The sequence below is a fragment of the Perca flavescens genome, chromosome 9 (assembly GCF_004354835.1).
Source record: "Perca flavescens isolate YP-PL-M2 chromosome 9, PFLA_1.0, whole genome shotgun sequence".
Lineage (NCBI taxonomy): Eukaryota > Metazoa > Chordata > Actinopteri > Perciformes > Percidae > Perca > Perca flavescens.
Window position 1 is genome coordinate 18,536,657 of NC_041339.1, and position 123,412 is coordinate 18,660,068.

Below are 123,412 nucleotides of genomic sequence, written 5' to 3' on the forward strand. Positions count from 1 at the left end.
CTTTTTTTAAATTGAGACTGAAGCTTATAATAATGGATATTTAAATGCTAAATCACTTAACTTTGCAAATATGAAGAAAAAAAAAACAAACAAGGAAAGGTTCTGCTAAGTTCAGAATGTTTAATATCTTTCAGAACAACAGCAGCAACAATTTGGCTTATTTAGTCCTGCTGAAGGCTGCTGGAAACGGCTAGAAACTGTCTGACTTGAGAGCAGATTTTTGTCACCGCCCCCGGCTGCTGTCGCCTGCTCGCGTCTACTTTACAGGCGGCGCAGTTCATCTCCAACGAGCCGAGAGTTCAGTCGGCGGCAGGGCAGTCGGGACTCACCCGGAAATGGCGGCGGAGTGAGGTGGCGTGACTAGTCTCTCAAAATCTGGCGAAAATCTTCTAAACTGACCTTTGTTGAGCTGAAATGAAGACAGATTCAGCAACTGCATGGCCTATTTCTCGCTTAAAATGTTTTCAGAAACATGTTTCAGTGAACTATTTTAGTACAATATGAGATCGTATTCTGAACGGCCGCCATGACAGTCTGGCTCTCAATATCCGGAGAAAACAAACCCATGTGACGCGTTCGTCCAATCAGCTGCCGGTTTTCATTACTTGGGCAACAATACAGAGTAGCGCCGCCTGCTGTTATGGAGACGTATTACGTTTCTCAGCCGCCACATGAAGTAAACAAACACAGCTGCGTTAATTTCGTTTAACGAGTTAAATATTAAAAAATTAACGCGTTAATTTTGACAGCCCTTCCCTAACACTTCCATCTAAAGTAGATAAGTTATTTGAGCATTGATAAAATGCTTAAAATGTACACCGACATACAGGTAAATTAGAAGACCTGTAACATCTAATGTAATCACACACATCAGCACAATATTTTACCCTAAAGGTTAGTGTATGGAGTTCCAAGTTCACTGAAAATGCATAATTTTAGTCGTAGGAAATGTCGCATAAACTTGGTGCTGACAGTGTGCAGAAATTCAAACTTCTTTTGGTGTCTTTGTAGTGAATGCACTGTACTAACAACTGGAAAAGCAGAGATCTGTTGCAAGTGCATGGACCGAGTGACCACAAGTTGACCGGTCTGTATAATATACACAAGACAACCTTTATGATTTGGATATGCACAGATTTAAATAAGAACTGGTCTGCAGAAGCCTAAAAACTACAAAAAATGTTAAAACCATTATACCTAGGCAGAAATACAGGTTTGAAGAAGTAGCCCTCGGCTTGAGAACACAGACTGGACTCAGTTCCTACAAACTGCTCCATGTAGCTTGACAGGCACTGAGAGAGAAGGCAGCAAAGACATTAATAACTGTACAGCAAGATCCATTACGATTCATAAATGTGTAACTATATCATAGCATTTATTTCAAAGTGTCTGTACCAGTCGGTTTGTAAATGTGTGTTTACCTGTACATCTAACGGGTCATCAGCCTGGGCCTCCTCAGTGTCCAGCAGCTCAATGGTCATCGTCACACGACCCTTGTCTTGGAGAAACATCACCTGATGACACAAACAAACATCAGTAAACCACCATGGATCAATTTACAACAGCTGAATGAAACCAGGAGTTTAAAGCTAGTGCAGAACTTTTACATATAAATGAACATCCGTTACATTCAAGCCCTTGCCAAACAAGTTCACACACTGCAGATCAAGCCTATCACCTCCAGGGAAAGCGCTGTATTTCTCAGTATATCGGAGTTGTGGTGTCTGGTTCCTGTGGTGCACCAGAAGAACCTCAGAACAAATAATTTATTAACTCCACACTCCGTCTTTGAATGAGCAATCAACCAACCTTGCTCAGCCACTGACAGTTCTTCACAGCGTAGTTGCTTATTCTGGCTCTCTGACTGGTTACACGGTATGTCAGTCTAACTGTATTACCCAATAGCTCGACAGGCAGGAAGGGGGGAGAGACCATAGCGAGGCCCTGTTATTATGAATCCCCACTGCTTTGCTTAAGCACACTAACAGTGTTTGTGTAATTACTCTCAGTACCAGAGGGGGGCAACAAAGGTTCCGCAATCTCTCAAGAAGGCGTTTGTGCTCCAATTATATGTAACTGAATTCAAAGAGCCCATGTTCATCTTGCTGTAGTACAACTGGCTCTATATAAGCAGCGTCGCTTCCACATCATTATGCAGATCAGTCATAACAGAAGGTAAAACTGTAACTAACTTTGGCTGTAGCAATAGACAAGATACATTAAGAAAATGAGTCCTAAAAAAGAAAATGATCAGGAAGCAGCACTATCTATATCAACACTCCATTTTAAAAATTGTAAAAGGTATAAACATAGTAATGTGCTTTGCTTTTCTAGGTACATTTAGTGTTCCGTTCTTCTTTTTTACCATCTTCTAAAAATGAAGTACTGTACAAGATTGAACAAGTATGAGCAGCAAAATTCCACCACAGTGAAAATGGAGGCGGACAATAGAAGATAGTTTCACTGCCTTAAACAACAGCAACATGTTAGGGCCAAATATGTAATTCAGTACTTCATTAGTCTTGCTTTTCCCGGACCATCCACACACTGCACAGCTGAGGAGGGTCTGGCTAGTCCACACAGGATGGGAGAAAAACGTGCTCTGGTTTATTGGCATTTCTTTAAACCAATCACAATCGTCTTGGGTGGTGCTAAGCGCCAGATTGGAGCCGCTGCAAAATAGTCATGCGAGAGAAGACTCAGATTGGACAGATAGTCTATCTAGCTGTCTCAATTTACCCTGCAGAGATATGAGGAGCAGTTAACCATAGTGCTCATAAATCCACCGGAGTTTAAAATTCCAACACAAAGAAAGCGAAATGGAAATCGGCGAAAATACATGCATCTGGCAGATTTTCCTGCGGCACCGGAGCAATCCCAGAAGTGGAAGGTCAAGGCTATAGACTAGTACTTCATTAACCAGGACTGTGTTCTCACCTTGAAGCAGTTCTCCTCAGCCATGACTCTTTCAGCTTTCCACTGGTAGCTGGTCTCCCAGGCTGCTCTAACGCACTGCGAGGACAGGTTACCCCCTGCTGCTCCCCTCTTCCTCTCAGCCAGGTATAGATCAACCACCTGCAGACACACCTCGTCGCTCACTAGGTGCTGCAGCTGAAGTAAAAACAAAAAACAAAAAAAAGAATACGTTAAATGTTAAAAATGTCTTTGTTGATTAAGACGAGTGATCAGCGTGACAGTACACTCTGCTTACTCAGCTCCGAAGGCATCAGAACGTTTAGATAAGGTGTTGAAGAACACTGGTATTATTCTATGCTTATTCAGAACCTGGGGGACGGAGCCTGGTCAGCCCTCAAGAAGACATGGGAAAGGGATCTGAGTATTACACTGGATGATGAGGAGTGGGACAGAATTGGTAGGAATATAAAAACCATGTCACACGAAGTCAGGGTCCACCTCATTCAGTTTAAGCTTATGCATCACTTCTATTGGACTCCCTCAAAATTGTTTAGACTTGGATTAAGAGACCAACACCAAATTGTAGACAGAGGACGGCCAATTACTTCACGTCCTATGGTCCTGTGATAAGGTCCAGGAATTTTGGACAGGGATACATCTAGGGATGAAACGATTCTTTGAGTAACTCAAATAATTTGATTACAAAAAAAATCCTCGATGCAAAATTCTTTGCCTCGAAGCTTCGTTTAATCAATGTGACTAACGTATGGTTCACGGTGTTTCCGCACGGCTGATTATGTAAAAAAGATTTACATTTGGGCCACCAAAAATGTACTTTTGCCAACAGAATAAGGGGCTTGGTGGCTCATGCGGCCTGTGCTTGAAAATTTTAGCATCTATCCCTGTTATTGTATGCAATTTAGGCAATAAAAAAAGGTTGCTTTTTCGAAAAAAGGAAACCTCTTTTGTATATTTGCTATTGCCGTTCCCGATTACTCGATTAATCAATGAAATAAATCGGTAGGATACTCGATTACTAAAAAAATTGATAGCTGCAGCCCTAGATACATAATAACCTATGTTGGATTGCAGGGACCCAGGATCCATTCAGTCCAAGATTATTTCTTTTGGGAGATGGGTCAATTTTAAGCAGGATAGATAAGAACACAAGAAGTTGGGTCCAAACCAGTTTAATGATAGCCAGACAGATTCTTCAGAGAGTATAGAGGAGGGGGTAGCTTCAATCCAAGAATGGGCTTGTGAGATTGCAAAATAGCAGCACTTGAAAAAATGTCATACAAATGGTTTGCAAGATTAAGTCGTTACACTAAAAAATGGGGGAAAGTACCTGAGCTCTTTAAAGGGCTCCTAGGATGCCATATAATTCATCTTGTCTAAAATTCTGTATGGGAAGGGGGTGATGGCTGATAGGTTTGGTATATTTTAGCATGCATGTGTTCAAAGGTATTTCATTTATTCTAGGGATCTTCCATATAAGGATTGGTGTTTCAGGTGACATTAACGCACAGAAAGAAATAGAGTGGAATGTGTGAATCTATTAGAAGCATAGGCCATAAAAGGCGTAGTTTGAAAGTAACTGTTCCACTGAAATAGATAACTTGGACTATGTGAGGACAAAAAGAGTATAAAAAGGATCCATTTTGATGTTCATGTTAGTCACCCTTGGGCAGTGACTTTCAGGGGGGTGGGGGGAGGGGAATTCAGATGGGGGAGGTGATGTGTCCATGTCGTGAGTTGTAGGTTTTGTGTTAAAAATAAAATAACAAATGTTAGTCGTAAAAAAGTAAACTCCGCTTACCTGCCGAATGATGTTATGGATGACCTTGTCGATGGTGAAGCCGATGTAGGCGTGGATGGTGAACATCTCTCTCAGGGTGTCTTCATACTGTGTGGAGTCCAGGTTGCCATCCAGCAGGCTGCGCACCATATCCAGGAAGGCAGGGTAGTACTCCTCTAACTCCACCTCACCTGTAGAAGAATGTCACATGTGTTACAACATCATGTCTTTACAATGTAATCAAGTCTTCTGTGTAGAGGTGAATGTGGATCTGTTGTGACAGGAAGGCTTGAACAGGAGTTGGACACCCAGTCTTCTCCTCTAACATGAATGAAATAAAATTTAAAATGAACCAATTTCAACCAAAAGCAGCAGTTTAAAATGGTCAGTATCATTAATGCAAACGGTTTCCGGATATGTATTTGTGCTCTGCGGTCAATTAATCAATCGCAGAAAAATCATCAACTATTTTGAGAATTTATTAATCATTTAAGTCATTTTTAAAACATAATACCAAACGTTGGATTCCAGGTTCTCAAATGTTAGAATTCACAGATTTGTCTTTGTCTTACAGTATAGCACATTTCGTTGTTGGGGTTTTGTCGGTTGGACTAAGCAAGACTTTTAATGATGTCACATTGTGCTTAACAATATTCTGATTACATTTCCCAATGATTTTTTTATAGACCACACAATTAATTGATTAAGATAATCGTTAGTTGCAGCACTACTCTGTGGTTCATTTGCTTTAAAAGGCTTACATTAGGAAAAGTGTTTGCATTAAAAAATAGCCAAATTTACTGTTTATGATAGCTGGTTTACCTGGAGCTCAATGGATTACAACAATGGTTCCCAAACTTCATTAATTACCAATGTATGTTCCAAATGTAGCCTGTGTGTTTTTTTTTTTTTTTTTTTTTTTTTTTTTTTTTAAATCACTTAAGCTACACTACAATCTTTCCACATACCTCCTGGCAGTGGTGTAGTCTATGTGATAAACATGTATATGCAGTATACCCACTAAGAAAGCTCCAGGATTTCCACATACCCACTTAAAAATACCCAATGACACGCAACAACATACTTTTCATTATAATTTTGATATATTTTGAATTGTCATCTGTGTTTTCTTCTTCACATTGGCTAAATGAAGGTATTTCCACCGTAAATGGTGCATAAAAGCGTATCCGAATACAGGAAATTAAGTTGTTGATGCCCAAAACTTCCATCGGGGAAGACACCCAGACCCCCTATGATATGCCCCCCCAAAGATTCTGGCACAGGGGTACAAGTACCCTTGGTTAGAAATCATTGGGTTACAATAAACAAATGTCCCAAGATGGATCAGGCTTTATAGAACATAAAAATATTTGTTTTTCCCCCACACCAAAAACAGATAGTTAAGCTGACCAGCTCAACTGAGACAAAATATCACTTTATACTACACTATGTTGATAATCAGGGTCAGTCAAACCCACCAAACAGTACATCTATTATTCACTTTTCAAACACAATGCCACTTAAAATGCTGGCAAACCATAGAAAAGAATAGCATCACATCTGGAATAATTTTTAAACAAGCCTTTCCCTTCATTGTGCAGTGTGACTATAACTCAACACTGTGAATCCTGGAATAATTTAATTGAACTGACATCAGAAACAGATTTAGATTCACTTTCTGATTCAGTGCTCATTAATTAAATCTAGTTAACTCATCTCCATGATGATATACGCAATATGTATATTACAGCTCTTGATCACAGTTCAAGGATCTAAAACAAAACCGTCTCCTACACTGAGATTATTGTCCATGTTGAGTCAGATGTGGCAGCTGGTTGAATCAACTCCAATTAAATACTTTCAAATTGTACCATTCTAGGATTTGCATAAGCAACCAGTAGCTGAACTTACTGGGCTGTTTGAGGCGGAGCTCCATGGCGAGGTCACATGCTTTTTCTCTCCTTCCCTCGGCCATCAGCAGCCTCTCCCTGCTCTGCTCAGCTCGGTGCTCCAGCAGCTGCCGTTCTGCCTGTCGGTAAACCCGCAGCAGCCGCGTACACAGGGTCTGGTGCAGCCGCAAGAAGAAATACCAGTTGTTGTTGACGAAGAAAAGGTTGTAGACACCGTCCAGCTCCTTCTGGTGCTCTGCTTCAGGGTCGCGCAGGTCCACCTTCTCCCCGGGTGCACCTGAGCCCGTCTCCATGGGCGTCGATCCAGGGGTGGATGAGGCAGTCCCTGCTGGCTGGCTCGTGCTACTGGAGGTGGTGGAGGCCTCTGGGTCTGCAGGTTGTGATGGGCTGCAGCGCCTCCGCCTGGACTCCCCGTTGAGCTGCTGGGGTTGGGACTGGGCAGGTTGGGGTTGAGACTGACTACCTGTGGCTGCTGCTGCTCCTGATGCATTATTAGAATTACCATTTCCTCCGGCTCCTGCTGGTGGTGGTGGTGCTGCTCCAACTCCTAGTCCTCTCTCTCCCCCCTCCTCAGGCTCAACCTCCTCATCTGTCCAGTCTTCAGTATCACTGAGCTCGCCGCGGCGGGAGAAGTACAGGTCGGGGACAAAGTGCTGGATGATGCGCTTGATGTGGTCCTTGTCCTCTTTGTGGATGGTGGGCTGACGTTTGACATGGTAGATGATGAGCGAGGCAGCGTCCTCCAGGATCTGTTTGTCCTCGTACGTAAACACCATGTGAGGCTCGCTGGATGAGGCCGCACCTGAGCCGTTGCGGCTCTGCTGGCCAACTCCGCCCTCTTCTGTGCTCTGCTCCTGACGCTGAGACACACAGAAAAACACAGATGAATGCAGGCAACTTCAGAAAGACACACTGTGACAAATAATTGGTTTTAATGAGTTTCACTGAATTCAGAGATTAATCTTCCTACATAAACTTTATGATCCGTTCCCTCACAGCTACAAAGAATGAAAAGAAAACATACAAGGAAATGAAAAAAATAATATCAACTCAAGGTCCATTTATTTGCTTGCTTGTTCAAGAGCTTAGGTCGTATCACATGATCCTCATCAGCAGATTATACATGTATACCCATGAACGTCGGATTCTTATTATCGAGACTTGAGTTGAGATTTTTGTGTCAACTCCTGTTTCCAAGGTCAAGCGTAAACTGTAAAGCTATACAAGGAGACCAAAAAAAGTGTAGTGAAAAAACTAATTTGTTTAAATGAATGCTGGGTATCTTTGTCAGACCTTCCTCCAAAGCACGCTGACAGAGAGTCTGGCTACTCTACATAGCATTCGGGGATGGGAGGAAAACGTGCTCTGGTTTATTAGCATTTCTTTAAACCAATCACAATCGTCTTGGGCGGTGCTATGCACCGGAGAAAAGCAGCGGTGCCGCTGCAAAATAGGCTCGGAAGGAACTTGTTTTGGTGGAACGTGTACGTTTAAAAGTTGTTTTAGTCGTGCAAAAGACTCATCTGTCCAAGACTCAGATTGGACAGATAGTCTAGCTAGCTGTCAGGATTTACCCTGCAGAGATCTGAGAAGAGTTTCAAATGCCAACAGAAAGGAAGCCCAAGGCAACGGATATCCGGCGTAAAGGAGCAAAATCAGGCGGATTTTCCAGCAGCAACAGAGCAATCCCGGAAGTGGAAAGTCAAGGATATAGACTAGGTATCAACCAACCCAATAATTACAAAGAAATCACCACCAGAATAAGGTGATTTCTATTGTATAGTGGGCTCTGGGTTTGAATAAATTTTTTGAAAATGTGAAGGGGTTATATTCCAAGTTAACTTGCTCATTAACAGTTTAAAATATAATGAACAATTGTAATGTGTCTAGCCTCTGGTATGGCTCTACAACCTAGCCCAAAAACTATAAATAAATGTAATTTGATACATTTTCACCCAATTATCTTTTCAAATTATGAGAGTTCTAGTGTTGAGATGGCAAACAGGAAGAACGTTTTTACCTCATCATAGACACTCTCAATCTCATTGAGAAGGCTCTTTGACCGTAGGGCCTTCATGTCATTCTGTTTGAAGTTGACTCCTTGGTGGTCGAGGGACTTCAGGTAGGCCTTCTCGTACTGCTCCCTCCAAATCTTATTGAAACCCTGCTGGGCCTCTCTCCACTCGTCCTCCTTGGCTTTCAACCTGTAGGAAAGACACATCTTTAATAAAGATACTTCATAAAATACAACCAAGTATACAAATATGTTACGTTAACATGTCTGCCCCTGATCTTGCTTGGGCACAATGCAGTTTGTTTGTAAGGGTTAAAGTATCTTTGGGAGGGAACATGTCAGTTTTTTAGGATGCATTCTTTAAAACAGCGGTTGCTGGTATAGTTCACCTTTGGTGGGCAGGATGCACAAAGATTACTGCCTGTTGATACAAGGATCTTACTCTGTCATCAAATCAACATTACTATCATACCGTCACTTAGTTAAACCTCCCTGCTGTTAACATAAATGTGCTGTCTAATGGCAAGCAACAATCTCCTTTCCATATTCATAATGTTGATATACAAGAAAATTAGAGCATTCTATCAATATGTCTAACTGACCAGAATAGTAACGCATGCACAACAAGGTCCTAAACAAGAATTCAGCCATCGAATTTCTTCCAAAAGTGAAGAAATTTGAAATAAAAAGACAGTCCTGACCTCTTGAGCACCACAGGCACAGCGGTAGCAGGACTCCTCTTCAGTCCCTCGATGATCTCAGGGGCTTTGTCACCATAGATACGATACACTGCACGACGCTGGATGACCTCAGAGGTGCCGCCCAGGCAGTCGTCTAATCTGAATCGGTCCTGGTCCTCTGGGGAAAGACGGGAGAGCTTCTTCTGGACACTCTCCAGCACCCTGATGGTGGCCAGATTTGTCTCCAGAACCACATCCAACTATAAGTGGAAAGTTACAGACGCAGAGCTTTTAGAAGGCAGCCATCAACTAGAGCAATGATTCCCAACCTGGGGTACTTGTACCCCAGGGGGTACTTCTGCATTTGCCAGGGGGTACGTGGACAGATTGTAGAGTAGCTCAACTAATTTGAAATAATAGTATAATATTTGATTAAACGAATATACCCACATATTAACATTAAGTCAACAGTCACACCTGAACACATTTGGGCTACATTTGAAACATACATTGGGAATCGATAAAGGGGTACGTGAGTTCATCTGACAGGGCTGTGGGGGTACCTCAGTTCAAACAGGTTGGAAACCACTGAACTACAGTATAGTGCCAAGTGCTCTATGTGTTAAAAGCTTAATATATTGTCTTTTATGAGAACAGGGACACAAAGATAAAAACATACACAGTAAGTTGTGATGTTTATACAAACCTCCCTGCTCTGCAAGAAGTGTAATTAGATCCTTGTTAGGGTAGACGCACCTCAAATCTTTCGTCCTCGCAGCGATGCAGCTGCTCCTCATAAGGAGTCTTCTTCGAGCTGGCGAAGGTGGAGTCCTCTGACCAAGAGGGAAATGACACCCAGGTGTCGTTCAACACCTACACACATACACACATTTAAAATCAACAATGGGAAAACCCTTTCTATAGGAAAATATTTCACAATGACATAATATTCTATCATTTACTCTAAAAAAAAAAAAAAAAAAAAAAAAACACTGCAAAATTCCAGCAAAAGGCAGGGAAGAAGGAGACGGTATGCATGTTTCAAACTTTTTAAGTAAAATCGGCTTTGCAAATGTTTTATGCAGAAGAAAACTCATTCAACAGACCTCAAGGATACACACAATGCATCTTGTTGAGTAACATTGAATGTAAACAGAAACTTTTATTTACAAGAAAATTCCACGTCACCTTCAAGCAATGCATTGATCTAGTGACAACTGTGTCTAGGAAAATGTAAGAGGGTGTACCTCCTTGCATAGGGCAGTGCGCCCGCTGCATTTAGGCTGCTGGTAGGTCTTGGGCAGTGCTCTGTAGCTGGATCCCAGGCGCTTGCAGGAGGCATAATCCACCTCCCTGCCCCCTCCCCCCTCCATGTAACGATCCGACAGCCCTGACACAGCATGAGAGAGCTCTTTGTCCCCCAGAAATGACTTGAACTGTGTGTACAGTTCGGGAAACTTCCTGGAAGGAGATGGATGAAATCGTGAACAAGAGATAAATCAGGAGAAGAACAGCTGATCAAAAACCGTGTTCAGAATAATCCTACAAATTTGCATTATGTCACGTTAGTTCTATTGGTACAGTTTGGTTCATAATTGGAATGATCATATAAGTTCCACAGGTAATGATCATATCAGTTCTATTTGCATATACCTTGAAGAATTCCTAATATGTGGCCGGTTAGCTCAGTTGGTAGAGCAGGCACACATACATAGAGGTTTATTCCTCGATGCAGAAGGTCCAGGGTTTTAGTCTGACCTGTGACGGTTTTCCTGCATGTCTTCCCCCTCTCTCTCCCCTTTCATGTCTGAGCTGTCCTATCATTAAAAGGCAGAAATGGCCATAAAAAAAATCTTAAAAAAAAAAGAAAAGAAGAAGAATTCTTTAATATGAGTGCCCCAGTAGCTCACCTGGTAGAGTGTGCACCATGTACCAAGGCTAAATCCTTACTGGAGTGGCCGGATTCAATTCCAGCCCAGGCCCTTTGCTGCATGTCATCCCCTTTCTCTTGCCTGCCTTTCCTGTCTCTCTCCAAGCTAACACTATCCAATAAAGCAGACATGCTGAAAAATATCTTAAAAAAAAAATAAAAATAATTCTTAATAATTGTTGCCCCCCCCCTTCCCTAGTACCAGTGTGCCTCTTCTACAACACCAGACATTAGCATCTACACTTTCTGTCTGCTCCCTGCAGATACTGTATCCATTTATTTGTGCATCCATTTTCCTGATTTCATTCAACCAATTTAAACATTTATTCAGCTCAATCATCTTTCCATCCACTCACCCCAGGAAAGGAGTGACTAGCTGTAGCAGCTCCGCTCCCGAAACTACTTCCTGGTTAAACAAGGCGATGCAGCGCAGGAAGTTCTCATACACCTCCTGGCTTTTAAACAGGCGACGAACCTGAATCATGAGGGGGTTGACAGGAAAGTCAGACCAATTAATAAAACAATGTGACAATGGGTCAAAAGAACAGTATGAACCAAGGATAATTAAGGAAATGTAACACCACTGCCATGGAAAATGAAGCCTCACCTTATCAAAGAAGGAGAATTCTCTTAAGACTCCATGTTTGCCAACTGAAGCAAAGGACTGATCTTTGGTACAGGAATACTTCATTTTCTTCTAAATAAAAAAGGAAATTAATGCTTATAAAGATCTTTATTTTTATATTAGTTATCAAAGTTATTATAGTTGAAGCATTTGAATTGTTGCTTCAGGAACGCTAAGAAGAGTTGAACCTTTTCAAGGACAATAGTACATACATTGGTGCATTGCCTAAGGCGGTTATTCTAAATTGAGAGTTTACCTTGAGCAGTGGGGACATGTGCTGCAGTAGTATGGGCCTGGGCCTCTTTTTGTTCTGTTTGGTTATCGTGTCGTCCTCCTCCGGCCTTTTCAGCTGCTCTTTCCCTCCCGTCAATGAGCTCCCTGTGAACTACAGAAGATGAAGCACACAGGAAAAGTGTAACAAAGTGTGAAAAAGGCCCATCACAATATTTCCTAGAGCAGACATAGAGTTGACATAATAAAATAGCTTGTTTTGTGCAACCAACAGTCCTTCAATTTGCTTTCATAGAATACTTAAAAAAAAAAAAAAAAAAAACACAGCCAATATTCACATTTGAGGAGCAAAATCCAGTGAATTGTTTTGGCAATTTTTATGGAAAATGACTTAAACTTGATAAATCAGTTATCAAAATAGTGGCAATTGAATATTCTGTTCCTCGACTAATCTACTAAATTGTGTTAGCTTTACTTTGGACTTGCACTTTTAATTACTGTATTCAAAGAGTATTGAGTAAAAGGCACTTATTTTGCAATACATGGACTACTAAGAATATACGAGAATGAAAGTTTTGAGCAGTAGCATGGAAATAAAAAAAGGTATTAGCAAATTAGTTGTGATGTGTGTTAAAAATCTAAGAAGAAGAAAATACGACAAAAAATATTGTTTTTGGTGCCGAGACAGGGCATTGACTGAGTCACCTTTTTAACCTTCTTAATTTTTACATTACATTATTTATCTCTGTGTGTTGCTTTACTGACCAATGATCTCTTGGCATCAGGTAAGAATTGCCCAAACTCAGCCAGCAGGTCTTCTTGCCCCTTGAAAAGACTTGCAACTTTAGAAAACACCTCATCTTCGGTCATCCCACTACTGCCTCGGCCGCCTCGACTTTCCTTCACCTCCAACTGCTCCTTCTGAGGGGTGGTACGAGAAAAAAAATGGTGATCAGAGGTGAGGAATCCAACCTCTAATTAAAAAAGTTAAAATTATTTGGCCTGGCTACACATGGTAGTCATAGTCTTGGTGCAAGAGACAAAAACTGTCTTTCAAGGAACAGGCTGCTCTAGGAATTTGATACTGGACAAAAACACTTCAACTTAACATTTATTTACTTGTTCAATTCTTATTTAAAATACCAGAGAGCCATTTAGAAAGGAATAACTAGTATAACAGTGCTGACAGACCTTTGCTTTGCTAAAATCCTACAAGAACAGTCAAATCTTTAAGGTGGAAAAGGAGGAATGTAACAATTCAGTAACTAAAACCTACATTGCCTATATCATAATATCCAACTAAAAAGCAACGTAAATCACCACAACTGATCTCCACAATACCTGATATGTGTGAAGAATCTCTAGGAAGGCTCTGTAGATCTCTGGGTGATCCAAGAAGCGGTTTTTAATCTTATTTACATAGCTGATGGCACTGTCAAACTCTACGGGGCTCGTCTCTGAGGCAGGTGGGGATACAGACGAGGTGGTCGCCTGATTCTGGCTCTCTCTGCTAGTCAGGGGAAGAGAAAGACGGCTGGGGGGCTCCGGAGGTCCTGCTGGGGTTGAGGAGGATAGGGACTCTGATGGGGCCGCCTTGACTTCGCTGGTCTGAGCAGGTCCAGCTTCAATTTTGACAGCAGAGGCACTACCTGAGGTTACGGTCACTGCAGAGGTGGTGACACTCTTCCCCTGCTGGCCTGGGGATACCTGGACAGATAAGCAAGTTAAGCTGCATGGTAAGAGGTGCATTCATTGAAGTAACTGAAGTCGTTTACTTCAAATTAGATATGGGGAATAATATCTGCCAGTAAAGGCCAGCCCAGATGGTGGTAAGGTAATTTTAATGCTAAATTAAATTAAATTAAACACTTAAACCCTTACTTCATTCTTTGAGGAGGAACAGGATCGAAATTTAGAAAAATTACAACTCAGTAACCAAAACAATTATGAATGTTATCTTTTCACATCTACAAATAATATAATGTGGCACATTGCATTGTGGACACTACTTTTTCCATTGCATGGAGAGAATTCTTTGGGGCACTATATAGTGCATTCAAATTCGGACACTAATAAAATGGCAGATTGTAAATATAGCACTATGAAGTAAACATGGAGGGATTTCGGACACAGCATTTCCCTCAAATTTTACAAAACATTTTTCACACTATTTGACAACATTATTCATATACTGTCTACTTTACTTCAGTAATATCACACTTACATTGAGTGAAATATTTGCACTATTATGTCAAACATAAAGATTCAATTGAACCATATTCAGTGACTAATTCTAAAATCAACATGGCTGTGACGCAAATCTCAAGTAACACTCTGCTGGTCCTCAGGTTGCCCAAATAAATTCTTTAGTTAAGCCATCCAAACAAAGAAAATCTCTCACAGACAAACTTTTTGTCAGAGAGGATTGTTTTTTAGGCAGCAAAGTTATATTGAAATTCCTTATTTTGTCTCTTTCTGCATGTGAAACCGACAAACCTGAAAGTAGTCTCTGCATCCTTTATTTTTTTTTCTGTCAACCAAAACTGAAAACACATCATTAATTACCAAATGTGATCTGAATTGAAACTGAATCACACATCCGATCAGTCACAATGCATCTAAAACATTAGAAACTTATTGTGGATCTTTTTTATGTCTAATTGTAGACAATGTAACCAAATATCTATCAAACTGTCTAGGAGAGATACCATCACACCCATTTTTTATACACATTACATACACTCAGTTGCCAGTTTTCTTAGGTACACCTCGTTAAAACTAATGCAGTCTAATACAACAACCCTGTATGGCAGTAGCTCATTCTGTGGGGACTAGTCTTGGGAACCGGAGGATCGGCGATTCAAGTCCCCGTACCAACCAAGTACGGAGTATGCACTGGTGAGGTGCCAGTTCCCCTCCTGGGCACTGCCGAGGTGCGCTTAAGCAAGGCACTGGGTAGCCACATCTGTCTGACATAGGTCCTGTTTGCATGGGTCTGTATTTTGAGCCCGTGTATAATCCAATCCAAATGTATTTATAAACACATTTAAAAACAGTTGACCAAAGTGCTGTACAATCAAAGATTAAAAAAAACACAAACACCAGTTTAAAGACAAAATGACAATAATTTAAAAAGGCAACTATCATAGTGTGTTAAAAGCCTGAGAATAAATATGTGTTTAAAGAAGGGATTTGTAGGTAGCGTATAATAACAGAGTGATCCAAGGGGATTAATAAAGTATGTATTCTTCTTAATACATCCTACCTTCAAGAAGTTATGTTACAACAGTTTTTGTTGAAACTGTTTTGAATAGGTGTTGATTCAACGTTATGATAAATAAAGTGGCAACTGAGTGTATGTGAACAATTCAGCATGTCATATTTTGGATCTTTCAAAAACTTGGGATCTTGACTGCAATTTCAAATAGAGCACCCAATTGAAATTCAATGCGGAGGAAGCACACCTGGTTCCTCTTAAGAATATAAAAGTTCAAATATACTGTACAATTCAGCACACCATGAGTTTCTAATGATTCACCTGCTGAAAGTTTCCTAGCTTTGAAGGTAAATAAAGCACTAGTTTTGAGAATTTATCAACTTCAGTTGTAGAGAGTCTCACCTGTGTGGAGAACGGAGATTGGAGGAAAGCCACCCCATTCTTCGGGACCTCTATCCGATACCCCGGTGGTAGGAAGGCATTAAAGCCCAAGACTAGGTCTGGGTGTCCATGGAAGAGCTGCGACACGCGGTTTATCACCCCTGGTGTGTCGATGCTATTTAAGAGAAAAGGCAGACACAGACATATTAGTGGTGTGGATGACAGAGGCAAATAAAAATTAGCCTTCTCTCTCATGTGCTGCATGAAGACAACCGACTCCTAATTTAAAAAGAGTGTTGCAGCTTAGTCTAAAAAGAAACAAATAATTTATGTCATCCCACAATTAAATTACAAGAGAATATTAACCGCTGGATAATTAGAGTTGGATGATATCTGAAATTTCTTACTTATTGATAATGCCTTGAAATGTGTGGTTGATTCCTTGGTACTAAAACGTAATCAAAATCTACACACAAGCTCCACCATTCAGTATCAAGAGACCGTATTAGGAAAATACAGTCATTAAAAATGCATTACTAAAACTCATTTAGTAAGTAACTTCTTGCATAAATACCTCTGTGACTTGAACTCTTTCATGATGTCCAGAAACTTATTGTATATGCCAGGATCATTTGCAAAACGAATTTTGACTTGGTCCAGATATGACAAGGCATCTTCAACCTAAACACATAGAAAAAAAAGAAAATCATGAATGCAGCATGAAGAAAAATCACTCTGGACCTGTGGAGAAGCTTTTTAACAAACACCCTGTTTGTGCGGTTGATGAAGAAGGATCTTACAGAAATGTCAATCCAGCTCTTGAACATGTTGGACAATGGCTTGTCTAACATTGTGTCTCATTAATAATTGTAAATGTATTGGCAAGTACTACTGTCAAATTTGAAGGGGTGCCACTATCAAACCGAGAGATTTCTCAATACTATGTGGAATTTTTTTTATATTGTTAAATAACTAATTCATGTTTGCTTTCTTCATTGTCAGCTGAAGTGCTATATCAACAAATGCACTAGTTAACGTTAGCTGTACATTGCTGCACAAGCTGTACAAGTAACCGCTTAAAAATAAATGGGCGAATACAAGAACCACCAAGCGGCTTTTGTTCACTGGACCTCAGCTGTCTTTATTCACAACATCCAAGCTAGGATAGGTTACGATAAAAAAAAAAATGTGTGTGCACAAAGCGTTGTCACAAACAGTCCACATTTAAAAGAGGGTTGTTTAAGCTAACGTTAGCCAACAGACAGTCAACTGACGATAATAACTCCACGAACACTTACAACACCTAACGTTACACATTTATACAATGCGTTTAAGTTAGTTACAGCTGGTCCCTAGCCAACAGTATCGTGTTGGCAAAAACAGCATGTTATATTCAACTAATACGACAACAAAGAAATGTGTAATGAAGCTGCTAATCAGCTGAAATAACCGTTCTTGGCTGGCCTGGCTGACGTCCTCCACTTTGTTCAGGGAGCTGAAAAAAAACGAACAAGGAGGAACTTCCCACAACCGAGGTTTGAGTTAACGTTTGCTCACAGTGGCTGTTATTGACATCGTAAATAAGAAACTACTGCCAACTGTGCCACTCGACTGTCACTCAGACATTAATTAATTAAATACAGCCTCCACATCTAACCTTAAATGTCAATGTTTCGGTTGTTTAGCGATGAATTACTTTTAATAGGCCAGCGAGCTAACTAACGTTAGCCAGCCGTCCCTTTCACTTCTCTCGACGTTAGGGGAGAAAGAGAAAAGCCTCAAATCCAATGCAATGATCCTACGAACAAAATGGTTCTGACTCTGAGGGACTTTTCCCTTGTCGTGTCCGTTGTCTTCTTACCTTCAGCTTCTGGAAGTGCTGCTGCTGCACTTGCTTTTGTGTTATAACGTAAGGCTTGTCTTGAATTTGGTTTATTTGCTTCGCGGTGCTGTGCGCCTGAATCTTCGCCATTATCCCGGCGACAGGAGGCTTGAGAGCCACTACCACAACTTGAGAGGGAAGCTTCGGTGTTACCTCCAGTTGTTGGCTAGCCGACAAACCTTCCTCTCGGTCGGGAAGCCAGCCTGCCAGCAAGCAACCCTACTTTGCCTAGCTGGACAGTCTCGCTACAGCGCAAAAGGACGGAAAATCCAGCAGAGTGGAGGGTGATGACAGACAAGCTGCTACTCGCTGCGACTTTGATAAAACATCACCATCGATTTAAACAAGCTGAGACAAGAAGCGTCGGGAAATAAGCTAAGGGACAATGGTTGCCGTTTATCGTATTTAAAATAACTATCGCCTGTCTCTTTAAATTCGGCGGCAGAGGTCTGTCTTGGCGTCCGGAAGCCAGAGTAGGAGTGAAAAATTGAAAAAAAGAAGAGTGAAAAATTGAACTGCGCAGCCGCAACCATGGGAGGAGCTGAGTCCTCAGGAATCAGATTGCTCCACTCCCCCTTCACTGCTACAAAGGAACAATGTTGCTCCGTGTGAAATGATAGCTACATACTTCTACATTGTACTGCCAACTACAAGAATCAACGACAGACTGAGCACCGACTGTGAGCCAGATCAATACTTGGCTAGTGATAGATATCTGCAGCTCATTCAGTGGGCATATGAGCAAACTGCAGCATCGATTCAGCTCGTTCAACAACTTTTATTTATATATATATATATATATATATATATATATATATATATATATATATATATATATATATATATATATATATGCATTGCAATGAAGACAGAAGCAAATAATTAGGTTTAAAAGTATTTAATAGTGACTGACTTTCACATGGTAAAACATCAAAAGAAGTGATGAGCATGAAAAACATAGTGTGCATTTTCTAACTACTGTGCATGGTCATTTCTCCACTGAAAGGTGCAGTAAGGGACTCATTTATATTTTTAAACTACGTGGTGTCCCCTATGAGGCTTTGGCAGTAAGTTTCCACCTTTGTAGCCATTGTTGAAAAGTCAGTCCTCCTTTACTGACCTCAGGTAGGACATGTTGGGCTGGCCGATCCCACCTAGATGTTTCAACACACAAAACAGAAAAAGTTAACCGGAAAACCAGACCTTTTACTCCCGACTGAAGGTATAAATCCAAAATAACACAAACGCATTCATATGTAGAATTTTTTTTATCTGCAAGCAGCAAATGCTTAAACTAGAGTTTACGATTAATGAACAATGAAGGAAAACAACAGGGTCTTTTCATTGTTTTGGCCATAACTTAAAACGAACATAAATTTGACTCAGCTTAGGGCTGGGCGATGTTGAAATATCTAACTATCACAAATAATAGAAAAATCACACAAATAAATTGATCTTCAATGCAATGTACTGTGTTTTCCTGTTATTAACTAGATCAGACAAACAAAATGGTTTTGTAGTTTAGAATCACAATTTGGAGAATCATTGAACAACAAAATGTAGTTCATTTAGTTCAACAAAATATGATTCCATTGAGAGAAAGAAAAAAAAAAAAAAAACTGAATTACTGACCAGCCCTAACTTGTCAATCTCATTCATGTATTTTTTTCCTCTCCATAGTGGACTTCATTATGGCAACAAAAAAAAGGTAAGTAGTCAGACAATTGGATAACAAAAATTGCAGTTTCACAGAGTTATCTAAACCACTTATTTGGAAAGCAAAAACAGAAACATCATCCATTGCATTGTAAAACTGTGTACACAATTAATGCAAGTACAGTATTAAAGCTGAACCGGGAAGGAGAAACTAATGGATGTTCAGAACAGGCTGTTTCAGTGATATCTTGTCACATTCACTTTCATTTTCACTTGCAAGTGTAGTTTAGGTAGCATGGTTAGACAACAGACTTGTTTAAAACCTGCACGGTTACTTATGCTGATTGCCCTCATGCAGTCCACTGCAGAGCTGTGTCAAGCAGGCTCATCCCCAAATCTCAGCAATGAAGCTGGTTGGTAAAATGTTAACTGATAAAAAGACTTTAGAAAAGAAACTATAAACATGCTAAATTGTGGTGCATTCATTGTTTTACAATAGGTTATCAACTTCAGAAATGTGCCTCACCAGTAAGAAATGTCAGTTTTGACTTGTGCCCCATAAGAAAGGCCTTGGGCGCTACGTTGGGTGAGGCCTCTCACTCTCGGTACCAGAGCCTCCAGAAGCTTCTGATCCTCCTCCACGACTCTGGACAGCAGAGCTAGGAGGCACAGTGTAGACACACAGTAGTTTTGTTGTTACTAAAATGTATAATAATTCCTAAAACTTCTTTTTGCATTCATTCATTTGCATTGCTTAAGCATGATAAAAGATTCACTCTTGATGAATTTCCCTGATTACCTTTCTGATCAGATGCATGCAATAACTTTGTTTCCTTCTGTATTTTCTGCAGGGTAGCAGAATGAAGTTGCTGTAACTGTTGGAGAAAATGCAACTCCAGCTGCTGGGAGCGTGCATGGGAACACAACTCTTCTGCAGCCTGAAGTGTAAGACAAAGGAGAACATTTCAAAGTCAGAAAATGAAGCAAAGGAGAACACATACCATGAAATTAAATGCATCTATATAAACAGCAAAAAATAATTATTAATTAATCAAAATGTAATCGTGATTATGTTTTCGGCTCCCAATGATCACAAAAACAGAATCGAGAAAAACAATTATTTAGCTCATTATGTTACGTTTTGCAAGTAAACTCTTATTTTCTCTTGTGTTCTGAATGGAAAAAGTTTCAATAGGAAAAGTATTAAGGCAAAGTTCACAGTTGTAGGTTTTTTTTTTTTTACTGTAGATTTATTTAACTTTTCCCACTGTTTAAGTTCAATAATTGCAACATCTTTCCAGAAGTCAACGAGTAATCATGTTAAATTATCATGATTTGAATATTGACAGAAATAATCGTGATTATATTTTTTCCCATAATCCTTAAAAAGCTAATTCACATGGCCGGGTTAGCTCAGTTGGTAGAGTAGGCGCAGATATATAGAGGTGTATGCCTTGACGCTAAAGGTCCAGGGTTCGAGTCTGACCTGGACGATTTCCTGCATGTCTTCCCCCTTTCATATCTAGCTGTCCTGTCCATTAAAGGCTGAAATGCACAAAACAAATCTTAAAAAAGCTAATTCACAATAAGGCTGTTGTGCCTCTGAAGTTTTCATGGATCATATTTTTTATAAGCTCTGCTGGTGAAAGGACTGGGGTCGAGCAATGGCACTTGCAGTCAGCTTGCCAATTAAAACCACTCTGGGCATGTGGCGTTTAAGGAGCAGTGTGAACTTTAGGAGCTGCCAGCACAACTTTTGTAGGAATGCAGTGAGTGTCTGCAGGAAAACTTAATATGCAAAGTTACACAATGTTTTAGAATGTTTAAAATGCATATTAATGATAATCTATTTAAATTATATTCATATGTTTTTATCATTTGAAAAAATAATTGTCATGAATAGTTCCATAGGTTTAACAAAAACCAGATTATAGCTAATGGTCACTGAATAGCCCTTGAATACAAACATCAACCATCATACTAACTCAACCGAAGTACTGACAAACATATACCATATAGTGTTGCTCTGGGCAAGAAGAAGGAAATAACTTTTCTTCTTTTTTTTGTTTTACACAACAGACTGATGCATTACATGCCCATACTCACCCTGTACTGTGGGAAGGCCAGGCTCTGACACAAGCTGCTAAAGGTCGGGGACTGCAAGCGATGGATGGACAACCATGATGCAGGGATTCTTTTTATTCTGAAACAGAAAAAATGTGGAATGACTGGGGTTTACCTCTTCAGGTATCAGGCAACTTATTCTTAGGCCGGTGACACACTGCCTGCGTGGTGTGAGCGTGGCGTTTCTGTTGCGTGTCAGCTGCGTGGACTTTACACACCAGAAATGTGTCTGACGCAGTACTGCTGCAGCTAGCCTTGTCTGGACACATGTATGTTTCCCACTGATAAAATGAAATACCAAGTTAAACATAAAAATATACTGATTTGATTACAGCAAAGACAACATCGGCAGTAGTGACGGCAAAATAGGCTACAGAATATTTCATCTGTATTGACAGGTGACATATTAGAAAATCTATTTTTTTTTTATTACATTTATATCAAAACCTAGAGACTTTCAAACATGTCATTTATTAATATGTATTTGTGTCTAAACGACATATAAACATCTTTTTCCATTCTATTTTGCCTGGAAACGCTCCCAACACACTTGCGTGTCGCATGAAAAATATTTATACATGAAAATATGCGCGTTTTCGGCGCGGCTCAAGCCGCGCCTGAGACGCACGTGTCACGCAGGCAGGGTGTAAGCTCTAACCGGTTAACATGGCCTTACCCTTCAACAGTCCTACGGTCCAGAGCAAGAAGCGAGACCGTTCCCAACTGTCGGGCCCCCTTGGAAATGGAGTTCTTTTGACTGCTGGCTGCAGTGGTGACCACTTCAAACTGTGGCACCAGTTTGCCCTGGACAAAACCCTGTAACTGAAAAAAGACAGAGGCATAGAAATCCTCAAGAGATTATTTATTTATTTTTTTAGCTTGAAGATGTTAAAACTGATGTTAAAAAGATGTTTTTTTTTAAATCTTATAATAATCTCTCTACATCAGTGTTATAGATGGAGAACATCCACACCTCTGCGTGCAGACGAATCAGCTCCATCTTGGCCATGGAGTTCCCCTTAATCAGACCTCTGATATGTTCCTGTCTGAGAACCTGGAGAGACACAACAGAACATGTTTAAATGATATATGTTGGAGAAAAACTGACACCTGCATTTTTAATTCATAAAAGGTTTGGCAAATCAAAATGTTTATCTCCAGACAGTTAACAACACACATAATCAAATCCTATAGACCACATTTTCCTAAATAATTACTGATATATTTTGAAACATGTAGAAAATGCTTGATCCAGGAGTAACACTGGCAAAGGTTATGAGAGGTCTCATATTGTAAGTTCACTCTCACCACTAGTTGTCTGAAGTCAAGGATGCTCTGCCACTGGCTGTGGAGGTTCCTAAGCGCCTCCTGACGGCTTCTGGCATGCTGGTCAAGTTGGATACATCTGTCTCGGATATGATCCCTGGTTGCCGCCTGCATCACACACTGAAGTTCCACTTCTAAAGCTGACCTGACAGCAACAAAAAAAAAAAAAAAAAAAAAAAAAGTTTTTTATTTGCCCAGATCACATCTCTAATTTGACTATTAGCTACTCTTTGTGTTAGCAACACATTTATTGCAAATGCAAACCCAAAAATAGCAACACAAAAAACATGCAGAGAATGAGACTAAAAAGAAGAAATTGTTCAGTCTTCAGTTACAAATGCTTGACAATAATGAGCTCCTACTACTAAATAATTCTGCTCCTTCTTCCTGAAGTTTGTAGTCTGAAATTTCATCACCAAAATATTATTGCTGGGATTATACACTCTTTTCATGACTTGTGGGAACCTCATAAACAAACTCTACAGTGAATCTGCTTACAGTGCCAAGGTGTCAATGTGGAGCTCATCTGCAATGCCAGACACCTCCTGCTCCACCTCCTTCTTGCGGGCCTGGAGCTGGTTTTGGAGCTGCTGGACTCTGGAGCGAGTCTGGGCCAGTTCTACCAAACTCTGCTCCACCTCTTCCCAAGCAACCTGGAAATGACAACAAATGCGCAATTCCACAAATAAAAAAGGTTTTAATTCCAAATGCATGGACACGTCTTCTACTGTGAACTTCCTGAATATTACATTACAGTGTCTATGTGCGTTTGTGTATAGCACCTCTAAGAGGCTCTTAACGGATGGCAACTCATTATCCTCTTCTGTTGACATGTCCAGTAGGTGATTGCTTTCATAGCGGAACCTGCAATTAAAATGTTACGTAAATACTCTTAACACTGAAAATATTTTTGTAGTTAAAAAAAAAAAAAAAAAAAAAAAAAAAAAGGTAGAGAGAACAATATAATAATGTTGAAGTTTACCGCAGAGCTGTCACATCTTGTGTCACATCCAGAGAGGAGAGTTTCTTTTCTAGTTCGTTCTGCTCTCTGGAAGCTAAATCCTCCAATGCTAAGAGGATGTGGTTTGGCGGATAATCACCCAACAAGTTCTGATGACATGACAAGCAATAACATGTTAATTCAAAGTGAAAATTTACAGTATATAAACTTAGCACAAAAAGTAAGGAAATTTGTGTTTGGTAGATTATTTCTCTGTGGTAACAATGCTTTTTTGGCAATAAATCTTATACTTTTGGAAAACCTGTTTAGTTCCCTTTCAAATGGTGCCCCATGCATGAACATGCATTTGTGGGATGAGCAACAGCACTGAGTATGTGGGTTGCACCCATGAAAAATTTGCCAAATCTTCTCTGCCATTGCCAAACATATGCAACACGTACACTGGAACCTGAACGTGGAGGAACGTTATGTTCAGCGATGAGTCCAGATTCTGGCTACGGCAGTTGGATCGTAGGGTCAAAGTGTGGAGAAGACGCGGAGAACGCTATGCTGATTGTTGCACCGATAGAGTTACACCTTTCGGTGGAGGCAGTGTGATGGTGTGGGGCAGCATCTCCCTCACTGGAAAAACAAGACTTGTCATCATTGGAGGCAATCTCAATGTAGAGAGATATAGAGATGAGATTCTGCAACCAGTGGCAATCCCATATCTCCACAGCCTGGGACTGAACTCTATCCTCCAAAATGCCAACGCTCGCCCCCACAGGGCGGGGTTTATCAGAGACTACCTCCAGAATGTTGGAGTGGAGAGGATGGAATGGCCTGCCAGCAGTCCTGACCTCAACCCCATTGAACACTTGTGGGATCAGCTTGGGCGTGCTGTTCGTGCCAGAGTGACCAACACAACCACGTTGGCTGACTTGCGACAAAGAATGGGATGCCATCCCACAGCAGTGTGTGACCAGGCTGGTGACCAGCATGAGGAGGAGGTGCCAGGCTGTTGTGGCTGTGTATGGTTCTTCCACACGCTACTGAGGCTCCGGTTTGTGAAATGAATAAATTGTTAAATTGCCAATATGTCTTGTTTCTTCAAACTTCAATAATCCAATCCACCAAACGAGTCAATGGCAGAATAAGCTGTTTGGCATTAGCAGAGAAGATTTGGGAAATATTTCATGGGCGCAACCCACATACTCAGTGCTGCTGCTCATCCCACAAATGTATGTTCCTTACAAATGGGGCACCATTTCAAACAAATTTCCTTACTTTTTGTGCTAAATTTACATAAGTGTAAAAAAAATTAAGTGAAATTTGATCAATACCCACTAACCTCCACAGCACTCAGCCAGTACTGAAACATAGCAGTCCTTTGTTCACGAGTCATACTGAGATGAAACAGAGAGATAAGTGATTAACTCAAGAAAGAAGAAGTTGACAACATTCTGAAAGACAGTTTCTGAATAGTGATTTCTCAAATGCTGTATCACTGTAATCCTTACTGTTTGGCTGCAGAGTGCGCCGTTTTCAGTTCACTCTCTTGTAAAGACTGATAGAAGTGGACCCTGTCATCACACAGCTGTCTCACTTCACGCTAATGGGGAAAAAATAAAAGAAATGGGATTATTTCCCTCAGTCTGCAGCTGATATATTACAGGCCTCTTGGTTTACATTAGTCAGATTCTTGATCTGTGATTTAAGATCAACTTCTTCTAAAATATGCAGCTGGCAAACATAAAATCAGTGCATATCTCCACTAGCTGTAGAATTATGATATTACCATCAAGATGGCATAACAAGATACATAATAAAACACCACGTAGATAATGGATGGCAGCAATACACCAAGATAGATAAAGTGCACCCTACTCAACTCTACTCATTAAGATACAGACCATATTTAGGCAGCTCTTACCAGGACCTGTGCCTCTGCTACAGCTTTAGAGTTGAGGTTGTCACCATCACTGCTGCTGGAAGGCTTATTATCAAACAGCACTTCAATCTCTGCTTTCCTGCAAAACACAATACAGCTCTTACTTATGCACTACATGATTAGTACAGGTGTGTAACTGATCTTACTTAATTCATTTTTATTTTACTTTCAATGTTTTGCCTTACCTGGCCATCTGTTCCAATGCCTGGCTGTGCCCACTGACCGTTAGTGTGTCATCAGAGAGCACCTTGCGGCCCAAGATGCAGTGCTGCCTGAAGGCCTGCAGGAGCAGCTCTCTGCGCCGGCTGTCCTCCACCTGGGTCCAGGTACGGCTGATGGACTGCTCTATTGGTAAATTGCAGAAATCACTGGTGTGGGAGATCATTAAATATTGTTTGAGCTAAGCAAACTGCAGCAATGCGCTTGCTTTCCTCCTTCTGCAAAGACGTAATGTAGTCTTATCAGATACCCAGCCATGTGATGGACTAACCTTGTGTAGCCAACTGTTCTTCTGTTCCACTGATTTGAGAGTCCAGGTGAGTGATCTCAGCTCTGAGCTGCTCAATCTTCCTCTGAAGCTCTCTCTGCTTAGCAGCCTCACTCTGGCCCTCAGCCTGCTTCAACTGAACATGCAAAAACAAAACACATCTTAGTTTATCTGTGGCTTTCTTACTGAAAATTCCACACTGTGAATCACAAGTGTGATCACTCAAGATTAATCATGTACTACATTGAGCAGGTATATCTTGAAATAGAAATAAACCACAACAAGCAAGAAAAACAAGTTGTAGCCTACCTCTTTGTCTTGAAGAACTTTGTACCTTAAAGATCATAAAGTAAAGGAATTTACTGGATAAATGCTGAACACACAGTGGTCGGGGCTGAGGAATTTAGCATACTGAGTGATACCAAATATAGGAAGTGGGCATTGTTAGTATTTTACAGTAAGTATTTTTGGGGTATTTATAAGTCAGCACAACAGACAATTGACAGGAGCGAGAGAGAGGGAATAGGATGCAGCAAAAGGTTCCTCACAAGGTTTGAACCAGGGACAACCAGGACTCCCCAAGAAAGCATCCACTATATGTATACCACCCTTGGCAATCACAGGACGGGGAGGGTGTTGATGTGGTGGCAGAGAGGCTGTATACACATACAAACTGCATCTTGAGTAAGATACACTCTCTTCTGTCTAAGTGACCTCTCACTCACATCTACAAGATCAACAAAATGACTAAAATGTACACATGAAGTTGCCATGGCCACTACAAAGACACTATTGGCTTTCAAATCCTCAATCAGAACCTGAAAGGATACCACTGGAGATTGCCACGCATGATCCTCACGTTCCTGGATAAACAGAAAAACAGTCAGAAAGCTGTGATCTATTATTTGCCCATCTTCCCAGTCACAAAGTGTACAGAGGGTGAGACTGCAGTTTATTTTAGAGATTAAGCAATTTATCAGAAGCCATGCTGTTCTTTCTTTTGACCAGACAAATGGAGACTGAGTGCGTTCTAAGACATACAAGAAGCCAACATTACCCCAAGGGGTTACAGAACAGCAAGGCAGTGTTAAGACTAACCTCTGGTGAAAAACGTGTTGGATAATATATTTCCATATTGACTTCCCTGTCCCGATACAGAGCCTATAAAACAAATGATCAGCATTAGGTTTGTTCCAACGCTACGAATAAGCTAAGCATCAACTGTGAGGACCTGTATGTTAACATACGCTACGTTATCAACAGCGATAGTAAATACACGCTGATACCCACGTTTTAAAATAGCTGTCATTTGGCAAGCTGTCCGGGGGCAGATTGAACTCCTCTGTCGCCCAACGTTTCATCTCCCGCACAAGATTTCTTTCCGCCATCCTGACAGGCAACAGAAAGAAATTAAACAACTTGTAACGTTAGCTAGCTAGCTCATCCAACAGGCTTGTCAGCTAACGTAGTAGCTTGCGTCGTTGACCACATTTAGCTAATTGTACTGGTTGAACTTACTCTGTTCTTGTTGAGGATGCGAATTTACCTTAATACAGGTAATCGACGGAAATGCTTCTAGCTGAAACGCTCAAACTTTTTTTTTTTTTTTTTTTTTTTTGAAACGCTCAAACTTTCAACTTCCCGCCTGTTCGCAGTAACGTTATTTCCGGTCTACAACATCTAGTCGGTTGTTGTCATGGATACACAAACTGGGAAAATTCCACAAAATAAAAAGACAATAATATAATGTAACGTTATATATCCACCTTAATAAAGGTACATGTAAAAATAAATAATGCGTTAGATGATTCAACTTTATTAATTCATTTATTGTTTTATTTATTTCTCAAATACTCTGTGGTGATATCCCTGGTATGATCACTTTTGTTAGTATGTGTTCCATTGCTATAAATAAATAAATAGCAAATTGTAAACAGTTAAATCAGTAAACAGTTAATTTAACTGCATGGTACTGAATTAAATGGTGAAATAAACTAGATTTAAGCACTGCAAATGTTGCAAAATCACCACTCAAAAGGAAAATCTTGCTAACAATCCAACCTTTTGTTTCATATAGATGAGCTGCATAAACTTTATACAATCATGCTCTTTAAATAGTAATTTTAAGATGCAGCATTACAAAATATAATCTAACAACGAAAGTGCAACTAAACTAAATTAAGTCCCAAAAAAGAAATGAAACGGAAATCTTTAATGGCAAATAGGAAATATACACCGGTTCTTCAGTTCCATGAGCTTTTATTTCTTCCTTTACGACAAAGAATCAACTATGTAGTATATGTCTTGATGCATAGCATTAGACTTTCTGTCCACAGGAGCAAAACTACATTATTTTAGCCAACCACTTTTAACCTTAGTACTCTAAGGATCACAGTAAACATGGTGAATATACTGTAAAGGCCTTAATAGGTGATTATGTTTATTTTTTTATGTTTTAGTTATAATATGTAATGGCATTTTTCTCCATTGAAGCCATTACAGCCTTCACTGCAATGGCTTTCACTGCAGTGTTAAATAAATAAGACCTGAGTTAAACAAAAACAAAAAATGCTCCCTCTACAAATTTTAAGTAAGGCCTATGATTTATTGTTGTGAACACATAACAAATTGAAATCAACCCACTTATACATAAAAAAGGACAACATTCATAATGAGAGCACAAAAGTCAAAAAGAATTTTGCAAACAATTGTTAGCATGAAAAAAAAAGTGCTTGCTGCGATTGTACTGTATGTCCTTAGCACCATGTTGATGAGCTATCCAGTGGTCATACCAAGAGCCACTCAAACTAGAGTTTTACAGTTTTAATATTTGCTTAAAGTTATCGTATCCTAGTGAAGAGATTTAAAACCGATACAGATTCCTGAAACAAAAGATAAAGAAACTTGGTCAATTCTTTTGCAGAAATGAGGGGACATGTGATTACAGAATGCTGTTCCTAAAAAGTGCTTTCTCACCTTAGTTGATCTTGTTTTACTGAATACGTTCCAGAAGCGAAGAGTCTCATCTCCAGCTCCCGTCACAATCGCCTCACCATCCGGGGACATGGCCTAAATAGAAATAAATAATCACCAGAAAATATGGCCAGCTTTTTCATTAACATGATGACCAATGGCAAGATCTCAATCTCATCAGAAAGAAAACACACACACTGACCAGGTAGAGCACTCTGTAGGAGTGTCCTGTGAGTTTGGCAACCTGAGTGAGAGCTGGATATTTCCACACCAAGATCTGGTTCTGAGAGTAGCCATGAGTGCTCACCTGAAAAAACAGGCAATATTATAATCCAACGAGGCTTTGTGTAACTCACTAATAATAAATTAATTATAGTTAGACACAGATATGCTATTACTGCAAATAAACAAGACCATCTTGTAAAATATGGAAACAGCGTAAATCTATGCTCTGCCTCATAAGAGACTATTTAAAAAAAACTTTAATTGAGTACACATTACCCCATACATTCTTAATTTTAGGAAACACTGGCACAAGAGAGACCACCAATTGTCTTAAACATAGTTTATTGAAATCTGCCAATGTATCACAATTTACATTTATATACAATGCGTTTCGGAGTATTTACCCCCTTGGACTTGTTTGCTTATTGAATTGCAGTGGGCTCAGGAATAGGCAGTGTCAGTAATTAGGCCAATAAAAAGCTTGGACTAGTGTCAAAGTGAGAAATCTCTGAAAACTGATACCAATTAAGTACAAGTGCCAACTTTTTAGAGGCATTGTCTTGATGCATAAAAATAGGCCACATAGCACCTTACTCTCAATACAAGTGTAACCTTCATGACAATTGTTTCTTTATAGAATAAAATCAGCAAATCATTGTCCACAGTATGTATCTGGAGTCACTTACCAGTTCATTAGCATGTTTGGACCAAGCCAGGTTGCAGACCTGAGAGCCGGTGTCCATACACTGCAGCGGCTGTGAGGTCAGGGTGTTCCAAAATCGAATGCAGCGGTCGGCAGTGCCGCCCCCAGAGGCCAGCAGGCCGTGCTGGTGGGGGGACCAGGCAATGGCTTTCACTGCAGCCAAGTGATCCATATACGTTTGCACTGGGCTCAATGAGGAGTGGTTCCAAACCAGCAGCTAAGATGACAAATAACAGCCACATCAATGGACACAATGAGTAAATGCACAAAGATGAAGGCAAGTTTATTAAAAAAAATAACAACTGAACCTTGTTGTCGTTGCCACCAGAAGCAAGCAGCTGATGGTCAGTGCTCCACTTTAAGCCACACACTTCCTGTCTGTGTCCCTGCAGCCGTCTCTCTGACTGGAGTGGAGGGGTCCGCACATCTCTTTGGAGAATCAAACGATCACGGCTTCCCGAAGACAACTGGTCTGCATTCCATGCTAACGCTCCTGCAGACAGAATAAAAATGAATTTATGCTGGGTCATACTCTCAACATTTGACTAAAATGTCAAGACACAATTATCAAGAATGCAAAAAAGCATTAATTAAGCTTTATAGTTTTTTTGTCTTCAGTTTATTTGGGTTTATTGTGACTTCAGCATTCCGGTTAAGGCACTTTATAACCCATGTTCAGAGATTAAACACAGCAAAAATGTTCTTACCGACTCTAGCTGTGTGTCCTTCCAGGGCAAAGAGTTTCTTCCCAGCACCAGCGTCCCATATCTGAACATAGCCTTTGTGAGTCCCCACTGCCACCAGGTTACCCTAAAAACATGAAAATTCCTTTTATTCAGAAAAATTAACTGTACTAAAAGTTCACTTCGACAGTTTCCTCTAAGCAGTAAGCTGTGTGTACTTACCCTTTCAGACCACCCAACTGACGTGACTGAGTCTCCCTCCACCGATAAATCACACAACCTTGTTACCTGAGGAAAGAACAATTCAACTAGTGATTCACTGTGGCTTAGCATAGTAATAAATGCTGCCAAGAAACACAAATATATATATTTGTAACAAATATACAGTACATATACAGCAAACAACTCAAATTCATGTTTCAAAATCAGTTGTCTAAACACTCTACGGTACCTGGCTGGTACAGGCACTCCACAGATAAACACATGTACCCAGCCCGACACTGAGCACGTTGAGAGACGACCAGTCCACCAAGTTGAGGTAAAAGTCATCCTGCAGCTCTGGAGCATCCAGGACTTTAAAAGGGATCTTTGAGATCTTGCGAGTTGGCTTTCGTGGTGAACGCAGCAATTTTTGACTGCAACAAATGCCAAAATGTACTGTTTCTTTGTTTGCAGTGTGATCAACAATAACAGATCTAAAAACTAAATTTTAAAAAATAGAGCTTCTACCTTTTGTTGCTGACAGGTGATAGAGAGTAGGGGGAGATGTTGGTGCCATCGTCTGGTGATGATCTCTTGATATTAAGTGAATACTGCAAAGAGCACACAAGCAGAAACCATCATATCTCTCTACCAGCTTCAATAAAATAACATAAAACATTGAAGAAAAACTGTACACTGACTGAATAGTGGTATTCTACTTTTTGATATTGTTTTTAACCCGCACTCGAGAGCATATTGTACGTGCATCTTTTCCAACATTGTATGATCAATGTGCTATATAATTAATACATAAGAAGTATGAGGTAAAATGTTCATACAGTGAAGAGACATCTCTTTTCTGGGGTTGATGGCTGTAAACGCCTGTCCTCCGTTTGAGGGTCCTGGATCTTTTCTATTCCTGCTCCCAGCAACTCATTCTTCAGCAGAGCAGAGTAGGCCAGCCCGTCTGCTGCATGCACAAAAAAATTATTATGAACAAAAGCACAAAAGGACAATCCTGGGTGGACATAAGCAAGTGACAGAATTAGAAAAATAACCTTTTCATTTATTTACCTTTAATGTTATCAGAAGAGGCATCCTTTGTTTTTCTGTTCTGACTTGGTGACACCTCATTTTCCTAAATATCACAAAGACACTGTCATTAATTTGTAAAACAAACTTGTCTCAGACGGAACATTCATACAGTTATCAACTTTATCCAAACCCACTGTAACCTTTAGACTTTTGTCTTGTATTACACACATGAATGTTACTTTTCTCTTGCAAAAGCACAGACACACTCAACAAATGTACCCACAAACTCCTCATACATTGATCCTGTGAAAGTTGATACTCCAGTTTCCCCCCGCTCTGGTTGGAATAAATCTGTCTCCAAGCTTACTGGGGGAAGATAACGGGGAGCTGGTGGGTGTCCGACCGCGCAGACCCTGTGTCAGTTTCTGCAAAAACCAACAAATTATTATAAAAGTGTATGAATTTGTTTATGAATTTATGGACGTTTGGTCACTTTTCTGATCATTTCATTTATAATATAACTTGATAATACCACAAGTTCAGTGTTGTTTGCGAGTTCAGTGTTGCTGTACAACATTTACACGACTCACAACAGGGCTCAAGTTGTCATTTTCAGTGTTGATTTGGCGGAGGAGGCGATGTTCATAATCTGGATCCATCTTAACCTGAAACCCTGATCCCACAGCCACAGGCTGGAATGTTGGAGATCTGGCCAACACACAAAAACATGATTTCAACAGTTAAAAATTGAAATGCTATTTTTGTTTGTTTGTTTTGTTTTATTGCTTGTCTTCTGGAGGGCTTCTCGTAATGCAAGGTTACACAGTTAGCCAAAAGGTTATGTAGCTAGTATCCTGAAAATACTGATTTAAACCTGTAAAACCAGAAAGTTAGTAAGGTTGGAATTATAATTGTCTTGCATGTTGTTGATAGAAAATTACAACCTTTTACACATGTAGGACTTTTTAAAGATATCCTGCTTTGTAAATACCCCCAGATGATTTTTTTGTATCAAATAAATAATCAACATGATCATTTATTTAACGTTAATCTTAAAACTCAGTTGATTTGGAGAAAGAACTAACTTCGTTAACGTTACGACACGACAAACTTCTAACCAGATCAAAGCAACCAATGACAATTTTGAGAGCCTTGTTCGTAGCTAAATGTCACTGAATATGCTTCTTTATGTTTGCACTGAAAATGTAAAGCTAGGTAACGTTAATAACTAGCGTTAGCCAATTTAGCTGTTTGCTAATCTAATCATATATGTACAAGACAACATACATACAAGAGCGAGCCAGTCCCTGAATATCAGCACACAAACGCCAAACAGGTACAACAATTCACGGAGATATCAGATGGATATATGGGTTTAAAGATATTCACTCTCAGATATGTAATGTATTTCAGTTTAAGGTGAAAATGGCATTGCATTGTGGGAATTGTGTCACCCCCGTGACGTATATCTTTCAAATCAAAACACGGAAGTGCTACATTTGTAGTCATAGTTTGTAGTCATAGACAGTATAGTTTGTAGTCAATGGGAGTGTGCGTAAGGGCGTTTTCACATATATAGTTGGGTAGACTCGGTGCGGAGAAGTTGTTGCAACATTGTTGCATTTTTCATTTGGTTCGGTTTGCTTTTCACCGTACGTTGTCAAACGCACCAAACATTGTAAACACACCTAACGTGATTAGAATATCCGAAACTCTGGTCTCAGACACAATGGAGCAACACCACATTTATAACGTCTCGGATTTCCTGGTTCTAATATTGTAAAAGAAGGCGAACAATAAGCAGCTGACAGAGAGCGAGTGAATGAGAGTGAATGAGAGAGAGAGAGAGAGAGAGAGAGAGAGAGAGAGATGATGATAATGATGACAACAAATAAAGACTGAAACGTCTGAAAGGTATCCCTTAAATCATAAATCCGTAAATTGTGTGCAAGGTTGAAATTGCAGGCTAGTGAATGCTCTGTTTTTGGTTCACTTCCTGTATTTGGGTCGGATCGCGATCTCACCTGAAGTGAACCGAACTCTAGTTCACTTGGAAGCGAACCGAGATCCCCGTTTTCAAGCGGACCAGAGTTCTTTGCAGTAGGCCTTTTTTTGCACTTTCTGGTTAGACGCAAACTGCATTTCGCTGTCTTTGTACTTGTACTCTACACAATGACAATACAGTTGAATCTAAATCTAAAACTGTTTGTTTGATCCGCACCAGAGTTCGGATGAGCCTTCACACCAGCCCACACGAACTGGACTATCTGACCAAACACTCCAGAGTTCGTTTTAAACGGACCAAACGAGGCAGGCGTGAAAGCAACTTCACAACCAAGACAATAGTACAATATATCTTAAGCGGTACTTTTCCACTCACAATATACATGTATATATATCAGTAAAAATCTTCAGATACACATAGATCTTATCAAATGAGTGCAGCGGTCTAACTGTAAGGAAGTCAATGTAAAAATTTGGGAACCTCTGATGTAGATCAAACTGGACAATTGCACAGGTTGAATACAAGTTAATATAGGCTACAGTAGGCTATGTTGTGTTTTTACATAGATAAGTTTCTTGTCATGTCAAGTACCAAACATAGAGGGCGTGCTGGTTCTACTTTCAAACACTCCAGACCCAGCTCTATAAGATGTAGTTGTGTCCCAAGTCCTAAACCAGCCCATGCCTGCTTTTTTCCTATATTAATTTATTTTAACAATTGCTTGTCTTTCTAAACCCCATCCTCGCCTACAGTCTGACAAACACACGTTATCTTATGCTACAATCTAAACATGGGCTTTGAAACAGGTCGATCTCTGTATGAATTCAGAACATCAATAACAATATCGCATGTAAAAATAAATAAATAAACAATATAGGATGAGATAAACTTTATTGATGCCATGCAAGGAAATACAAGTGAAGTAACAAAAGTAGTAATTAATATGCCATGGTGGAATATAACTAAATACATGTACTGTAAGTACCCTTCTGGCATACTTGTAGCGTACTTTACTACATTTCAGAGGGAAATATTATACTTTTTACTCCACTACATTTACTTTACACTTTCACGATGCTGTACTTTACTACTATAATACCCAGTAGTATACATAGTAACTTAAATCAGCTACACATTGACAAACTACTACAATAAACAAACTACATGTATTTGTTAGTGGTAGAAACACAGTAACATAACATTCTATAATAATATCACACTTTAAACGAGCCATTCTGCATAATGAGTTTACTTTTGATACTTGATACTGGTTATAATTCTGTACGTTTACTAAAGTAACATTTAAATTAAGGGCTTTTACTTGTAATGGAATATTTTTTAGACAACAGTGTGTTTACTTTTACTTAAGTAAAGGATCTGAGTACTTCTTCCACCACTGCTAAATTGATATGATGCCCAAAGGAAAGATTCTCCTTCAACTTTGTCAGACCATATTTACTGAACATGTAGCTTGTAGTGTAATGCTTTGCTCGAGGACAGTTCAATAAGGTGGATGCATACTGTCTGTGGGATGAAAAATTCACTCCACTGAACAGTTTTGGGCTTGTTATTTGTCCAAAATCCCAGTAAAAGAGAAAACAGTTATATCACGACTGTTCTGAAAAAAACTGTAGATGCAGATTTGTGATGAAATATTTGTTAATCTAATCAGGCATGAAGCCTGGTTTAGGTTCATGACAGTTCAGATGTATTTTTTTAGATCTGATGGCCTGTGTGCCCTTCCTCCTATTTCAGATTATACTGTAACATGATTATAAATTCATAATGTGTGTTTACGACTATAATAAATGTTTAGACTTTTTTTACATGTTTAGTTCTCATCCAAAAACACTGCTGAATGTCCTCTTCTGTCACCACCCTATTCTTTACAATAACATTGTCTCTGCAATGCACTGCTAATGAGCATGTAGCTATAACAAAAGACTGAGCACAGTGTCTTTAATGCTGACAAGTGTAGTGATAATAATCACACACAGAGGGCCCCCTGTGAACTTCACTGTGTGTTTTCTGGTGAGTGAGCCTATAGAAATTTACCACATCAGACACACAACTTAGTTCTCCAAGTGTTAAGGAAGCAACCCCTCCCTCTCTCTCTCTCTCTCTCTCTCTCTCTCTCTCTCTCTCTCTCTGTGTCTGTCTGTCTATCTGTCTCTCTCACAGACACACCCACACAACACTGGCGCCAACAAGCAAATCCCCCTTTCTACCCCCCCTTAACTGACCTCTAATTATGTCATGCGAAAAAGCTGTGTCCCATTGAAAAGCTCTCTTAATCAAACCCAATTAATTCCGCTATTTTCCCTTATTGTCCTATGCAAGGAACGCGTCTCTCCAATAAGACTGTTAACTCCAGCCGTGGCTCTTTCAAAACTACTGGGGTGCAGGAGCAAAATAATAGACTGCACAATTAATCAATTAGTCATTAGGGACTTAGTTGTTGTTAATGGACACAGTAACTGTGTGAGGTGAGTTATGGCTTCCTCAAAATCATTTGTCAATTTAGTCAACAACCTTTAATTTTGAAGATTGACGTCTTTATTTTTGTGACCTTTACATTTAAAAGAAAACCTGAACATGTGCAAAACTAGAATGGATCCCCTTAATGCTTTTATAGTGTAACTTATACTGAACAGGTGCTACTGTGTTCCAAGTTAAGTCTCAAGTCTTTATAAGTAAACTGCAAGACAAGTTCATGCCTTTCAGAGTTACTTCCAAATGCGATAACTAAAAGTGTGTTTAGCTCACATTTGAATTACTTTGAGATTTTGCATAGTGGAGGATAACTTTTTTTAATATTGACCTCCTGCTGCTCAAGTCACTGAATGTTAACCATTAAAACAACACAGCATTTGAATAAAGCTGCTAGTAGTGTTTTTTTTCATAGCTAATACAGTTGTTTCAATGCATAGGCCAAATAATTCAATATTCAAGCTGCAAAGCTATGCATGGCATGTCATGAATTTGTTTTGGTCAATGTTTTTAATTCTCAAGTCAGGTCAAATCTGTAGGCAGTCAAGTATCAAGTCTTCGCTGACTAAGGCCATGGTACACTGTCAAAGCTGCACTGCAGGAATTGCTAAGTAAGTAGATATTAAATTAAAATATGTCCACAATGTTAAGAATGAATCTCCATGCTCAAGGCTCAAATCCGTATTCTTTCTGACATAAGTCTGACTCAAGTCCAATATCTTTGCTTCTATGTATTTGTTTGCTTTTACTTGCAGGTGAATATATTATAACAGGGAAAATATTTTATTGCTTATGTTTCAGTGTTGTGTGAAAAGACAGATGTTCAGATGTATTGTCCTGTAGCAGATCAGGAGGATTAAAGGCTATGTTCCTGTGTCTTACACCCGCAATACTCAGGATTTTTGCCATCTTGGGATTTATTTATTGTTTGACATCAAGCAGCATGTGGACAGATTGGTTTTTAGTGCAATCCAGATGTCCAGATTAGATGAGAATATGTTTTGGATATAATGCTGTTAGAAAATAAATGCATCGGCAAGGAGCAGTGAGTTGAGACAATGTTAACATCATATGGTAGTCTTCACATTTTTCTTTTGGCACTCCAGTACACAGGCAAAAATGTGCAAAATGTTCAATAATTTTAGAAAATAGGTAAATTTTTTTGAGAAATTCAGGGCCTCAGTAAGAGGTAGGATAGAGAGCAACTTACAGAAACATCAGCGAAAATTTCATTTGGCTACATTTGAAAACATTTGAGATTTTGCAGAGTAGAGAATAGCTTTCCACCAGAACTTTTTTTTCTCCATGTTGATCTGCTCTTTTTCCCATGCATTTCTTTGAGACACTCACTCCAGCTAAACGCATGCCTACCCCGGGCCCCTGACTGTGGCTACAGCCCCGACCCGGCCCCAGCTGAGCAGTGCCAAGTTGTCCAGCAGTTAGTTAGTGTATGTTCAGACCCAGCTCGGCCTGGTCCGGCCCGGGTACTAATCCTTGGGCTGTCAGAGGACCCTGCCCTGAACTCATCCTGCAACACAGGAAAACGCTCTAATTGGGGGATTTTCTACATCATTAACTCTGATGAGCAGCCATCCCTCCCTCCCTTTTCCTCCCCACTCTTACTCACTCTGTCTCTCCCTCTCCCTCTTTCTCTCTCACTCCCACACTTTTCGCCTGCTTAATCTCTTTCTTAATGTTTCTCTTTTTCCTCTCTCCCACTCTGACTTCCTCACCTTTCATCCTTTCTTGTCCAAAGCATTTGTTTCTTACTTTTTTATCCATTCGGCGTAATGTTTGTTCATCTCTATGGGAGCACCATGAGATGTGATCTCATAAACAAAAAATTACATGTGAAAGTGCAACAAATCTATCTAGTCTTACCTGCGCACTTCATACAGAGTTAAATGCAATTTGTGTGATCCCTGAAATTTGAGCTAAACATGAGTTTTCTTTTGTTTTTCTTTACAGATCAAGTTCTGTCACGAGTCATAACTGCATTTATTTTTTGCTCCAGTTTGAGTCACGTTTTACAATTGCATTTCAGTCACAGAGCCAAGCATCGTATTTTCTGAAAAAGAAATACCTGGCAATCTTTGAAAACCCCCGAAAGTTATTTAACAAAACGCACTGCTGTTCTGACTCCTCAAAACATCTGGATGAAAAAATATGTTGTCTTTTTTTTTTTAACCTGTTTCCCAAATTGCAACTCATTTTTCCTAATCCATATAGCTGGAAATTACTTATGACATGGCCTGTGCCACGCAGAAAATATGAACACATTCTTTTGTATGAAAATTTAAAATATTAGAAAAACATTGATAAATCCTTTTATTGTGCAACACAGATGGTTAGAAAAGTCTGGAAATGCTTTTTTGAAAAAGTTACTTTGGACAATCAGATGCTTAGCTCTATGACTTGAATGTAATAGTAATCCATAACCACTGGTGTGTAATTCTGTATCTAATCACTTCAGGACATTTCTCTGTTACATCCATTGACCTTTACATATGGTCCTTATAGTGAGGTCCTTCCAGGCCTCCATCTGTCCAAGAAAGTGATTCACATGCTGAGCAGGCCAGCTAGCACGGCGGCACCGATCCCTCTGTGAACATGTGTTGCAGCGGCTGAGCCTGCCGGCCTGCCTGCCGGCCTGGGGGCAATTAGAGAGTCGGGCCCTGTGGTCAGAGGCCCCCCTGGGAAGACCTGATTGATTGGAGTCTCATCTTCCTAACAGGCTGGCACCCTGCCACCAAGCCATGGAACAGCAGAAAGGATTGGGAGGGGTAAAAAAGAGAGAAAGAGCTCTTATATGACAGAGACGGGGCACAAGTGTTAGAGAAAAAAGGAAGAAAAATGTCTATGCCCATGTATGTCAGATGATAACGATTATACTGTAGTAATCTTGGACTGCTCTTTAGACTTACTGGGGTAAATAATATACAGTGACTGTGTGGGAACGAGTGCACAGTTCAACTTGAAAGCACTGCCGTGAGAAAGTGGGGATACATAGTCTATCAAACTATATTTATTTTCAGTAGATCTTCATTCTTTTCAGATTATGGACATCAATGATCCAGACAAAATCAACAAGAGAGAAAACAATGGTATCCCTAGGACAGATACAACTAGGACATATAAGAAACAAAACATACAGGAAAATATCCTGAACATAATTAAAAACATAAAAAAAGAACTAAAACTGTCAAACTTCTAGTGCATTTTTGTCCATTATCTAACCTTTGGCTTGTTCTTGATCCAAAATCACATTTACTGTATGTAGTATCCTAAAGAAGCTCTTAATGTGCAAGGCAATCCTCATTTCCTCCATGTTGTGAGGTCCTGGCATTTTCCAATAGGGATTCTAAAAAACTGCATGGGAACTAATGACGAGCAGCAGATGAATAACTGTGTTTTTCCCTCTCTGAGCAGTACAACAATGTGTTTTAAAAACAGAAATGACCTAATAGTGTTGTTGTTCTTGCTGCTCTAGTCAGTGTGGATGTATGACATGCTGTCAGCACAACTTTCCCACCAAATTAAAATGAAATATCACAACCACACAATAGGTAGTTAGGGTGAACAATTGTCTCCTTTTTAAATAAAAAATGAAAAGGAATCTAAAATTGCACTTTAAGATAAAGGATTTTCTTATCCCTCTTGTTCCATAACAAAGTCAAAAAAGTTACCATATAACGTTTTGTTATGTGAGATGCTACCTGTAGATGTCTCAATACCAAATACAAATCTATTTAGTAGCTCTACTACTCATGTGAAACACATTGTATTAGGTTTGATCCTCTCTATCTTTAAGACAATTAGAGCTTGACTCTGTAACAGATGGGAAGATACCAATATTGTGTCGCTAGTGACCATAGCAGCTACAATCCATGTTTCTCTTCCTTTGATTGAGAAAGATAAACAAAAAAACTTCCATGACAAAATGGTTACAAGGGCCTATTTAGTGCAGCCTGAGACAGTCCCCCCCACCCCACCCCCCTCGCCCACCCCTTCAATTTTAGACAAAGAGGATACACTTGGATCAATTGTGCCGAACAAAGACTTAACTATGTGGGGTGACGCATCACACAGGGCTTTTTCTGCTGCCCTGCACGTACACGCAGCCACCCAACACTGAACTGCCAACAGGTCTTCTCCTCCAACAGCCACTCAAGCAAAAAGAGGGTTACTCCGCTCCCTAGCTTTTCTTTCTTTTAAACTTCCTTCTTTCCTTCCTTCCTTCCTTCCTTCCTTCCTTCCTTCCTTCCTTCCTTCCTTCCTTCCTTTCTTTCTTCTTTAAAGCATCTCAGCACAAATCAGAAAAAAACGATTATAACTGTGCAGAATTATTTTTGGTATATTCTCAGCCGTGGACCACTTCAAAGGTGCCATCACATCTTTGACTCTAGTACACTTTCCCACCAAACAATGATCTAGTCTATCAGCATAATTAAGAGATTCTCCTCTCCCTGTATGTTGAAAACCACAACAGTAGGCCTCACTGGTCCTCTGCTGTCATCTTCCTCCAGTCATAACAGGTTATCTAGGCTACAGGCTCAATATATATAAACTGGGCAGCCAGTAAGTAGCAACATAAACCATGCTTTAATTTGGAGTTAAGCTGAAAGCCAGTATCACGTCTTTTTGTAAATCAACAGATTAGTGAGACGTGCATTTAACAGTCACAGTCAGATACACTGCAGTGATTTTTAAAAGCTGCTCTCACATTAAACTGAGACTGGACTTTCACAAAGTACTCTGTGACTCTGATTAGCTGACCCATGAAAATGGATGAACAATTGGATTAATTAATTAAAACACAAACTTGGTGGAAAAATGGACAGCTGAATGTAAGGTGTTTTGTCCAATTTGATTTTTGATGGTTGACAGAAATATCGTGTTAGCTTAATTCCCTTTTCATGCAGCTGTCCTCTGACACAAGCTTTCACAAGGGACATTTAAACTTACTTATATATATGCTCAAAGTATGTATGTGACCCCTGAAAACCTGCCTATATCACTAGTCAAGCTGTTCATGAATATTGATGGAACTATGCATTCATCCAAAGGGAAGCATGCCTGTAAAGATACTATAGTTTGTAGAAATGTCCTTGATTCCAGGGTGCAATGGTCACCAATAAGACTGAGAAGATTTGCTTTTACAGCACCCAAGGCAACGCTAAACATTTTTACATGGGAGAGAACAGATGTCTGGTAATTGGTGGTTTAAAATGAACAATTTAACAAGACTGCAGAGTTCACTTGTCTGCTTAATGTCCTTGAGATGAGGAAAAATAAGTCCAAAAGAAGAAGAATCCTCAGTTTTCACAGTTCAAAATCAAATTCCTTTGCCCTGTGGGTATCAGACAAGTCACTGCCATATTTTCCAACATTTTACTTAATGTCTGTTGACCCTGAACCCCAAGAAACAATTTCAAAATCTCCCTTTCCCAATGTCATTCACATGGACTGCCAGGTTTGTTAGTCACATAGGATGCCAGGTCTTGTCCATTGACTGGATGTGTTCCTTGGCTTTCATTCTCAGAGCAGCGATACTGGAGCTACGCTGGTCCACATCCTCCAGAGGATATTTATTAGGGTACGGTGCTGTGCACTGGTATGGAGGAGGCGCCATACTCTGCATCCCCTGGCCCATGGACGGATGAGGATGAGAGTGAGGATGAGGGTGAGGAGTGGAGTTGAGGAAGCTGTGGCTGGGGTAGCTGGGCTGGAGGCCTTGAGCTGGACCCATGAAGCCCGGTATGCTGTGGACCGGTGTGGCGCTGGACAGGGGAGAGGACAGCCAGGGGTCCAAGGGGAGGGAGTTGGTCATCGGACCCATGCTGGTGTGAACTGGTGCTGGGCGGTTAAAGGAAAGCATGGGCGAGTCGTGAAGCTTCATAGTGCTAGCATCCATTTTTTCCTGCCGACGCCACTTAGCTCTGCGATTCTGGAACCAGACCTAGAAGACAAAAACAAGTGTTACTCTTTTTCCTGAGTAGCCTTGCAACTACATGAAATATGTGGTGACCCAATCATTAATTCTAAATGTATTTCGAAAATATTAAGTTACACACTCACAGAAACTCAGACTAAAGTTATTTAAATTGAAATATATATAGCCACAAGTTGTAGTTACCTACAAGGCCTACACATTCTTACCATCTAGCTCTGGTTTGTTTGTCGTCATAAATCTGCAGCACCAAACAAACATTTCTTGAGAAGATGAGCTTGAATGTTCATTATTTATTATTTTGTTATCAGTCCACTCTCTGGAAATGTTCTAACCACCTGTTCTCCATGACAGAAACTCCATATTTAGTTCACATGATAACAACTGAATCACCTCTGCAACAACTGAGCAAACTTTAACCACTGCAATGAGATGTGACTAAAAGCTCCTGAAAATGTCTAGTGCGCAGCCATTAACTTGCAGTTAACTTCAACCTCCCACTGCTGAACCCACCTGCTTCTTGCCAGCCTTTAACGTGTCATTTTGTCTTGAGCCCTTTTGATCTTCTAAAAAAGCCATCCTGTGTAAAGGCTGCACCTTCTTGTCCTCACAAATCTATATGACATTGACACTGTGCAACTGTTGCAACACTTGGAAACCCCTGCTTGCGTTACTATGTAGTACAATCTCCGCACCTGAATACTGCCAAGCCAGAGGCCAAAAGCTTGGCGTGTTTGTGCTGTCCTCAGAGCACCTCAGCATTTGGAAACACACCAATTGAACTCTTAAGGTCAGTTTGTGATATGTCTGATTATTCTACTGCTGTAATATATTAAAGAGTGACCCAACATGAGAGAAAAAAATTGAAAAGCAAACCTAAATGCTTATTTATGTGAACAGACATTGTGGTTCCTCCTACCTGAACTCGGACCTCCGGGAGGTTCACCTTCACGGCAAGCTCCTCGCGGCTGTACACGTCCGGGTAGTGGGACTTCTCAAAGGCACGCTCCAGCTCGTGCAGCTGGTAGGTGGTAAAGGTGGTGCGGTTGCGCCTGTGCTTCTTCTTGGGCTGTTCATCCTTGCATGGCTCTGGAGACTTGCCTTCATCACTCTCGACACTCGTCCTCAGCTCACTCAGCAACTCATCACATTTGTTTGTGAATAAGCTGGTATCTGTTAAGCACACAAGAAAAATGAATCAGGAGTGTATATTTTCTTTATATATAAGTTTTGAATTTGGAATTTGTGATTATCACAACAATATATTACAAATATGACCTAAAATTCAGAAGAAAAACAAAAGCAGGGTGGTTAGCTGAAATAAAGAATGTAGTGCCCACTTTCCAGTAGAGCAGACATCAGTTTGACACTTGCAACAATAGGCTACTGTAGGTCAGTGAAGCAAGCAATCCCCTGAACTTCAATGAAGCTCGAAACATTCCTAATCGGATTTAGAAATGTTGTTTCCAGTGTTGATCTTCTCCAAAGGTAAACTGTCATCAAAAAGATGTTGGAAACAACAAAATGTGTTCCATTTCTTTTTATGGACTGAACTGTGTTGTTTTCACAGCATCACATACAATATATAACACTATTTATTATTGATAGTGCAATGCAAAACCACCACTTTAGTTAATTCCCACAGTATAGATGATTGTGCTTAAAGCAGTAGCCACAAAAAAAACATTAAACATGAAAAATGCCACTGACAAGCTGTTGACTGACACTACAAGGCATTAACTGAAACATAATCAGTTAATATAGACAAAGAGTTTAATGTAAGGTAACCAGGTGATCTCGGCCTCTCTACTGTACCTTAAGTCCTTCACTTAAACCCCTTTCAGGACAAATAATTTCTCTTAGTCTTCCTCTCAACTGTTCTTCCTCCCCTTGATTCCTAATCTTCTATAATATTTTTGTTTATCACTTTTAACACCAGAGAAATACAGATCACACTTCAGAGAGAAGAATGAAGTCCCTGTCAAGAGAAGACTGTATTTGTCGAACCAGCAAGTAATTGAATTAGACAAAGTTGATGATCTGGCAATCAGATAATTTGCTCGTGTGAACTATCAACCTGAATCAGGTATCATCATTTAGGATGTGTTGGATACGTTGTAAATTACAGAAAGTAGATTAAATTGACTTTAATTACTTTAGTGGTTGAAGTATTTGCAATGCAATTTCATGGCAAAAGTGCAAATTTTGCATCTCAGTATAAATATAAATATTAATAATTATTTGGTCCTGATTTGGCCCTTCTACAGTATATAGTTAGACAAAAAACCCATCATGGTCCATGTACTAGTTTTTGTTTTCTCCAGAGAATTCAATAAAATCTTACTCTCGTCTTCAGTGGATTGAGTTTGCTCACCTGCTCAGAAAAGGCTAGTTTTTTTGGCCACTTGGGGACAGTGAACAAGTTGTGAACACAACACCGATACATCAGCACCTTTTAAGTTGATATGGTGAACCAGGAGATAGGGAGCAACATTATTATTCATTTGGAGTCGTTTTTGTGTCCACCTGCTGAATGCAAGTCCAATAATCACTCTCTTTTAGCTCTGTTTTTGGTCTCCACCAACTCCTGAGGGAAATATCTTGCTTTTTAGCTACTAAAGAAAGGCTTCACTTTGTTCACCAGCTAGCTGATTACTAGTCTGATTACACAGACTAGTGTCTGTCTGCTGTTTGGTGCTGAGGATGGTACTTTAGGTTATAAAAGCTTTTTCACTGAAAACAGCTGCCTGCTGCAGCCGAAAACAACAATGAGAGTGAACCAAAGCATTACATTTATGGACCGGACAGTTAAGAGCAGAAACTCACTATAAAGCTCCGTAAAGCAGAGGAGAGCTGGAGATTCAGATTATAATTTGCTGTAGGTTGATCTATACGAGCCACACCTTTCACATTGCCATTTCAAACATTGTTAGTGTAAAAATGTTGATTATAGTTGTTGTCAAATTTAAATCTTTTTTTAAATGTCAAATTTACTCTTAACCATCGTTTTGAATGTTAATTTTCCTGATTATAGTAGTTTGTATTTTAGGGTTTTCCTCAGCATCATTATTCAAAACATATTGACAAGTTTTCCTAAACTTTACCATCCACCTGTCACTGCTTCAGTAAAACTGCTGACAGTTTGCAAATGTCAGCATGTTTCTGTGTCTGAGATGTGTTGATGGAGATAAGGGTGGGGGGGGGGGGGTCTTTCAACTGGCAAACAGGAGCAGAGGCAAAGTAGGATTTTTAGGGGTTCATTTATCCACCTCTCATTAAGCAGCTATGACAAAGGCCAGGCTCTGACAAAGGCAGAGGTCAGGTCTGGTTCAATGACCAGCTCTTGGCCTGTCAGCCCATCACAGCCACTGGTCTGAAGGCTGCCCACTGTTTATCAGCCAGCAGAACATATCAGCCCAGAGAGGAGGGGGCCGACCAAACACAGAAAAGTTTCTCATTCAGGGGGAACTGGGCTGACTTCACAGGACAGTTACATACAAAAGAGTGATGTCATTGGTGTTGATGTACGTTAATCAAGAAAAATGAGAGTGTCCACAGAATTTGAATCACATCATCTCCATGGAAAAAAAATTGTGCCACAAAATCAACCACCTGCCAGATCCTGCATGTGAAAATAGCTTCAGATTAAATAGGATGAATTTTATACTGAGGCAGAATGATAACAATAACACCGGAATGAACTACTGTACAATCTAATCTGCACAGAAGAGAAGATTAGGGGAATTCCACAAGGGGATTGGATTTGGCTTGGGGACATAAACCCCCTACACCATCTTGTCCTGTGATTTATCTCTCAATCTCAGCCCACACAGTTAATGCAACAGGCTCCACATGGCAACAGCATGTAACAGTGATTCTGAATCTGCATGATATAATTTTAAATGGATGCAACTGCAAAAGAATGCTGCACCAACACATAAGATCCAATGCTACCTAACCCTCATTTAAATAAGTCAGACTTCTCATTGGCAGTTGCCTCTGTGTGTCAAACATAGGCTAATATTATTATTAATATTATCCCAAAATTATGTTCCATTTTTTTTGTAAATATTTTTTTTTCCATTGCCATTGCAGTTTTTAAACTTGTAGGCCTACAATGCAGATGTTTCAACGTGTAAACATTATATTATATTCAATAATAAATGTTTTCAAGCTGGCTCTTGAATACGTTTGAACCATGTTTTGGTGGCCAGAAAACTTTATAATCAGTGGTTATGTAACATTTATTATATTTGCTCACAGGCAATATCCTAACTTCAGTGCAGCAAAATCAATTATATATGTAATCCAAATCACATCTCTGAAACACTAAACTCAGAGCTCATACATTTCCAGTCTTCCTAGACCAGAGGTGCTGCTGTTTAATCAATATGCTTGACCATCTCTTTTTGTTTTGAGGCAATAGATCAGATGTTCATAAACTTTATCCTCAATGACAAACTCTGAAGTAACCCAACCTGAAGGAACCCAACCTAAAGGTGATGTGAAACTAAGTGCTCTTAAAGGTGATACTACTTTAGAAAACTTTGGCAGGTCAGCAGCTTGACTCACCATGGTACTGCTGCTGCTGCTCTGTGCTGCCGTTTCTAAGGGAGGAAAGGTGGCCGCTGTAGGTCGGGTGTGATGAGAGCTCCTGCTGCCTCCCAGGCTCTGCCAGGCCATCTATGTCCACTTTATGGGGCCGTGGGGCCCCAGCAGGGCTGAGCATGGGGTCCTGGTCTTTACTAAAACCCAGAATGACATCGATGCTGTGGACGCAGCCCCCCACAGTGACGCCCCCACCCTTCCCCATTTCGTGGAAGTGGCTGGGTGAGAGGCAGCTGTCGTCCACCATGCTCATGGTATCCAGTGATAAATGCATTCGAGCGTCTGGGCCCTGCAATCAGAGGAAAGGGGTTTAAGTGAAGGACTTAAGGTACAGTAGAGAGGCCGAGATCACCTGGTTACCTTACATTAAACTCTTTGTCTATTCATCTAAACCCACTTATCCTCTGCAAAAATTTTCATTTATATTCAATTTCCACCTTTTATATAAAACAATGACATTTCTCATAAAAACCAAACCCAGATTTTTTTGTGTAAATGCAAGTCTCTCTCTCTGGAATAAAAAAAAAGACTTTATTAGGCATACCAATGGCACATATCTTCACATTCTACTGATAATGTTACCTCCCGATACTTTACTGTGAACTTAGAACAAAAATGTGTCTTATTGGTGTCAATATGTCAAATGTTTGTTAGAGATTTTAACTGTATCAAGAATCAAAATCTTGGAGGAGCAACGAATCATTTCTACGAATCATGCTATATGTATGCAGTTATTATGGACTGTTCCTATGCAGCAATTCATTCACAGATTATATAATGTTTGGAAAAGTAATGCATGTGGCTGAAGAACAATTAAGATTTATGTGTTGGAAAAGATATGTCTGCAAAAAAGACGGCCAAATCTAGGACATCCAGTACATCACATTGGTGTTAATAATATACACTTAAATAAGTTAAGTAAAGTGAATTGATTTAAAGTATTGTGTACAATAGTGGTTCTGCATTCTTGTATCTATTTGTGTTCTGCTACACAATAGAAATACATCAAAACATCGGCAGACATGAGAAAAGGAGCAGATTGGAATGGAGTTTTGATTAAAAGCCTTTAGTTTCAACAGCGTGTTTGTTCAGTGCATCCTGAGATTTACCTACTGAGCACACCACTATCTTTTTGGACCGACACATCCACAGTTGCATGGCGAGTGTCACAGTTAAAGTTCAATGTCAATGAATAGTATACAGCCATAAAACAAGACCGTTATAGAGCTTACCTTTTGGAAGTTATTACGTTGAACTGTTAAAGTTGCTGATGCCAGTGCTCCACCTGTTCCTCTTGGCAGCCTCCAACTTCACTCTTCCAAGATCCTTAACGTGCACCGCTTGCAGTCACTCTTTGCTTACCTGGCATCTCTCTGAATAATTTATCTATGTAGAAAACAGTCCTGACAGAAACACTTCAATAAAGTGCGACTGAATAAAGCCACCCAGTGCAAAGAGCGCTCAACAACTGAATTCAGACGCCATGCACTCCAGCTCAGAGAGGGAGAGGTGGACAAAGCTAAGGGGGCGTAGGAGTCGAAACGAGGGGATTAGGAGAGGGTTATTAATTGGAATCCTTCCCCTAAGAGTGATTGGCAGCAGTTTTTTGCTCAAGTAATTGTTTTTTAATGTCATTTCCATTCACCCCCACAGGAGGGGGGACAGGCTAATGGAGCCTGGACAAGACTTTCTTTCATGAATTTATTGTTTTAAAGACAAAAGACCCACTGAAAGTTTTCACTAAGCACACCCAGCCCTCCATTATGTGGAGCTACATGAAAAAAGAAAAACTAAAATGATAATGTAGACAAGACTATCTTCATGTTAATGTTGATCCTATTAATTTAATATAGAATTTTTTTTCTCACATTATATCCAAACAAAACCATAATGTATATTTAATTAATCAAAACTGTAAATGACACTACTGAGTAAGATTATTTTGAATCTTGCCAAAATATTTTAATTTCTGAGACTTTCCTACATGTGATCTGTCTGGGTTCAATCTCTCATCTGACATCCTGGTACAGGGATGAATGCATTTATTTGAGAATGTTTTATTCACTCTAGTGAACAATAAAATAAAGTAGGAGCCAGATACAGCAATTTGATTTTGCAATATTTAAAAAGTTTTTTTTAAATAATTAAAGAAAATAATAATAATTTTCAATTCAATTCAATTCAATTCAATTTTATTTATAGTATCAAATCATAACAGAGTTATCTCGAGACACTTTACAGATAGAGTAGGTCTAGACCACACTCTATAATTTACAAAGCCCCAACAATTACAGTAATTCCCTCAAGAGCAAGCATTAGCAGTGGCTATTGCGACAGTGGCAAGGAAAAACTCCCTTTTAGGAAGAAACCTCGGCAAACCCAGACTCTTGGTAGGCGGTGTCTGACGGGGCCGGTTGGGGGTGTGATGGCGATAATAGTCGCATTAAAGATAGTGGAACAGTGACTTTGAAGGTAGTCGTTGTAGTTCATGTCACAGCAGGATGTTGCGGGATGAAACGTGGCGCTGCAGAGCATGGGTGGGTGCAGCAGACGCAGCAGGACGCGGCCGGGCGTTTGAAGGGAATCGCATGGCTCTGCGAAGAAGAAACATAAGGACTCCGGGGAGTAAACTCCCCAGAGCTAGGTTAGTAACAAGCAGTTCTGGGACAGGATGCATACAAAAGGAAACGAATGAAAACATTGATGAGAGGCTGTACTGGCCTGCCTCCCTCTACTCTCACTATATTATTGATTATATGATCAATAAATCTGATGACTATGAAGAGAAGCAAGCGGGCCGGGTTAGGCGGACGCTGCAACTTCTCACTTCTTAACTATAAGCTTTATCAAAGAGGAGAGTTTTCAGTTTACTCTTAAATGAGGCGATGGTGTCTGCCCCCCTAACCCAGACTGGGAGCTGGTTCCACAGGAAAGGAGCCTGGTAGCTGAAGGCTCTTGCTCCCATTCTACTTTTGGAGACTCTAAGAACTACAAGTAACTCTGCATTCTGGGAGTGCAGAGCTCTAGTGGGACAATAAGGTACTAAGAGCTGTTCTAGATAGGATGGTGCTTGACCATTTAGGGCTTTGTAGGTCAGGAGAAGGACTTTAAAGTCAATCCTGAATTTCACAGGAAGCCAAAGCAGAGTAGCTAAAACAGGAGAAATATGATCTCTTTTCTTAGTTCTCGTCAGAACACGTGCTGCAGCATTCTGGATCAGCTGGAAAGTCTTAAGGGACTTATTTGAGCAACCTGACAGTAGGGAATTACAATAGTCCAGCCTGGAAGTAACAAATGCATGGACTAGTTTTTCAGCATCGTTTTGAGACAGGATATTCCTAATTTTGGCAATGTTACGAAGATGAAAAAAGGCTGTTCTCAATGATTGTTTTAGATGGGCGTTAAAGGATATATCCTGATCAAAAATAACTCCTAGATTTCTGACAGTAGTGCTGGAGGCCAGGACAACACCATCCAGAGTAGCTATATCTTTAGATAATGAAGTTTGGAGGTGTTTAGGGCCTAGCACAATAACTTCAGTTTTGTTACAGTTTAACATCAGAAAATTTAGGTCATCCCAGATTTTATATCTTTAATACATGCTTGAAGTTTAGCTAACTGACTTGTTTCGTCTGGTTTGATTGATAAGTATAATTCAGAATACCTGGAGCTCGGTAAACAACAACAAATATAATTGGCTGTACTGATTTCCATGTTGGATGTTGAAGATTAAGAACAAGGCTTTCAAAAGAGTTATAATTTAGTTTAGGTTTAGGATTAATTAACAGGCTTGAATCCAATATGGCTGCAACTCGGCCTGAGCCTCTAGGAATTTGAGTATTAATATGACTGGGAGGAGTCGCTTCATTTAGACTAATATATTCTTCATGGCCCAGCCAGGTTTCAGTAAGACAGAATAGATCAATTTGATTATCAGATATCAATTCATTTATTAGTACTGTTTTAGAAGACAGAGATCTGATATTTAGTAATCCACATCTAATTTTCCTATCCTTTTCTATCATTGCAGTGGTAGTTTTAATTCCAATTAGGTTGTTAAGTATTGCCCCTCTCTTGGTTACCTTTGATTTAACTGACTGAAAATGTAGTTAGTTAGTTAGTTAAATTTTATTTCTGTGTCATGCCAAACATGTGGCCCATCCCACATGGGATTACAAGACACCACAAACTTATTTAGCAAACGTCTTCTGGTCGCATATACAAATCATTCGGAGAAATACATGAATACAAATATATACATACACACATATATACATACACACACACACACAGACACACACACACACACACACATATATATATATATATATATATATATATATACACACACACAAAGAATATCTATTTTTTAATTTTAAAAACCTAATACATAATCCATCCTGTTTTAAATAAATTTTAGGTGGAACGATACTTACTTCTAGGCAGGAAACTATGTAATACGTCTGCTGATGTCTCATTACAATATTTAGGTTGATTTGAAAGAAAACAAGGTTTACAATAACAAAACGGTAACATCCACTTGTTATTGTTTGTGTGAAGCTGGAAAATGTTTACTTGCTCTATACTTATTTTAGAAAAAAACGTAATTTTTCTGAAATATTTCATGTACATTATGAGTGAGACACTATGAAATGTATATTGTATTCAGTATGCTGATTTTAATTTTCTTTAAAATTCATCATTTAAAAATAAACCAAAACAATCAGAGATTTCTTAGAAGTTCTTGTCAGAGCTGAAAAGACTCTGAAATGTTGCAGTTATGCTATTTGTATAGCATACACTATTTGTATGACATTATAACTCATGGTTCATACAAAATAAACTGTTCTTCAGTCATATAAAAGAAATACAACCCATCAAGCCTGCTCAGTGGTCAAAAAGGCTATAGGGAACACCGATCCAACTTTTTCAGTACCAATACTTAAACCTGGGCTTTGGGTATAGGCCGATAGAGAGAACTGATCCTATTCTAGTGTTAAATTAATAAGCTGTATGCCTCTCACTGTGTGGAAGTGGAATACTTCTTTCATGTGTAAGGCAACACCAGCCTTGAATTAAACATTGCTGTCCTAACTTTGTAAAACAAAATGTAACAAATAAATACATAGATATAGATTTACTGATTTATTACCATAAGTATTGCACCAGCAACCACTGGTAAAACATTTTCAACAGGAAGTACATTTCAAGTGTAAACCTTTTAAATGCAGCCACAAATTGGTCAAAAATTCCAGCATATAATGTATATAGTATATAAACATAGAATACAATTTAATTAATCAGCCACGATACCCGATCCAGCTATTTGAGTCTGATATCTGTATCCGATCGGTGGATCTCTACAATATACTTTCAAATTTTAAGAAAAGGAATTGAACAACTAAATGAATGAAGTCAGTTAAAAAAAAAAAGTGTTTCTGTTCTGGGAGGAACGTCCATTATTCTGGTGTCAGATGACAGTTATGGACCAACTGGCCTGGTGGAGGAGAGGGTGATGCAACAATAAATCGAACATATTCAGTGCATCAGCCCAGTCAGTGAAAAGTGGGCTGAAAACATTGTACAAGATTCCTCTTGTGGAGGAGCAATATTTCTTCAAGGCCTTTACTTGGAAGCTTTTTAACATGTCCCTTTTAGAGCTGCTGTGAACTACCTTTGACAATCATATGATGACAAGAAAATGTTGTGATGCTTTATGTTGACTGGAAACAAAAGCCCTGCTGCTGCTTCATTATCATCACGTATACTTGGACATTGTTTCTTTGTGTTCTGGAGTATGAAAGTGTCTGCTAGCAGCTTTAAAGCAGTGGAGTTGACCGCGGCTTAATGTCACAGTAATCAGCTGGGACTCTTAAGTGATTACCTGTGACCTCAAACATATCTAAAGATAAGTTAGAGAAACATTGATTTAACAGCTGATCAGTTGCAGTCTTTACTATTGGGAGCATGCGCACATGACAAAATAGCAATCCATGATTCACAATTAATTAATCTTGTTTGTCTATTTTCATTTCATTAAATACACCCCTGACATGTCTACCTTAGAGTTTACCAGTTAATCCATTACAGAGACATCTGACTTGAACACACAAACAAGATCAGTTTTGTGTACTGGTTGTGGCTTAAATCATGCCAAATGGTGGACAACTTATTTATAAAAAATAAACATACATAAAACATGCCACTGAGGTACTGCAGTGATTGCTGAATGCTTGAACCTCTTCAATACAGCTTTCTTCCTGCTGGTGGGACAGTCAGTACGAACTTATGCTGTGTAGCCAAACCGTTGTTCAAACTTACCAGACTATTTTTGATTCTGGTGGAGATCCTAGTTTCCATAGATACCAGATATACCAGGCTGAGGAAACATGTTTTGGGGGGAAACATGCATAAAATGATGCACATCTGGAATATTTTCACCTGATGGAATGGTGCATTTATAAAAAGAAAATAATAATAATATTGAGTCCTTATGCTTAATTAGCTTCATTGGATGATAAGTGGTTTAATAAACAGACTTCAATGTGTGTTTAAACATTTTTCAACAGTGACAACTCATTGGAGTAATTCAAAGGGTGAAAAAGAGTGGAAGGCAGACAGTGGTGGATATACAATCCAGCTCACTCAAACTTTATTGAGTGACAATTTTAATACCAACTAATATACAATCAAACATCATGAATAATCATCCACGTTTCAGCCCAGAAAACCAGTGTAGCACCATAACATTATTTTGCCTTAACAATCCTTCATTCCCATTAGAGTCTCCAGTCCCTTGTTTGCAAACTCACTGCCAACAGGCTTACAGAGTAATGATAGTCTAAGGTGCTCGTTTATCCCCTCATGATTTTGTTAATACATTTTTGTCCTTCCACTGTTTCGCCGTTATCCTAATTGCACACAAATTGGTTAAGAAGGAGCAGTGCAGTTATCAAGCTGCTTAGTTTTATCAGATGACAATGTAAGTCCCTCTGATCCTATTAGAGGTAAAAGCAGCTAACGTGTGAATGCATAGTGCCAGCTTACTGAGGGAAGAGTGAGAGAGGAAGGCAGAGAGGGAGGGAGAGAAAGGGTGATGGTTGGTGGTGTGACAAGGAAGGTAAATTCATGTGATTCTCTGGTTCTCTGTCGTGCAAAATCACATATGCAGAATGGGAGAACATTCTGCTGTGATTGGCTGTTGAGAATTCCATAAAACTGTTGAGATGATTCCATGGTAGGCTTAGATGTTACTTCCTCGTATTTTCTTTAAATTATGTCAAATACATATAACACAAGGACTCAAATTATAGATTAAGGTCTTCTTTATCACATAACCACAGAATAATGCTCATTAAAATCCTTCTATTTACTTTACTGAGCTGTATGTACTTTTTTTGTGTTATTAGGAACAACTACAGTTTGTTTTTATACTACCATTTTTATAATTTACTGTGCATCCCTGAAGTCATTTTTCACCTGGTTAGTTTGTTGCCTTCCAAAAAGTTTAGTATTAAAGGTGACATATTACGCTTTTGTGTATTTTCTGTCACATCTACAATGTTATAATTGTGGATGTTCATGTTCAAATAATGAGGTAAATGTATCTTAGAGAAATCCCCGTGAGCTAAAACATTCAGATTTTCAGCTGTTTTTTCTACTCTTATCTAGGTGTCACGTAACACTTAGCTGGGCTTTTATGGGACATGGGAATTTTTGTTAAGCTACTGACTGCTGTGTTAACATTGTCGTATGTTGCTACATGCTAACAGCAGTAAAAGATGTCATCTTGGCTGCCAACGTTGTTAAATTCTCCCCAATTCCAGGTCAGATTACTCCTGAAACATTTCCGGTTATGTGGTATTTGGTTTAAAAGTATTTATCTCACATTTTTTTGACGTAAGCCTACTGCTAAATATTAAGAAGGTGCATGCCAATGCCAGATAGCTGTAATCTTGGCGGCCTCTGTTGGTAATTTCTCCCCAATTTCGGGTCATATTACTGCTAGGACATGTCCATTTGTGTAGTCTTTGGTTGCGGTAGCTCCAGCTGCAACTAGTGAAACAACAGCTGAGCAAAGTGGAGATTCTAGGAAACACGCTGGCCAATCAGAGCAGACTGGGTTTTCTGTCCTGTCAAATGAAGGCCTAAAATGCCCAAAATATAATCTTAAAAAGCATGTAAACATGTCCCAGAACAAACACAAAATACAAGTAAGAACCTGAAAATGCTATAGTTCCCCTTTAAGACTTATTCCATTGAGAGCATTTTTAGGAAGTGACATAAAAAAAACTTTCACTCGTCTTTTTTTTTGTTGTTCACACTGTTAGGCAGTTATGAAGATAGTTGGCCCAATCAAAAAAATTATATTTCATATAATTATAAAAGTTATTTTTATGTGTAAATTAGCTAGCTAAATCTGGATCACTTACAGAGCTAAGGCTAACTTAGCTCAAAATGTTGAAAACCAGTCCATCCATAAGGATTATTTGAGTGCCTGAGATTTGTCAATATGTTTTACTGACAGTTAAACATGTCACTATTCTTATATGATGCAAAAACACATTAAAAAATCCATCTTTTTTTTCTCTCCAAAAGTTGAAACTAAAAAGTTGTTGCATAATAGGAATACTTTTGTGATCGTGTGATAAAACCAAACAATCAAATGAGCATCAAACGAGATAAAGAGACAGCAAACATTAAGAACAGGTATGCCAAGAACAGTAGAATATAAAATCAGAACAACACAAGGGAAATCATTGGAGCAACAAAACATGCAGATCATGATAATAAAGCAACAAGTGACAATTAATGAAAAGCAGTGGTGAATGAATATGTTTTCAATTGTTGTTTAAAATTTCCATGAAGCTTGCATATGGAGTAAAAATCCAGTACCATCAAAATGTGTGAAAATAAAAATATTGTTCCTGTTCTTAAATTAGTGTGCATTAATCTTTGTCCCATTTTGATAAATCGGTCAGACGGTCACCTTGTCACACAAGCACCTCTAATGTCAGACTTTGACCCTAAAACATTTGGCTGCTCTTAAGCTTATTACGTAATTGAATTACAGCTGCCCCCCACCAGAGTGACATGTTTAGATTTAGGCTACATGACCCTGATGAGCTGATACAATGACTGTCAGCAGCAAAATATTGGTTCATGGTATATGATGAAAGATTGCTTCATAATGTGGATTATCCATGCCCTTGCACAGTTTGATCTTCAAAGTTTTGACATAAGATTGCATTAAACAAGCCCACGGAGGAGATGTAATTCCACACAGGGGGCTGACCTACATACTGTAAAGTATGTTCTGGGATAAATCTAACTTTACACAGATCAGTAGAAAGCGGACCTGTAGACTCCAGGCCAGATTAATGAAGCTTAGATCGCTGTAAATTCGCCGATTAGGGGGTGTTTCCTTAGTTAAACCAACTAGGTTAAGTTACACTACATGTTAACACCCTAAAATTAAAGCTGAAAGTCAGCATGTTGACATCATAGAAAGCTAAAAAAACACTCAACATATGTTGGACCAGGATAATAGCTTTGTCCCTGCATCAGTGCTATACAAATACACACTGACAAACCACTGGTATTCAGGAAAAAAATAAATAATCCTTCACTCAATGATCTATAACTCGTCCGCCATCAAATCTTTTATCTTTTTTTTTTTTTTTTTTACATTGGGTTAGTCCAGAAAATTGCTGTCATCCTCATCTTCAGGAAAACAGAGCAGATTGAGCAAATTGTAGAGGACCCTTGCTTGCACTCAACGATAAAGAGAGACGGAGAGTCAAGCCTCAATTTGTGGTCTGTCTCCCGGGACAGAGACAAATACCAGGCTTGTGTAGATTTAAGTCAAATGACATTTTAATTTGCTCTTGTGACGTGACAACAATCCAAAAAGGAGACTTCATTTTGTGCTGAGTTTTGAAAGATTAACACTTCATTGCATTTCTATTAAAAAGCCGCTGACAGTTACATAGAGTGTGATACATTAATAAATAGAATACATAACTGTATCTGTAAAATAATCAGGTGCAGCCCAAAGATTAGGAAAGCAGAAAATATTCTGCACATGCAAAAATCCCAAGAGAACGGTGTCGATGGATAACACAAAATCACTTTTATAATCCTCGTAGACAGGGAGAAGAAAGTCGAAATAGATGCTGTATTTTCCATAGATTTAGATTTATAAAACAAATTATATTCGAATGAATTTACTCAAAGTCCGCTCCGAGGATGCTGACTGGTGAGTGCACAGCCAGTGTCAAAATAGTAGTTTTGTTTCTAAAACACAAATCTGAAAATGTAAAATGTCAAAGTTCATCTTTGAAGTTATAAGGCTACTGAATTATAACCAAAGACTCATAAGGTATCTGCTGCAAATGAACCTCCCCTTTTTTTTAAGTATAAATTAAATGAATTAAATAAAATGATTGTTATGCTGTAAACCAGCAATAATATTTCCTAATAATAAGTCCTGAAACATTTTTTCCTTTCTCCATCTCTCACCTTCCCATACATATGTTTAATCTTTTCCCCTCAGAATCAGAATCAGAATATGTATTTATTGCCAAGTAAGTATCACTTACAATAAATTTGCCTTGGTGGTTGGTGCATACATAAACATATTAAACATTAATATGAAATAAACAATAAATACAGGAACATATACTACTGGTCAAAAGTTTGGGGTCACTTAGAAATGTCAATTCCACTCCATTATAGACAGAATAACAGCTGAGATCAGTTGCATTGTTTTTTTAACCAGGGCAGCAGTTTTCAGATTACATTATGTGCTTACATAATTGTAAAAGGGTTCTCCAATGTTTTCTCAGTTAGCCTTTTAAAATGATATCAGATTAGTAAACAGAATGTGCCTTTGGAACATTGGATGAACTGTGTCTGATAATGGGCAATGTAGATATTGCATTAAAGATCAGCCACTTCTTTCTACAACAGTCGAGAACCCTTTTGCAATTATGTAAACACATAATGTAATCTGAAAACTGCTGCCATGATTGAAAAAACAATGCAACTGATCTCAGCTGGTATTCTGTCTGTAATGGAGTGGAATGGAAATCTCTAAGTGACCACAAACTTTTGACCAGTAGTGTGTGTGTGTGTGTGTGTGTGTGTGTATATATATATATATATTCTAAGTGTATGAACATTGTGATTAACAGTGGAATTGGCTGCAATGCAAGGGGCAACAGCTGATATCTTGCCCATGGCACCAAATTGGTTAGGGCTGGCTGTCAGCACTACATGATCACCAGAGTTAAATAATGATTGTCTTGTCCTATCCGCTAGGTTAAAGGAATCTATTTGGAACTCCAGCTGGCCATCTTGTGTGATGCACACCAATACAGGAGTGGGTAACAATGTGTGTATTATCTGTCCATCAGCCACCACTCTATCCCCACAGTTGTGAGTTCAAGATTCACAACCAAGATCAGCATCTAGATCCAGACCTGCTGCCAACCCGACGCTCCGACCCAGGGCCTGGGCTGCGTTTACCCATCTCTCGCTCAAGTTTCTCTCTTAGTTTGTGAAAAGCAGGTCTTCTGCGTGGCTCCTGCTCCCAGCAAATCCTCATCAGTGAGTAAACACTGGGGGGACAGTCCTCTGGAGCCTCCATGCGATAGCCCCCCTCCACCATCTCCTTCACCTCCTTCAGCGACTACATGAACAGGAGGAGGAGTGAGGATGAAGTACAAACTGATATATTGTGTATAGTGATAAGTGAATTAAACATTTCAAACAAATTTCACCAAGAGAAAAATATTGCAAATTATTAACACAAGATTGCAAAAGCAATCCTGATTACAACCTCAAACAAAGATTTCAGGCACTAATCAGTAGCCTACTGTGTGGGTGAAATGGAGCATGTCTATAATTGCCTATAGATGTTAAAATCACACACTTTTTCCTCTTATAATATTTATAATAATATTAACTTAACTAATTAGGAGTGTTTCTTGAACCTTTTCCAAATGATTCTTGCAGCAGGACAAGCAGCATTATATTATTAAAGATATCCATCCAGTATCGCCTTGGATACAGACCACCAACACTTTATTAGTTTGTTTTTCAGTGTTAGTGTAAGAGCCTTGCATGCATTTTTGCCATTACATATTTTCTTTATTCTATAAAAAAAGAATAAGGGATATGATTATACCAGCATAATGTGAATGGTGTAGGTGGAGTGGGCTAGCAGTTAGCCAGTTAGCTCAAAGAGTCAACAGACAACTGAACGGAGATTCTACACTGATACTTTATTCTACAACATCGACCATACAATGCCAGGTGTCCACAGCGCTATATTTACTTATCATACATGAGCAGTAGTACATACTATAGCATAACCTGCACCAACTCGTTAGTGAAGTCTTTTTGGATGTCCTCTCTGCATGTTGACAGAGAGCAGAGACACACACATGCAGAGGTGCGGACGATGTGAAACTATGCCGCCTCTGCAGTTTATTTAAGTCACAGTGAGTCATGGCAATGCTGGAAGAGGGAGGTGTTGTATTTTGTGTGGTTTGTAAAATGTTCTAAATAAATAACATGTTCCAAGTAAATAGGATAGGAATTATTTTTACAACTGAAAATAATTTTTGTTATTACTGCGGAAAAGTACCAAAAAAAGGTACTGTTGGGTACTGGAACTGAATTTTGGATACCAAAAAAAAATGTAAACAGTACCCAACCCTAGTAGTGAGTGTTCGAGAGAAATCCTATCAATTGTCCATACAAACAAAAGCCCAGTGCAAAGCTAAATGTGATTGCTTTCATGTTTGTCCTTTCAGCTCTCTTTGTCCTGATTAGCTACCCTATTTGAATATTCCATCATTCTCTGTCACATTTTGTTAGGTTTAGTCTGAAAACTCTCAGCCGGCAAAGCTAACATACTCTTTGACAGTAGTAAATTTGGAATGGTTACATTTGGTGTGTCTTTGTGGAACATGCAAAGTCCACACAGAAATGCCCGGACCGGACTGGGAATCAGCAGTGCCTATTTACTGTGAGGCAGCAGTGCTTATGCATCCCGTTTAGGATTGACCCCTCTCCCAGAGAACAAATGATCTTGGGCAGAATGGAACCTGGGTCCCTGCAATCTGACATGGGTTATCATGAATCCGGGTACAAAATTCCTGGACCTTATCACAGGACCATAGGACATTTGGTGTGTCTTTTAAACCAAATCTAAACAATCTGGAGGGTGTACAACAAAAGCACTGCATAATCTTGAACTTAAAGAGGCGCACCCTCACATGGCGTGACATAGTTTTAATATTCCTACAGATTCTGTCACACTTCTCATCATAAAACTGTAGATCTTTGATCACACAGGTACCATTTTTACATATATAAATAAACAGAGACTAAATCTCAGTTGCTCTTACTGTTTGTACTGACATTCAAACATCAACACATGTCATTCAGGAGATTTAAACTCAATGTTTCCAACATTATGACACTGTAGTGCCACTCACTATAGGCTTTGGCTACACAAACAACTACGGTAGGTTGGAATAATGCATTGTTGGTATTTGTCATTTCATGGGATCTGGTATGGCAGCAGTGTTAACCACTGAGCCAGCGTTGGTGGTTGCACAGTCTTGGTCTCTCTGCCAACAGATAACAAATTACCAGGCACAGAGTTTTAATGAAGAGAACACAAACTTGACACACATAAATCAACCTGCATATGTAGTAGTTACAAACAGGCTGCAATTAGGAAGTAATCAACTGCATTTAGGACACCACCTGTTGTAAGGCGCAAAAGAGACATGCTAACTGTCCCTTCAGTTAAAGTTGCCTGATCCTGCTGTCCTCAGCCATCTAGGCAGTCAGGGAGTACGGATTACCAGAGGATAACTAGAGTGACTAACAGAGCTGTGTTTAAGTAGCTTCGTTTCGATCTTTCCATGTTGTCTATTTTACAGCCTTGACATAATCTGGTCCTCATGTGACGTCAACATCTGTTTTGACCTATTTCCACCTGCTTTGACGTCTATGTGTACGACACAGGTTAAGAGGAGCTTTCTACTTCTCTGAACTCTAACAGTTCATAAAGTAGATTAGTTTAGCTTAGAACAATACGATTATTTCTACATGTTGTAGCATCACAATGTACAGTAAACCTCTATCCCTTCTGTCACACTACCATGATCTGAATGACCTAAAATAGAGTTCCTGCTAAGCACAGTAAGTTGATTCAGAACATGACAGTCTTGTGACCATCTGCTTTTTTGGCGACTACATGTCAGAGACACAAATCCTCAGTGACATGGCAACAGAGTAACGTAACAAGCTTGATTCTCTTTCCTGTCGGTTGCGGGAAAGTCAGGAAAGAGGAAAGATTTATCTGAAGTCTTATTTTTGCAGATTCTTTATAGGGTGTCCTTTCTCAAAATCAGCTTTTTTATTCATGGAGAGAGTGTACGGAGAGAGATACAGACATGATAGAGGTCTGCAAATTCTCAGACAAATCATGGTTGTGTTCAGTTTGATATTGCCAAAGTATCAAACAATGATAAATAAAGTCATATTAAGTCACACTACTCAAATCTGAAGTATATATATTGTAAGAACTGTATTAGGCACAACTCTTCTACAGATGTCAGACAGAAGATTGATTTTGTTTGATTGACTTAAATGAATAGTTCAACTTTTTTTTCTTCGCTTTCTTGATGAGAGTTAGATGAGAAGATGAAGTCAACTGGTCCTGGCCAAGAAATACGGACTATATCCCCTCATACAACCACAACTTGTTGTTGTAACAATAGCTGAATTTTGTTGCTTTTGGACAGAAGCAAGCCAGCTGTTTCCCCTTTCCAGTATTTATGCTAAGTTCCTACACGTTGCCTGGCTGTAGCTTCATATTTAACATAAAGTATTTCCCAAAATGTCAAACTATTGGTGGGCTGGAACTGACATGTCTGTAACACACCCATGTGCCTAGTGATTCACCCATACAGTAACATAACAGTATAATAGTGACATGTTCAGGTGCTACATACCATCTTAGGGTAAGGTTGACGACCATAAGAAAAGATCTCCCACAGAAGAACACCGTAGCTCCAAACATCTGACTTTGTGGAGAATTTCTGCATAATAAATAGAAGCAAATATATAAACATATAAAAAAAAAAAAATTTAGAACCCCTTTTCAAATAGGGAGTACTTATACTAATATTTTATAAGTTGTTATAAACCCAATAAATACTCACATCCTGGTGGATTAAATAACTAAATATAAATTATGCTGGAGAAAGATATGCATCATGTCTTTACACCATCCTGCTCTTTATTGATGGATTATTACTGATTATTCAATTCAATTAAATTTTATTTATAGTATCAAATCATAACAAGAGTTATCTTGAGACACTTTACAGATAGAGTAGGTCTAGACCACACTCTATAATTTACAAAGCCCCAACAATTCCAGCAATTACAGTAATTCCCTCAAGAGCAAGCAGTGCGACAGTGGCGAGGAAAAACTCCCTCTTGGGAAGAAACCTCGGACAGACCCAGGATCTTGTTAATTATAATATATTATATATTATTATAAGGTATTAATAAATCTGGTAACGATTAATAGAGCTATATTCTAAACCTATGAATGCTTTATACAATTTATATTATTGTAAGTACCAAAAAGAGGTCTTGGAGAGACAGAGACAACACTTAAGTATTACAGAGGGGGGCAGAAACAGATATAGAAACAAAAACAAACCCCAGGTAGAAGAAAAGTGACACAATAGCTCTCAAAACCGACCTCTTTCTTCAGAGCTTCGGGGGCGGTCCATTTGACCGGCAGTTTGGCATTATCTGACACCTTTGAGTCCACCTTGGTCAGGCCGAAGTCGCTGACCTTGGCCATGCTGTCTTCAGAGACCAGGACGTTACGAGCCGCCAAATCTCTGTGAACAAACTTCTTGGACTCCAGGTACTCCATCCCCTCACACACGTCACTTACCACAGACATGTAAACACACACAGACAATTGTCATTTTGTACAATTACCTGTTGAACACACACACACACACACACACACACACACACACACACACACACACACACACACACACACACACACACACACACACACACACACACACACACACACACACACACACACACACACACACACACACACACACACACAGATCCCAGCCCCACCCTTCTCTGTGTAATTTATTTCTGCTGTATAGAACAATACATTCAAACAAGTTTGAACTCACAGAGCAAAGCAGAGAAGCTGAACTGAGTTCACAACTGAACGTCCTCGTGTCCTCAGAAAGTTAACAAGGTTTCCCTGCAACACAAACACATATGAACACAATACTTGAATAAGGTTCTATTAGAAGATTTCTTAGTTTTATATTTATGAGATATACTAAACATAGACAGAAATACCTTTTTGGTTTGCTAATGCATTAAACCAGAGCTAAACAAGTTATTTAGTACCAGAAGCAACCACAATGAGATTCTGGATTTTGGCATAATGCCATTAACCAGGAGAGGAACTCTGACTCCTACTCCTTAAAGCTGCATTGCCATCATTGGCATACAATTACATCAGTAGTGGCTCCAAGTGGCAGCAGGGCAGTCGGTAATTGTTTTTGGAACACATGCAAACACTAGCCTGAGATAAAACAAGCAAATAGTCACAAAGACATTTACTCTGGTAAAAACTACAAAGATTTGAGGGCATACATCTTAAAGCAATCACACCTTAATACATAAATTACAAGCAAAGGCACAATCAGTGAAAACCTGTAGTTATCTGAGTGCCTCCCTTCCCCTCTGTCTATCCTCCAGGAGTTGTCCAGATAACTTGATTACCCAGAAAGTAAAACAACCCTCGTGAACTAATAAACCCGGCATAACTATTTTTTCTCACTGGCTGTTGGTGGTAAATTTGCAGAAAAAAACTGATGATGTATTCATAGCTGGTGAGTCCAGCTTTCTGTTTAGAGGGCTCCCTCGCTGCTGTTTAGGAGATGCTTCCCACCAATGACTCATCTTGACTGAAATTATTTTGGTTAAATAATACAAACCAAATGTGGTTTAACTTACTATATGTGATTTTATATTCTGCTTCATTGCGTGATGTAACAAGGCATCTTCTATTCATTCACTATGTTACCTTTTTTCTTCTTCTTTTTATCAGTTTTTAGTATAATCACATTTTGTTTACCAAATGAGAACCACTGTTGTATTATGTGTTCACTCACTGTACCTTAGCCATGAGCTCTGTGACAATATGAAGGCCTTTGTGAAGAATGACCCCCAACAATCGCACCAGGTTTTTATGCTGGAGCTTACTGGAAGGAGTGAATCCACATTAAAGACACTGACAGCAAAAAAAAACTAACAAGTTACATTTGATTCAAAATGATATGCTCAGTCGCAAAATATGCCAAAATCAGTTAATTTTCATTGAGAAAACTCATTAAGGGCTGGTTTTATTAGTAATTAATTCGCAGTTCATCAGGTGTTTTGACAAAACGTGAAAACATTCAAATTTAGGGAATCTTCAGACTCACGTCATGACTGTGGTCTCCTGCAGGAAGGCCTGAGCTGTGACGTCACATTTAATGGTCTTTACTGCCACCCTCTGGCCCATGTAGTCTCCTTCATAAACAGCTGGAGGTGAGAATCCCACATAGTATTTGCCATCAGAATACATCTGTACTAAATAAGACAGAATTAATATTTTCTGAAAAGGTTTGATGACACTTTTTCATTATAGATGTTGTGAAGGTACAAAGATAATAAGGAGAGTAGATCAAATCAAATAAAAGCTTACCACCAAACTCCCCCTCTCCAATATTATCTCCCAGTTTGAGCTTCGTAATGTCCAGCAGCCATCCAGCTGGAGAGGAGAGGGACATGAACTGTAAACCTGACACGTAACACTAAATGCTTGCATCATCATTATCATTATATTTGATCTGTATTGTAAAAGTTTTCTTGACATTACATTTAGACAGCTCCAACTCAGCTGACTTGGTTCCTTGTTTTTGTTTGGGCTTCAGAAGAGTTGTAGCGATGGAGCCTTTGTTCTTTGAGTAGAACTGCAAAGATGGAATCACACAACAACTGGGGCTGGGCAATATATCCATATAATATCAATATCGTGATATGAGACTAGATATTGTCGTAGATTTTGGATATCGCAATATCGTAATATGACATAAGTGTTGTCTTTTGCTGGTTTTAAAGGATGCATTACAGTAAAGTGATGTAGTTTTCTGAATTTACCAGACTGTTCTAGCTGTTCTATTATTTGCCTTTACCATCTTAGTTATTACATCCAAATTACTGATAATTATTCATCGCAAATCTCATTGTGTAAATATTTTGTACCAATTGTCAACCCTACAATATCAATATTGAGGTATTTGGTCAAAAATATTGTGATGTTTGATTTTCTTCATATTGCCCAGCAACAGCAGCAGATATTTACTTACTTATAGTAGATGTTTTTTTATATCTGTAATTTCATTTGGTATGTCCATTCTCTACACTCTTTGTGTAAAGGTTGCCACATAGAAAAGGATAATTAATTATTATTTTCTCTAGCTCTAAAGAGAATAATAAGTTCATTGAAACTATGACACAGAGAAAATGAACACCTCTGCAGTACTCAGGAAGCCTTTTGAAAACGGGTAAGGACTGTGGTTTGACAAAAAGAACAATGAGTATAACGCTGCCCCTTGATGCTTTCTGTTTTGTTGACAGGAAACAGACATTAAACTGACACTGAAGAGTATCTATACATACATTATGTGGTGCAGTTTTTCTCATGAAATAGCTAAATATAGGTTATATTGGCAGCTGAATTAAATTACACAAGTAAAATATGATACAGTGACACATCAGAGTCTGGTTTTATATTGTCATCAGTCTGCCAGCACTGAGACAAAAGAGCATCTATAACATGATCTATCCCAAATATACATCTGGATGTCCTCCCTCTGTTTCCTCGCAGGAGTATAACAGCCGGTCTGACTCAGGCCTGAAGCCATCTGTGGCTCGCTGATAAGACGGTGCTGAACGGGAGCTGGCCATTACTGTAGAGCCTATCTATAAACCTCACTGCAGCAAAGCATAATGCACTCTCACAGGCCAAATAAAGATAAACCAACCAAAAAGGGCTGTGCTTCATGTGTTTTCCTGTCTTTGCTTAACTTTGACACATGAGGTATGTATTTTTACACTGTTGTCAGTTATGCTGATGGGTTACCAGGCTGACAAACACGTTGGCTATAAGTACAGAAGACGTTAGACTACCTTGCTTCCCAACCCCCTTAAGATGAGGAATTGTCTATTTGTGACACCTCGTCACAAGTTAAGGCATAAATGTGAACATTAGGGTGACTTTTAGCCATGCTAGTCTTTGGTCAATCGGTCCACCAATTACCTATCATAAAGTCAACATTTTCTTTTTCTTTTTATGGCCAAATTCTTGCATAACTAATGACATGTCAATCAGCCTCAGCTATAGCAAATGCTAACATGACAAACTAAGATGGGGAACATGGTTGGAAACAAGATACCTGCTAAACATCAGCATGTAGCATACTGATATAAGCATTTTGCTCAAAGTATCCAAGTACAGCCTCACAGAGCCACTAGCATGGCTGTAGAGACTCTTGTTCTTTCTCAGAAAGTTTAATTTGAAGAATTGTCAGGGAGGATGTGTTAAAATATTGGGTTTCATATAGAAAATAGTCAGAAAAAGAATTATTTTGTGAAACAGAAATGCTTTTTTTTCATATTGTGACCCTTCAGATTGATAATTTCCCAGTCCCCTCATTAGGAGTTTGAATGGAAGAAATAGCTGAACTAAACTGATGATTATTTACACTGCAACATCTGGCTGAATTCTGAGTTAAGAGGTCAAAACTCAAACAAAACATGTAGTATAAAGAGCAACTTTATCATAGGGCTGGAGAATAAGGAGAAAATCAGATTACACAATATTATTGACCAAATACCTTAAAGGACAATTCTGGCGCAAAATTAACCTAGGGGTTAATAACATATGTACATTTAGTCTTGGAGCAATATGTGTAGGTTTCCTTTCACCTTCACATGAAAGATCTTCAGGGATTTTGTGCATGTTGTAGCTATATTTTTTCCTGGCTACATAGAATTACGCAACTTGGATTGACTCTAACCAAGAACCAAGAGCCTCTTACCTCTATCATGTCAATGAGGTTATAGAAATACTGTGTGTTGTCAATGGTCAGCTTGTTGTCCTGATAAATGACCCGGTAATGGACAACATCTCCGGAGACACTGACACAGAGGACGTAGTCGCCGGGATGGCGAATGGACTCTCGAACCAGGAACAGGCCGTCCTCGGCTGGCTGCAGCTTACCCACTGCGTCTGGACCCGAGATCTTCCCATGAAACCAACTAGGGAAAGACGGCACAGGGTGAGACACATAAAAAACACCCGTCCGAAATATCTTACAGATACTAATTTTCTAACAGACAGGAGGTGAAAACATGTCAGGAGTGTACACACCAAAAAAGGAAGTTGGAGTGATTAATACTGGCAATGTTTGTTTGCGCGTCAAATCCACACTGTGTAGTCACAAGATGTGTTTTTAAGATTGACCAAGGCAGCAGCTAAAGTCAGAAACTAGAGTGCTCCCATGTGACAATCACACTGCTTTTGTTTACTGTATGCAAACATAGTTGCATTCTACTGATGCAAAAAAAGTGAGTGCAAAACTGAGAAGAAGAGGAGACCTACGGCATGAGGCTGAGGCTGGGGTCGACACGCAGAGCCTCTCTTTCACGCACATTGGAGGCGTTTAGGAGTCCTTCCTCTCCGGTGGTGTTGTGTCTGGCCTTGTAATATCCCTTCTTCTAGTAAAGAGCAAAGTCTTGGGTTAAATGGTAGAAAAAAAACACACAAGGACTCTTAACAAACACTATGTATAGCCGCTTTTAAACATGACAGTACCGTGCTTGTGTCTACAATAGTGAGGATGTCTCCTTTGTAGAAAGTCAGTTCTCCAGGTTTTGGTTTCCTGTGGTCCCCCTTGGCTACACACTGTGTACTGGCAGCCCAGCTCATCTGCAGGAGCAGAATATAATAATAATAATAATAATAATAATAATAATAAGAGAGGCACCGGCCCTAAAACACCTCAGTGTCTGTCTGAAATAATGAAGCCATACTATTAACTTAAAATACTGGCTGGTTGCATATTAGCAACATATTAACCATGACAAATATTGTTTATTTTAAGAGACTGTTATTACCTATTATGTCAAGGCTTTGTTGAATTCTCGATTCTGATTGGTCAATTACAGCTATGGATGCAGTTATGATCATAGACTCTAGATGACCATTTTTATTAATAAAAACATTTTTAAATCAATAATTTGTGTTAAATTATTGATTTGTTTAGTAAGTAGCTGTGTAATAAGCAAGATAATATTATCCTTTCGGGGTTCAATTTGCAATAATGACCCTCTTCACTATACATTATCCCTTAGTTTCCTTTAAAGAACTATGTAATTTGGTATATTTAATAATCAGGAAAATAGAGACAAAACTGTTATTTAGTCATTGTTCATTTCTAGGAATTATCTTTAAAGAACAGTTTCATTTAAACCCAAGTAAATGGAGTATGTACATATACACTACCGGTCAAAAGTTTGGGGTCACTTAGAAATTTCCATTCCCCTCCATTATAGACAGAATAACAGCTGAGATCAGTTGCATTGTTTTTTTTTAACCAGGGCAACAGTTTTCAGATTACATTATGTGCTTAATTGCAAAAGGGTTCTCCAATGTTTTCTCAGTTAGCCTTTTAAAATATCAGATTAGTAAACAGAATGTGCCTTTGGAACATTGGATGAATGGTTGCTGATAATGGGCAATGTAGATATTGATATCAACCACTTCAGTCGAGAACCCTTTTGCAATTATGTAAGCTCATAATGTAATCTGAAAACTGCTGCCCTGATTAAAAAAACAACAGCAGCTGGCAGTCTGTAATGGAGTGGAATGGAAATTTCTAAATTACACCAAACTTTTGACCGGTAGAGTGTGCGTATAATATATATATATATATATATATATATATATATATATATATATATATATATATATATATACACAAAATAATGCACATTAAAACTTTTTTTTTTTTACTTTACTAAGCCATAAAATACTCAAAACTAATTATTTTATAGGCCATGTGGATGAACACTATGATTCTATCATATATATATATATATATATATATATATATATATATATATATATATATATATATATATATATATATATATATATATATATATATATATATATATATATATATATATATATATATATATGATAGATATATGACATATATATATATGATATATATATGATATATATATATATATATATGACATATATATATATGGTATATATATATGATATATATATATATGATATATATATATATATCATATATATATATATATATCATATATATATCATATATATATATATCATATATATATATCATATATATATATATATATATATATATATATATATATATATATATATGATAGAATCATAGTGTTCATCCACATGGCCTATAAAATAATTAGTTTTGAGTATTTTATGGCTTTGTAAAGTAAAAAAAAAGTTTTTAATGTGCATTATTTTGTGTTTATGTGACAAAAGAACTGCATTTATGATTTAAAACATTTGTTATAAATATTTGACACATCTCAAAGAAAATATAAATAATTTAGGAGAACAGCGTTGCTGCATTGACCCTTTTTTCTATCCTTGAATATCAACACCAACATAGATTAAAGTGAATTTACTTAAGCTCCTTATATTGTTATAATATAAAGCAAACTACTTAATTTGGTGCTCTCATAGTATATACCTTTGCCATGAGCAGGGCTGGAGGGTTGGAGAATTCTGTGTTGAACACCTGTCCAGGAGAGAAATGTCTCAGAACAATGACATACAATTAAATAAAAACATAATGAAAGTCTGTTAATAAATGCCTAAATAGAGACATAAATAGTAGCGGTTGTCGAGGCAACATGGATACAACAATACAATAAAGCAAAATAAATTGTTAGCGGTTAGCAGGTTGTGACAGCTTTGTTCCTGGCTGTTCCTGTCGCATACATTAAAAGTAAAACGACCCGGACAGCTTGTTCGGTCTGGTTTCTTGTCGACATGAATTTTTCAGTACCTGCGGCTCTCTGGACAGATGTTGACAGTTTCCTCTTCAGGACAGCTGGGTTCGTTAACTGGAGGAAGAAGACTTCGAAATCATTTTTGTCTCATACAGCGTTCCTACTGATACTGATACAGATACTGTCGATATTCATTTCCCAGACATGTTACTGCAGCTGTGGAGTGAGCGCTGTCATTGTCAGCCCACTTCCTCAATATTTTGGAAAATGCGGTTCATATTTCATGAAGCGACGCAAGAAGTGACGCTGTAGGTGACATGTGTTCTGTTAAAAATAGTGCTTCTTAAAATTGTAGAAATTGTTGAGAATTTGCAGCGATGGAGAAACAACAGAACCCAGGACACAAATGGCTTAAACGTGTTTTAATATATTTCCCCTAATTTTAGGCAACACTACAAAGACATTCACATATAAGGACAGCAACGTTCACACTTTCCATTTAAAGAATACAAAATAGATTGCAACATCCTTCAGAAATAAAATAAGCAATACATGATGCTCTTGATAAATGAAAATCAAACTAAAAACGGCACAATAATGCTCTCATCACATCAACTTTTAAGCCAAAGAGTTGTGCAACTGTCCCTTCCCTGTCCTACATCTTTGTGAAACAATTTCATTACAATATTAACCTGACAAATAAACAATGTAACCCTTACTCTGTAATACACAACATGATGCAGGCACAAGGAAGAAAGTCAAAGGACTACATGATCATTACAGTAGAGATTCAGTCGGACTAAAGCTTCTCTCTTCTGCTAACCATACTCTGGAAGAAAAAAAAGGTTACCAGGGATATTATTCAAATGATAAAATTATGGCTGCATACAGTAACATTGTCATTTCTTAAGTGCTTCATTCCCTCAGCATGCTTCAGACTGTGCAACATAAGACTTCTCTCTCCTCAAGAGACAGATTTACTTTCCAGTGACCTCCACAGAAAAACCTCACAAAACAGAGAATCTCTCTTTGTACATTTCTTGCAAAACCTTACGGACGTGTTTTCAAGGGGAATTAATTGTAAGTATTTAAGGTGTGATGCAGGACCTTTGAATTTCACAACTCAAACGTATAACAATTTCAAAATGCATGAGGAGGAAATGTTGAAACAGGAGACTTTAGAGGGAGTGTTTAGTTCAGGAAGGACCTTCACACTAGTTTATTTTTAAAGTTCCTCATCTTAGGCACAGTGAACATCACAGTGCATTATGTTTGTAGACCGTAATCTGTAATCTTTCTCAGTTTCAAAACTTCTAAACCAGAACCCATATCCTTTTGTTTGTTGAACACAGACTGAAAAACATTTTAGCGTACAAATGTCATGCACCAACATTAGTTCAGCGAGTCCTGACTCAAGCAGTCCTACTGGGAAAAAAAAGCTTTCTTAGGTGCTGATGATTTAACTGGAGGTTTTTCAACATCTTATAAAACAATACTGTAGTTGATGGTGGTTTAACTATTGGGAATAAACAAGAAGAGGGGAGTGGTCAGTAGTAGTGTGCAATTGTACTGAAATGGAATGATGCAATCATTCATTTTGATGATTCATGATGAAGCCAATTTTCTCTGCAAACTTTAAAAGACACTTAATTTGCGGGAAATTACTATACGAGGAGGATTTGCAGTACAGATTCTTATGCTTCTGTTTTCTCCCCTGAACATATTACTCCTCTTAATTCAAGGGTAGACATGTAACATGTACAGTCAGTTATATTCATATGTGTATAGCTGCGTGTTAAGATTGTTTTCAAGATAAGAAAAGTTGTGACATTCTACCAGTCTACCAACAAGCAAAGGCCTACACTCTGGAGGCAGAGGTCAAGCACTCTCTGCTTCTTCCTTCTTGTCTTTTTTGCCCTCCCCCTCCCCTTCGCCCGTTTCGCTGCCGTCCCGTCGACGCTTGCGGTTGCGAGCGCTGGCCTTGGACGCTGGCAGAGACTCCATGCCCAGAACCTTGTGGATCTGGCGGAAAGCAAGCAGCCGCAGAGCATGCTGGAACCAGAGAAAACAGGAATGAGAAATGTTGCTTTGTAGCGTTATAGAGGGACACAGGAAACGAGGTGAGAGAAAGAAGTATGACATGCAACAAAAGTAGGGCTGGGCGATATGGAGAAAATCAGATATCACGATACTCTTGACCAAATACCTCGATATCAATATTGCGGCGATATTCTAGGGTTGACAATTGGGGCTTTAACAAAATATCTTCGCACTTAGATTTTAGATAAATAATCATCAGTAATGTGGACATAATGTCTAAGTGGGAAAAAGGCAAATAATAGAACAGCTAGAACAGTCTGGCAAGTTCAGAAAAGTACATCACTTTACTGTAATGCAGCCTTTAAAACCAGGAAAAGACAACGCTTATGTCATATCACGATATTACATATCCAAAATCTAAGACGATATCTAGTCTCATATCATGATATCAATATAATATTGATATATTGCCCAGCCCTAAACAAAAGGCTGTGGTCCTCTCCTTTTCCCCACAGCTGTCCCTCAGAAGCAGACTACCAGCTTCACTGTGGATAGCGTTATTTTAAAAGTCCTCTCTTTCCTCCTCTGACCGTTAGTGGATTCACCAAAAATCAAACACGCTTGAAATTCAATTTGCATGGTTCTGGTGGTGGTTTCACAAATAACCCTCACCAAGCTCATTAGCTAAACCTCACACTGTTGCTGTCTTTACCCACAGTTTAGTACTGGGTCATTAACTCATAGCTGAAAAGCAAAGTGTGTCCCGTTATGCTGTCCAGTTACTAAAAGTGAATCCACACTTTCCACCCCATCGGAATCTAGACTTTTTAGTGGCCATGGCATACATGCTGTGTCTGGGTACCTGTGCACTGGCAGTAATGTCCTCTCTGGCTTGTAGCATCATGCTTCCCAAAGCATCTGTTGTCTCTTTCTCACATGGGTCCATCAACCCTGGTCCATCTGAGTAAGGGGAGGAGAAACAAGTTAACATGTAAGTGTGATAATGTATGTTTTGTAATAAATATAATGAGTAATAACAGAGGCAGTAAATAGTGAATCCTCTCAAAAGGTTCAAGTTTGACAAGCTGATTTTGTAGCACCACAGGGAGGCACGGTAGATAAGAAAATGACACGAAACAAGTATTTGTTTCTCGAAAGTCCTAAAAATTATGTATCCTGTGAAATAATCTACGTATTGAAATCTCATTAATATGTTTGCCTGACCTGGAAGCAGGATGCCTGTGGAGATGCACTCTAGGACTCTGCGCATGGCCTCTCCTGGGCTGAGCGGGCCTGGAGCACTGCTGATCACTTTCTCCACCAGCAGCTCCATCGCCTGGAGGGAGAAGACACTTCAGACAGTGGATTGAAGGACCCTTAAAGGTAGTCCTCTATCAGTCCTGACTCTTCATAAGAAAAAAAACCATGTCAAGATATTTGGTGTGTATAAAAGTCGCCTCACACAAGATACAGATACAGCATTAACTCAGCACTGATAGAGCTATGAATGTATGTGAATATCCTGTTGATGTTATTGTTCTCAAATAGACGGCACCTGAGGCCTGTACTACGAAGCAGGATTTGGCGTTAACAAGCTAACTTAAGGTTCAAATTTTCTGTACCACGACAGTGGATTAGTTGTTACCGGGTTCAATCGCCGTGGTAACTTATGCTGAACGCCTAACCTGGTCGGGAGCAGGTTAAGTTGGAGATCAGAGATCAACCGGTGTTAAAGCACCGCCTACTGACCAATCAATACTCAATTGATAACGGCGTTCTTAGAAGATCTGGCAGAGCTCTGTGCGTGGAGAGAGGGAGAGAGGGAGAGAGAGACAGAGAGAGAGAGAGAGACAGAGACAGAGAGAGAGAGAGAGATGCACTCATAAAAGTTAAAACATTTAGAGACCGACAACCCCGTTAACATTCCCTGATGGGTATTTTTATGTAGGGCTGCCACCTCTTAGTCGATTAGTCATTTTTTATGCTTATTCATGCTTAATTACTTATTTCCAAGAAACTTCTGAGCATATTTATGGTAAACACAAGATTTAAAGTGGTGCTTTTGCAGGATTAATTGTGGAGAAACTCAGTTTTACAGATGGTTAATTAACTACATTTATATTGTGCTTTTCTAGTCTTAACCACCTCTCAAAGCGCACAGCTCTGTCAATTAAATCAACTAATTGATTAGTCGACAAAATCATATAAGGGTTTTTATATTTTTATTTGCTCTCACGATCGCTTCCACTGCCAGGGTTGCAACTAAAATAATAGGCTAAAGCAACGACAGATAATGGAAAGCACAAGTGTAATTATGGTCAGATCTTGGTCCTGACTGATGAGGAAGTGCTATCGATAAGAGTTGTGATTTACACAGCGTCAGCTATTTTTTGCCAGCTTTCCTTCCGGTTTTAGGAAGCAGCGACTGTATTGCAGCTTTGGTAGAGGTTTGCGATTGGTCGTGCTGTGCAAACACCGGCTCTTTTATGTGTGAGCGCGCGCCACTGGATTGGGCAACCTTGGGTTGATTGAACTAGTTGTTAACCACCGTCGTGACACAGCTTATGCGAGACCGCGGATGTTAGGTTTGGTGAAGCCGGGTAACAGAAATAAATCCAGGCCATGTTGATCTTGCTTCGTAGTAAAGGCCTCTGGGGTCCGTTTCAGAAAGCAGGTTTAGTGAAAACTCTGAGTTTGTTCACCCTGAGATGAAGGAAACTCTGGGTTTTCCGTTTCAGAAAGAGCGGAAGAACTTAACCTCAGTCAGTTACTATGGTAACTGAGCCTGTGAACCTAACCCGGTTGGAAGCAGGTTTTCTACAAGAAACCTCAGTGTTTCTCCGTCTCCTCCCTCTGACACAGCGCACTTTCATTTCCTCATTCATTCTGTATCAGGCTTTTTTTATCGCAGTTTATCGGCATGAATAAAAAAAAAAAAACATGTTAGGCAGACTATAAAACTTTTTTTTTCTCAAAACATGGCATTTCCTTTTGTCGACGATCCTGTTGATGAAGACGCTGTATTACTTCGCAGGGAGTTAAACATACATCGGGAGATGACATTGAGGCCCCAACGCATTTTAATTTCCAGATAACTTCCTATTTGAGTGGTATCGTATTTCTTCCCAGTTAATCAGTTATGTAGCCTACATAACCTTATCCGTCATCATATCACTAACGTCACCCATTGCGGACATGCTCTCACATCCCAGCAGATTATTTGTGTCACATTACGTTTTTTGCAAACGGCAATTTTCTCGCACGCAAATTCTCTCTCTCTTTTGCGGCAGCCGCTGTGTTGCTTTTTTTAACGAAATACATTTTCAAAATCACTATGTGCGCATGAATATTTCCGCCAACCAGTTTGTTTGTGGTTGTTGCCATGGTGAATCGTAGTACCATGGCTCCATTCATGCTGCCTTTTCATTGTGGTGGTGCACGCGCGTGAACCTACTCTGAGTCGATTGAACCAACTCAAATCAGCCGTTCTGAAACTGAAAACTCAGTTTCCCATCTCAGGGTAAATCAACTCCGACATCAGGGTTAGACTCAGAGTTTGTTAAACCTCCTTCCTGAAACGGGCCTCAGGAGAGACAGACATACAAAAAGAGGACAGAAATTTAGGGAAACAAACAGTTAAAATCAAAAGTACAACAATGCACTTGTGCTTGGAGAGATGACAAAATATTAAATAAAACCTTACTAGGAGAAGGTCGAATGCCCTTGCCCCCCCCCTCCAAAAAAAGAATAAAGAAAATGAAAAAGTCAAAACATAGACAGTTGAAGCCTCTTACCCAGCCGGGCATCTTCCCCCAGGTGGGAACGCGCTGACATAAATCTCTCAGCAACCGAATGATGATCACACAAGACTGCAACCCGTTGGCACGAGCCTTCAGAAAGGAAAAGAAAAAAAATATTTGTATTATTATTTTTTAATTAATTTAGATAGACTGCACTTCTGACAATGTCACTATACAATTTAACTGGTGACTTTAAATGTGTGTATTTGAAAAAAGGCAAAGTAAAAACATTTGTGATTCTACTCAAAACTATAAACCCGTTTTGTGAGTAGAACTCTTAATGACTAAAGAGATGATGACCGCACAGGCTTGCTGATTTTAGAAATATTTATCATACAACTTGAACCAGTCCTACCAGGATTTTTGTGGTCATTATTTTAAATTGTTTTTATGACATTTTCACATGCATGTGGTGCTTTTACCTGAAACCATTTGGCGTGACGGAGAGCAGCCAGGTATTCCAGACATTTTCTCTTATTCAGAAGATCAGTGGGGTCCTTCTCAGCCACACCTGGAGGAGATAGCATGCACAAGCTCGTGACCAACAGTCAAACTAATGCAAAACCCAAATGATGACTGCAACACATAGTAAGTGTTGTTACTGTTGATGTAACCAGACATTTCCTTGAGACTCTTTGGTTTGTTTCAGTTTGTTTTGTGAGAAAAATAATGAGGGGAAGATATGAGAGAAAAGGAAACATTTGACCATTGAATATGGAAGTTTACGTGTTTTACCGATGTATTCTTTGAGTGTGAGGTCACAAAAACTCATGCAAAAAAAAAAAAGGAAATCCAAGGCATTCAGAGAGAAGAGTGGTGGAATTTATATTTAATTATTAGTTTAAGATGACTAAACCACATAAGACCTATTGATTTTATAGTTTCTTTAAATGTGGACACCATTATCATCTGCCTGAGTGCATCTTTCTCTTAAGAGACATTTTGACTTGTTAAACTTAAGTTTGACTAATAACATGACTAATGTCCATTTGTGTCAGTGCGCTGCTACTGAGCATGCTGGTTCACTGGTGTGGACACTTAAAATGAAACCGAGCAATCGTTCATAGTTTTTCTACTACAACAAGTCAAAATGTGTGCTCTGAGAAAGGCACATTAAAGACCGTTTTATGTATTAAGTCAAACCCTCGTTTCCTTCTTCCTATAATGCTGTCTTATCACTCTTGTCATCTCTAAAGCATTTTGTAACATTTCTCCAGTTCAGGAACTGATCACTCATTAAGACTTGTAGCATGTTCTATAATAAACTCAGTGTTTCGTTTTTGCATCTGACTTTGCACAAGAGCCTGACTGAAACCGTTTGAGCTTCAGATCCAAAAATTGATTTTCTAGTACTTTGGATCATGAAACATGGACTTTATTCCTTTTGATGCTCTCATTCTACATCATTTGATTGACCCTACTTTGCATAGATAGCGATGGTTCCCGTTACTCCTCTGCAATAATGTTTGAAAGGAAACTTCTTAAGCAGATAAAGGCACAAGAGCAAGGATACTTCTTTCCCTTCATGCCTTCATATTTAGAGAGAATATCAACATCAAAAAGCAAACCAATGAAAGTCAGATCTACTTGACAAAGCCCAAGATTAACCTATTAGTAGTACTAAAAATGATAAATTACAAAGTTATGTTTGTTTAAAGAATAATGTTTGTGTCGGTGTTGGATTTAGGTGTCAATTAAGTAGTTTGTGGGCTGTTTGAGGAAAAATTCAAGAGACCTTTACAAGACTGTAAAGTCACCTACAAATTACAAATGACCGGTTTGTCCAAAACATTCAATGTGGTTACTGATGACTAGGATGTTGAATATTTCTCAAGATCAGCCTTGGGACTTTCCACACTTCGTTGTTCACTAGAACTGTAGCAACAGCAGAGGACATTAGCTTTCTTACAGGGGAAATGCATAACAAAAACAAAGTCACTTTTTTGAAGTCTACACTACCATACCACTTAGAATCAAAGACCCATATTTATCATGCCTCTTAGAGAGAGGGTTATGGATTTAGCAGCAGCTGAGCCCCTGAAAATGAACAAGAGGGGGTTTCCTCCTCTAAAAAGCTTAATAAACATGGGCAACCTGGTTCCTTTAAGGTTTCTATTCTTAGTGGTATGTAAATAAGTGTGGTCTTCAGATCAGCCATCGGCTTGCCTAGGTCTGCTGATACAGAAGTAGGGGAACTGATCAACAAACCCAAACAAAAGTTACAAAATAAAAAACAACGGCCACAGAAAACATTTCTACCATGTTTTCTAAATGGGAAAAACACATTAAAATACTGAGTTATTAGAGCAGGCGGAGGAGTGTTTGCAACACAATGACCTTGAAAATTACCTTTATTGTTAAATGGGGGGGGTGATAATGGATTTACTATTGTCATCTTATTATTTCAAATACTGATCATTGTGAGGTAATAAAATGACACTCCAACACCTCTTCATTGATAATGCCACAGTATGATGCAGGGATGAGAGACGAGGGAATGGGAAGTCTCTGGACCTCAAAATCCCCCTCATACTGCAGGTATCGTGACCATAATGCAACAAGAAGCTAAACTCTTGTCAAGTCTAGAAATAAGGATTTAAAAAAAAAAAAAAAAAAATAGTCTCACCATTTGAAGCATTTTCATCCCTGGGCATTATCTAAACACCGATCATCACCTTCAGTCTATTAGTATAGTATCCCAAAGGTTTTATCTGAGCATGTGTTCACAAGATAAACACACACCCTAGTGGCACAGAAAGGTCGGAGAGCCCGGCTTTTGATTCCCATGTTGTGGAAAAGAAATGAAGAAATCGGGGACTACTGTAACTGCAAAAAATGGGGGAAATGAATAAAGTGGGACAAATGAAATGTGAGAAAAATCTTATTTTAGGGGTTAAAGAAAAAAAACCTACTATGAATGTGGTCTTGGTTACAAGTCCCACTTCTCATTTTGTGTAATTTTAAGAGCTTTTCAGCCTAAAAATGGAGTATATATATATATATTTTTTTTTTTTTTTGTATTACACACATCGCTTACATTTGGTCATCTGGTACTGAAAGCTTTGGCTTCTCTAACCTTTCTCAGCCGCTTTTCCTCCTGCCTGCTTCTCCTTCTCAGTAGCAGGGTCCTCCCTCATCAGCGGCGAGGTGAGAGAAATGGTCACCTGCATTTTGGGCTCCTTGCTTGAAAATATCACGATGTTCGCCTCCTCAGGGTGAGCCTGCACCTCATACTGATCTTCAGAAAATGTCTGCCGGTTAAAAGGACACTTGGGATTACTCACTACAGAGGAGGAGGGGTGTAGGGGCAAATAATAGCCTTATTTGGCGAGGTTACAGGGCAATACTGTTATGTGTTTAACTCTGGGTTGTGCAATTTCTTTTATCTCAAAGTAGTTTATGTTCAGTCACAGGGTCTGTGACATTACCAAAAATATATTTTCCAATAATTCATTAAATCTTTGTAATTGTAATATTTAGGAAAGCAATGGGGCAGTATAAGAAGATAAAAGCCCCATCTCACTCTGTAGGATTCAGGTGTCATAACCAGGCAGTGAATCTAAAGATCAGTCAAAAGCAGCTAATTACAGCTAAAGCAGGAGGGAGGAAGAGTGAGCAATTGAAATACATCACAACCTTGTACCTGGTGGCAATCATCTGTCTTGAGGAGAAAATGCCAGCAAATTAATAAATAAAAAAAAATAAAAAATTCACATTTCACATGAGTTTTTCTCTTTAGGCTAGGGGCACTTCAGTCATTTGTGAACAACTAGAAACCACACAGCATTTCTAAGATGTAGCAGAAAACAGTCCTCTGATAAACAGACTAAATTGATTTACACAATTAACTTTACAGACAAACAGTGGTAGTGTATATATCCACAGCAAGCTAAAATGACAAAGTCAACTCTACTGATTTTACTTCCACTGTTAGTCATTCTAATCATTAATACATAAAAATACAAACTGCTGTGTTGTTTCTGACTGTGAAAGACAGCTGTGCATGTTCACTCATGATAAATGAGATGCTCTAGCATATGAGAGAAACCCATCTAGGATGAAGTGATTTGACAGAAGAATATTTTTCTGGGTTGCTATTTTACACATGAGTGCAATTACTACATCACAAGGTTTCATTTGTTTGTTTTTTATATATATAGAGTGAAAACCTCTCGTTCCCGTTATATTTAACCTTTCAGTCCCTCTGTATCCAGCTCTTATGACAAGTCATAAGGCAGTGGATGTCAATTTCCTCTTTTTTAATATATATATTTTTTTTTTTAAATCTACTCATCTGACATTCTGACTACATATTAAACTAATAGTGATAAAACTGGCAAGAAAACAGTTTCATGCCATTTTGTCAGAATTTACAATGTATCTATTTGTGATACCGCACCCAGGTATGTCATGAAATCCTAAAATATTTAAAAACTTAAAACGTTGTAAATTCCAAGTTTGCCACAATTCTTCCCTCACTCAACTTCAACCAATGTCCTAAAATAACTGGCGACGTTTCCTTACCTCCAGTTCTTTGGGCAAATGCTTGGCGATGTTCTTCAGTAAAGAGATGGTGGGTTTCTTAGCAGTCAGCAGGATGAGCTCAACATTTCTGTCCCCATGAAGCAGCAGGCCTTTGGCCAGGATGCCCACCCTCATCACACCTTTTAGCAGCCGTCCTGAGTTCTCAGTACTGTCAAGAGAAACAAACCGTTCAGCTGAACTGGGGTCGCTAGCTAGCTATCTATCTATGTTACCCTTGGCTTTAACTACCTTAATCCTTGTTATTACCAACCTGCCCAAAGAAAAAAGTGTATTATCTGCCAGAAGTCACTCTTTACCCTTTTTCATCTCCTCCTTCAGTAGCAGCCGTATCAACAGCTGGTGTCTCCTTCTCCAGCAGGGAGTCTGACACCAGTTTTAGGGCTCTCTCAGAGTGGGAGACAATCCTCTGAACAGCCTGCAGCTCTTCCTCTACTGGGTAAATGGTTGAGTGTTTAGCCATGATGTGACGGTCGTCAGGAGAGTCTGGCCGACGCACACACGTCTTTATGGGGGAGGAGGGAATAAAGTGATTGATCACACTTGGAATTCAAGTTTTCAAGTTTTTTTCCCCATACAACACAAAACACAAAAAATAACTGCAGTTGCGGCGCTCACCAGTAGAGGGGGTACTGGCATACCAGGGCGGCTCATCAACGGTGGAGGAGCCATCCTGCGTCTCTGCTCCCCCCAATACATCTGCTCCTCCTCCATCCTCCTCCAGTACAAGTCCTCCTCATATCGCCTGCAGGAGAAGTTTTTAATGGAATTCATTAAAAATAATTTACTCCCACACGGGAATGTTATGGCTGCCATTAACGAGACACAGTAGACCATAAAAACAAGCACTTTACCGAAACATTTACTCCAATCTACCGTTGACGATATAAGGTAATTATTATACAGAGGTTTAGTGTCAAAAGCATTGTTAGTGGTTAGTTGATCCATGGTTATAAAAATGGCATTTCCCCTTGTAAAACAACAATTAAAGCACAGGACTGGTATGTTAAACATTTCATTGTGCATTAGGGAAATTCACTGATTTAGACCTTAATCTGGTTGTACAGTTTTCATGATAAAATCCTCACAACTAACTTATTTATATAACTTCCTCTGAAACTGTATTTATACTATAAATGCAAGAAAGCTAATGTGAATGACAAGAAAACAGGAAAAAGAGTGTATTAAATGAGGCAAGAAATTCCCTTTTTTTTCTCCATGTGTACATGCATCAGACTAACACTCAGCTGTTCAGCTTTAGGACTTCCCCTTTACTGAAATTACCTTCTCTTTTTTTTTTAAAGTCTATTCTGTGCCAACCAAGGAAAAATGTTTAACGTCAAAGTGGGAAGACGTTTAAGTTACTAACTTTGGCCATGAGTCTGACCTCATCTCCATGTGCCAGCACTGCTCATCGTCTCTCTGTCTCTTCAGCACCGCCTTCTGTTTCTGCTTCTTCAGCTTGCTCTCCTGCAGCTTCCTAGCCCGGTTACTTGGCTTGATCTCCACAGGAAGCTCTGGGTTCACTTTCTTCTACAGAGAGGACCACCGAATAAATGTAAAGGGAATGTAAGAAGAATGTAATGTCAGTCCAGATACAATTTAAAATAATCCTTTTTTTCTTTTTAGTCTTCCATCCACTCCAAGTTGGAATTGTTAGCCTTAATTACTGAGCTAACTTTCTTAAAAAGCAACCTTCAGAGATAAGATAAAGTCTTCCTCTAGTCAAACCTCTCCTTAAAGCCACATTTCACTGGAATTGTACCTCGTACAATTTCATGCGACAAAATTAGTTGATTGAAAGGTGCCCCGCTGAGTTTCTTGTAAACAAGTTATTTTTACATTCAGGGTTACCCACTAAAATGCATCTTGTGTATTCTAGAGGTCTAACAACATGTTTAGTGCATTTCCTTCGTCATGAAACATTTGCAAAGTAATTTAAATCGAGCATTGTTTATATTCATCTATACATGTTTACTAGCTTGCAGTCTTCTTCTCTGCATATCTTGGCATGTTACCGCCACCTGCTGATCAGTGCAATCGCGTGACACCATTTGTAAGATTGTGTATTACATCAAACACGTGTTTGCAACAAAATGGGGACCCACTCATAGAAAAACTCCACATGGCACCTTTAAGAAGCCAACTTTTTGACGTAGTTAACCTCACTCCTTGTCAGTTAATGGCTGAAATACCCCATTGTGTAGCTTTTCAATGAAGCGAAGAAAGGAAGAAAGAGTATGCATCTCAACGCTGTTCATTATGTCTCTCTGGATAACCAGTCAGACAGGACTCAGCTCAGTGATGCTCCGACTAACTTACCTTGTATTGGAGTCTGTGCCTTCTTCCTTTCAGGTGCATGTCTTTAGCGTTGGGGTCGTTGAAGCTGCACTCACACAGTTTACAGTGGAATCTAATTACTTTGCCGTCAACGTTTCGGACCTGAAACAAACAGAAAGTTTAGGTAAATACACACCATGAATGACCACGAACGCAACATAAATGAGCTTTCTGGCTCTGATGCAAATATTTTTTTACTTTATAAAAGGAACTAGAACAGTTTTTTTTTTTATTTGAATATTAACCAACATAGATCAGTCCTACAATATACAGATTGGCTGTAGGGCTGGGCGATATGGAGAAAATCAAATAGCACAATATTTTTGACCAAATACCTCGATGTCGATACCGCAACAATATTGTAATGTTGACTATAGGTGCTTTCACAAAATATGAGATTTTTGATAAATAATGGCGTTTTTCCATTACATGGTACCTGCTCGTCTTGCCTCGACTCTACTCGCCTCGACGCACTATGCGTCTGCTTTCCATTGCAAATTTTATTACCGCCTCAGCGTGGCTGGTCGTCATAGCGACTGCCGTGGGCGTGGCTTGGTAGCGTTGCATTTCCCCTGACTCATTTCCTGGTTCTCCTTCTCCATAAACAACATGAAATCAAGGAGAGGGATAACTTTTACTGCTCCAGATTTCCCACTTCGGTCAGAAAGAAGAGAGACACTTTGTTTCTCTCACTATATGACTCTAGAGTCACTACTCGCTCCGGAGCTAATCGCCGTCACTCTCTCACTGATCCCTCGCTCTATCACCCACTCTCCACACACACACACACACACACACGCCGGCTCGTCGCACACACCAGCGGAGAAGTATAAACATCAGGCCACTTGTATGCTACGGCGAAAGCTCTGCGTGGAGCCTCTGCAGGACCAAGAAAAACTTTATTTCAAAAGAAGCTGGAGGCAGAAAACAACCACAGCTGGCTAAACTATTTAAAAATGCTGGGTTGGTTCAGGACATCCCCCGTCTGTCGCTAGCAATGATGACGCAGTGATCAGTGATGATTCTTTCCGACCAATCTGTAGTCTGCAGGTTTTTATGTCACCTTTTAGTATCGCCTCAGCTCGCTTGGAACCTCGACTGAAGTGGTACTAAAAAAAGTACCTGTTAGCAGGTACCAGGTACTTTTTTTTGTAATGGAAAACCAAAAAAGGCGAGTCGAGCCGGTACCATGTAATGGAAAAGTGCCATAAGTGGGTAAAGGCAAATAATAGAACAGTTACAAAAGTCTAATAAGTTCAGAAAATCACATCACTTTACTGTAATGCAGCCTTTAAAACCAGGAAAAGACACCACTTATGCCATATTATGATATCCAAAATCTAAGACGCTATCTAGTCTCAGATCACGATATCGATATAATATCGATATGTTGCCCAGCTCTAATTGGCTGTCGGCCATTGTCCTTCTCATTTTCTGCTTACCTCCTCTACGTAGTCGTGTCCCACTGGCTGGATGTCTCCCTGGCCTCCGGCTCTGTCATCGTCCTCATTGTCACTCTGAGGGTCCCTCCTCTGAACTGACTGTTGCATGGGCTCCTCCACCTTGGCAGCCACCACCACCGCTGCTGTCACTGCAGCTGCTGGAGCGCTGACAGGCTTATTGGCTATGCGGCAGGCAAGATATTACAAATAGAGAGTTTATTGAAGGCTAATGCTAGATGCCTCTTTTTAAAAAGCCAAAAAAATATCCTCTTCTAGTCTCTAATTTGTATCTCTAGTTCAAAGGTTGGTAATTAACCATTGATAAACCAGTAAACAACGGTTAATTGTTAAAATGTTGTCACATTCGTTAATTAAATTGTATCTTGCATTGACACTTATAGGACAGATACTATAACCGAAGTGCAAAGCTGAAGCTTAACCATTCAAAATAAACATGTATTTAATGACACAGCAAGCAAACGCACACAGAAGAAAACCATTGTAGTTAAAGAACTCGTTTAGCTATATAAAAAAAAACAAAAAAAACTTACAAATGTTATATATTTTGTGAGGAGCTGGTTTCTTGACTGGTGCCATTATTTTGACCGCGGTGTTTACAGCCCCATGTCTGGATGTCACAGTGGGAGTTGAAGTGGTTGAGACAGAGGCAGGAGTGGATGTGGTAACTGGAGGTTTCCCAGCTGTCGAGGTTGTGATAACTGGAGCTGAATTCACCAACACTGGCTCAGTGGAAGGTATAGGTTTGCCCAGCTTGGTGTGAAGTTTCACCACCTTTCCAAGGTTGACAAAGAAGAGACAGAGAGGGATACAACCATTTAAAGCTGCTGATACTTAATCCCATCCCAAATCCCTGAGGTGGGTTTTGTTCCAAGACTTGGCCGCTCAGATGGAACATAACAGGAGTACACCACAGTCATGTCCAACAATGTTACGCCAATTTCTCCTACAGCTGCCTATATTTTCTTAAATAACAACAAACATTGAAACACTTGAAGATAAAGACAAAAGCGTCACAGCTGTGCTAACCTTCTGATGTTTGGCCCCACGGATATGGGCGGCATAGGCGTCCACTCCGGTGCAGGTGACGTCACACAGCTCACAGCGTAACTGAGTCTGGACACCTCTGGGCCCATTGCTGGCCCCCGTCTGCCCCCCAGATTTAAGGGCTGCCTCCTTTTTCTTATGCTTCTGGCCCTCAAGGTGCTCCCGGTACGTCTGATGCAGTAAATCAAACCAGAAAGCAAGTTCAAGTTTCCAAATGTACATAAAGATAAAGATATATATATATATATATATATATATATATATATATATATATATATATATATATATATATATATATATATATATATATATATAGACTAGACTGGCTTTAGTGGCTGTAATTTTGCACCAAGGCTGAATTTCAGGAAAGAGACTTCAGATACAGTATTAGGGGACCACTAAGGCCTATATGAAAGCATCAAAAGAGCACCATGCCATGGGACCTTTAAATATATTATTATATGCGTTTGTTCTGTTGGGTTGTTTTTTTGTATTAGTTTGTGTAATTCAAAGCTCTGTAATGCAAAACACAATAAAGCTTTTATGTTAAAAACTTTCATATAATACAATCTTGTCCCTTGTCATTATTAACTCCTACCTGAGGGCCTGCACAGCTGATCTTGCAAATGTCACAGTAATGGAGCTGGGGCTGCTTGGGAGGCCCTTTGGGCTTCTGCAGTTTGCTCTGGTGAAACGTGGGCTTTTTGTAGGTGTTTACAGTCGGAGCTGTCACCATGTTGCTGCCTGAGTTGCTCCAGGAAGAGCTTGTCAGCTGCTTAGGATGTGGCTGGATGGGGGGCTGGGGCTGTTGCTGGGGCTGCTGAGGTGGAGGCTGCGGCTGGGTGAGAGTCTGCTGGGCTGGCTGGTAATAGGAGGGGGTGGATGTAGAGGTGTAGCCAGTTGAGTCATAATTGGAGTAGCTAATGCCTGAGGGTAAGACAGCAGGAGGAATAGGGTGAGGACAGAGAGTTATTAGAGAGAAGAAAAGCATACAAGATATGGGTCACTAAGGAACGCTTAGCACGCATGCAAGCAATAAGCTGCACTGCAATTTCACCAGCATCCAGACCAAGAAGGACAAAGTCAATCCCAAAATTGTCTTTGACAAGTGTCGAATTAGCAAAGTAAGTTTAACGTTTTTATACACCTGTCCCTGCCACTCAATATCAGTTCAAACCTTTGTTCTCCACCACAGACACTCTTGGACTCTCTTGGGTTTCCTTTTAAACATTTATCATCCAACTAAACATCTGTGACACAAGCCGAACACCTGAATCTTAAGAATCAACCAGCACTTATTACTTAAGCCCAATATGTCATTTACTAAGGGCAGAGTTAGCATTTAGGTCACCAGCTAAAGTAGTTCACCAACTAGCACTGCGAGTAGTCACTACGTCACAAAATGTCTAGAAATTAATATTTTACGAAGATGCACTGATGAATTTCACTGTGACACTTTCTGTAATGACCAGACTAGAGCAGAATAATACAAATGATAAATATATCAGCTATTGTGTGCAAGTAAATATGTTGTAATAAATGAACTTCTCACATACACAAGTCGGTTTTATACTGCAGCTGTGTTGAATGACTTACACATGTTCCAAAATGCTCCACTTCCTAGCACCTTCTCCTTACTGTACTCTACATTTCTTTGCTTGTGACATAGTAACAAGGATGCACCTTTATGTAAAGTATTTTGCTTGCAATTAGTAACATAGTAACCGGTACCCCACACTTTAATTTATGCATTTGTACTCATGTACGCATCTCACTTCATTTATTTTCTTCTTTTATTTGGTTTCGCTCTGCATATACAGTGGGGCAAAAAAGTATTTAGTCAGCCTCCAATTGTGCAAGTTCTCCCACTTAAAAAGGAGAGAGGCCTGTAATTTTCATCATAGGTACACTTCAACTATGAGAGACAAAATGAGAAAAAAAAATCCAGAAAGTCACATTGTAGGATTTTTAATGAATTAATTGGTAAATTCCTCGGTAAAATAAGTATTTGGTCACCTACAAACAAGCAAGATTTCTGGCTCTCACAGACCTGTAACTTCTTTAAGAGGCTCCTCTGTCCTACACTCGTTACCTGTATTAATGGCAACTTGTTATCAGTATAAAAGACACCTGTCCACAACCTCAAACAGTCACACTCCAAACTCCACTATGGCCAAGACCAAAGAGCTGTCATAGGACACCAGAAACAAAATTGTAGACCTGCACCAGGCTGGGAAGACTGAATCTGCAATAGGTAAGCAGCTTGGTGTGAAGAAATCAACTATGGGAGCAATCATTAGAAAATGGAAGACATTGCACACACAGCTGGGACCAAAGTAAAAAAGGCTACCATCAGTAACACACTACGCCGCCAGGGACTCAAATCCTGCAGTGCCAGACGTGTCCCCCTGCTAAGCCAGTACATGTCCAGGCCCGTCTGAAGTTTGCTAGAGAGCATTTGGATGATCCAGAAGAGGATTGGGAGAATGTTATATGGTCAGATGAAACCAAAATAGAACTTTTTGGTAAAAACTCAACTTGTCGTGTTTGGAGGAGAAAGAATGCTGAATTGCATCCAAAGAACACCATACCTACTGTGAAGCATGGGGGTGGAAACATCATGCTTTAGGGCTGTTTTTCTGCAAAGGGACCAGGACGACTGATCCGTGTAAAGGAAAGAATGAATGGGGCCATGTATCGTGAGATTTTGAGTGAAAACCTCCTTCCATCTGACAAGCCATACCCACATCCAGATGTAGGGTCTGGGAACTCACCATTGACGGAGCTCGATCCGAGGGGCGGGATAAACGGTTGTCTTTCAAATTCCCTCTGCACGTAATAGGATAGTGCTACAACCAGGCAGAGCAATGAAGAAGGTAGCGGAGCTAGTTGATAGATTAAACTTTTGCCGTATCCGGTCGGCAAAACTCCGAACACATCTTCCTTTTTTAAGAATGATTTCTGTGCCGTTCTGTTCTTTTATCAAAGAAAAGCTTAACTCCAAGTCTTCCAGAAGTCCGCTGTTCCCAGCAGCAGCAGCCATAACCCCGCCCACCGACTCTATATACGATGTGTTTGGCCTGACCAAAATTTGGTTTTTGCAGCTTGAAAGTCAACGGAGAGTGCCTAGACCCCCCCTGGCTGCCAAATAAATTTGCTGCCACTAGGGGGAGTCTAGATTTGTAGGCTACCTTCCATCAGCAAGGACCTTGAAGATGAAATGTGGCTGGGTCTTTCAGCATGACAATGATCCCAAACACACCGCCTGTTGGGCACAAATGTTTCCTTTGGGATAATTTTTCTCATCTTATTTCTTATCTTACGTTACCTGAGTAGGTGGTGGCTGAAACAGTGGATCCGAAGGAGGAGCCAAGGGTGTAGGATGATATGGGTGTGGGGGGCTGCTGGACACTGGTGGACACTGGGTAAATGTTGTAGCTGGTTGACACAGAGGGGGCCAGAGGCTTCAGGGCCGTTACCTGCCTCTGGGGAGGAGGAGGCTGGCTGTACACAGTGGAGGGGGCTGGACTGTAAGCACTCTTTACACCTACTGATATAGGAAAGGTTAGGGGGCAAAGAGGAGAGGGGGGAGTAGAGGTGGAGAGGAAGGGCATTAGAGTGAGGAGATCTGACGCAGCCTCTTGGACCGGGTCTGGTCCGAGAGATTTTGGCAGCACAGAAAGGATCCTCATTTCACGAGCAAATGAGCAGCCGGCACATTCCGCATATATCACGCCATCTTAATAAGTGAATGAGAGTAAATAATACCAGGACTGATGATCCACAAATCCTGGCGCGTACATTACCCACAATACAACTAGACCATTGACTGTTTGATCAGAGATTTGGGCATGTTATGCTAGTAGCAGCTAATGTAGCCTTGAGCCGCTTGCCTTAAACTGAGATGAGGAGCGAGCTACAGAGGTCCGGTAAGCTCACTTCTTTCTAACTCTACACCTCTAGATTTTTTTCATTTTCAAACTTGTCGTCTTCAGCCCCAACCAATGCTTACACAAGTGACATCACTGGAGACAATTTAGCAGATTTCCTGCAGTTCCCTCTGGAGTTACAAAGGGGTTTATACAATTTTTTTCACATTTGCAGTAGTACTCCTCAACAGTTGTAAACGGACTTTGATGTCTAAAATTGGTTTCCCTTTAATAGTGAATAATCACTCAGCCATTACAATGATTGAAACTTTGGACGCAACATGATAGTAAAAATAAACTGACTTACCCGTCTGGTAGTAATTCTCTGTGGGTGTCCTCTGAGCTGAAGCTATACTCGTCTGGTAGTACTGTTTGTTGTCATAGGTCGTGACAGCTGCAGGGCGCCCGTAGCTGTAGTTGTCCTGCTGGGGTTTACAAGAGAGCATTTAATCCCATGTCTTAGTGGCTAAAAGTCAGATTATATGACTCAAAACAAAAGCCTTTACATAACATCCAATATGACCACATCATGCTACAAGAAACTGAGAAGCAGGTACCATAAAGGAAGAAGAAAGCGACTGACCGTGTCCGAGTATACCTGGTACGTCTGTGGGGTGGTGGTTGGCTGTGGGGGTGCCGGGGGGTCTGGCTGCCTGTAGGCGTAGTCAGGGGGAGCCTGGTGACTCTGATAGGCAGGGTAAGGGGCAGTGACCACTGGCCGGGCTGCCTGGACTGGAGCTGGAGAGTAGGATGCAGTCACTGCATGAGCCACAGCTGGAGCCTGCTGGACACTGTAAGTGGCTGTGGAGGGATGGGAGTAGGCTGGGGGAGGCTGGGTACTGAAGGAGAGGAGAAGGGCATTAAGTAAAGCAAGCAGGTCAACTTCAAAACTTCTTTCAGAGGGCATCTTTATAAACAACTAGAGCCAGACCGATATATCGGCGGGCCGATATTATCAGCCGATATTAGGCATTTTCCAAACTATCGGTATCGGCAGACGAAACACCCTTCAACCATGTTATGTGAGTGTTAACATGGTTGTTTATTTTTTTTCTCCAGTCTTAGTTAAGTTATATTTCTGAAGCTTACCAAGTCTATTAATACTGGTTATTGTGTTTTTGTTCAAAGGACTTTAAGTTTCATATCTTAAGTTTGTATTTTTATACATTTTATTTATCAGAAGTTTAATATATTTCGATGTTCCTTTGTTCTGTTGTGACAATAAAACAAAAGTTTATTTTTAAACTGCATTATCATATTATTTTAGTGAAGACTCAAATAACTACAAATAACTAATGTTGGGGAAATCGCTTAATGTTTTGTTACGTGTTTCTGGATTTTTTTTTAAATATATACTGGCTGATATATCGGATTTTTAAATCACCAAATATTTGTATCGATATCGGCCTTAAAAATTCTTTATCGGTCGGGCTCTATAAACATTATATTTTAACACAATTAAGAGTCTTCTACTTAGGAATAGTGGTGCTTTGAGCTAAATGCTAATGTGGGATCACCAAAGTGATGATTGCCATTCCTTCTCAGGGGGGCATGAATGTCAGTGCTCCGTACTAAATTTCATGTCAATCCATCCAATAGTTGAGATATTTCACTCTTAAATCCACAAATGTGAACCTTATGATGACGCTAGAGCAAAAGTCAGGGAATCACCAAAGTTAGCAGGATTCATCATCTGGGCACCATGAACAGAAATACAAAATTTCATGTAAATCCATCTGATAGTTGTCGAGATATTTCAGTCTGGACTAAAGTGGCGGACCGACCAACGAACCAGCAGACCACCATGAGTCATGCCACTAGCATTGCTAACGACAGGCAAAAAAAATACATGAACGCAACATGTCAACACCTAATCAAGATGAATTTATCATGGAGGACAATATTGTGATCACTAATATTAAATGATTGACTGAGCAGCCCTGCATTGACCTCTGATTAATTTGTATAAGCATACAGAGACAACTCCACAGCGCTTTGTTGTTAGCATGGTTTGGGATGGGGACAGCAATAACTGACAACAACATCAATATCTGATGATGTTAGAGATGGTCCGATATCAGCTCCAATACTGCCTAAAACGCTGGTATCTGGAAGTACTGGAGTTTATGCGCCGATCAGATACCACATAATAAAGCCCTAAAGACAATCTACGTTAAAGTAGTTTATTTATGTTCTTTTTCTGTTATAACAGACTGTCAAACTGCATAATAAAAGAAAGTTCTATGGCATTCATTGTTTTTGTTTGTTCATGTTTCACAAAGAGTTTAACCTGAGCCAGACAGACAACAAAGATAGAAATAATATCACATCCATACAGGAATAGTAGCTTAGTATACAGTTGTTAAAACATAATAAAATATATGACACACCGGTATTGGATCGGTACTCTGTATCGGCTGATACGCAAGTTCAGGTATCGGAATCGGTATCGGGAAGCAAAAAAACTTATCGGGCCATCCCTGGATGATATCAGCATCTTTATTAAGCTTTCAGTGTCTGGATGAACATGAGGGTTAAAATTAAATGACGCCGTAATGTCAAAAAAGAACATAGACTCACAATGCTTTCACAACATGTTATCTCTCACAAAAATATACAGGATCCAGTGTAAATAAAAAACAGTTGCACATTAAAATGTATACAGGAAAATGTGTTTGACTAATACAGAGTACCAAGATGGGATTTGAAAACTGGTTGACTATTCTGTGCATTATCCATTGAGTATTCTAATATTTCCTCTATAATAATTGCCTGTAATTTCATTACTCAAACTATAGGCAAGAATTTCCACAATCTAATAATTGGATTATAAGTGCAACATGCCATGTGGAGACAGAAACTTCACCAAAAAATAAACAGAACAAAAAGCAATGTTTGGTGGGCTGTTGACCTACTTGTCTGCTCTTACACTTCCCTGCTACCAAAATTATGAAATGTTGTTAAATATTTGAAGTTTTGGACAAAAGATGCCAGCACTTTCATGACAATAAATGGAGAACAACCCTTTACATTCACTAATTGCTTATTACAATCTACAGATAGGGCTGGGCCAGGATCCACAATTAGCACCTGGCACTTGCAAATGCAATTAAAAATTTTCATGGGTGAATCAAATGAGGTCAGCCGCCATAGGCAGATTGCTGAAATAGACCTATTTCTTTACACCTCTCATCACTAAAACACACAAGTTGATTAACCATGTTTTGTTTTGCACACTGGTGGCTACATGCAACGTATGACCATCAATAAGTGTATTACAATTCTTTGATTGACCCTTAGTGTCCACTGTTGCTATGGTCACACCTATTTGTCTTATCTAGTTAAGGTACCACAGAGGTACGCATTGGATCACATGGTATGCAGTTTTATAGCTGGCCTGTTGAAAAATATTTTGCCCAGTAAATGTTTTCAGTTTCAGGCGGATCTTTTCGTGCATCCCTGTGGAGGCTGGGGGCATTGAACCCGAGTGGACAATGTTCAAAGTTTCCATTGCTGAAGCTGCGGCGAGGAGCTGTGGTCTTAGGTGCCTCAAGGGGCGGTAACCCACGAACACCACGGTGGACACCGGTGGTCAGGGAAGCCGTCCGACTGAAGAAGGAGTCTTTCCGGGATGGGTTATCCCAGAGGACTCCAGAAGCGGTTGCAGGGTACCAAAGGGCCCGAAGGGCTGCAGCCTCTGCCGTGAAAGAGGCAAAGCAGCGGGTGTGGGAGAAGTTTGGAGAAGACATGGAGAAGGACTTTCGGTCGGCACCAAGGTGCTTCTGGAAAACTGTTCGCCACTTCAGGAGGGCGAAGCGGGGAACCATCCAAGCTGTGTACAGTAAGGATGGGACGCTGTTGACCTTAACTGAGGAGGTAATAGGGCGGTGGAAGGAGCACTTTGAGGAACTCCTGAATCCGACTAATACGTCCTCTATGTTAGAGGCAGAGCTGGAGGATGATGAGGGATCATTGTCAATTTCCCAGGTGGAAGTCACTGATGTAGTCAAACAACTCCACAGTGGCAAAGCCCCTGGGATTGATGAGATCCGTCCTGGTTGACACGCCTCTTCAAGATTGCATGGAAGTCTGGGACAGTGCCAAAGGAGTGGCAGACCGGGGTGGTGGTTCCCTTTTTCAAAAAGGGGGACCAGAGGGTGTGTGCCAATTACAGGGTTATCACACTTCTCAGCCTCCCTGGTAAAGTCTACTCCAAGGTGCTGGAAATGAGGGTTCGGCCGATAGTCGAACCTCGGGTTGAGGAGGAACAATGCAGATTCCGTCCTGGTCGTGGAACAACGGACCAGCTCTTCACTCTCACAATGATCCTGGAGGGAGCCTGGGAGTATGCCCAACCGGTCTACATGTGTTTTGTGGATCTGGAAAAGGCGTATGACCGGGTCCCCCGGGAGATACTGTGGGAGGTGCTGCGGGAGTATGGGGTGAGGGGGTCCCTTCTCAGGGCCATCCAATCTCTGTACGACCAAAGTGAGAGCTGTGTCCGGGTTCTCGGCAGTAAGTCGGACTCGTTTCAGGTGAGGGTTGGCCTCCGCCAGGGCTGCGCTTTGTCACCAATCCTGTTTGTAACATTTATGGACAGGATATCAAGGCGTAGTCGGGGTGGGGAGGGGTTGCGGTTTGGTGGGCTGGGGATCTTATCGCTGCTCTTTGCAGATGATGTGGTCCTGATGGCATCATCGGCCTGTGACCTTCAGCACTCACTGGATCGGTTCGCAGCCGAGTGTGAAGCAGTTGGGATGAGGATCAGCACCTCTAAATCGGAAGCCATGGTTCTCAGCAGGAAACCGATGGAGTGCCTTCTTCAGGTAGGGAATGAGTCCTTACCCCAAGTGAAGGAGTTCAAGTACCTTGGGGTTTTGTTTGCGAGTGAGGAGACAATGGAGCGGGAGATTGGTCGGAGAATCGGCGCAGCGGGTGCGGTATTACATTCAATCTATCGCACCGTTGTGACGAAAAGAGAGCTGAGCCAGAAGGCAAAGCTCTCGATCTACCAGTCAGTGTTCGTTCCTACCCTCACCTATGGTCATGAAGGCTGGGTAATGACCGTAAGAACGAGATCCAGGGTCCAAGCGGCCGAAATGGGTTTCCTCAGGAGGGTGGCTGGCGTCTCCCTTAGAGATAGGGTGAGAAGCTCAGTCATCCGTGAGGAGCTCGGAGTAGAGCCGCTGCTCCTTTGCGTCGAAAGGAGCCATTTGAGGTGGTTCGGGCATCTGGTAAGGATGCCCCCTGGGCGCCTCCCTAGGGAGGTGTTCCAGGCACGTCCAGCTGGGAGGAGGCCTCGGGGAAGACCCAGGACTAGGTGGAGGGATTATATCTCCAACCTGGCCTGGGAACGCCTCGGGATCCCACAGTCGGAGCTGGTTAATTTTGCTCGGGAAAGGGAAGTTTGGGGTCCCCTGCTGGAGCTGCTCCCCCCGCGGCCCGATACCGGATAAGCGGACGAAGATGGATGGATGGAATGTTTTCAGTTTACCAGCTATTGGCAGATAGACCAAAAAGTTCATTTTGGACCCTGTTCTTGATATGACAATATATATTGTGAAACAATATAAATTACTTGTCAGTTTTTGATATTGTGGTAAAAAATTACTAAAATGTGTGCAAAATTGATAATAGTGCTGTTAAAACATCTGGTGAATAACTCAAAAGTGGCATTGCAACCTTTGACACGAGAGAAGGTTCAAATCTTAATTCCTTGAGACACGCTTGATGGAATGACAAGATAGCTAATAGGAGCCATAAACGCCCCCCTTTATGATCTATTTCCCGTTGTAGATTTGCTATAACTAGGCTGGTAGGGACAAACTAGTCTTTATCGACGATAAAGAGATCTGCTTGCTTGTTGTTTAAGTGCCAGGGGGTCTAAGTGTAGGCGCTGTTGTGTGTGCAGTATTTTTAACCACCGACTCGGTTCCACAGCAGTGTGGGCAGAACATACAGATGAATGGCACCACTACCCCCCCAGCCCGAATAGAAGGTTTGAAAATATTCAAATTAGTATTTGGGAGGGCCCTAAAACTTACCATGGGAAATAACTAATTTATGAATGCATTTCAACTCTTACTTAAAGTCCCAGTGTGTAACGTGTTTAGTTGTTCATTATCAAAATCTGTGTTGCCCGTTCACAAACGTGTCCTTTTTCATGAATATTTACCACCACCATCAATTCCAAGTATTCTTTTTGGCTTGAAATTTCACGTTTGCATTCACATGAACTGGGGTAGATGCTCCATATTCATGCGCCATCTTGAAATACGTTAGCCGGTAAGGGACATACTGCTCCGCCTTTCGCGTTTTCCCCATCACATGATAAATTCACGGGTGCTGCTAATGCTGCTAATGGGTATCGTAGCTTCCCGGCCCCGGCAAGTTTGAAGAAGGAAACATGGAGGACCACACATATTCAAAATCCAAATTTCAGGAACAGGAGTCTTCTTCTTCGCCCAGAAAAAGAAAAAGGATGTTGAAAAGAGCAAGAGACCGGCTTTTTGAAGCGTGAAGGCTCCCGTAGCTGTAATATGTACTTTGAACGGCGTGGTGCAAGAGAGTTGATTGCGATATATCATCTCAACACTAGATGGGACAAATTCCTACACATTGGACCTTTTAGTAAAAGTTCAAAAGTATTAGCTTTAAAAAATATAGCCTATTTAAAATACCAAAAGTACTCATTATGCAGAATGGCCCTTTTCAAGTTGTCAAATAAAAGTAAAGTGGACTAAAACGTATATTTGCCTATGAGATGTAGTGGAGTAGAAGTATGAAGGAGCAGAAAATGGAAATACTTACTAAGAACAAGTACCTCAAAAATTGTACTTAAGTACAGTGCTTGAGTAAATGTAACGTTACTTTCCACCACTGTTCTTTCATGACAACGGAGACTGACTAAACAATGTCTTTATTTATCAGTTATAACTGTTCTTTGTTTATGCTGTTGTAGCTATACCTTTAATATCTCTGGGTGTGTGAGGTCATCATGGTAATGTTGCAGCCAATGGGCAGAGGGCAATACTCTATTTGTTTTTAGGACTTTTGCATTAAAGTCGACAAGTTCATTTATTTCACAAGTATTCAGTCTGCTGGAGTAATTTTTATCCATCCAGTAAAAGAGAGAGAGAGAGAGAGAGAGAGAGAGAGAGATACGTTTATGTTAAAACAAGAGTTAGCATTACAATTTAAGACTGGTCGCCAATTAACTCAAATCAGAAGTGTAGACTTTAGTGCATAAAGTCAAACATGTACTGAGCTTTGTTGACTTGAGTGCTAGTCAAGAAAAAACAAAACTGGAAACCTTCAGTAAGCGCATTGAAAAATGTATGTATTTACCGGTCACGCTGCCTTCTACCTTTCTACATTTACATAATCTATTGAAATGTTCCTGTAGTAGCAGCATGTCGTTTTTACACATATAAACTATAACAAGTGCATTGTTTGTGAGGCACGGGACCTTCAGTACAGCTAGACCAGGGTTAGCCCTCCTTAATCCTAAATGCCGGCCAAAATATCACCCGTCACAGTTGCAGCCAGCTCGATTAACTAAACCAGTTGCGTGATATTTGCTATAACCGACTTCTTGTTTGACGTTTAGCTTAGTATTTCAAGTGGTAAAATGATGATCCATCAATAACTGCAGATGAGCGTACAGCGATTCACCTAATGTCAAGCAGCGTGTCGGGAAGAGCTGGCCTGCGAACTTGGCTTTAAAACGCTAGCTAACGTTAGCTAACCGAACTAGCGGGACAAGCTAGCTAGCTGTGTAGCTTGTCTCAGCAGCACCACAACTCAGTGAAATCCCAACACCGACCATTATACACCAGTGGCTATTAAACGTGACTCAATAGACATGCTGACACCAATCAGCATTACTTGAATTACCTGTATTGCGGACCGGCACCATGTGTGAAGCCGAAATAATTGCTTGCAGCCATCTTGGCATCTCCAGCACAGTACAGTCAAAGAGGTCATAGTACTGGCAGACAGCAGTGAAACCCTGAAACTGAACGTCAAGATAGTCCACCCCCTCTACTGCAGCCAATGACACATCGCTGCTACACCGGAACTGCGTAATACAAAAACATATCTTTACACACAACTGTGAGTAAGCTATTAACGCAAACACAGGGAGACCTGTCGTGTAAATGTATAATTTCAGTTAATTTACCGTAACATGTTTAGCATCAATTGCTTTTTCAACATGTTCTTTGCATTCCCCCATAGATATATGGCATTCCCCATAAATGCGTCACGCATGCGCACCAAAATTAGAACGCTTATGGTTAAGAAGGAATCTTTAGAAGCTATATTTGTTGCTCTTTTGCTTGTGAGACATAGTGAGATATAATATGATTAAAATGAACACTAGAAAGTTATTAGTATAGAAACAGAAAAAAGAAAGCGGACGATAACACTTTGTTTTCTGATCAGTCCTGATAGGAAGAAAATTAATTCATGAAACTAAATCGACAACCAAAATGTCAATTCGTTGAGCCTGGTTTAAGAAATTAAAACTGCAATGCTAAAATGCTTCCATTATCCTCTTATATTGTCTAAAAAACGGGGTTCATGCGAAGATGGAAGTAGGTTGAAGTGAATCCTCTCGCTTTGCATGTGTATTCGCCTGCTGTGTCTGCTGAATGCTATGGCAGAATGTCGCGTGTGCCTGTCAGTCATGCTTGCATCATGGCTTGCAGCGATGGTAAGATAGGTACAGATCTATTTTATGTAGCCCAACTAGCAGGCACTGCATATGGAAACAAAAGAAATCAACCAAATATAAGATTTAGATTCTCATTAAACTGCCTTAATCTTCCAGCTTGGGTCAGGAGCGCCACAAAATTGAGGACAACTATGCCACTAGGCCTAAATCTGAGCAGGGGAAAAACATATATGCCAGTTATAGAAATAAGCCTGTTATATGAATGTGCAGCCAGCAGCATACATTGCAGGGAAACTGGGCAGGGGTGATATGATTGGTTGGGTGCAAGTGAAGTAAGGGACTGAATAATTTATATATGTGGAGAGTTGGGGTATAGTGGGTATGAACGAGAGTGGGGCGATGAGACGGAGAAGGAGGGGGAAGCTATGGATGGAGAGAGAGATGCTGTTGCTAGGGAACAGCAGCCACATAGAGGACCACTGAAAACAATTGCAGGATTAACTAATGGAGTAAAGGGACACAAAGTCCCCCCACAGAAAGGTTTGAATTGTTATTTGGGAGTGGACAGAGATACGCTAAAGGTATTTGGAGTTACGAGCAGAGAAAAGAGGGGGATAGAGAGAGAGATCATGATGCCAGAGCAGATGCATTCTGACTAAAGACATTTTGTGTCTTGGTGGTGTGGATGTTGGAGCTGAGAGGCAAGCTGTTGACTCGTTCTTCACGGCCAGTCTTTCCTCATCAACGGTGGCCAGAGGCGGAGGAGAAGAGGGGGAGTCCAGCACAGAGGTGCCCCCTGTCTTCAGACACCTGCTGCTGGCTAGTGGCTGACATCGAGGACACTGTGTGTCTGTGCATGAGTGTGTGTGCGCATGTGAATGAGTGAAAGACAGGGAGCGTGAGAGGAGAAATTTCAGCCTGACCCCCCTCTTCTCTGTTGATGTGGAGGAGCAGGACTTTCTCTCCTTGAATCTATGCGTCTGTGACTGAGGAGGAGGGAAGACACACAGACCAGAGAGAGGTTTTGAGGGGATCTTACACCGCTCATGTGAGTATTGTCACTGACTTAACGTCCTTGCATCTCTATTCTGCCTGCTGCACAAGGCAGACACCTTACACTGACTGCTTGCACATCACTGTAGATTGCCCACATAACACATGAAATCCATGTCGTTTTTTTTCCTATTGACTGTTAAATTTGAGATAACCCAGAAAGGCTGTGGGGCCATTTGACTCTGCAATGGCAATGTGCTGCACATTTGGTGGCAATTCATTTTGCATAAATCTTTTTTTGCAACCTTGCTGTTTTCAAGCAGAATTAGTGAACATGGGCAGCACAATACATGTACAGGAGTCTTTTAATGACATATGTAATGTTATACATCTTACAGTAAAAGTCAATTTCTCCATACAGCGTTTATAAACACTGTAACTTTAAATTACATGTCTATTGATTTATTTTGTTTTATGCTCTCCACTCTTATTAAACTGACAGTGTACATCGCATACTAAAACACTATTGCTTTCTTTTTTTGGGTGTTGTTACATTGGATTATGTGACTTTGACCTGCTGCAAACAAGTGTGTAATTTTGCTTCATGGTACAATCTCTTATCTTTGCTTTGCTCCTTGTGTGGCCTGTAAGGCCTGCAGAAATGAATTATTTCCTCTATGTGAGACTCGGCTGTTTTCCAGTTTAACCACAAGTGTTGCTGCCAAAACCACACCGCTCCTTCTAGTAATTATATCACAGGAACCCATGTTGCATTATTTTTCATTAGGATTTAAACACTGCACTGCTGACAGGAATGTCAGGATCACACAGGCTTTGTTGTATTTTATTTTCCTATACCAGTATTTTCATTGCGCTATAGTCACTGAACATGCTCTGACCTGCATAACAGTTTTGCCACCTATAGACAAGCACTTATAATGTGCCTTTTCTCAGAGTGTCTGTTTCTAAATATAACCTCCAAACACAAACCTGGGAATCCTCTGTCATTGTGGTTTATATTTCATACTTGAGTGGAGAACTACAAAGAGAACAGGACTTAAGGTCAAATTAAATATCCACAGTGCTCCTCTCATGCAGTTCACCAGCCAAAACAGGCCTGTGCTTCTGTTGTTAATGTGTTGCTATTGTGTTGTGTTAATGCATCTGGATTTCAGCATTCAATCCTGTAATTTAGAAGAGTGGAGTGCATCCTAATGCCACCATTGGTTATGCAGCCAGTGTGTAATCATTGTATTGTAGGCATTCATCAGTATGTGAATTCTCTTTAAAACTCTTGAGCACAAACAAATTAATATTAGATCTGAAGAGAGGTTTTTCTAATGGTGACATAGAAGCCTGAGTGTGAGTCAAGATCAAACAGGCAGCATCACATCAGTGCGGCAGGATTAACGAGCAGTGAGGGAGGATTAGGTGTGCATGTCGTCCTCCTCATTGGCTTCTTAAATTCCACCCAGAAAGAAATTTGTATGTGATATTTGACTTTGAGGAGAGCTGAGCTCAGAAAGTGGGCTCTGTCCGAGTCAGTCACATGCCTCTCACATGTGCTCCTCTGGGCAGGGGGATAAAAACCGTGTGACTAAAGAGCGGTTACAGCCCCCAAATTGTAATGTAACATTGCTGACTTTTCCCTTTGTCATCTATGTCAAACACGTGTTCCAGCAGTGCAGCCATGAAGCTGACTGTCTAGTTAGTACACTGATTTAATGTGACACTTTTCCCTTGTTATTGTAAATGGGGTACATTGATAAACATTTTTCTTCACACCTCCAGGCCCCTGCTCTCCTCTCTGATGGGCACCACAGAGGCAACTCTACGAATGGAGAACTTGGAAGTGAAAGACGAGTGGCAGGATGAAGACTTCCCCAGGTGGGATCCTTTTACTTTCTACTGCTCATCATCTATGAAAGTGTTCTGTTGATGTCAGATACAGCCAATTGGTTGATGTTGAAACTATGAGACAGCTGAGCAAAAAAGCTGTTGTTCTAACATCTCTTCGGCCGGCTACACACTGGCTGCGTGGCGTAAGCGTGGCGTTTCTGTTGCGTGTCAGCTGCGTGGATTTTTCTGTCTTTACACACCAGAAACGGGTCTGACGTGGCGCTGCTGCTAGCCTAGTTTGTACACATGTATGTTTCCCATTGATTTACTGCACTCAAGCAGTAGTATATTTCATGTGAAAAAATAAAAATATATGTACTGATTTGATAACAGCAAAGACAATGTCAGCAGTATTGACGGCTACAGAATATTTCGTTTTGTATTGACAGGTGCAAGATTTGAAAATCGTTTTTTTTTTTATTACATTTATTAAATTTTTTTATTACATTTATATAATAGCATTTAGTGCCAGTGTGTAGCCGGCCTTAGAGCTGTGTGTGCTGTGTGTGTGTGTGTGTGTGTGTGTGTGTGTGTGTGTGTGTGTTTCTATGTGGCATATGGCATATAGTGTGTGTGTTGATGAATATACAGCACATTTTAATTTATGACTGCGAATTATTTGTGATTAGTTGTGCAGTTAATTATAGATTAATTGCCAAACAGGGTTTTTTTTACAGGCCAGCTGCACCATATTACTTCCATTGCAGTTTAGTCTGGGTGGATTTAGAAGCATTTCTGTTTATGTTAATGGTTTTTATTTTAAAAAAGCTTACTCAAAGTAATGAAAGCCCTATCGTGTTTCTGTTCCACTGCATTAGCAACAATGGAGCTATTAATGTAGCTACTATTTGACCTGAAATGTTAATTTCATGTTCACAATAAGAAAGAGAAACAGAGAGAAAGATGAATGAAGGGAAAGTTATTATTAAAGCAACATAAAGATTGCTACAGGAGAAGTGTGACAATTTGAAGATCAGAGGTTGAGATCAGTGCTGGGCTCCTCCCTCCTCCCTCCTCCCTCCCCTCCTCCCTCCTCCTTCCTCCCTCCTCCCTCCTCTCTCTTCTCCCTTTCCTCCTTCCTCCATCAGATTGAGCGGCATTAAGCTAGGCAGCAGGTGCAGCTCTGTCTGTAAATGGTCTCAGGCTACGTCATATGACGCAACAGCAGTCACCGATCAACAACACAGCATCGTCACAAAAATGGTGGCAGGTTTTGTTTAAAGACAGACAGAGACGGAGTAACAGCCAGCAGCAGATGGATTATTAAGGCAGCCTCTGAGAGATGCTCTGCTCTACGCTGTCTGTTATAGGCTGAAAAGATAGGGAATGAGTAAGCAAACCAAATCTAAAGCTGCGTGAGGTTTAAAAGTTATTTGGAATTAGCTTAGACAACAGCAGCCCCGTGCTATTTCCAGAAGGTAAGCATCATCAAATCATCTTGATATTGTTGTTTGAAGCTGAAGGACAATGCATCCATAAACCGGAACAAAAGAGATTACCTTGCTTTTATTAAAAGATGAAATCACCATAAATCTGTTTATAAAATTTACTTCATTTCTGACAAAGGAAGCACTGGACTAATAATCACTGCAGGGGTCCCCTGGGAAAAGGGTCAGACCATTCTTCAGTGCATGTTTCTCTGGGCTAAAGCCAGTCTTGTTGGCTCAGGAGGAGCACACATTGTCGCACACTGTCCTCCTCTAGATGGGAGGCTAAAGCAGTTGGCTTTCACAGGAATGCAGCTAAGACCCTCTTTGCTGAGCTACACTGCATTGTAGCTCTCTGCATCTCTTGCATTTGAACCATTTAATTGTACAATTCTCTATCTGTTTTTCAGTTCCCTGGTTGCACTATTGTTGCTAATATGCAAAAAGACACTTCTAATCTGTCCTAATGTTCATAGTTTTGCTTACTCTCAAATAAACACACAGATGGGCACATGCTACACAAACATATGCAAAGCAGGATTTTGACCTCCTGGCGCTCCTCCTTCTGCGCAGGGTGTCAGCAGTAAATAACAAGCAGCGTAAAGGGAAAGAGAGCCGTGCCACTTTGTTAGAGACAAACTTCTTCCCTCTTTTCTCTCTTCCACTCATTTTCTGTCTTTTTATTCCTCCCTCTTTCTCCACTATCCCCCCCCTTCCTCCTCCTTCCTTTACGCACTCTGTGACAGCCTTGTCATGGTCATCTCTCCCTTGAGAGAAGTTAATTACCATCTCTATCCTTTTCTGCTTGCTCCTCTTTTTAGTGCTTAGCCAGATCAGTGACAACACCCACGCCTTGACTGGTCCATTGAACACCATCCTAATCACAATGTTACATTTTATTGTGAGGCTGTAGTTAGAGACTGCTTCATGCTGGAGAATAGAGATCAGAAAAAAACATGAAATAAATCTCATCAGCCAAAAGTTAATGCTGCTTTTATTCAAGACCCAGTAAGGGTAATGATTATTCTGCTAAACCTCGGTTGCCTGCAGTATCATGACTGGCTTTATATTTTATATTATGTTCAACAAGCACAGTATTGGTTGCTTACCTGTGTATGTTTCCCTCCAGACCACTACCAGAGTACGGAGACATGGATCCCTCATGTGGTCTCACAGACGACAGAGCCTGTGAGTAACCCTGGGGAGTGGGAGCTCACTGATTAGTCAATAATGGGAAGTCAATAATAACCCTGCTTTATGACATCACTTGTATTTCCTGATCTGTCTCTCCTCTTGCTGCAGCTCCTCCTAACTCCCTGAATGTCAGCCCTCCCGGGGGAGGAGGAGGCAGCGGCGGTGGCCTGTCCTCGTCCCACCGTAAACGCCGTACCCTGGTTGCCCCGGAGATGAACCTTTCACTGGACCAAAGTGAGGGCTCTTTGCTGTCAGATGACTTCCTGGATACACCGGATGACCTGGACATCAACGTCGACGACATTGATACACCTGACGAGACTGACTCGCTGGAGTTTATCACTAATGGCAACGAGCTGGAGTGGGAAGGTAAGTGGATAAAAATGAACATGCATGACTGTCCACTGTTTTAACCCCCTTTATTATCACTATGTTTAACACTGACCTTTCAAAACTAGCTTTAAGATTATGTTTTCAGTTTAATCTGAATCTTAAAATCAACTTCGAATGCACTAATTTTATTGATTGATACTTTAAGTAAAATTTGCTGATACTGTAATACTTCTTTTACTTAAGATAGATAGATCTTTATTGTCATTGCATATATTAATACAAAGAAACTATGTTGGAGCAATGCAATTTGCAGCATTAAAATAAGAAATACACAGAAACAAAAGTTATTACACAGAGTCATTAGTTTGTTATTGCGTTAACCCCGGGGGTAACAGTTCTATCTGCGTGCATGTGTGTGTGTGTGTGTGTGTGTGTGTGTGTGTGTAAGTAATGGATCTGAGTACTTGTTCCACCACTGTCCACAACTGAAGAGTGAAGATGTCTTCAACCTAATCCTAAATTAATCTTAATCTTTAGACAGCAAGACAAAAAGAAACTAGTTTTGTTGAAACTGAAGGTAATCCTAATTCAAATGTTCAATTTAAACCTCACTTTGAAAGGAGTTTACACACACAGATAATATATTTTACTCTTCTTTGGAACCAACACTATGCTGCTTGGCACATATTTCTTTCTTTCTTTCTTTGTTTCTTTCTTTTTATTTCGAACAAAAAATAAGAATAAAATAAAATATAACAATTTAACAACACACCAAAAGGAAAAAGCATTATCTATAAAGTGTTACAGTGTTACTTCAGGCAAAATTAAGAACAAAATCTGGCTCTGTGTCTGTCCAGATGACACACCGGTGGCCTCGGCCAAAGCAGGTCCTGCTGATGGTTCAGGAGATGTGGACGAGGAGGGGAATGCCCACAACGGACGCCTCTGGAGGACGGTGATCATTGGAGAACAGGAGCATCGTATTGACATGCAGGTCATGAGACCCTACCTCCGGGTCATCACACACGGAGGTCAGTGATAGGACAGAATTCAAATCAATCTCTTCAAAAACTATGGAACATGGTTTCCAGTAGTATACAAATAATGCAGCCTGTAACCCATATGCAGAGATGTGTTATTCACTATTAACTGAAACTCTCTCCCTTCAGGTTATTATGGCGAGGGCCTTAACGCCATCATTGTTTTCTCTGCCTGTTACCTGCCTGACAGCAGCTGTCCAGACTATCACTACATCATGGAGAACCTATTCCTGTGAGTGACTTTCAGTTTTAAAGTACAGGCTTTGATAATGTGCATAGATGGATTACTGAATGGCTCCGTCAAAAGTAAGCACGTCTTAATCATGTCCTTTTGGTTCCAGTTCTTTTCATGCATGTTTGCGCTTGTTGTCTAATAATCATGATGTTGTCCCCTTTGATACAACTGTTTTGAGGTCATCCATTATTTACTATAGCAAAGCAACAACACATAACATCCATCCCTCTCCTCCAGGTTTGTGGTGAGCAGTCTGGAGATGCTAGTGGCTGAAGATTACTTGATCATCTACATGAACGGAGCCACTCCTCGGAGTAAAATGCCTGGGATCAGCTGGCTCAAGAAATGTTACCAAATGATTGACAGAAGGTGGGAAACTATGGAGAAACTACTCTAACATATTGACTATAATTTTGATTGATTTAAAAGAATTACTATTCTGAAGTTAAATATGAGTTAAGCCCATCTATGTCTGCTATATTTAGCTGCTGAGCACTGTTCACCATCAACATACAGAAATGCATAACATTGATACTGACAGACTCAAAGGCAAGTTTAATGTTGTCACTTGCTGCCAGTCAGTAGAAGACTAACTAACTAACTCACGGGCTACATTTACAGCATTTACTCTGTTTAATGCTCATTTCTATGTGGTTAATATTTTTTGTGAACACTAACAACTGTGTTAACTGAATGTACTTGCTATTTGTGTTGTGATGGCAGATTGAGGAAGAACCTGAAGTCTTTGGTCATTGCTCATCCCACGTGGTTCATACGCACCGTCCTGGCAATATCCAGGCCCTTTATCAGGTAACACACACACACACACACACACACACACACACACACACACACACACACACACACACACACACCATGCTTCTAATTCATGGTCAGACTCCCTCGTATATTTCAGAACTTCTCAGCTGCTGCTCTTAGAAGTTTTTAGCATTTTAATAACATGTTGTACTGTATTTTCTTGCTTTTATTGCTATTTTATTTTTATTTGTGTTATTTTATGACTCCTTTTGCTTTGATTTTACTTGTTGTGCCATGCACTTCAATTTGTACAGCACTTTGGTCAACTGTGGTTGTTTTAAACGTGCTATATAAATAAACTTGACTTGACTTGACTTGACATCAATGATAACGGTGGTCGTGTTGTTGTCGTCCTGTTGCCCTCTGCAGTGTGAAGTTCATGAATAAGATCCAGTATGTCCACAGCCTGGATGAACTGGCAGAGATTGTCCCCATGGAGCACGTCCATGTTCCTGAGTGTGTGGTGCAGTAAGTATATCTGACCACTAGATGGCGAAAAAGAACCCCAATCTGGAGGCAGCAGCTGGTCATGCTGTCCTTTGTTCAAATGGTCATTCATGTAAATTATATCTGGTAAACAAGTCTAGTGTGTTTGAATGAAAGTAAAAAAGGATTAGTACTGTAGTTCTTTAAAATGACTTGGATTTACTTGAGGATATAACAGTGTTATTCATTTTCAGATTTGATGAGGAGAGGATTAAAGCACGGAGGGAAAGGTAAAATAATTTTTAAAAGATTACTTAATTACAGTTTTTTTTTTACAACTGCTTACACACATTTTCAAAACTGTGTCTCCTTTTATCAAAACTCTACACACAATTCCCAAAACTACACACTCAATATACAAAATGCCTCACATCTGCAAAATTAAATGCTGCATTCAAAATGCGGTAAACACATCTCAAAATTTTGCAACACTTTGTTCATAACAGTATATGTTTGGATATAGCATGTAAACACTTTTCTAAATCTAAAGCTATTTGGTCTTTCATAGGCTTATATCTACATTTCCAAACAAAGTTCTACAGTGAAAGTAATTTGCTGAGAGGGGTTGAGAAACACCAATGTAATGTTGAAAAAGAAAATATTTTTTTGGCAAAACATTTGTGTTGTAACAATAGCAGTGTTGTATACAGTAGCATACAAGAAAACAAAACTACCAACAAATGTAAACCAAAGGTATCATTTTTAGAATAAAGAACACATTTGTGTGTGTGTGTAAATAGACTATTTATATAGCGCTTTTCTAGTCTTACTGTAATTACTTCTCAAAGCGCTTTTACATATTACAGGCACCATTCACACACATTGGATTTATACACTGTGCGTGAGGCTGCCATCCAAGTTGCCACCTGCTCATGAGATAAACATACTCACATATTCAAACACATGGGAGTGTGTGTGTGTGTGTGTGTGTGTGTGTGTGTGTGTGTGTGTGTGTGTGTGTGTGTGTGTGTGTGTGTGTGTGTGTGTGTACGTTCGTATGGGGTGGGTGGGGGGGGGATCAGTAAAGTGTAGCCATGATCTCATCAGCAATGGCTCTCTTTCTTTGTCTTCTTTACTCTTGTCCTCGTCTTCCTCCTCCAACTCGCCCTCTTTGAACTTTTCCTCGTTGTCGTCCCCTGCCTCTCCCACCTACTCCCCTTGCTCTATTGTTGGCATCCATTGTTCCAAACAGGTAATCTGACCTTTGACCTATATATAGACCTATACAAAAGTTGTGATTGGTTAATGATCAGTTAAGCAACTAGTGTTTGCACATGTGAGGAGTGTGTGTGGGACCTGGTGAATAAGTGTAGCATTTTAATTGGTTGTGTTTGGAAAAGGAAAGCAAGTCACTTCCTGTTAGATTTTTGTGTCTTAGGTAGAGAATTGTGTGTAGTGTTATGAAAAAAATGTTTTATTGAAAACTGAGTGAAAGGCTGAGAAATAGCATATGGTTTTGGAGATTTGGTGTGTAGTTTTGATCTTTGAGTGAGAGGTTTCAAACATCAGGTGACATATAAAGATTTGGTGTGGAAGCAGTTGTAAAAATACTGTAATATTGCTCATACAGAATTGCACTCAAAAATGATTTGAGGTTTAAGAACTTAACCTGGATTAATTAGCTACACAAGACTGTGTTCACATTCCCACCAAATGAGCATCTCTCTCTTTGCTTGTGTGTGTGTGTGTGTGTGTGTGTGTGTGTGTGTGTGTGTGTGTGTGTGTGTGTGTGTGTGTGTGTGTGTGTGTGTAGGATGGAGCAGGAGCACAGACAACAGGAGCAGCATTCAGTCCCACAGGAGCCGTTTAAAAAGTCTGAGAGGTACTGATCCACCCTCACCTGGATTTTAAAATCAGACTTTCACATCAGAAATTTAACTAGTTGGGACAATCATTAGTTTTTAGTACGCTTTCATCACTCCAACTTTGTAAAAGTTCTCAGTGCATTTTTTTTGGTGCATTTTCAGGCCAAAGTCAATGATTGTTAATCAAGGATTATGAGAAGGACACAGCTTCGCAGTTGAAGGTAATATAAACCACTTTCTTGTAGAAGCCCCTGTGTGGCTGCATGCTTTGAAATAAATTCACCACATAGGACATTATATCTCCACACAGATATCTTAATAGTATCCAATAATTTTCCAGTGTACTGTTTTATATATATTTAAGTAGAAATATCTGATTTAGATAGGTGTGAAATATTTCAGTACATGTGCTTACTGTCACTTTCTGTGACAAACAAAATCACTTCTTTATTATTCTTTATTATATTGCATTCATTACATGCATTTTAAGCAGTCAGGTATTTATCCATTTTGAATGAGCGTGAATTATTTCTTAAACCTGGCATGTAGATACAATAATAAATAACAAAGATACAATGTGCACCAATGAAAAGTAAACAATTATGTTGTACTGTATAAAAATGGATCGCAAAGAGATTCATCACATGCGCATGAGCACAGCTGCCTGTAGTTTATAATGTTTTGCAGACTTTTAAGGCCCTGACACACCAACCCCATAATCGGCCGTCGGACAGTCTGGCGAGGTCAGTGACTCGAGTCTGTTTGGTGTGTTCCATGCCGTCGTCCGTCGGAGGGGCTGTCGGCCTTCATTTTGGCCGACCTGACTTGCTGGGTCGGAGGGCGGGCAGTCGGACTCAATGACTTATCTGATTGGTGGAGTGCTAACGCCTCTCAAAATCTGACAAAAATCTTTTAAACTGACCTTTGTCGATCTGAAATTAAGACAGATTCAGTAACTGCATGGCCTATTTCTCGCTTAAAATGTTGTCAGATACAAGTTTCAGTGAACTATTTTCGTAAAATACAATATTGTATTTCGAACAAGCCATCCTTATCGGTCAGCTGGAGAAACCAGACCCACGTGACGCGTTCGTCATTTCCGGTTTTCATTTTTATGTATTACGTCTCGCGCACGTGCAGAACATACGCTCAAGTCGCTTTGATGTGTTCCAAGGCACTTTTTGGACCTTGGGGAGCCGACTGATCAGTCCGACTGCCTTTTCGGCCGACAGTCAGCTGGGTTGGTGTGTCAGGGCCTTTACACTGACACTTGGTTGTTAGACAGACTTGTTTTTCGGCTTTTCAGAGTAGCTTCTCTTGATTGCCCTTTTCTTCCTCTCAGTGCTCCTCATGCCTGATTGTACAAGGTCCTGTTCATTTTAGTGTAGGCTTTATCTTTGGACTGATTTTATCTGAAGGATATTTGCAGTAGTATACTGTAACTGTCTTGTCTCTCTGATAAAGGTCATAGAGACTGAAAAAAAATAGTATTGAAATACATAGAATTAAATTAAAACCATGAGCAGGATAAAATAGCAAAAAGTTACTTGTTAGAAGAGGAGTAATAGTGCCCTCACATAACTTCAGGGTTAAACTGACACTGGAGCCGTGACTTTAAAATGAAAACATGTCAGGATCAACAGATTGTTTCATTATCTGCTCCAGTTAGGTAAACAAATTTGCTTAATAAGCACATATTGCATGGAGTTCAGAGGTTGATTGCAGCAATTTGCATTGCAATTGATTTAAAAAAAGAGATTCTTCAAATCTCCGGCACCCAAAACTTCTTTTAGAAGTGTTGATTAACTAGGAGATGCCATTTTCTTTTTTTAATTTACACACTAACACATTTTTAAACACAATAAAATTGGTACTGAAGGCAGTTGGGTTGCAGTTTGTTTTATCCCCGAAATGGATCAGACTGAGACAAAGTGCATGCACATTTCTTTGAATTATATGAGAGCAGCAAAACGTTTTATTGTCTTGTCATTCTTTCATCATCCACAAACATTTCTTTCTTTTAATGCAGTGTGTGACAGACAGACTTATGGAGCATGAACTTTTCCGAATGATTCCCGTATGAAGCAGCGAGCCCAAATGCAATACAAATACTTCCTTGTATTTTATCAACATCCAGCTTACAATTTGTGCAGTCAAGACGTTGAATGCTCCATCTCATTAACCCTCCTCTGTGTGGAACCCCTTCTTCCTCTCTGCTGGAGGGTTTCATATTGCAACTTGAAAATGTACAAAGGAAGTCAGCACTCTGTTACAGGAAGTGTTTCCCCATGAAAACTATAGTTCGGTTTATCTATTCATAAACGCATTATCTGCTGTGTGGTCGGACCTGTTGTATAGCTTACATAGTAATATTACACCATTGTAAGGCTCTTGAAAACCAGGACATTGGCAGAAATGCACGCTCTATAATGCAACACAATATTGTAACTCCAATTATGGATACTCATGTTGTAACTTCATTAAAAGATTACAACTTTAAAATTTTACTTTTTTTAATAATGAAATACATATACTAAAGTAAATGGAAAATGCTGACTTTTGCAAAAGAATCTGAAAATCTGACAATTGGATAGCCTATAAGCATTTTGCCTGACACTAGTGATGTGTACATATGTAATGAAAGATGTAACAATTGACAAGACCAGAGAGGTCTAACAGCTACATTAGTGATGTAACAGATGCTGATCTTGGGAAACATAATGTGTGTTAGATGTAAATAACAATGCATCAGATGCCTTCTTTAATCTTTATTAGTTTTGCCTCATAACTGCTGTATCATAACTCCTTTGCTATACTGACATTTTGAAAATGTCAAATGTACTAACATCTGTACTGTACCTTGTGCCTCAGTCGTATTGTGCTTAGAAAATACACAAACATGATCAATATTTTACATTTTGTGGCCTGAAAAACCCATATGAGAAAATCTGTAAGAATTATACTATAGAAAATGTTGTAAAATACAATGCTTGTTTATTTTGTGTAACATGGTTATGGCCACATAAATACATCATTCATACATGTCATACATCATTAAACAAATATGCTTTATATTAATATTTAGACTGTATTCCACATATTACTGGTACATTCTAGTATATGTCCTGTGCAGTACCAGTCAAAAGTTTGGACACGCTTTCCCATTCAAGTGAATGAGAAAACATGTCCAAAAATTTGACTGGTTAATAAATAGATAATAGTAATACTAACCCACCATATACAAAACCTCTGCAAAAAATGTTGTTTGACATTTGTATTGAAGTGGCCATAATCAAGACAATAATACACAAACATTGTACACAATGATTGCATATTATTTTTTATAAATTGTGCTATCATTCGGTTTTTATATGGGAACATTTGCTGTCAGCTCAGATTCTGAAAACATGTTCTGATCACCAACTTGATGAAGTATAAAGTTGTTCTTATTTCAGATTTATAAAGCTTATAAAGCTTATGTGGAGATTTAGAAAAGTTAAGTTCATTTCAGAGAGCGACATTCACTTATGTTTTTAGTGTGGTTGTTTGGGACATTTGGGACAATGTGAGCACACTCATACTTAACAGAAGTTTAAACATTTATCAAACATCCTAATGCATTATGGATTGCATGTTTTCTAGGGTTACATTGATTTTCTCTCATGTCTTCCATCTGTTCAACTTATTGTAGCAGGAGGGCAGAGGATTGCACTATTGGATTTGGTTATGTTTAAGAGGAGAAAAGTTCTTCTAAAGTTTATATTGTGTTATTAAATAGCATAACTGATGCCATGCAGTTGTGTAGCTGTTAGTAAAGCATGAACATGTTTATTATTTTTTGTACAGAAAATAGGACTTCATGAAATGTCTGTTTCTATAGTGCCATCTCAATTCTGGCCTTTCTGATACAAGAATGTTAAAGAAAGGGTTTAACTTTTCAATTATTTTCAGTCCTTTTAGTTTTCACACGAGTAAACCAAACCTGAGCAGTTTCATCAGATATTTATTATCCATGATGGAGCTGCTCAGTTACAGCTTGTCATTCTTTGTGTTTGAAGTTTGTTTGCTGTACTGAGTGCCTATTTTTGAACCAAATGAGTAAAAGAAATCCAGAAAAAGTGAAGGAATGTAAAGTGTAGCCTTTTCCCTTTTTAAAGTTATTGTAGTTTATAGGTTTAGTCACACCCATTATTATAAGCAAGGTTTGCATAAAAATAGTTGATATGACCTTTCCAAAAATCTATCATTTTGACTATAAAAGCACAATATTTATTTATCTTTGCCTGCATTTGTGTGTTGTAAAATGCTCAGATTTAAATGGAAAAGATGATCCATCATACATGGTTCAAGTTCTTAAGATTGCCATGATCGGTTCTGCCTTGTAAATATAACTGAATAAACTGTTCCTCCCAAAATATTTGTATTTTGTTTTATGTTATTATACTTTCTGTGTACTCATACAGGGGAGTTACATATTCGATTTTTACCTGGATGTGTAAACAGGCAGCCATTTGCTACAAGTTTGTCATATTTACTCATTGCAGGGCATTGCAGAAAGTGATTGGGAACCACTAGTGTACAGTTGTAAAGTCAAATATCTAAACAAGAAACAGCTATATCCTGAACTACATGGGTTGATCAAAATTGAATCTTTTTGAGTAACAGAAATATGTTCATGGTTTCATAGTGTACTGTATATGCTGCATTTTCATTTTCATTTTTCCAACATATCTCTTGCACAGAACATATTGAAGTATTATTTGTTGCTTTTGATGTCAGGCAGAAAATGCCAAACTTTCTGCTTGATGAAGACGTGGAGGTGCATGAGGACATCCCAAAAAGACACCTTACTTTTGGTGATGCCTTTTTAGTGAAATGTCACAGCTTCAGGTTGATGCCCTGAATGTCTGGACTGTGATCAGGTTTGACTTTAGACTCCCGAGAAATGTCTGTCTTTTTTTGGATCAAGGGAGTCCTGTGATGTCACCTTAATCATAAGATAATCACATGAGTCACCCTTCACACCCTTCTCCTTTACACACTACTGACAGAGAGAGACACTGGCTGTTGACCCCTGACCACAAATAGACATGAATGTCACAAACACTGTCAGGGAAAGAGAGCAAGACACAGAAGGTGTCTCACCACGTGCGTGTAACTCACGTTATAAAACCCTTTGTTACAGGAATGCTGTATTGCGCTGGGTTACGTGTATGAAACCTTTAACTTAGGGGCCTGCTGGCTGGCTCACATTGCCCTTACACTCCCAACGCATTTTACTTAACACATGAAAGTTGATCTGAGATGTGGTTATATTCACATTAAGTGTTCTTGTTAGTATAAAGTTTTAAAGAATTGACCTACATTTTTTAGGAATGAAAATGTTTGGGTTTCTTTTTGCATCTCTAACATGATCCTGTATAGTTGCTTGATTTTGAAGTGGTAAAACTAAGTACTCAAGTAGTCAAATTGATTCGATCATATTCTCTCCTATTCTACTATACTTAAGTACAATTTTCAGATGTTTCTACATTACTTTTATGGTACTTCATACTTTTGCTTCACTCCATTTCAGAAGGAAACATTTTGTTAGACTAAACAGTTACAGTTATTTTGTAAATGAAAATATGATGCATAGAACATTATACTGTAAGTAATAATCAACATTAGCTCCATGGCTACCAATTTAAATTACATATTGTTGAAATTGAATATATGTAGATATTCAATATGATATGTATATAATATAACTCTCTGAAATAGTCAATTGTGTATAACTGCTTTTACTTTTTATATGTAAAGTATATTTTGCTCATAATGTAATTTTTTATTTAGTATTTTTAGTATTTTGAATGCAGGACCTACTTATAACAGAATACATTTACATATACATGTATTGTATAATGTAATGCAGTCAAGGGGAACACAGTGTGCTCCTGTCCTCCAGCCAATTTTGTTTCTTTATACTTCTACTCCACTACATTTCAAAGGCAAATAAACTTTTTACCCCACTATCTGTTCACAGCTATAGTTACTAGGTACTTTTCAGATCAAGATTTTGCAAACAAAACATGATCAGTATATAAAATATGATGCTGTGTTATAAATGTTACTACCCTCAAGTATGTGAAGCATTTTAAATTAGCTCCACCTCAACCAGCTATAACCTTAAAGTAGCCTACCGTTTATGTGGTAATGCATAAATAATAATGGTCCAGTAATATAATGCTATAACACAAACAAGGCCCTACTGGCAATACTTTTCATACTTTTAGTACATTTGGCTCATAATACTTTTAAGGATATTTTAAATGGTCCTTTTACTTGTAATTACGTATTTTTTCTATTTCTTCTATCACTGATAAAATCGCACCATGTCAATATGATGTGGGCTTGCTTTACTTCGCCTATTGTTAAAGTATTGCATTACCTTAAAAACTATATTTAAATATAACGTTGGCTTAAATATCATCCGGCAATTACAATTACATTCATATTTTCAGCACAGATTTTTTTATTATTATGATTATGTTTTAAAACTCCCTCACTGATTTTTATAGCAGTGTATCCATCAGTTTACTGGTAAAAAGCAGAACACCATCAATGGTAGTTTTCCACAGTAGCCTACGTTGGGTCATCATCAGGTGGATTAACTGCTGAACGAAATAGTTCGAACTGCTGATCATCATCGCTGTGATGGAAAAGAGCAGGTGCTGTGAAATATGTAAATATGTGAAAGTTTGCGGGCCATGATTGGCTAGCGGCATGAGCTCTGCGGGCACTGATTGGCTACCGCGAAGAGGCACGTAGAACCATATTGTCTATCCGTAGAACAAGTTAAAGTGTTAAAAGAGCACGCCCCATGCCTACGTGTGTGGTGACACAATCGACTGTATATATAAACGCTGTGCTTCAATGGAGCAGTAGTAGAGAAGCCAGATCTAGCTACAACGACTGAAATATATGGTTTAGCTTTCCATTTGTTGGATTTTTGTCCTCGACTTTAGTACAAAGTACTGTCGACTGTTTTTTCAGCTGACGTTTAGCAGCACTGGCAAGAAGAGACGAAGAGATGAAATACATTATAGGAATTGGCGGGTAAGTTTTTTTTATTTATATCAAACAACTTATTTGCCAACATTTTTTACATAACGTTAGTTAGCTAGCTACATATATTTCTATCTAAAATATTGTAATGTTAAAGCAACATTGACTGGTAGTTTAGTGTGTTAACGTTAAGCAGTTTAAATCAGACTGTTGATACTAAAATAACCTTTGGCGTTATGTTATTGTTCTTCGAGGTAACGTTATCGTAAGTTAAACTAGCTACGTTAGTTCAGATAAAGTAATTTATTTTACAAATGGTGACTAACATTAGTTAGTTGATAGAGATGATCTTTTGGCCACATCTTTAATCGGCTGCCGCCAGAAAATTGTTCTGTTAACGTAGCTGGTTTAAAGGCATGTTCGGTGTGGCTGGTTTGTTGTCATAAATCGAGCGGGACATTTGAAAATCACCGCGAGACTCTGTTCAAAAGTGGAGGGAGATTTATCATTAGTATTGTCCTAAACCAACATCCGTTTAATGTTTCGCTAACTAGTTCATCAGTTATATACACACATTTAAGAATTAATTAAGAAGAAGAAGAATTAAGAAATGACACTAGTTTAATGCATGTTACTTCAGCTATTTTATTAAAACAGAGTAACGTTATGTGCTTTTTATTCAGCATTGTTTGTTTAACGTTACTAAAGCAGTTTACCAAATCAAAATAATTTGGTTGAAAACCATAACTATTGCTGGCAACACATTATTAATGTGCGTTTGATCACGTTTTACCTTTTTGTTTACAGAGTCACTAATGGTGGCAAAACCACCCTGACAAATAAGTTGATCAAGACATTGCCCAACTGCTGTGTTGTGCACCAGGACGACTTTTTCAAGGTGAGTTTTAGGGAATGGATAATAAATGTTATATTGTAATCCTACTTTTACCGTTATGAACTCTGCATAAGCATTGCATGATCCCCAGAGTAGATATGGAAATGGCTATGGAGCCTAATATCTTTACCTGGTTGTCTCTTCTTACTGCTTCAGTCATGATTTTCCTCCCTTGTGTTCTTTACATTTCTTTAGATCCCTGCAATAGCCATCTGACACCCATAGCTAAATAAATCAACTTAGCATGCTTATATAATGTTTAGCATTTCCCCTTTTTTACAATTTCATTAAAGCTGTCATTTTGTAAATTACTTTTTTTTTTTTTTTTTTTTTACTTTTTTCTTCTGTGTGTGCATGTGCTAAGCCTTAGTACTCTGGCATGTGTGTGGGATCTTTCAGAGCTGTGAGGTTGCAGCAATGTTTTATTGGTGACTGTTATTTCAGAAACCTGATCAGATAGAAGTCGGGGAGGACGGCTTTAGACAATGGGATGGTAAGACTAGAGACTGCCCATGACTCATTGTTTTCCCTTTTTTAATGTCATATACCCTAACCCTCCAACACTACATACATTATAGCCATTTAACACACACAATATTATTAAGCTTATCTGCTCCAGTAACTTGAAACGGAATGCTAAACACATTTCCATTTTTATTTTTTATATAATTGACTAATGTCTGATCTAATTCACAATGTATCCTTTCCATCATCTTCCTTTTCTATCAATCTGGCTCTACAGTGATCACAGCTTTGGATATGGAGGCCATGACCAACACAGTAAAAGGCTGGATTGAGAACCCAGTGAAGTTTGCCCGTTCCCACGGCATTACTCTGTCTTCTGCATCCAACGATGCCAACCCAGACGAGCAGACCCACATTCTGATTGTGGAGGGCTTCCTGCTCTACAACTATCCGTATGTTGATTTTAATTCACTCTGTTTAACTCGCTATATGTGCTATCTATGAGGAAGATCTTGCATGGAAGTTTCTATCTTGGTTGCACTGTCTGAACAACTGATCTCTATTGTTGATTGACATATAAATAGATTCTGAATAGGGTCAAGTGCCAACAAAACAATTGAAATGATAAAAATATATAGTCCAACCAATAATCACTTATATAATTACAATCTGGCATATCTAAACAAAATCAACCATAACCAGTCATACCCCTTAAAACCTTAGCTAATGTTAGCAATTAATTGCAGTTAAACAAAGAAAAAACATGATTATGTAATAATAATAAAAAAGACCATTATGTAATAATTGTTACAGGCCTAATCTGAATGTGTAAAGCGTCGACCAAACGCAGTTACGCTGCTGGTTTTGTGACATTGCAATAAAAAAGATGTAGCAACATATACATGATAGTCTTTTTTATCTTTTTTACGATTTATTGTTATACCACCCAGCCGTAGTAGTTAGCACTTGTGTCTATTTTCTTATTGTACAATTTATTCTGTGGAAAATCGTGTTGTGTATTTTTAAATTCACGTGAAATTCATGACAACAGAGATTGGAAGCTTGGCTTTGGTGTCACGTGGTACTTTTGCATGCTTACATTGGTACATGTACACAGACCCCATCGAGCAGGTCCTGCAGTTAAAGATAAGGGTTTCAGCAGAAAGAGACTCCCTGAGTTGTTCTTAAAGCTGACTGCTGGGTAGTCTCGGTACTCGGTGTACTAGGGGTGAATGTCAAGCATGCTGCAGATACAGTATATAGATAAGAGACGGTATAAGCCGTTGCATAACTATACTCCTTTTTTTTTTTTTTTTTTTTTTTTTTTCACTAGTTTGGTTGAAAACGTGTATCATCATTAATGGCCTTGTTCATCTCCTCTCTAGACCCCTGCTGGATGTTTTCAACAAGAGCTATTACATCACGGTTTCCTATGAGGAGTGCAAGAGAAGGAGAAGGTGAGTGGACACAAAAATGTTATTGTTAATGTTTACCCTTTATTTTTTAACAAAAACATTCTCACATTTACCCTTTTTGTAGTCATTGCCTCCAGCTGATTTCCCCCATATTCCTATTATGGCAAGTGCACATTTTCTAACAGTGTGTTATTATCTTCAGTACAAGACAGTACACTGTTCCCGACCCTCCCGGCCTGTTTGATGGCCATGTGTGGCCGATGTACCTGAAGCACAGGAGAGAGATGGAGAACAGCGGCTTGAATATTGGTATGTTGCAGCTTGTTTATTTATATATATATATATATATATATATATATATATATATATATATATATATATATATATATATATATATATATATATATATATATATATATATATATATATATATATATATATATACGCGTGTGTGTGTGTGTGTGTATGCAAGTTAACTCATTAACGCCGCAAGTTAACTCATTAACGCCGACAATTAGGCCATTTTCTTTTTAAAGTTCTTCCAGACGGCGCAGTCGACAGAAGCAAATTTATTTTTAACCACTGCAAAGTTGAATTTTCTTATCACCAGAGTACTTCCAGTCTGAAATATCACCTAAATGCAATACACACAGTTGATACCAGCAAATCATTCAACGAAACAAACAGTGGCGCGTCGGCAGACTATGTCAGATGCAGCTTGTGGGAGAAGTATAGATAAACAGAGGCAAGAGAAGCTAACCAATGCCATAGCGAAGTGGATAGCTACAGACTGCAGGCCCATTAGTGTTGTGGAGGACGTGGGATGCAACAAATGACGGCAGGTATGAGATTCCCTCAAGAGGCACCATCACAAGTTGTATGAAAAGGAGAGGACCGCAAAAGTGACACCTTTACAACGGGTTACTCTCACTGGGGACTACTGGACATCACTGGGTAACCAGAATTACCTCGGAGTTACAGTGCATTATATATTACCGTGGGGAGGAGAGACATGCTGAAACGTTTGTGCTTCACCTCACTCTAACAGGGACATTTGGTACTGAACATAGACTGCTTATGCTATTCCCTGATAAAAGAAAAAAACATGTTTCTGCTGTTATCTCAGAAATTGCCTGTTTTAATGTTATGATTGTGGCTCAGAATATTGTGGGCAGTTTTATTTTATATATAACAAACAGGATAACATGAATGCCCTGGCAGTGGCAATAAGCTTTAATTTTGTATTTGCTTTGATTACACTGTTTAAGTTGAGATTTACACTAAATATTTTATTTATCTGCTACTGTAAACAAAATGCTGATGTTAAGTGTTTGCAGAACAAATGTTATGGCACTTTCGATCATATGGCAGAACATTTAAAATAAAATTGCGCTATACACTACTTTTGAATTAATTATTGGATTTTGCGTATAACAATGCAATTAATCAGGGAAATCATGTGATTAATTGCGATTAAAACTTGAAATCGTTGCCCAGCCCTAATAAATGTATGTATGTGTGTGCATGCTTCTAATTTATTCTATTATTCCAACAGTTTTTTTTTTTTTTTTTTTTTTTTTAGGACGGATTTTAAACACCTTATTAATTGATAAACTTTTTATGTGTTGCAGAGTGCCTGGATGGGTTGAAGTCCAAAGAGGAGATCTACAACCAGGTGTATGAGGACATTCAGAACAATCTGCTTAACCGTTTATAGGTAAGAAGACCGTTTCCAATTTGACAGAAATTACATTTAGGGGTGTCTGCGCATATGTCCTAGTTTGAAAAATCTGCCACATTTGCTAAATATAAAACAAAACAAATTTACTTAAGGAAAAACCCTTTTTGTACATTTATTTATTTATTTATTTATTTATTTATTTATATATAAATAAATAAAACTTGTCTAACAATTATTTTTTCTGTTTTTCTTGCAGCAGGAAGACTCCTCTCCATCCCTGTACATAACTTGTAAATAGGCCCATGGATTTTTTTTATGAAGTTTGTTTGTAATTTGATTGTTTGTCTTTAAGGAAAACAAAGCAATGTTAAATTATTTTATTTTTTTATAGTCTTCAGATGATCAATATTTTTGTTTTTTCCTTTTTTAAAGTGATTGCTGAACCAGAGCATTACTGTGTTACTGTTATGTTAAACCACTGACTTGTACTGGACCATTTGTCACATTCTCCTACAAATAAATGCATTAGTTGCTGTTTATATACAGTAAGTAGATGCATACATTAAAAGTAATTTTCATTACAAAATTAAATTTTGTTGATATAATTCTATCTTTCTGTGGGTTTTTTTGTGGAACTTATAAAGAGCTAGCAGATTTCTTTATCTCACCTAAATGCCTCATATTGCCTTTATAATTGGAAATGCTGGTAACCTGGACTGGTATTGGTATGCAGCTGTGTGAACACTGACCTTATTGAACCAGCCAAGGCTTTTTTTGCCAGTTACCTTGGTCTGAGTTTATAACTGTTATACCTGCAAGTTGATAGTTTCATCTTGTTGCAGGTATTGATGAAACTATTGTGAATTCAGATAATTTTACACCATGACTCAACCATTCTCCAATTTAGAGAAGATAGTCTAGGGGTAATTTCAGCATGTACGGACATGCATTTGCTACTCTGGCAAACTTTTATTTTGCCTCTTTTCTATGGCTGGGTGGGGTGTAAAAAGCAGTAAATAATAATATAGAGAAGTTATTACAAAGATGATTAAAAGAATAAATAGCTTTGAGACTTTTCCCATCAACTGTTCTCCCCTTAAATGAGAAACAATACTCTACCTAACTATTAATTAGTACTTGGGTATGGGCATTTGATTCTCACCAGGGATCAAGAGTAGCGGTCCCCTAAACTGGGGCTTGGGCCCCCCCAAGAGGTTGACTAATGATTAAGAAGGTGGGCCACTAGATTTCATGTAGTTCAGTTTCAACTGGTCATGGTAAACAAGATCCAACTGGCAAGATATTTAATTGCTTTTAATGTCATCTAAATACCTGAACTACAGTATATAAACAATCCATATGACACTACATCCATGCTGAGCCAATTTTGCTTGCAGCTGTTTTAGAAACAGGAAAGGCTCCGTTACATATCTATTTCTGTCTTTGTTTTTTGTTTTCAACATTGTAAAAGTAGATGCCTGAGTAGGTCATAAACTAACCATGAGATTTAGGCTGTTAACACTAGATTTACAGCACATGAGGCCCGAGGTGCGTGCCGATATGTTTCTACATATAAATAGGCTATAATAAGTTAAGCTACTGTCATTTCATTATGCTGGTCTGTTCTGTACACACAACTCTATTGCATGTATGTCAGTCCTTGTAAAGGGAGGCTAATTTGTGATATTGGGCAAAAAAATTGACTTGATTGACCTGACTGAGGGAATACCTTATCCTGTCACAGAGTTAGTGTGAACAGCTCATCATACCACAGCTAACTAAAGAACAGGTCAGGTGCATGTATTCTGCAGCTCATCATTCCCAAAGTACATTGACAATCAATGTTTCTTTCATTAGAGGAACAAAGGGTCATTTGGACTTTAAAATCAGTCAGAAAAGGGAGGTGAATTTGGGTCATTTTGAGTCCCAGTTGTTTAAACTCTATTATGAAGCAGCAGTGAGCAACAGTTAACATGAAGCTCCTGTCAATTTGGAAAAGCAGTGCATTTATAACTAGCACATGTTCCCCTTCCTATTATTGACACCTACTGTATTACGGTAACACACATTCTTTTAGCTCCCAATGACATCAGCTGAGGGTACATATAATCTGTCATGTGTGTGTCTCGTGGAAATGGAGGGACATGGTGATTGTTGTGACGCTGTAGCAGGAGGACGTGGAGTAAACCACACTGATCTGGGCTCCTGGTGCTAAAAATTACAGCAGTATGTGTGATGGCTGTTAAAGCACACAGGGGCGTAGCACACAATTCTGGGCCCTGTAGAAAGACATTCTCTATGGGCCCCTCCCCACATCCACAGCTATTCATTCTAGAATCTTTTTCACAAACTTCTTCTCAATCTACGTCATAGGACACTGAGGTTTATTATCTACACGGAAAAACTCACTCAGTGTGATAGCATGTAAACATGTAGAAACAATATAGTTTGCTGGTGAGCATGTTTTATCACACTCGCGAGATATGACATAATCCCGAAGTCATACTGGTGGCGGAGGCAGTGGCTGCCATACAAGGTGCCACCTACTCATCAGATAAACATTCCCGCACATTGACACATCGAGCGTGCAGCATCGGGAGCAGTTTGGGGTTCAGTGTCTTGCCCAAGGATACTTTGACATGTGACAGCAGGGGGTCGGGTCGGATCGAACCACCGACCTTCCAATCAATGACCGCTACCACCTGCGCCACAGCCGCCCCCTGTCAGGTCATGTAGGCTACTGTATGTTATTACTTTACTGTATTTATCTTAATTTTATATCTTATGTACAAAACCAGTTATGTATACTTGTAATACCTGTGTGCTTTTACTGAAGTACGAGTTTGAATGCAGGATTTTAAGTTGCATATTTGAGTTAAGTTGAATATTTTAACATTGTTGCATTGCTAATTTTACTGAAGCAAATTATCTAAGTACAAATACTCAATTACAAGTAAAGAAAAACACAAAGTACTTTCTGTGTCAAAAGTACTGATTGAGGTGGCAAAATGACTATCACTGTTATATCATTAAATAACAAGTGATGAAATAACAGAACCATGCAAAACGTTTCTATATACTGTTGGGTGATTTAATCTATAACACTGGCTGAAAGATACTGGCTGAAAGATCTTAAGTGCTTACGCTGTGAGAGACCAACCACATAGCCAATTATGTAATAATTGTTACAGGCCTAATCTGAATGTGTAAAGCGTCGTCCAAACGCAGTTACGCTGCTGGTTTTGTGACATTGCAATAAAAAAGATGTAGCAACATACATGATAGTCTTTTTTTTATCGTTTTGACGATATATCGTTATACCACCAAGCTGTTGTAGTTAGCACTTGTGTCTATTTGCTTATTGTACAAGTTATTCTGTGGAAAATCATTTTGTGTATTTTTAAATTCACGTGAAATTCATGACAACGGAGATTGGAAGCTTGGCTTTGGTGTCACGTGGTACTTTTGCATGCTTAGTACACAGACCCCATCGAGCAGGTCCTGCAGTTAAAGATAAGGGTTTCAGCAGAAAGAGACTCCCTGAGTTGTTCTTAAAGCTGACTGCTGGGTAGTCTCGGTACTCGGTGTACTAGGGGTGAATGTCAAGCATGCTGCAGATACAGTATATAGATAAGAGACGGCAGGGGCGTCGGACTGGGGGTAAAACCATAGACAGTATATAACCGAT

The 123,412-nt window shown here is 39.4% G+C and overlaps 8 protein-coding genes across 18 annotated transcripts in view; 2 read left to right on the plus strand and 6 right to left on the minus strand.

Annotated features, from left to right (window-relative positions):
• Positions 1 to 18,096, minus strand: part of sin3b (SIN3 transcription regulator family member B) — a 20,146-nt gene extending 2,050 nt beyond the window's left edge. Inside the window, exons 1-17 of one of the 3 annotated variants that reach the window (XM_028586534.1) lie at positions 17,564 to 18,094; positions 16,277 to 16,383; positions 15,724 to 15,877; positions 13,446 to 13,811; positions 12,870 to 13,025; positions 12,130 to 12,258; positions 11,856 to 11,945; positions 11,605 to 11,723; positions 10,566 to 10,779; positions 10,075 to 10,191; positions 9,340 to 9,578; positions 8,645 to 8,828; positions 6,626 to 7,484; positions 4,736 to 4,905; positions 2,938 to 3,111; positions 1,422 to 1,514; positions 1,198 to 1,292 (exon numbers count right to left, since the gene is read on the minus strand). In XM_028586534.1, coding sequence (XP_028442335.1) covers positions 1,198 to 1,292; positions 1,422 to 1,514; positions 2,938 to 3,111; positions 4,736 to 4,905; positions 6,626 to 7,484; positions 8,645 to 8,828; positions 9,340 to 9,578; positions 10,075 to 10,191; positions 10,566 to 10,779; positions 11,605 to 11,723; positions 11,856 to 11,945; positions 12,130 to 12,258; positions 12,870 to 13,025; positions 13,446 to 13,811; positions 15,724 to 15,877; positions 16,277 to 16,383; positions 17,564 to 17,674 — 3,377 coding nt within the window. In that variant the 5' untranslated portion in view covers positions 17,675 to 18,094. Of the gene's footprint in view, positions 1 to 1,197; positions 1,293 to 1,421; positions 1,515 to 2,937; positions 3,112 to 4,735; positions 4,906 to 6,625; positions 7,485 to 8,644; positions 8,829 to 9,339; positions 9,579 to 10,074; positions 10,192 to 10,565; positions 10,780 to 11,604; positions 11,724 to 11,855; positions 11,946 to 12,129; positions 12,259 to 12,869; positions 13,026 to 13,445; positions 13,812 to 15,723; positions 15,878 to 16,276; positions 16,384 to 17,359; positions 17,381 to 17,563 lie in introns of those variants that run through there. The other 2 variants (XM_028586535.1, XM_028586536.1) reach the window with 2 other exon arrangements.
• Positions 18,097 to 18,466: 370 nt separating this feature from the next.
• Positions 18,467 to 27,757, minus strand: haus5 (HAUS augmin-like complex, subunit 5). The gene is made up of 20 exons (XM_028586537.1): positions 27,587 to 27,757; positions 27,359 to 27,457; positions 27,167 to 27,229; positions 26,899 to 26,931; positions 26,378 to 26,402; positions 26,072 to 26,204; positions 25,767 to 25,926; positions 25,564 to 25,660; positions 25,151 to 25,242; positions 24,982 to 25,036; positions 23,673 to 23,800; positions 23,473 to 23,554; positions 23,189 to 23,343; positions 22,673 to 22,835; positions 22,338 to 22,418; positions 22,041 to 22,186; positions 21,347 to 21,443; positions 20,040 to 20,178; positions 19,767 to 19,899; positions 18,467 to 18,738 (listed from the first exon to the last, which is right to left on the minus strand). The coding sequence occupies exons 2-20, from the start codon at positions 27,454 to 27,456 to the stop codon at positions 18,636 to 18,638; spliced, it is 1,983 nt and encodes a 660-aa protein (XP_028442338.1). The 5' UTR covers position 27,457; positions 27,587 to 27,757; the 3' UTR covers positions 18,467 to 18,635.
• A 504-nt stretch (positions 27,758 to 28,261) lies between these two features.
• LOC114560924 (fizzy-related protein homolog) lies at positions 28,262 to 33,343 on the minus strand. 4 transcript variants are annotated; one of them, XM_028586539.1, is made up of 14 exons: positions 33,180 to 33,343; positions 32,479 to 32,596; positions 32,185 to 32,313; positions 31,928 to 31,991; positions 31,693 to 31,823; positions 31,382 to 31,464; positions 31,104 to 31,287; positions 30,875 to 30,940; positions 30,677 to 30,779; positions 30,278 to 30,462; positions 29,953 to 30,186; positions 29,244 to 29,348; positions 29,045 to 29,137; positions 28,262 to 28,950 (listed from the first exon to the last, which is right to left on the minus strand). In XM_028586539.1, exons 2-14 carry the CDS (start codon positions 32,545 to 32,547, stop codon positions 28,909 to 28,911), a joined length of 1,488 nt encoding a protein of 495 aa, XP_028442340.1. In that variant the 5' UTR covers positions 32,548 to 32,596; positions 33,180 to 33,343; the 3' UTR covers positions 28,262 to 28,908. The 4 variants fall into 4 exon arrangements, with proteins under 4 accessions (XP_028442340.1, XP_028442339.1, XP_028442341.1 ...); XM_028586538.1 differs by having other exon boundaries at positions 33,176 to 33,343; XM_028586540.1 differs by lacking the exon at positions 33,180 to 33,343 and having other exon boundaries at positions 32,421 to 32,512.
• An 8,522-nt stretch (positions 33,344 to 41,865) lies between these two features.
• On the minus strand, positions 41,866 to 47,215 carry rx1 (retinal homeobox gene 1). The gene is made up of 3 exons (XM_028588343.1): positions 46,906 to 47,215; positions 43,253 to 43,506; positions 41,866 to 42,342 (listed from the first exon to the last, which is right to left on the minus strand). The coding sequence occupies exons 1-3, from the start codon at positions 47,213 to 47,215 to the stop codon at positions 41,866 to 41,868; spliced, it is 1,041 nt and encodes a 346-aa protein (XP_028444144.1).
• Positions 47,216 to 58,079: 10,864 nt separating this feature from the next.
• matk (megakaryocyte-associated tyrosine kinase) lies at positions 58,080 to 70,392 on the minus strand. 3 transcript variants are annotated; one of them, XM_028587918.1, is made up of 13 exons: positions 70,212 to 70,392; positions 69,894 to 69,941; positions 67,952 to 68,065; positions 67,739 to 67,851; positions 67,176 to 67,395; positions 64,952 to 65,045; positions 64,778 to 64,843; positions 64,515 to 64,662; positions 64,208 to 64,292; positions 63,207 to 63,280; positions 62,741 to 62,936; positions 61,980 to 62,066; positions 58,080 to 58,633 (listed from the first exon to the last, which is right to left on the minus strand). In XM_028587918.1, exons 2-13 carry the CDS (start codon positions 69,900 to 69,902, stop codon positions 58,406 to 58,408), a joined length of 1,434 nt encoding a protein of 477 aa, XP_028443719.1. In that variant the 5' UTR covers positions 69,903 to 69,941; positions 70,212 to 70,392; the 3' UTR covers positions 58,080 to 58,405. The 3 variants fall into 3 exon arrangements, with proteins under 3 accessions (XP_028443719.1, XP_028443720.1, XP_028443718.1); XM_028587919.1 differs by having other exon boundaries at positions 64,515 to 64,614; positions 67,739 to 67,854; XM_028587917.1 differs by having other exon boundaries at positions 67,739 to 67,854.
• Positions 70,393 to 70,562: 170 nt separating this feature from the next.
• On the minus strand, positions 70,563 to 97,360 carry zfr2 (zinc finger RNA binding protein 2). 4 transcript variants are annotated; one of them, XM_028586766.1, is made up of 19 exons: positions 97,210 to 97,360; positions 89,897 to 90,152; positions 89,621 to 89,738; positions 88,713 to 88,934; positions 85,983 to 86,311; positions 85,367 to 85,555; positions 84,871 to 85,111; positions 84,320 to 84,501; positions 82,860 to 82,979; positions 81,925 to 82,070; positions 81,156 to 81,282; positions 80,837 to 81,042; positions 80,520 to 80,688; positions 79,072 to 79,246; positions 76,418 to 76,506; positions 75,990 to 76,085; positions 73,420 to 73,531; positions 73,058 to 73,155; positions 70,563 to 72,207 (listed from the first exon to the last, which is right to left on the minus strand). In XM_028586766.1, the coding sequence occupies exons 1-19, from the start codon at positions 97,260 to 97,262 to the stop codon at positions 72,034 to 72,036; spliced, it is 3,102 nt and encodes a 1,033-aa protein (XP_028442567.1). In that variant the 5' UTR covers positions 97,263 to 97,360; the 3' UTR covers positions 70,563 to 72,033. The 4 variants fall into 4 exon arrangements, with proteins under 4 accessions (XP_028442567.1, XP_028442566.1, XP_028442565.1 ...); XM_028586765.1 differs by having other exon boundaries at positions 81,907 to 82,070; positions 89,912 to 90,152; positions 97,210 to 97,359; XM_028586764.1 differs by having other exon boundaries at positions 81,907 to 82,070; positions 89,621 to 89,735; positions 97,210 to 97,359.
• Positions 96,610 to 112,600, plus strand: atcaya (ATCAY kinesin light chain interacting caytaxin a). Its single transcript, XM_028586767.1, has 14 exons — positions 96,610 to 96,648; positions 98,945 to 99,038; positions 100,775 to 100,870; positions 103,439 to 103,497; positions 103,612 to 103,872; positions 104,694 to 104,867; positions 105,006 to 105,108; positions 105,349 to 105,480; positions 105,835 to 105,921; positions 106,300 to 106,398; positions 106,611 to 106,646; positions 108,170 to 108,238; positions 108,384 to 108,442; positions 110,251 to 112,600. Coding segments are annotated over exons 2-13 (1,152 nt in total). The 5' UTR covers positions 96,610 to 96,648; positions 98,945 to 99,036; the 3' UTR covers positions 108,418 to 108,442; positions 110,251 to 112,600.
• A 2,478-nt stretch (positions 112,601 to 115,078) lies between these two features.
• mibp (muscle-specific beta 1 integrin binding protein) lies at positions 115,079 to 120,334 on the plus strand. The gene is made up of 8 exons (XM_028587376.1): positions 115,079 to 115,319; positions 116,076 to 116,166; positions 116,608 to 116,656; positions 116,906 to 117,080; positions 118,014 to 118,085; positions 118,246 to 118,352; positions 119,675 to 119,760; positions 119,981 to 120,334. Exons 1-7 carry the CDS (start codon positions 115,294 to 115,296, stop codon positions 119,758 to 119,760), a joined length of 606 nt encoding a protein of 201 aa, XP_028443177.1. The 5' UTR covers positions 115,079 to 115,293; the 3' UTR covers positions 119,981 to 120,334.
• The last annotated feature ends 3,078 nt before the right edge of the window (positions 120,335 to 123,412 follow it).

Coding starts and splice junctions, on each gene's coding strand:
- LOC114560924 (XM_028586539.1), bottom strand. CDS start 32,547: ATGGATCCAGATTATGAACATCGCCTCCTCCGCCAAATCAACACTGAA. Junction 31,465..31,692: donor AAAAGAGATGTCTCTTCACT/GTATGAACATTT, acceptor TGCTCTTTGCAG/TATTCACTTAATATCAAGAG. Junction 30,187..30,277: donor CTGGTGGCAACGACAACAAG/GTTCAGTTGTTA, acceptor TTGTCATCTTAG/CTGCTGGTTTGGAACCACTC.
- atcaya (XM_028586767.1), top strand. Junction 106,647..108,169: donor ATTAAAGCACGGAGGGAAAG/GTAAAATAATTT, acceptor GTGTGTGTGTAG/GATGGAGCAGGAGCACAGAC. Junction 108,239..108,383: donor CCGTTTAAAAAGTCTGAGAG/GTACTGATCCAC, acceptor GTGCATTTTCAG/GCCAAAGTCAATGATTGTTA.
- zfr2 (XM_028586763.1), bottom strand. CDS start 97,262: ATGGCTGCAAGCAATTATTTCGGCTTCACACATGGTGCCGGTCCGCAA. Junction 82,980..84,319: donor GACACGACTACGTAGAGGAG/GTAAGCAGAAAA, acceptor TGTTTGTTTCAG/GTCCGAAACGTTGACGGCAA. Junction 72,208..73,057: donor ACATTACTGCCAGTGCACAG/GTACCCAGACAC, acceptor CTCTGGTTCCAG/CATGCTCTGCGGCTGCTTGC.
- matk (XM_028587917.1), bottom strand. Junction 64,663..64,777: donor TGGAGAGGGGGAGTTTGGTG/GTAAGCTTTTAT, acceptor TGTCTTATTTAG/TACAGATGTATTCTGATGGC. Junction 62,067..62,740: donor CCGAAGCTCTGAAGAAAGAG/GTCGGTTTTGAG, acceptor TTTATTATGCAG/AAATTCTCCACAAAGTCAGA.
- rx1 (XM_028588343.1), bottom strand. CDS start 47,215: ATGCATTTATCACTGGATACCATGAGCATGGTGGACGACAGCTGCCTC. Junction 43,507..46,905: donor GCAGCAGCAGCAGTACCATG/GTGAGTCAAGCT, acceptor TGTGCTTAACAG/ATACCAGCTTATTCACAAAC. Junction 42,343..43,252: donor TCCCGGAGGTCCGAGTTCAG/GTAGGAGGAACC, acceptor TTTGTCTTCTAG/GTCTGGTTCCAGAATCGCAG.
- haus5 (XM_028586537.1), bottom strand. CDS start 27,456: ATGGCGGAAAGAAATCTTGTGCGGGAGATGAAACGTTGGGCGACAGAG. Junction 25,243..25,563: donor TAGCAGAGGCACAGGTCCTG/GTAAGAGCTGCC, acceptor TTTCCCCATTAG/CGTGAAGTGAGACAGCTGTG. Junction 22,836..23,188: donor CACATTGACACCTTGGCACT/GTAAGCAGATTC, acceptor TGTTGCTGTCAG/GTCAGCTTTAGAAGTGGAAC.
- mibp (XM_028587376.1), top strand. CDS start 115,294: ATGAAATACATTATAGGAATTGGCGG. Junction 115,320..116,075: donor TACATTATAGGAATTGGCGG/GTAAGTTTTTTT, acceptor TTTTGTTTACAG/AGTCACTAATGGTGGCAAAA. Junction 116,167..116,607: donor ACCAGGACGACTTTTTCAAG/GTGAGTTTTAGG, acceptor CTGTTATTTCAG/AAACCTGATCAGATAGAAGT.